Below are 109,855 nucleotides of genomic sequence, written 5' to 3'. Positions count from 1 at the left end.
ACTATGGATTGATAAAATATACGTGGAAAAAATTAGGTTCACAGAGCGAATTTGTTTCCCTTAATTGGACTACTTACAAAGAATTAGATACATTTGCATCATTTCATTTCTTCATCGATGATGCCATATTGCTATCAGGTTGATCAGCTCAACGGAAATTCTTGTCTTTCGAAGAGATGCATACACATAACTTATAAGAAAAACATGTATTATCTAGGCTTGATAAGATATATAAAAAGGAATAACGCATATTTTATCTTGAGAAAATTACGTCATACAAACATGATTTTAGCTTTGTCATGAGACAATCTAGTTTTCTTTCATTTCACTGAATAGCAAGAAAATTTTGGGATTTTCAACCATATAGGACAATGCTAATTTTTCGTTAAAAAGAAATGTGACTGAAAATTGACTTGGCACCTCACGTGTGGAGTTGGCCAACATAGGATGTCACATTTATCTAGAGAATTGCACCAGTTAGCAAATTTTATTTTATTTTTTTACTCTTCTTGCATGATCTAATGTATTTTTTTAAAAATTAACAACACCTATCACGATTTTACTTTTCACGTGTGTAAAGGGTGTCAAGAGTACCATGTTAGCATTCTGTCACATTTTCGACAAAAAATTGACTTGTATTATATAGTAAAGATTCAAAATTTACATGTTATTAAATGAAATTGAAGTAAAATATATTATCTCGTGGAAAAAAATATTAATAAACTGCTATATACGTTGAAATTTACCCATTTTATCTTAGCCCATGATGTGGTCTTTCTGGACGCCTAGCCGAGGACTTATGTGTCAGGCGGCAAAGCGGCTGCTACTAGATTTCCTGACAAAACAAGCTTTTACATAAATTTTTTATTACAGATGAAAAATGCCACATTTTTTCTTTCTTTTTGTTTTTAAGAGAACAATATATTACTCGCATATCGAGAAATGTTATGGTGTAGTCACCAAATAATAGTATGGTGCAACTAAGTATTTGAGAAAAAGAAATTCAAATAAAATTCTCTCAAAATTTTATATAACTTACTTACCGAATCTTTTTTAAAAAAAAGATCCTGTAAATTACTAACAATATAAGGATCTAATGCCCCTCAGCTTGCCGTGCTCGTCGAGCTGGTGCATGAACTGGTGGATAGGGACTGGGTCATTAATGTTATGCATATGTATCGGGAGGATAACGTTTGTACGGAATGATTAGCATGAAGAGCGTTGTAGCTCCTGATTGGTTTACACTATTTTGAGAAGCCTTCGATCTCTATGGGAGCACCTTTGTTTAGTGATATTATTGGGATCTTCACACCCCGTCTTTATATTTCTTAGTTTATTTTCTTTTCTACCGGGCTCCGATCCGATTTGGCTACCCAAAAAAAAGAAAGTAAGTGGCATTTGTTTTCGAAGTAAAGTCATAACTGTACTCCATCAAGTTGAGATAAAATAGTTGGAAAATTTATTATTAAAAATTTGATTGTAATAATTATTAAGAAAAAGTATGTGGGGTAATTTATTATAAAAGAGAAAAAAATTATGAATAGTGGAGAATTTAATATTAAAAAATTAATTGTAATAGTGACCAAGAAAAAGTATGTGAGAAAATTTACTATTAAATTGAAGAAAAAATTAAAAAATAATGATTGTCTTATTAAATTGATGGAAGAATAGAACATAGTAGAGTTGAGTAGAATTTTTAATTTTGAAATCAAACAAAGCCTATATCTTAGAAATTCATGTAATTTATTTTAACTGTGAGTAATTTACTAACTTAAATAATTTAGCCCAAGTAATTTTTATAAAATTAACTTAGAGTTACTTTATTATGATTTTAAATAATTTATTTTGCATGTATGATATAATAATTTTAAAGTGATTGCGGCTTAAACTTTTCCCAATGCGTCTTTATTACTATTACAAAATGAAGCATTAATATCCCATTCCTCTACTTAATAAATTAAAGTTTCCATTATCAACACGAATTAGTTCAAGTGGTTTGGTACCTCTATTCCTTTAAGTAAAATCACGTATTCGAGTCTCGTGGGTAAAGAAAATGCACAATTACGAGAACTTTATCTCTTTGTGGGCAGATCCAGCTAAATTTGAATTAGTCGAGACTCACTGACTTCGGCATACACCGAATAAAAATTCAAGTGATTATTAATCTATTTGCTTATATTATCGGTACAATAATTAGTGACTGAAGCCCAACAATGTTTGGGCATTAACTTGACAATTGAAGGCAAGGTAGGCTTCAGCTCAAATTCAATGTCCTCAAACTGGAGGCCCAAACCGGCCCTCCACAAGGATTGGTGGGCTCTTCTTTGCGACAAATTTTGGAAGAAAATTGAACTCTATTTTATGTAATTTTTTATTTTCATATTTGTGTAAAGAAATATTTGCACGAGGACACAGTGGGAATTATGATAGCTATATGGTGGTATTTAGGGAAACTTATTGTACGTTTATTACACAAGACTGCCACTCAGTTACTAATGGAAACTCATCTGCATCCTTCATAATTAACAACATACCATCTCGTGTTTCTACATGGCTATTTCATCTACTAATCTCAGGCCTTCTTGAAGTGTTCGATTTGGATGTTCTCGACCTGCAGCTTCTTGTAGTCGCTACGGTTTCGAGTGGCGAAGAACTTGCCCCAGTTGAATGGCTGGTAATTGGGAGGGCTCTGCTCGCTGGTGAGCTCTCCAAGCGGCTCAACAAAGACGTGGTGGCCCGGGAAGAAGAAGAACGGGATCGAGAACCTCTCCTTCTGTGAGTTCACTATGACCCTGTGCTCTGCACTTATGTACGCATCATTGGTCCATACCTGCACGGAGCACATCAAATTTATATGTATAAAAGGCTTCGCTACCAGAATGGAAGTGTCTATGTTCAATTCATTGGTTTTTGGCTCATTTTTGCATTAACCAAACCCCAGTTAAATAAAAAGATGCCTCTTCTCACGAGTTGGAGAGTTCAAGGAGCAAATTTACCTGCATTGCGTTCCCGAGATTGATGATATATGCATCAGGAACAGGCTTTACGGGAATCCATGCCCCGTCAGAAGACCGCCTCACTTGAAGCCCTCCAACGCTGTCCTGAGCAAGTACTGTGAGGGCACCACCGTCCTTGTGCGGGCCAACGCCGAGCGCTAGGGTGGGATCAGGACATGGAGGGTAGTGGTTCAGCCTCATGAAGCTCGTCTGCTCATCATTGAAGTAGCCATGGAATCGGTCCGATGGTAGCCCCAGACTCAGGGAGATAAGTTCTAGTAACCTGAAGGCAAGCTTATCAACTTCGCTTGCATACTCCTCGCATATCTCCCTGCAGAACACGAGTGAATCGAGCTAAATATACATAATATGCCATCCTTTTGGTATCGCAAAGACGAATCACGGGAAGTATACAACAAGCTCCTGATCGATTCGAAAAAATCAGCAGAAAATTGAAGGATTTAGAACTTCCGCAACTTTATGACACATTCTATAAGTCCAAACCGGAGATGGCAGCTATATCTCAAATTCAACAAGGATGTACTGAGCATGCAATTAAACAATTTCACTGCTTTCAAAATAAGTCACGGTTTTCATGTACCGAACATTAAGGCAATAGAGATATCTCGAGAACCGCTTTGAGATCGAACAACCTATATAGTATTGACCCAATACAGCAAGTAGATCATTACCGGGAGTGAACAAAACTAGATAACATATGTACCTGAAATCCGGGGGATATTCAGGCCATTGATTGATCAACTTCCTGAGCTCCTTGTCCTCGGGCTCACATGAAGCTGGGATCAGCGTCGGGTCCTTCACCACGAAATCAAAGACCTCCTTCCAGTCCTTCACGTTCTTTGTGTGCTCGCTATCGTGGTAGCCCATCGGGTTCACCTCGTCTCTCTTCACCTTCTTCTTCTCTTCCATCGGCAGGTCATAGAATTTTTTGGCCGCTGCCTCGAGCCGGACCCGCAGTTCCAGTGGCACCCCATGATTGATCACCTGAAATACAGACATCCATAAAAACATTTAACCAGGCCATTTTTAATGCCTCTAACATGCTTCTCGGGGTCATCGAAGAATACTATCCGGAAACGGACGCAGGAGCACCACCCGGATATGGCTATCAGCAGCAGCTATCAAATGATATATATGTAGTCACGGGATTAAGACTGAAACTAAATTGAATATCACCTGAAAGAACCCCCAGGTCCTGCACGCATGGCCAACCTCTGAAGCGAGCTCATCCAAGGTCCGGTTGCCCGAGAGGGAGAGGTCGATCAAGGGAATGCCTTCGGTGACAACCGGGTTGAGGTCGGGCCGGTGCTCGGCGGCCTGGACGTAGTCCGGATCAACAGTACCCATCGTGTGGAGTTCCTCGGGGTCACGGGGGACTGAGAGCAGGCAGATTGGGATCAGGATGGTACAAGTACAAGAAGACGACGAGAATGATTGGGCTGTGCTCTATTAATGGTATTTACGTATTTATGAGTACGTTGAATTTGGACATATTTTGGTGGAAATTTTGTCTGGTCTGGTGGGAGTTGGTGAATGAAATATAATACACGAATGCGAATTTTCTTCTGGAAGGAAATGGTGGTTGGGCTTCCGTTATGCAAAACCCACACTTCATCATGTGCTAACAAGAGGAATCGGCACGAAATTGAATCACGAATATATATATATATCTATATATTCAACGTTTGAGGGAGTCGGGACAACGATAAATTAACAATTTATAATGCTGATTTGGTCCGTCTAAGAAATAATTCATTATAAAAAAATAAAATAAATCCTTTTAAGTAAGAATCTACTGATGATGGACCAGCCAGCTTGAACGCATGATTTGGTACATTGCGTCATCAGACACTTGTCAGCTAATTTCTACAGATTCATATGACTTTAGAAAATGAAAGACAAGCTTAAACCACTCCGATACAGCAGCACGATTGAAGGGTGACAGATCGGGGCGGGAATGAACCACCACTCATCCCGATCTCAAGTAAACAAAAGTATATACAGATAGGCGGGAGTTAATATCAGTGTAACAGAGTGGAGTTTGGCTCTTCAAGCAGGAGGCATAGCGGATGAGATGACAAGATACGACAAGTACTGCAGCCCGTCCTGAATCTTCCCCACAGCCATACCCTGGTCGGATTGAAGATGTTCGGAGAAGGCCTTGGCTTTTTCTTGGATTGGAGCCTGAGGAGAGGCTTCCTGCAAATCTGCATTAGCTCTCTTAATAGCTGCTAGATAAGCTTCAGCGACATCTGATATCCCTGCACCGAGTAATCACATGAAACCTGTTATTACAAAAAGAAAAATACAGAATTTCCAACAAAAAAAATAATAATAAAATACCATGAGACAATTACGGCAGAGTCCCCTAAAAATCTTCTTGTTGCCAATGACTTTACACTATAATTTAAATAGAAAACATTACTCAGGATCAAGGAACTCACACCGAAATCAAGAAACCATCTAACAAATTGTAGATGAATACATGATCTCCTTCCAATAGACGATAGTTATTCATCTGATATTCTAAATAAAACAACTTATAACATAGCAGTGGAATAAGACTGACCAGTAATGAAGCTGCGAGAAACTGCTTCCACATTATCAGTCATCAATTGTGCCTTTGTCCTGATTAACTTGGCCTTTTCAACTGAATCTTCAGGCCAGTCCAACTTCAAGGTCTCCCCGTCGTCGTTATCCTTCACTTTGTTGACATCAGATATGATGGATTTACCCAGCATCAGTAACTGAGTCACTGCAAAGCAGCACATCTCTGAGAGTCTCTGCAAAAGAGACAGGTCTCATTTGACGAAACCAAGTTCTGTACAAATTCATTCAAAATAGAAGGCTATTCATATGTTTCCAAAGAAAATGGCATTTTCACATACATGAACTCCTTCTGAATGCAGAGTTTCGAGTCTCCCAGTAGTTTTCTGAGTCACCTCACTGGCAGCAAGTCCAGTAATGGCATTCGTGAATCTGCAAAAGGCAATTTCTTGTATCATATACCATGAGGTGTCTTTTACTCTGAGCCTATTTGGACTTTATTAAGATAGTTTCATGAATCCAGAAAAATGATGCTGTGCTAATAGCCCACCTTGATGAATTAATTAAACCGTGAAAAAGTACTATATCACCCAACATAGATGCAAATGTGAACAAAAGAAGGTGAGACTGCACAAAAGTGAACTAACTCCAAAATGCTCATAATTTAAAAAATCTTATGCTACGTTTGGTTTCATAGTAGGATTTTAAAATCAGATTTTGATTTTGAAAAAGAGTAGTATAAATGGGGCTCACCCTTTGATTTTGTATGAGTTATTTTATTTTGTTGTGGAAAAAAATGGTATAAATGGGGCCAACTCTTTGACTTTGTATGAGTTATTTTGTTTTGTTGTGGGTAGAATTAGGTTAAAATTGTGATTTTTAAATTTCATCCACAAACCAAACAAGCCCTTAATAACAAAATTCCACTGAACTTAGAGAACAAAGTAAGTTTCCTGTACTCCTACATAACAGCTCTGAAAATCTCCAGAGCATATCTCAAAAAAATTAAAAAGCTCCCATCTTAAAGATTATTTTCACAAGTTACTATGCTAACAATAGTTATGATATTGGTAATGTTTCCTCTAGGATGAAGCATTGGACCAAGTTATAGTCAATAAGACATATCTGACATGACTGTTTATAATAGTCATATGCAATTCTTATCACTTTGTTTGGTTGTCATTTTCCTTTAATTCTTATGAAAATCCCAACCAAGGACATCCAAAATCAAAAGGGCCATAGAAAATGCCCAGGACGAAGATTTCAGGACAGTGGAAGGTGACAAAATAGATAATGGTATCAGACTCGAATGCATTTTTCATACTTAGGACAGGTAGGAATGGTTTCCACTATTTCAATCTGTACGAACATTGAAAATATAGGAAAATTTTGGATAAGAAAGCATCATATGTCATTTCACTGGTGCAAACCCCAACCAAGCTTTTGTTTTCAGAAAGCTGGGAAAATTAGCCGACACTTTTTTTATTTCACACGGAAAAAATTTAAAAAAATAAGGGGGAAAAAAGAAGGAAAAGATTAAGGAAAATTACTCATGATAGCATAATGCAGAATCTAGGAATAAGATGAAGATCTTCACAGAATGAAAAGAAGAGCAGCATAATTACCCAGCAGCCATATCGGCAGCTTGCTTGACACTAGAATCATGCAATTTCTTTATCTCGTCACCATTTCCAGCAACTGCATTATCTATTTTCTTCCCTTTATCAGACTCTGAGCCACTCCAATCTATTGCACTGCTCATATCAAAGATTTGTTGAATTTCTTTGAGCTTTCCATCATACAAAGACTTCTGCTCTGACGGTAACTTTGCCTTTCTTCGGTTGACTAGTAGAGCACAATGGTTGGATAACACCTCCAATTCCTGTGGCATCCGATTAAATAGCACATGTAATTAGTATTGCCATTATAAATAAAACATTCCAACTTTGAATAATGTCTTAAAATACCTCCAACTGTTCGGGGCCTCCATATATATAGAAGCAACGATCAAATGTTACTTCCTCGAATAACTGATCATCCTCTGCTTGGTTATTGCTCCTCTTGGAATTTTTCTCAACATCATTGCCAGTCTCTGTAATTAGCAAATCCATGGTCTCCTTGCCCACATATTCAAGCACTTGAATTCCCTTGGCTGTAAAAGCCTTTCCAGTCTGTAAATGAAAGTTTCTATATTTTAGTTCCAATTACATATACTTGCACCAAAATTGGAGAAAGAAAGACGAGAACTGAGCAAACCTCCAGTAAAGAAGGTGCAGCAGAACCAGCTGTTCCACCCTGCTGGAGAGATCCCGCAATATTGACAGCAGAATGTTCAAGCCTTAAGCAGATAAACAAATGCAAACCAATCAAATCAAAGCTATATCATATAAATAAAAAGGAAAAATTAAGAATGAACATAACCTAGACCATTAAGAGATGTTCAAACGATCTCACAAATCTGAACTAGAGTAACAGACTGAAGAAAACCTAACAAGCTAGAATAACCTCATGTCTCACAGTAACACTAACACCAAAAAATAAAAATTATAGAGTATATATTTACCCATACTTTTGGACAAAATCAGTTCCCCCCTTCCAAGCACTTCCTAAAGCTTGCCATGCTCCTGAAGCAAAATTCTCCACAGAACTATCAAGAACCTTCAAACCCTGCATCCATGTTTCCAAAAGTGTTATTGATAACTGAAATGATGATTGACACCTCTAAGATTAAGCATAAGGGAAACGAACTACTGTATCGATTACGGGTACCGGGGGGCATATGGATATACTAAGTCACAATGGATGATTATAATATCATGTCCGATACAACAAAATGGACGAAGAGAGACCGAGGAAGCCAGAGATATAAATATGGGCAATAATTCGGGAAAACTATCATAATCAATGAATGAAGCCATACCAACATAACGCACATGCTCCGATCCATCCACAACCAGGTCTATGCTAAATAATGCAATCATCTTTAAAATATCCACAGGATCATAGGAAGCCACATTGAGCTACATGTTCGTGGGAACAATTTACCACGTTGAACTGACAAAAACATTCATGATGGAGGAATGCAATCGCGTTAAAGGGGAGTCCATAATGGTGAGGACAGTGATCTAATCATGTATACCTGACCAAGGAACGTGTCTTCACTTGCATTCTCCAACCTATTCAGAGCAGACTTCCGAAGCTTATCTTCCTCATCCTTTTCCTCATCGCTATCCAATTTCTCCGGCCCTTCCTCTTCCTTGGAAGCTTCTGAATTCTCATCCGCATCCGGAACATCCGAAACGCTCTTTGCTGCATTTTTTGCAACCTCGGCAGCCTATATACAAAAAAGGCATTCCATCAATTCAAAGCAAAGGAATCCTATGATCTCAGATCTGACACTGAAAACCCTATCACGGTACCCAGAAACCTCCTTAACCAACCTCCGCAGAGCATGAATTCATCCCAAATCGATCCAAAAAGAAGGTGCAACGACTAACGAAGAAATGCCAAGCTTATGCAATGTTTATATAGAATCGGAAAAGCGAGAGTACATTTCGGGAGATCTCCTCCGCGGCTTTCTGGAGATCCGAGAGAAGAGACAGCGGAGAGAACCCCCAGCCGCCCCATCCCCCTCCGCCTCCTCCGCCGGCGCTCGCATCATCTCTGGCTTCCACCTTCGGTTCCGCCTCGGCTCCTGCTTCCTCGGCTTCCTTCGTCAGTGGCTGCTTCTTGTCTTCCATCTCACTCCCACTGCTGCTGAACCTCAATGGCTTCCCACACACCGAAGAGGACCTCTAATGGAGTTTTCTTCTTCTTCTTCTTCTCCGACGAGATCCGATCCTGTTTCAGGCTCTGAGAAATTACACTCTTGTGACTTTGTGAATCAACGATGGGACGAAACAGCCGCGACGTCTGCTCGAAGGAATCGTCGCGGACACGACGACGTTTCCCTCACGGCAGGGTCGGCCCCCTGTTGACAGGATTAATTGCATGAAGGTCCTCCAACTGTCGATAATTTATCATTAGCCACTTTATTCTGAATTACTTGTACAACAGCCCCTGAACTATTGAATCTTGACAAGAAGGCACTTATTCATCCGTACAAACCATCAAGAACAACTATTCAGATTTCAGACACTTGAACATAGCAAGAGAGCATATGAATTACACTGTCAAGTACGAGATTTAGCCGACACATTTTGTGAGTAAATGCAATTGCTAATGGCGATTTTCCTTCCTTCATATCTTTTAACAGAAGCCCTTAATCTTCTTCTCAGTTCGTCCGTTCACCCATACATGTTCATTGGGACATATTTGTATACGTTATATCGGCCGAACTGTTGAATTCTTATAAATGGTACCTCTTCATCCATACAACTTTCAAGAACATGTGAATTACAGTGTCAAGTACGAGTTTTAGGAACGCATTTTGTGCTAATAAAAGCAGTTGCTAATGGCAATTTTGACCTCCTTTCAATCTTTAACTTAGATGAAGTAACATGTTCAAGTTAGTTTTCTAATGTTTTGCTGATGTTTGAGCTTTCGGCATAAGTATTCGGATGGATAGCTGGAAGCATGGACAAGAAGATCTTAGGCAGAGTGAATACAATCTCAACTTGGGAAAAGCATCTATTTCATTTTGAAACTACTCAGGGAAATAGACAAATAGCTAAGATGTAATATATGAGAGGCGCTTAGTAGCCCGGGTACACCGGAGGAGGCGGCGATGAGTACTGGGATCCGAATATCGGTGGCAAGACGACGTTCTCATAGGTTGGTGGTGGAGGAGAATGGACCACAGCAGGAGGTGGAGAAGCAACTGGTGGGGGTGGAGAGTTGACGGGAGGTGGTGGGGAGAAGACACGCGGTGGCGGGGAGTGCACCGGCGGCGGTGGTGGTGGAGGGGAGTGCACTGGCGGTGGAGGAGAGAAGACTGGAGGGGGTGGGGAATGCACTGGGGGTGGAGGAGAGAAGACTGGAGGGGGTGGGGAGTGGACTGGAGGTGGTGGGGGGGAATGGGCCGGCGGGGGCGGTGAGTAGACGGGAGGTGGTGGAGAGTGGACTGGTGGCGGGGGAGAGTAGACGGGTAGAGGTGGAGAGTAGACTGGTGGAGGTGGGGATTGCACCGGCGGTGGGGGAGGTGACTGGACTGGTGGTGGCGGAGAGTGGACCAGCGAAGGAGGAGACTGGACTGGCGGTGGCGGCGATGTTGACATAGGTGGAGGCACAGTCTGTTTGGCTGGTGATGGAGGCGACTGCACTTGACTAGGGGATGGTGGTGGAGAAGAGACCTTCGGCTCTGGAGTCAGCGAAGGCGAGTATGCGGGGCTTTCAGGTACCGAAGGAGATGGTGATGGAGAAGATTTCTCCGGCTCCGGAGACGGCTTAGGTGAGTTCAAGGGGCTTTCAGGTACTGAAGGAGATGGTGGTGGAGAAGATTTCTCTGGCTTCGGAGGCTGGGCCAATTCCGTTGGTGGCGATGGAGAAGATTTCTCTGGCTCCGGAGACGGCTTAGGCAAGTTCAAGGGGCTTTCAGGTACTGAAGGAGATGGTGGTGGAGAAGATTTCTCCGGCTTCGGAGGCTGAGCCAATTCCGTCGGTGGGGCTGGTGCATGTGTGGTTTCTGGAGTAGGTGCAATTTCCGGAGGATTTGATATCGGGGTCGGCGGTGAGGGTGTTACTGGCTTTGGAGGTGGCTCTTTGGCTGGCTGTGGAGATTCCGGCCTTTTAGGTGTAGGCGGTTGAGGTTTCGGTGTTGAAGGTGTGGATGGCTGAGGCTTCGCGACAGGTGTTTCGGGTGTAGACGTCGGAGGCTTTGCAACGGGTCTGTCCGGGGTAGATGGTGGAGGCTTCACAGCAGGTGTCTCGGGTGTAGACGTCGGAGGCTTTGCCACTGGTCTGTCCGGGGTAGATGGTGGAGGCTTCACGACAGGTGTCTCGGGTGTAGACTTCGGAGGCTTCACAAGGGGTGTATCTGGTGTTGATGGAGTGCGCTTGGGAGGTGCTGGGGTCTCTGCCTTCGGCGGAGCCTGAACTGGAGTTTCCGGCTTCAGGGGAGAGGGCTTCTCTGGCTGAGTCACCGGAGGTGTTGGTCCAGAGGGAGTGGACTGGCCTGCTCCGCAGCTCTTGCTGCAATCAACCGGTCGCCTGGTAACTGGCAAGCATGCCTTTGGCAGCTTCTGCTTTGGCCTCTGGGGCACACAGTTGTTCACGTCATCGAACACGACAGCCGTCTCCGAAGATGGTATGCAGGCGCTGTCCTCGCCGCTGAAGTAGTTGTTAGAGAATGTGAAGTTCCTCAGGCTTGGCAATTTGCAGACGTTTCCGGGCACCTGTCCTGTCAGCTGGTTGGATGAAACATCCAGGAACTGGACATTCTTCAGCTCTGCCAAAGTCTTCGGGAGCGAACCGGTGAAAGAGTTAGAACTAGCATCGAAGACTGTCAAGTTGCCGAGACTCCCGAGTTCGTCAGGGAAGCAACCGCCCAAACCGTTGTTCAAGAATATAATCTCATTCAGGTTGGCCATTTTACCGATGGTGTGGGGAATGCAACCAGTGAAATTGTTATTCCCGAATGTCACCACCGAGACGGTAGAATTGCCAACCGAATCCGGGATGGCCGATGAGAACCTGTTGTTGTTCAAGAACAATGCATCCAGGTCCTTCTCAAAAAGCTCAGGAGGCAGCTGTCCTTCGAAGTCGTTGTACCGGAGATCAATGTACTTGACTGCCGGCCATGAGAGGACTACAGTGGGAAAAGAACCCACAAAGCGGTTGTTGCTGACATCGAACTCGTGCATGAGCCGGAGCTTGGAAAGGCTCTTTGGGATGATCCCGCAGAACCGGTTGGAATTCAGATGGAAAAGTGCAGTATCAGTGAGAAGCCCCAGCTCGGGGGGAAGGTACCCAGCGATGTCGGCGTGATTGAGGTCTATGCCGGCGACAATGCTCAGGCTTGGGTCATCGAGCGCTGCAGAACAGAAGACGCCCGTGTACCCGCACACATTTGCACCAACCCAGTTCCCAGTGGTGTTGAACGGGTCGGAATAGATGGCCTTCTTCCAGGCCTGGAGGGCAATGTAGGCCCTCCGGAGGCGCTGGTTGGCAAAGGTCACCTTAACATCCACCTCATATTCAAAATCATCAGGGAGGTCACCGTCCTCCTTGAGGTGCAAGAGCTGGCGCCGGGCAATGAAGGCTGCCTCGGCATCTGAGAGGGCGAGGGAGGGGGTCGGGAACGAGGAGGAGACGAGGAGGAGGGAGAGGACGAGGAAGCAGCCAGAGGCCTTCATCTTGAAATGGTTTGCCATGCACACCCCCTTGGATGGCCCAAGGCTGCCTGTAGGAGAGAGACGGAGGATATGGAATAGGGACGGGATAGTTATATGGAATTTGGAGGGAAGACAGATCATTGATTACCAATTTAGGGAGGGGCTTTAGGAGGAGGCGGAATGCAGCAGTTCTAGTCCCGAAATTCGCTGCAACCTCTAATTCCATTGCCCGAATTTAGAAAAGAATTGGATATGTACAGAGATAAAACCGAAATTTGACCGGGTCCGTACTTAAGATAACACGAGGTAGCTTCATTTCTAGTTGTTTAAAACGTCTGCTCAACAGGAATCGGTTTCGAGTCGGTTAATGTCAATGCGCCATGCCCTTCAAAAGACCGTGTTTAACCTCTCATTCCAAGGAAGCTGAATTCTTGGAAATCCCCTGGACTTCAAAAAACAGTATGCAACCGTAAGTTCGCGTCTGGGACAGGGGAATTAAAACAGAGAACACTGGTTCCAGGTTAGGCTTCGACAGCATACAGGCCCATTCGACAAATAATATGGAATGAATCAAAACTATAAAAGAACTTGTCTAAATTGTTTCTGTTCACATTTTTCAATCTTTCTGCAATGTTCTTTGTTGTTAAAACCATAGACTTCACTCGGCTTTACAAAAGTCGAGCGCGGAAAAGTTTCTGCTCATGAACTGCCGAGATTTTGGTCACAAGAATAGGCAGGGTTACATTGTATTGCTCATCCAATTAGTGAGCTCGGAAAAAGTCGAGGATGCAAAAAATTGTATGGATTACGCAAGTCGTCTGATAAAAGCATTCAGATGAGAGTACTCGCAATTTATTCTTTCTTCCTTCTGCAGAACACGTTCTTAATGCTGGTACATAGGATTGCTCCATCATTCTCAATGCAATAAAGGAGGAATATAATACACAGATGAAGAGGTGCAAAAGCAAAAGTTCATCTCACAGGACAACTGAAAAATGGTTGCTAATTACACGCGAATCGCAGACTCTTATCTTACAATACTAGAGATCGATTAACACACCACCGATCCGAAGATCATCTAGCATAAGAAACATCTTCTCACAACCACAATCTTCTAAAGATCCATCCGTATGTACATTTTTAAGCACCCTGTATCAAACTATCGGAAATATAGTAATGTCGATCACTCAATCAGTCTCGTGATCCGGAGCAGGCGAGTACCAAGCAGGGTACCTTCCCTTGCTTCTGAGCAGCCGCGTGAAGGGCGAGTCGGGCAATCTGCTCTTCTCTTCTTCCTCCATCTCCTCAGGGGACTTCGGTAAACCGTCGGGTATCGGGCAGCTCCTCCTGCTACTGTCCTCGTAATCCAACGGCTTCACGAGGGCAAGTCCATTCTTCTTCGCTTTGTGGATCGCCGATATCCCATGTAAGCACCCGATCAATGACTTGACCCCTCCGGCCTGTATGATCAGCTTCTCCAAGTCCTCTTTCGGGAAATCCTTCTGCACCGGCAAGAAGCACACATCATAAGAATTCCGAGACTGTTTTCGAGCCAATATTTATAGAAAAGTAAAGCAGATGGCCGGAACTTACTTCGAGATCCTTCAGCTCGAAGTAGGCTCTCCAACAGCTGTACGATCGATCTCCTTCGAGCGTCGAGCAGTAATCTGAACAACAAACATCGTACCCCAAATCAGAAGCAAGAACATCCAAAAACACAACCGTCTGCTCTAAAAGGATAACTTTGTATTACTAATATCGAGTTTCTCGATCGCATCGAAACGACAAGACATGTCTAAGAAGCATGGACGAGGGACTCATACCGGCGAGCTCGTTCTCGCATTTTTTGATCAAGGGGGGCTCCTTGACGCCGCGCTCGAACTTGGTCCTGCTGAAAGGCTCGAGCTTGGGGATGTACTCGTGGCTCTTGGACGAGCAGGTGATGGCGGAAGGAGCGGAGGGAACGTCCCTTCTCTTCGTCGCTTCAACGAGCACAGGCGAGGAACAGGAACGAAGCATAGCGGACTCCATTGTTATCCACTGCAACTGAGGTTTACTGCTGAGCTTTGCGAGCTTATATGTCCTTTAATGGCGGTTTGAGAAGAGAAGAGATTCAGGAGGCTGCCATAGATGTACTTCTTTAAAGTGGAGTGGATAAGGATGAAGATATTTTTTTGATTGGGTTTAGATTTTTTTATTTTTTATTTTTAAAAAAATTTAGTTCGAGAAAGTGCCGGGTGACGGGTGGATCGGGGCCGTAAGCCAAAGTCGCCGGAGGAGCCGAGCTGAGATCCGACGGTGACGGAGGTTGGGTTGATGCCGGGTAACGTCGTACGTGGGGCCCGTTGTTCTTGATTACTTTCTCGGAGCGGAATAGATTAATGATTGGAGGCAGAAGCTGTGGAGCCCACGGAATTGTCGGGGCCGTGGTGTCTTTTGTTTGAACGCGGCGAATTGGGCGGGTCCTGTGGGCGGATGAATGGCGGCTCGTCGGGTATTAATCTCGAACAATGCCTGGCGGAATCGTGATTCCATTACTCGGTCGCATTCCATGCTCTAGATCAATTCTAGACGTATGCACATGATATGTGCAGAATTCGTTGAATGGATCAAATTCTTTGCTTGTTCTAGTTCATACAGAAATTACTTATCGATGTTGTGTGAATCACTCATGACTTAAGTAAAGACCAACTGCAATATCGACTCGCGATCGATGCAATTGGAAAGTAATTTGCATTATTCGATCTCACAGTTTTTTGTTAAACTGATACACTGGAGCTGTAATTATTTGGATCAGTTCATCACATCTGCGGACTGCAACAGCTTGGGGCTTAGAACAACTTTGAGCTGGCTCACTAGAAAAATGTCAGAAAACTAATTCGAGTTTCTCGGTTTCAGTTGATATGAATTTGATCGAATCTGCTCAGGATCGATACCTCCCTTAGAAAGTGCCTATGAACTTGTCGCGGAGATTGGAATACAGGCCGAAGAGAGAGTACTGCCGGAGATTCTTGACCTCGTACCAGGAGTCGAGGACATCATCGTTTTTGTCGGTGCCCGAGAAGGCGACTTGAATGCCAATGTCGCATCCTCCGGAGCCTCCGCACTTGGAGTTGGGGATGGCGCAGTCTTGGCCCCTGAGGCAGACCGACTGTCCGGAGCATGAGTTGCACCTGAACTTCTTCCAGAACAGGCTCTGGAGAGTACCCTTTTGAAATTCGAGTACCTGAAAGAGAATCGGCATTCAATGGTTACATCGACATCTGCAGGGAAAGGTACGACATAATGGGATGTGAACTAAGGTGAATTGAAAGCCGTTATCGGTTGAGGATTTAATTACCAAAGTGAAACTTGTTATAGTGTGACTGTTATCAGCAACTAATATCGGTGCCGATCTTGCAGCATATTTACTTCCCGAAAATGCTACCATATATCCCCCCGAAGCAACCTGCAATTCAAAGAATCTTCGACGAAATTAATCCTAACTACTAAACTTATGTGATTGAACTAGTCCGCATAAACTGAGCGTACGTGATAATGAGATTGATCATGCGTCTTTCAGGTGCCGTACCGGGTCAAATGTGGAGCTATTGATGGTGAGTAGTGAGATCTCGTCCACCTTTGGCCTGAAGACCGCGAGCTGTGCCTTGAAGCCTGCAAGGCTGAGGCGCCGGTCGCAGGGTGAGAGCTGCGCCTGCTCATGGAAGAACGAGTCCTTGCTGGAGAAAGCCAGACCGAAGGTGAACCCGTCCGACTTCTGCATTTTGGCGTCCGAGCAGGGATTGAATTCATTATTCGTATCATCTGCACGTAAACAAATCGCCTGAATCAACGTAGCTGCTGCTATCAACCGAATCGCCAGTGCTACGGTCCTGTCCAAAGACGGCCTTTTACACCTCAAGCGTACATCCATCTTCTAAAGCTGATCATCATAGAACAACATGAGATCCATCAAGAAATTCAAACGACAAAAAACAGATCGAGAAACTGAGGAAATTGAGCATCAAACATTCGCATTTGTCCGTACAATCAAACTAGAAACTAATGCAGGGGATTTTGTCGCGGATTGCATAACCTCGATCAAACTATTCTGCAGGGAATTAAACACGATGCTGTGACGTTCTTTTCAGAGGGACACAACACATACGAGTATCTAACCTTGATATTTCCAGAAAGGAATCAAACTTGCAGGAGGGTCAATCGAAGGAGCGCCCTTCCGATGCTTGACGTGTGCTGGAATCAATTCCGGTGGGTTTTCGAGGAATTCGGCGGCAATAACAGAGGAAAAAACCTTGAGGCGTATGTTTTAAGGAGGACAAAGTTTCAGGAAAATTTTTTGGTAGGGATTTTTGTCTGTTCATACGGCAAGGGGGGGTTTGATTGGAGCCGTCCCCAAGGAAGTGCGAAACGGAAGGATAGGCAGGCCAGTTGGATCTTGCCTTAGAAAAACCGTTATGGAAGTTTGTGTTTACGTATTGGCCAAAACGATGAATCAAACAGTTTTTTTTTTTTTAATTATTGGAAAGGACCCTAAAAACGCTATTTGAAGTTTCGAACGAGAAAAAGGATGAAAAGCCAAAAAAAAAAAATTGTCTGGAACAGATTTCAAGTTTCATATTCTCCGTTTCATAATACTTACCATAGATCTCCTTTGACAAATGACAAGTTGATATCAACTTAAGTCGAGATATTATTATAAAAGTGATTTGTAAATTTCTAGAAGGTATGTATGAAATTTACATGGATCGTGCAGATTAATGGAATAGAGCATGCTCCCGTGCATTATGCATGGGACTTGCTTAAAAACATTTCCGGGATTAATATATTTAAGGAAACAAAAAAGAGAGAGAGAGAGAGAGAGAGACTGACTGAGAATGAGAGAAGTTAATCCTTCTCGATGAAACCTCGAGGTGTAAGCATAAAGGAATTGCCATTAATATCAGCCTTCTAGCATCCAACATTACCCTGGCTAGGCATCATTCTTTCTTACTTACATATAAAAGTTCTTAATAACATATATACTGATTCTTCTTCTTTTTCCATAGTCCATCCATACCAACAAAATGAAAATCATAAAAAAAAAACCCGCAATATAATCAATAGCCATCATTTTTCTTCTCGTGGTCTTCTAGTCCAACAACCGCTGCTTCATTGACGTCCTGGCTACCTAAGTCCCGATGCCTCCCCTACAGCAATGGTAAGTAGATATCAGCGCTCCATGGCAAGCAGTCAAACGATACATACCGGAAACTCAATTCACTCGATCCCCACTGAATAATGCATCAGGGAATCAGGATTTATTAACAGCTAATGTGCATAATTAAAAAACCATAACATAACCAAACAAGCGCGCAGTCGTTGTAATCTCTTATCATAAGCAGAGATGGTTCAGTAAAAGATGATATAAAAGATCTCACCAAGTAACTGGACCTGATATAAAATGGTCCATCACACGGAACCGGAACCGGTATCGGCTCTTGTGATTCTGCCCATGATGTCCGATAAATCTCCTCTTTCGATTTTGCCCATGATGTCTTCAATCACTTCCTTCAAAGAGGCCTTCCGATTCTCCCTGAAATTCCATATCTCGGTGACAGTATATCGTCCACTCGCGTTATGTTCATTTATTTCCATCAAGGCTGTGACGACAGCTTTGTACGGCTCCTCTCCAAACTCTTGCCTGAGTTTCTGCAGTTTCTCATCCTGTTCGTCAATGACTTCCTACAAAACCATGCATTAGCCATTGCAAGTCATTTTGGACAAGATAAATCGTCGAGAATTCAGCTCTTCTATTTCAAAGTGTATTCATATGCATCGCCCTGAATCGCCATACCTGGAGACTTTCACTGACCTCGATCATCTTAATTGGATACCAACCGGGATCACTTAACTGCTGCATCCACAGGGAAGTTAACGCAGCTGCCTGTGACTCGGCTTTCTCAGGCGGGAACCTCTCCCTACAAGCATCTTCGAATGGCTTCGAATCGATTTGCCCCAACCTCTTCAGGCCGATATTTGTGGGCGCACCGAGCAGCCCTCTTTGCATGCCCTTCATACATACAGAATCACATCCCTTCATAAGTGACCATGGAAACTCTTGAAATTCCCCAGCTAAACTAACGAAGCCAGACAAGTAATTACCTCGATCAGAACTTTACGAGCCGCTCCTAGTTCATCATTGAGCTCCCTCTCCTTGTTAATCGAGTAGCTGCGCAGTTCCGCTTCCTCCATGTGAGTTAGCTACCCAAAACTTCTCCTGATTCGACGGCCAATTGACGTAAGCGAGGTTCAGCAAATGAATCGACAACAACAGCGATTAGGGTTTTAGGCATGTACTCTCCCCCCTCTCTTCTCTAGTTAGATTAGATTACAGTCTCGATCATCAGGCAAAATTAAAGACAATGAAGGAAACGAACAAAAGAGAAAACATCAGCAGCAACAAGAGAGCAACAAAAAAAAAAAGAGCAGTCTCCGATCAGCTCGACGTAGGCGCAGGGAAGCTAAATGCGGAACCCTAAAAGCGCTCACAGATAGACAAGACCGGCAACGTAGCAGCTTAAATTTCAAGGAAGAGAGGAGAAGGAGACTGACCAGAGGCGAAGGGATTCTGCAAGAGCGCCGCGCCTGTCGCCGTTGGGTCGATGATTGAAGTGGCAGTGGCAGGGATACTGGAGGAGCTGTATATATAGTCTCAGTAGTGCAATGGGTTTCGAGCGGAAAAAAAAAACAAAACAAAACAAAAGGCAATGTCATGTAATGGGTAGAAACTGAAGGACTATTTGTTTGTTTCAAATAACAAAAAAAATAATAAATAAAAACAAAAGGGACTTTTTTTTGGTGTGTTTGATTTTAGAGTTAAAGTAACTTTGATTTTGACTGTGGAAAAAGGACAAATGTTGTGTAGTGTGTTGAGTTAAAATTAAAGTTAAATTTTTTGACTTGGAAAATGTGTATTTTTATTGTGTAGTGGGTTGAGTTAAAATTAAAGTTAAAATTTTTGTGATTTTAACTCTGAAAATAAACGGGCCATTTGTGTTCATGTAACTAGGCAATAACTCGTGCAATTACATTATAAATTTGGTGCAAATATAAAGTCGAATTATAGTTCAAAAATTATATTTATATGAATTTTGGTACGTAACCAATTGAATCATATTAAAAAATTATATTTCGAGATACTTTTTACAATTATTAAGTACATTTTTCATTTTTAGGAAGAATATTAATTACTAATCAATATGTACGAACAATGCGGACTAATTGAAAATGATTCATTGAATTTGATCCAACTAAAACATATGGTGAAATTTGTCTAATGGAACTAAAAGGACGCCAGCTTTAGAGCTAAGGATTTGCTAACCGAGTTTAAATAGTGCTTCCACATCGCGCTATTCAGCTTTAATATATTATAATTGATAAGAACTTTGCATTGGAAAATTTGAATTTTACATCGTATTTGTTGTGATCTTGATGCGGTTAACAATCAAACGAAGAGAAAGCGAGAAATCAAGACTTGATTAATTTTATGTGGTAAAATCCCTTCCAACGAGAAAGGGTAAACCTCTACGGGCAGCGCCAGAGAATAATTTACTGTGAAGAATGGAGATTACAAGTTACAAAGCTCCGTCTCACTTGACTCCCACTCAAGATCGCTACACTGAAAACCCTAGCCTTCTCACTCTCGAGTGTTTCTCAAGCTCTCTATATTTTTCTTCTTTGCTTCCAACGTTCAAGAGAGAAAAGTGAGAGAGATATGTGCCCCTTTCTTCCTTCATTCTATCTATTTATATAGGCCACATACTAATTACCTTTGTCTTTACCATAATTAATGAAGAGCTTATCAAGATTACAAGTTGGCCAATTGATCACAAAAAAGGTGGCCTATAATTTTTTGCTTTCAAAATAAGGTCGGTTCTTGAAGGGAGGTGACAGATTGTCCTAAGTCGCAATTGCATAAACGCGGAAGTTGCAGCTCCAAACCTTCTGCCCATGATTTTCATACTAGAGTCGTGACTCCAGATTCTTGCAGTCGCAAGTATGTCGAGTATAGCCACGATCCTTCATTCCGATTCTCCTGTCAAACACGAATATACATTTCCACGAATACCAAAATTTCAAAATACGAGCAAAATGATAGAGACTTCCAATGACAATCAACTTGACCTACAAACTAGCAAGAATACTAACAACAGTCGAAGACTTAGCACAAATATTTGCTCATTAATGGAGAAAATAACTCTAGCATAAAGAGTTAGCAAACATACGTGGTCTTCTTTTCCAGGAATAATGAACCCCTCAAGTTGCTTCATGTAGATCCTCTCCTCGAGTGTTCCATATAGAAAAGCTGTTTTCGTATCGAGTTGCTCCGGCTCGAGGTCATACAAGGCCACCAGCACTAATAAGACTCTGATAGAGCTATTCTTCACCACAGAAGAAAACACTTCATTGAAGTCGATCCCCTCCCTTTGCGTAAAACCTTTCACTTCCAGTCTTGCCTTAAACCTTGGACCCTCAACTCTAGGGATTCTTTCCTTCTTCTTGAATATCCACTTGCATTCGACTGTCTTCTGGTTTTCAGGAGACTTCACAAGCTCCCAAGTCTAATTATTCCGAAGAGACTCCATCTTTTTTGCCATGGCCATTCCCCTTGCGCTAAATTCTCACATTGAATAGCTTTTTTGTAGCTCAACGGATCCTCGCTTTCAATCTGCTCAGTAACATTTAGGGCATAAGCAAGCAGCTCTGCATGCCCGTATTTCTGGGGAACTTTTTCTTTTCTCCTTATCTCTTATGAGAATATAATCATGGAGAGGATGTTGATCTTGCGGCTGCTCTTGAAGCTATTTGACTTGAACTTCCTCAACTTCACGTGGACTTTCAGATGTGTTGATCTCAGGCTCAACTGCGGAACACCTTTGCTCAAAAGGTATCTCGATCTCCCCTGAATGCTCCTAGTGTGGGTCTCCTGAAGAATCCATTCTACACATCCTTCGGGAATGTGCCACAGTTGGGAATCTTTGGTCCTCCTTGGGGATTTCTTCTTCTAAGAAGGGCACCTTTGTCCTTCCCATTGACTAATGGCTCATACTCAACTGTGAGGCCTATGAGCTCCACTCTTTGAGCATTCCATGGAAGATTGTGTTCCCCTATGCTCTTTGGTCCCTTTGGAAACACAAGAACAAGTGCATCTTTGAGGGCTACTAGCCCAACACCACTTTACTCCATCGCAAGTGTCTTGAACTATCTGCAGAGTACTTTGCTTCCATGAAGCATGCTGCCGCTGCATCTATCACCACCATCTAGGTTAGGTGGTCACCCCTCCTGAGCACTGGATAAAGCTCATCACTAATGGGTCAGTTAGACGTTGTCCAAGAAGTGCGGGGGCGAGAGGTGTCCTTCGTAACCATCTCGGGGGTTGGATCAAAGGGTTTAGCAGGACTGTAGGCTCTTGTAACAGCCTCCTAGCCGAAGACTCGGCACTCAGGGATGGGCTTATTATGGCCCTCAATATGGGCATTCAATTCCTACTTGTGGAATTAGATGCTAAGGTAGTATGTGATCTAGTTTCCAGGATGAATCATGACAATCTATCTCTAATCTCTGATTGCAGGATACTCACGGGCCAATTTGAAGGGCTTAGGATGCAGCACATCTATCGGGAAGCAAATATGGTAGCTGACCAACTTGCTCGTCTCGGTTTGGATAGCACTAGAATCCATATTTCCCCGGCTGGTGACAACGGCTCTGTGCACCTCCTTCCTGAAACTCTTGCCTAAGGCTGCGTAGTTTCTCGTCCTGTTCGTCAACCACTCTACAAAACCACGCGCATTAAACCACTGCAAGTCATCTTGGACTGAGATAAATCATCGAGAATTCGACTGTTTAGTATCCCCATGCTATATGTGTATGCATAGCTCGGAATCACCATACCTGGACATTTCCATCGACCTCAATGATATTAACTGGATTACCGATTAGGATCTCTTAAATGATGCATCCACAGGGAACTTAGCAAAGCTGCCTGTAACTCGGCTTCCTCGGGTGGGAACCTTTCCGTACAAATCTTTCAGAGACCAAATATTAAAGGATTCGGATTGCCAATTCTGAATGTGGCCCAACTTTGGACAAATACGGAGTGACAAATCCGGCCGGACATAGGACTAGGTTCTGTTGCTCTGTTAAGGCTTTTCTGTCTATAGTCGCAACCTACTTAATTCATCTTAGATTATTCATGGGCTTACGGGTTTTATAGTCGCACTAGCCACATATTTCCTTTCTTGGATAGGAAATCCTAATCTCCTTATTGCTTTGCTCGCCATCATTATCAACTTCGTTTTCTTTTTATTATTTTCCCTGGGAATAAGCTTTGTGTCATGTGCTAAGAATTTGGAGCCCATGCAGGCGCTTATGGATCGGTATATTGAGGCTTTCCATGACCGGCCTGCCTAATTTGATACGCCAAACTGCAAAGTAGATATTCTAAGATAGGGTACGTTCGTCTAATACAACATTCAATATTAGCTCACGCACAATGGAGACGATCCGTACTTAGATAGAGAATAATATTGTCACACTTGGGAAGGAATTGGAATATTGCCCCGTGACATTAGCTTATTGCGCAAGTATATACAAAATTAATAAAAGATAATTATTTTTCGTTTATGAAAAGATTATTTAAGTTATTGATAAACTTTGCATTTTTTAAAAAAAAATATCTACTCGTAAATAGATTGATAATTGATATTTGATTGACTGATAAAATAAGTAAGCACATTTTAAGAAGAGGTTCATTGAAAGAAAATAAAAGAAAAAAAAGGAGAGAGGTTGATTTTATATATATAAATACTTATAAATGAATGTCCGTGCTAGGCATGAGATTTGCTAAACTCCTTTGATCGATTATCTCCTTATTTTATTTTCTCTCACACCTCCAAATGTATTAGCATGACTCTTTCATAATAACAATCCATAATCTATCTCTATAATCTATACTACTACTAATAATAATAATACAATATAGTAAGGGAGAATTAATATATTAATTATGCATTAATTAGTTTTAAAATTTATTATAATATATAACTAAAAATTAAAAAAAAGCATGTAATGGGTATATTCGATAAAAGACTTTTGAACGGTTACACTCAATAAATCATAAAAACTATAAAAATTAAAATACAATTATCCAAAGTACAAATTTGATCATTTAATTAATATAAAAATTAAAACGTAGTTAGCTAAGTAACTGAAATCAATATATTTTTTTAGATAGTTAAAAAGGGTTAGGGGCGACCAACATAGTAACCCTCACGGGGCGTAATCATATGGGCCCGAATCCTGCCGCAGACTATTTGATTTGAGTCATAACTACACCAGGAGCCGAGAGCCTGGGCTCAAACTGCGACCCCAATAAGGCATCAGAAGAACATCGCCCATCCACAAGTTTATAGTCGGGATATTACTACTGCAAGTGGGTTTGATAACAAATCGGGGGACCTTCTCCCTTTATTTACTCCAAGTCTCCAAGGAGACTCGAAAATCGAAATTCCCAAACCACTTACACATGAATATAAAAGGTTCAATTTATAAAATTTGTGTTCAATTTCATCAATCATAATGTATGTAAAGTAAATTGTAACTTGAGAATAATGCAAAGGGTGAAATAGTGATTAATATTGTAGTAATGAAATGGAAACAACCTAATCAAAAGTTCTTAAAAAAATCAACATTATATGTATTATTAAAACTTTACGCAAATCATTTGCTTGACTTTCAGATATAAGAAACACTAAATACCTTATACTAACAAGTTGAATATCCATGTTATTAAATAATTCTCGGTATATAGATATGTTAGTATCAAATAATAAAAAGAAGGGTATATATTCCACTTCATGCTTATAGAGTTAAATCCAATAACTAAAGAACGAAATTATTAAAAAAATTGTAAAACTAAATATTTATACTTTAGAAAATATATATTTTATTTTATACAGTAACTCATGTCAAAATTCCGTGCAACGTACTGGTAAAACACTAGTTAATAAGTATTGTCTACTATATATATTCTAAAACGCGCATTTTTTTTCTTTTCATTTCCATAGTCCGAGATCCAAATATAAATCTTTAGTTCACTTGCTATATTCTTCAATTTCTCATAACATCTTAAGTACTTATAATCGGCCTATTAGGTTCTGTCATAGTATAAAAGAGGGATCGATCGCGGATTCAATTGTTCATTCGAGACGATATTCGCTGACGTGCGTGAAGGGTCTTTCGCCTCTACTCAGTTCTCACCACAACATCGATAGTAACTAGGTAAAACCACGAAATCCTTCTCTTTTCTGGTAAAGTTTATCTTAGCACATGTACACGTAACGCACGGAGTGAGCACATACTCTTCGCCAAAAGTTGAGAGGGAATTAATCTCTGTTGGTTAAATGCTAGATAAGTAGCATGCACGTAGATTCTTCAATTAATTTGTAATACGGATCAGATGGCAAATTCATATAATTACAATACTCTCCATCCGATAGTTATGATCACTTGCAATAATCTCGATCCTATAGTTATGACCACTTGCGATAGATTCAATAGTCATCGATCGATCTTTCACATATTTATTATTATCATTATTATTATTGAAAATGGTAAAAATCCTCAGTACGATCAGATTTGTCTCCTCATTTACGTTTTGTTTGTTTTCAAAATTATAATTTTACTTTACTCGACTCTATTATATTATTTCATCAATTCAATAACATAATCATTACTTTTTTATTTTTTATTTTTTTCTCCAATTTAATAAATACATTATCCTACGTACAATTTTTTAAACCATTATTATAATTAATTTTTTAATATTAAAATTTTCATACTATTAATTATTTTTTTTATTTTTTTTCAATTTTATAATAAATTCTCATACATAATTTTTCTTGATAATTATTACAATCATTTTTTTAATGGTAAATCTCCTCAATTCTTTTGTCTTCATCCTGTGAAGCAGAGTAGAGTAGAGTGATAATTTTACTTCGAAACCAAACGCATGCTTTTGGAAAAAATAAATTTATACATAGAGAAAATAATTAATGGATTTCGAAAGGATTTTTTTTTCCTGGGAAATTTTTTTTCATGTTTTTGGGTGGGAACTGGAAGGAAGACGAGGAAGCTGAACCGAGGCCTTTCCACACGGCAGAAGCCCCAAATCAATCCTTTCCCGCCTCTGCCCTAACATCTCCGCCGGTTCACGGCTACAGCGGCCACCGGAGGCCCTTTCTCTCCTCCTTCCACAGGCGGAGGAATGCCGTTGCTGATGTTTTTGTCTCAATCTGCAGCATTCAACGGCCTGGCGACCTGCTGCTGAGATCAAGAGCTCCCCGTCGCTGGCCCTGCTAGTTCCTCTGTCATCAACAAGTAAATTCGTAAGCTCACTGCTCTTCGAAATTGTTGCGAACGTGCTGTTTACTTCACTGATCAGCTGATGCCTTCGCCTATTTAGCTGTGACTGTCTGTATCTGCTGAAATGGCGGGGATGTATATGTTATGCGTTGATGGCAATCGCTGCCGGAAGTAGGTTTTGTGGATGGTTAGAGCTGAAATTTTACAAACTAGTGGGTGTAGTGGACGATGTGAACGAGAAGATGCTAAAATCAACCACCCTGGCTCTGGAAAAGTAATCCGAGTTAGTCGGGTAAGGGTGGAGCAGTACATTATCATTCTTCTCACGGGGATCGCTCACTTGTAACATTGGTGTTAGATGATAAAAATAAGCTCCTTTCTGTATTTTTTGACTTAGCAGTCAATCCAAAGCTTCGATTGCCTCGCATTCTAGTTACAGAAGGGTTAGAGGGGCTGGGCAAAAGGAATTCATAAGCAACTATATGGATCTGATGGGAAGATGTGAGGGTCCTTGAAGCGCAGCAAGTCACGTTATATTTTAGGATGTTGCAACTTGCATTGTCGTGATGGTGGATAATTAGATGCTTTACTTAGACTTGTACTGAGAGTAAGGTGTATATATTAGCCGTGTGGGCCTCTTGGGATGTTAGATGGTGTCAGTTGTAGGACGCAGGATTCTAGACTGACATAAGGGTAGAGTGTTTGATGATAGAATTGCTTCTTTTGCGCATACAAATGATGTTAAATCGAAGTATGGTAGCGCATGGTTTGTCAACAGAAGCTCTGTACCTAGTTTCCTGCTACTCTATTCCAATTTCCTCCGCTCCTAGTTTATCTGTGGAATCTCCTGATCCGTCTATTGCATTTCTTGGCATGTGCTTTTGTTGCAGATCATTCTTTTAAAGATGAGCCGACCAACTACCAGAAGTAAAAATAAGAAACCAAGGCTGGACAATAATGCTGACAGGTCTTCTGAGATATTGAGGTATGAATGACATGTCTGTGTGCTGTTACTTCATGTTGTGTTTACATTTTTCCCTTTTTTTTTTTTAAATCTATTTATTTAAGATGCACGCATATATATATATTTTTATTCTCTAGGAAAATCCATGCACTGGGTGAAATAACGGGTGATGACGTAAACCAGTTATACAATATTTGGAAGCCAGTTTGCCTGGGCTGCCGGGTTAATAGCAAGGATAACCCAAATTGCTTTTGTGGCCTTATCCCATCAACCACTGGGAGCCGAAAATCTGGATTATGGCAGAAGATGTCAGAGATTGTCCATGCCATGGGTCCTGACCCATCTCAGGATCTTCGTGATTCACTTGACTTCCCAGCAGGGTTGACAAATCTGGGGGCAACATGCTATGCCAACAGTATACTTCAATGTTTATACATGAATACATCGTTCCGTCGAGGTGTTTTCTCCATTGAATCAGACTTAATGAAACAACAGCCAGTGTTGAATCAGCTTGCATGGCTATTTGCACAGCTTCATGGAAGCAAAAGGTCCTTTGTGGAATCTGCACCATTTATAAAGACTCTGGAGTTAGATAATGGAGTTCAACAAGATAGCCATGAGTTCCTAACGTTGCTCCTTTCTCTGCTTGAACGCTGTCTGAGCCATTCTAGAAATCCAGCAGCAAGAACAATTGTTCAGGATCTTTTTCGTGGAAGTGTGTCGCATGTGACAACGTGAGATTGAGTTTTAATTTTCTCTTGACTTGCTATTTCTTTGATATTTGAGTCACTGCTCACAGTTCGATTTCGGAAGATCGTAATGGTTTAATTTGCTTTTTTTTTTTCCCCTCTCCCCATTTCTGCATTTAGATGTTCAAAATGTGGAAAGGATTCAGAAGCCTCGTCGAAGATTGAAGATTTCTATGAGTTGGAGCTGAATGTGATGGGATTGAAAAGTTTAGGTGAGAGCTTAGATGATTACCTGAACGTGGAAGAGCTAAATGGAGAAAACCAGTATTTCTGTGACTCTTGCAGTGAAAGGGTTGATGCTACCAGAAGCATTAAGCTGCGTTCATTGCCAGCGGTCCTCAATATCCAGCTAAAGCGATGTGTTTTTCTTCCTAAGGTAGGTTATCATATATATTTTATTTGTCTGCTGTAATACTGCCCACTTCTGTCTGCATTGTTTTAGTTATTATTTTATATATATAAGTTCTTTCTTTAGTCCCGTTTTCACTCTTTAATTAAGAAATCTTCCACTGGAGCACAAGAGGATACATGCATCCCAGTTATAAAGAGACATCATTGTAGGCCATTCATCATCTAGAAATTAGTAACTTTAATACCACAAAAATTCCATCATAGTGTCTAGCTATTTATTATACTGTGTACTTAATTTACAAGACTCATGGAAGTAGGGAAAAAAAAAATATTTGGAATGCCAGAGAGTTAATCAAATATAGTATCAGGTTGGCATCCTGATACCAATGATATTGGTACAAAAGCTCAAACCTTAAAACATCTTTAGGCAGAGTATTTGCATAGGTCTCAATACATTAACAAGTTCACTATTTTCTTTTCTTCATTGCTTTTTTCCCCTTTATCTTTTACACCATCATGTGCTAACGTTTACTTTGTGTTTCCAGACAACAACGAAGAAGAAAATTACTTCCGCATTTAGTTTCCCTCGAGAACTTGACATGACAGAGAGGTTGTCTGACCCTGCCCAGGGTGATTTGGTATATGACTTGTCAGCTGTGCTGATACACAAAGGAACTGCTGTAAATAGTGGCCATTACATTGCTCATATTAAGGATGAGAAAACAGGGCAATGGTGGGAATTTGATGATGAGAGTGTGTCAAAATTAGGTTGTCATCCCTTTGGAGAAGGATCTTCAAAGACAATGAGTAGGGATTCTCAAACAGAGCCTTCTGCCCAAACAAGCAATGGCGATACCAAATCAAGCAATGCTAAGAAGCAATCTTCAGAAACTGCTGTTTCAAATACCGATGAGACATTTTCATCTACTGATGCGTATATGTTGATGTACAATCTTCGACATTCAAAGATAAATCGTCTAGAGAAGCCAATTAATGGCAATTCTGCTGATGAAGATGACTTTGCCAGTATCAGTAATGGCAATTCTATTCCACCTTACCTTAGCGAAGAGATAAGTAACTCGAATGCTACCTTAACGGAGGCTTGCCAACAGTACAAATTGAGGAAGGAAAAAGAGTCAGATCACATCACAGAACGAAGACAAGAGGTGCGGTCTGTCCTTTCTGAAGCCCCTGTTCAATCGTGTGATGAACCATATTTTTGGATATCAATGAATTGGCTTCGTGAGTGGGCTGACAACATTACACCCTCGTAAGTGCAGGTTCTTGTATTGCCTTTGCTTTTCATCTCTCGATCCATTAAGGTTCTATTGTGCAAATTTTTGTTTTAGTCTTTTCATTTGGTTTAATGATCTGTATCTGTGACCACTTTCCAAAATGAAGTATGTCTGACAGTAATTTCCTAGAATTTTGATATCCCATTCCACTAAGTTTCCATCTTGTGAATTTTAAATTGTTCTTGCCTTTTGGATTGATCTATGCATGTGACCGCTTGCCCAAAATTAAGTTTGTTGTTTGTCAGTAACTTTCTAGAATGATAATTACTATTTAGCCTCTATACCGTTTCGGTTTTCCAATTATGAACCGAGTTTCTTATTGTAGGGTCCTTGATAATACAACTGTCCAATGCTTACATGGAAAACTGCCCATGTCAAAAGTGAGTTCTGCAAAGCGGCTGTCTGCTGAAGCTTGGTTGAAATTGTTTACTAAGGTACAGGTTTTGTTCATTTTTGGGAATCTTTTCTCTTGACTGATGTTGTTTTAGTTTTGTTCACATTGAATGCATTGCGAAATTGAGAGGGAGTTGCAGGTTCAATTATAGTGAACTATTTTTTTAACTAAACACAAAGAAATGCCAAAACTGGTTGTTTGTGGAATCACTTTGATGATTGAAAAAGCAGAAACCTCTGTATCAGTGCATTGTTCTAATTTCGTTTGAATATGCTTTTGAAACTCAGTATAATGGGGGCCCAGCACTAGGCAATCAGGATTACTGCAAGGACTGCCTTATTGATGCAGCACGCAAATTGGTGTCCGGTGAAAGCTACAGAGACAGAAGAAAACTAATGAAGGAAATTGCAGAGTCTGTCCTGTCAGGGAATTGTTCGGATGGAACCTACTATGTATCTAAGGCCTGGTATGACTAAAGTTTTTCTTCTATTAACATGCCATCAGTTGTTGAGTTCTGCATAATTCTTTGAAATGAATTTCAAGGTGAACCTGCAAAAACTACAATTTTCTCCATATATTCAGATAAAAGAATCAAGACTTATATTAGCTTATGCACAGTCAGTGTCACATCTTTTTTTTGTATTCCTCACTTTGCAAGCAATGTGTACCTTCACTTTGGGGAGAAAGGGCATTTTGCAGGCGTTATTTTCCTGTTCATTATTTGCTTATATGCATGAGTGCACAACGTTTGTGCGGATGGACTAGATTAAACTTTCTGAAAGGTCAATCTGTTGGAAAACTCATTTAAAGACTTTCTTCTGAGTGTTTGACATGTTCTGGTTAGAGAACTTTGTAAGGACTTTAGAGATCAGATTTCCCTTTATTTTATAGTGATTGTGAATTTATATTTGTCGCAGGCTACAGCAATGGGTCAAGAGAAAAGTCTTGGATGCTCCAAGTGAAGCAGATGTGGGTCCGACAGTTCCAATTTGTTGTCCTCATGGACAGCTTATGCCCGAGCAGGCTTCTGGTGCTAAGCGCTTGCTGGTCCCTGAGAATCTTTGGCTTTTCTTTTATGAAGATGCAGTTAAAGTCAAATCCGATGACATGGTGGATTGTCCAACATTTACTATGGACTCGGAGCAATGTTCTCAGTGCAGTAATGAACTTTCTGAAGTAGCATGCATGGAGGATTCTCTCAGGTTGTCTGGACTTTAAATAGTTTTGGGTATAGGTATTCATTTACTGCCATGGTTGCTTGAATTAACAATAATCAAATGTATGTGGCAGAGCAATGAAGAGCAAGCAGCGGCAAAACCATGACAAGTTGGCTGCAGCTAAAAGTATCCCCCTGTCTCCTCATTGTACATACTACTTGTTGCCCTCCTCGTGGCTTGCTACATGGAGAAATTATGTTAATGCTAGCAGCAAGAACGTCTCATCGTCCGAGGTACCTGAAAGTCTGAATGTTGTAATTGATCAGCTTAAATGTGAAAAGGTCAGTATGAGACTCTTCCTTGTGCAGCTTGTTCTTCGTCATATTCTGGCACCTTCCGAACATATATATCTGTTTTGGGGTCTTCATTGAATTTGCTCCCTTGATATTTTGATGTCTGAAAATGTGATTATTGTGCTTTTGCTTCTCTGCAGCATTCACATCTTGTAGAAAGGCCTCTTGACCTGGTTTACAAACGTGGCACTATTTTCCAGAAGGTCTCCAGTGTGAGTTTACTGATTCAGAAAACCGTTTTTGAAATATTGGAACTCCCACCCCACTTTCCCTGTTCATTTTAAGTAGCAGCTAATGAGTCATTTTGTTTGGATTCTAGACAGACGGACTGACAATTATTACTGAGAATGACTGGAAATGCTTCTGTGAAGAGTGGGGATGCTCTCAGGAGAAAGGCATTTCCGCCATGATTGAGTGCCCTGATAGTGCACACAGTAATGCTGATTCATCCAAAGAGACATCAGTATGTGAGGAGCAGCTGAATTCCCATGATGAAGCAAATGATCGATATGATGATAAGCAGCTAGTCATAAAAACATCCCCTGAGGTACTTTTCGGTCCTATCCTCCCATTTATTTAAAAAATAGCCATTTCCTTTGGCTCGTCTCACCTCTAGGGACGCATATTTGGGACAACAATTCACACAATGTTTTTGTCAAACGATCTTCACAAGCACCATTCGGTAAATTGAGGAACGAGTCTAGGTTCATAACCTCCACCACCCGTTCCTCTTTGGTTGTCTTACAGAATGAGGAACTAGCAACACTATTTTTTTTACTGAAAAAGCAAAAGTTCGGTTAGTGACTCTATTAGAATTGCAATAGCTTGGTTGATAAAAAGTCTCATGAAGAGTGGTGTAGTTCAATGCTCTGATGTAGTTTTCCTTTTTATGGTTGGTTCTAGGTCTGTGAGGATTGTATTGGAGAAAGAGCAAGCTGTGAGCTGATGCGGAAGCTTAACTATGTCGACCAAGATATACATGTTGTTTTCATCCAGGGAAAGGAAGTTCCGAGATCAATTTTAGAAGCTTCTGAGACTTCGTCTGATCCAGATCGCAGAAGTTCGAAGCGCTCTCGGAAGACAAACAGTGGAAATGCAATAAACCTGAAAGTTTCTGGTTCGACATCGGTCTACCAGTTAAAAATGATGATATGGGAATCTCTTGGGGTAATCTGGACAAGTCCGGATAATGACTTTTCTGTTTGATTTCCTACTAGAACTGATTCACTGTTCTACTTCATCAGATTAGTCATTGTGACCTAAGTGGGAATTACTCCGTTGGCAATCCTCCTTGTTTAGCTTTGAAAAGTTGGTGCATAATCTATCTGCTGACGCTACTATGCATTATTCCACTTATTGCTTCCTCAACGTGTGCAGGTTGTTAAGGAAAACCAGATTATCCACAAAGGTCATACAAAGATTGACGGGGAATCTGGCACTCTAGCAGACTTCAATATATTCCCGGGGGATACTTTGTGGGTGAGAGATTCGAAGATCCATGAGCATCGAGATATTGCTGGTAATTGTTTTTGTTGTGCTTAAAAGACATCAGAGGAGCCAACCTCTATTCTTGGACAGATGAGATAATCTTTTGGTGTTCTCCAATTGAGATACTGATGTGCGGAGATGTTACCTTTTTGCAACAGATGAGATAGCTGGGGACAAAATGGACGTCCAGAGTGCGGAGGAAGGCTTTCGTGGAACGCTTTTGACAGCTGATTTTTCATCCCAGGTTGTCTGAGGAGCTTCGATCTATTGTTAGCCAATGACATCATTATATCATATGGGATATATGTAGATTGTTGTCTGATTTATCGGAGTGGAACAGGGAGTTTTTTTGTTTTTTTGTTTTTGGGGGGGTGGAGGATTAAGTGTTGTGAATGTAGTTCGTAGAGGAGGGCAATCATCTTGAGATAAGACTGCAAGGGTCGTTGTATATCGCGATGGTATTTGCTAGAGATTCTATCTATGTTTTTGATGAGTTGGGGAAATTGGATTTACTTCCCCTGGAGGATTCTCGGATACTTATTGTCATGACATTGGTACCTGTATGATATGAAGAAATGGGGGGGATTTAGTTTATTGTTACCCTTATTGTAGTCTTCCTGTGATTACGAGCTCATGGGGGTTTAATTGTGAAAGTGACCGTGTTAAATCGAATGAATAGCTGATGTTGCAAATTATATAATCTCCTTGGGCTGTGATTGACTCATACGTTCGACTTTCACTTTTCACTCGTCAGCTTTTGAAAGTGTCCTTTGTCCTGGTATGTACTTGTCCGATATCGAGAAGTGATACAGAAAGCTATTCGGTGCAGGGACATGTACAATTCGGGGATCCTCCAACCGCGTTAGCTCAACCTTTAAATGTTGTTTCGACGGTAATGATGATATCAAAATTTCGTATGGTCATTTTTTTTTGAGACCCTTATTTACTCCTGTAGAGGTTGTTGGGGTGCTTAAATCTTGCTTAACCTGTTCATATGGTCGTATTCTAAATTCATCGGGTGGACGAATCTATCGGAGGTAACTTCATCTCATCCAAAAAATACATAGACGGGAAAGTGTGGAAATGAGCTTCTAATTCTCGAGAGTGAGTGTGCTTGGGACTTGAATGTGGATTGACTATTTTAGAGGCATGTGGATACATATTTATGTATTTAACAGTGACAATTTTCTATGTCCCATTTGTGTGCCTTTCCCATATCAAGAATGAATTTATTTTTCTCATGTCCTGATTTGTTCGTCATCATCAATTCTATACGTACCTTGTGATAAAAAAAACCTACAAAGCCTACACCTTTAGACAGAAAAAAGTTACATAGTAAGAAACAATGCCACCATTTTAGGACATGCCAAGAGCAAGAAGATCTAGAAGCAAAAACGAGCCCTAGAATCTTCAAAGAGTTAGGGATGAGACCGAAGAAAATTGATGTGGAATATGAAAGAATTTCCATAGATATACAAAAACACGAGAGACAGAGATGGAGAAAATTCTTTATAGAAAATTTAAATCGTATTATAATTTCTTCCATCTAATTATCAAAGTAAATGGTCATTACGATTCCTGAATATCTAATTTTCACTTCATGGAAAATTTATTCCGTCTTCCCGAAACTTTTGTTATTTTTTTGTTATTACTCAATAATTCTCATCTTTCCTAAGACTTCGTACTATGGCACTAATACTCATTCCATCGAATCCCGTGCGTTGTACGGGTTTGTCTCATATATCTCTATATCATTTATTGTCGTAATTATTTACATTTTGAAACATCAATTCTCTTATTATTAATTTTAATTTTCAAATAATAATCTTCAATAGTTTTTGTTATAAATTAGAGTAAGCTAATTATTATAATAATGATTTGAAATTCATTTTTTGAATTAACATGTGTCATTTTTTGAATTAATTGTTAATATAGATCTGCCGAATATGTTAAGTTTTGTAATTAGGATAAAAATCCTTTTGTCCTTTTTAAAACATTGTTTAGGATATCGATATTTTAATTTTAATTTTAATTTATTTATGAGTTTAAGTTCATAACGCTATGTCATAAAATTTCTTTTATGGGATCATAATTATTTATAAAATTCCATACATAATTAATTAATTAATTAATTTCTATGTAGTTTTATATCATTTGCGTTTTAAGTATATGTTCGGTTCGGTATAATACACACACATATATTATTTCTTATAATAATAAGTCTGATTTTTGAAATAAATATTTGCTTCTTAACACATTAAAATTTTTCTAGTGCTAATTTTAGGTTTCACACGATAATCAATTAATAAAATTAGGTTAATTTTGGATGATTTAATAAATATTTTCAAGTAATAGACTCAATTACTGTGCATTGTTTATCTATTTAAGCATTGTATATTACATGTTTACACAAATTTGAATACATATTTATTAAATATAAAGTTTTCTGAGATCCTTATTTCAAATACTAAATTTTTATTTTTATATTATAATAAGAAATGATATGTAATATATGTAGTATTTCAAATCATCTCTATTACTCGTTTAAATAAATTATCTAAATAATTTTCTTTCAGAAAGCATTTAATGATGAGCTTATATATATATATATATATATATATGGATGGATGCCATTATTAAATAAATATTAATAAAAAAAAGCCCGACGGAATCGTTCAACTCGTAATCATCCTCTCTTTGGATCACCGTCAATGCGCACTTGGACTTACAAAAAAAAAAAAAAGAAGAGAGTAAAATAATAAATTAAGAACTTTTAATTGGAATATTCCATGAAATTATGTTCTTCGACCTCTATAGTCTAGTCCTCTTTTTTTCTCCCTCACATCAACGGGATATCACCTCTATAGTCTAGTCAAGATTCTATTTTCATTACCAAAATGAGTTTTGCATGTTGTAGCTGCATTTCATAGATAATTTAGTATTGATCTATCCTTAATGCTTTTTGCATAAAACAAATTAACTAAAAACACACGGTTGCGCTTGCGCAACTAGATGATGTGGTGCGAGGATGAACGTGGCTTCATCAAATGTGAAGAATTGGTATATTATCAGCTTATTGTTGAGAGACTTCACTGTCCGAACCGGATTTACTTTAATTTATGCGCAAGAGATACTAGGAAAAGAAAAAGAGTTCCAAAGGAAAAGAAAAAAGAAAAAAGAAAAAGGAAGACTCCTCGTGATCAAACTCCAAAATTGCATATAAATATTGTAATTTATATATTGGTTTCTAAAATCAAGACTAAGTAATCTTGCAATCAAAATTTGTTCTCTCTTAATAAAGCTCGTGATCTCATAAAACAGGAAAAAAAAGGGTTGTTATAGTGTGGATAAATAACATTACTCCTGAAGAGACTGAACGAGGGCCCTTTTGACCTCTGGCAAGACACATTTAATTCCAGAATGTATTTGAGGTTCGTCGTACCCCCCCTCGTGAAGTTAATTCTTGTGCGAATCTGATGGTCCGACGATTTGCTTCTTCCTCTCGGAGCTGACAAAGCTTTTGTGTCCCGGGACTTGATCGAATTGTTCTCTCAAAAGATTAAGAGGATTTTTATACTTATATATATATATATATATATATATATATATCATTTTCATCTACATATAGTAAACTAACAATGTCGGTATAGTAAATCTGAAACCTAATAAAGTAAATAATCTTTGAAAAATATGTAACGAGTTAATTGATTTTGATTAATGTTGAATTTGATTCTACGAGTCAAAATTGCCAAGTCTTATTGAATAAAAATCATTTTTCATGGACATATTGAGTATATGGGAGCGGAGCATGCAGGGGATGCACTTCTATGGCAAGACAACTAAATCATGGACCCGGGAGACCCTACGTAAAGCTAAGAATAGGACTTCTTCTAGTGCTTATCTCAGCTTCCTTTTCAGCCTCTGGAAATTGGGTCTTATGAGCTTGTTAGAGGTAGCAGTTGCGTCGATATTTTTATGGATAAAGCGGTTAGAGCCCGGCGCCTCCAGCCTTTCAAGTATCCTCCATGTCTTATCATCTGCTGCTGATGCTGCTGCTTCTTTGCTGCCTCTTTGGTTTGCAGTAGCAGGGGTGGGAGCATGAGCTTGTGCTGCGACAGACGGGACTTCATTCACGACTAACTGTTCCCATTCTTCTTCTAATTCTTCTCCTCCTCTGGTCAAGTCCACAACAAAATCCATCGATCGAATGGTATTTGCATTGGATGTGTTCAGATCAGAAGTAAGCACCTTCTCCTCTGGAGGGGGTGCAGGTCTAACAACATTGTTCAGCACATATGGCAACTTATTAGCTAGCTAGAAATATCATTCCTCAATAATGTATATATACATGGACATAAGCCAGTAGCTTACCTGAATTGTATGCTTTCCTCCACAAGCAAGTTCAGATTTTTATGGAACCCTCGGGGATGCAGGAATGGATCATAGTCTATTGACTCCACCTGTGCCAAGATAGACGAGGATTATTCATTTAGGGAGGAGGTGAGGTGCAGAAGCATGCAAGGTTATGAGTAAAGATATAAGAGAAGCCAAACCATCAGAATTGAGGCTTGAACCGAGCTCTCAATTTCCTTCGTCACTGTACTGCCGAAATATTTTTCCATGTTGAGAACAGGCAAAGTTTCCTCTAGCCCAGCTACCCTCTGCAAATTGAATTATGGAAGGCGTTACACTGGAAGGATTTGCAGTAAAATCCTGAAGAACATAGAGCTAGGATTCGGTGCAATTCGAAAATCATTAGAGAGGATAGTTTCGAACCCTAAGAAGCATTGGTCCATTCTCCGAAGGCTGAAGAATATAGTAGCAGGGAAACAGAGCACTTCTCTTGGCTTCCACATTGTATTTTGAGTAGCAAACAAGACCTTGATCCAGTGAATGCAGAACTCTGCATACCCCCTGAAATACTGCCATATTCAGACTGACATAAATTATTCGACAGAATATCAACTCAAGGAGTGGCCTATAGAAGAAAAAACATCGCACAGAGACATGGTAATTATCAAACTTGAATGAATCTCTGTCAAAGAAGAAGCAGTTTACTCACGTTGAGCATTTAACTCATTCATTTCATCTGAAGTTTCTCCAATCTCGTGGCCAGCTGCTGGAGTCACCACATGAGGAGCTCCAACCATTACTCCTAGATTGACATAAATGTATGTAACAAGGGACAAAGTGAAAGAAATCAGTGAAGCATAGTTCTAATAAAAGGCAAAACTTCAGCGAAATAGGGAAAGTCACAAATAGGTTCAAGTATCGCTAGCATCAGGATAAGGATATACCTTCACTCAGAGATCCCAAATTGGTCCTTTCAGTGACATTGAAGTCTATAGGAGTAGAAACTTTCTGACAGTTTATCAATTTCGATGAATCCGGCAAAAACAGGGACATTTTCTCCCCAATCTTCACTGAACTTTCGACCACGTCAATACATCCAAGATCATGCCCTGTGATGGGACAACACATTCTTGCCGTTTTAGATGCTGCTGCTTCATTTAAGATGATTCCATGACACCTGCACGTCTAATCATTATGATAAACATAAGGTATACCATCTTTGACAAAAATCAGCACCGTAAAATGATACCAGTTATATGTAATTAACCAAACTGATTGGGAAAGGAGCAATTTTTACTATTTATTTTGTCGAAAAATATGTGGGGCCATACCAAACCCAAAAATCCTAATCCATCTAATTCAAAGCCTTTTTGGCACCTTCATCTCACAACAATCTGGTAATAACGTATAGGTTCGTAATTAAGTTTTTCTCAAAATGCAACCAATAGCAATGGTGATGCATGGATGACATCATGAACATGAAAAATGATTATCAGAGTGTGCATCTAATACCAATGCAGTGGCACGGCACAGATTTCTCATACCTGACAAGGACTGAAACCGTCAAGTATTGGAGCTACATGGATAGACAAATTGCATAATATCTGATTGACAGATCCGAGCAGATTGTTCTTGAAGATAAAACATACTGGAATTTGTTCTTCTGTTTCATCTTTCAAATCCCGTAGCCATATCTTCACCATACCATCCAATATTCTGGCTTCTGCAAATAATAATAAAGCTGATGAGAACTTTATAAAGCTCATGTACCAATTCTTTACAGATAATTACCCAGTCATTTAGTCGTTATGTCCCTTCCACATTAGCCACATACTATCAACATTCACTATCCAATCCGTCCTACATTGCCTTAATTATATGTATATAAGGAAAGTTCTGTGCTTAAATTTATTGCTACAATCATCCATAAGATTGACATCTGCAGCTTCCCAACAGAGAAACTGATGAAGAGGCAGCTTTTCAATAGTCATGACGAAATCGCGAGAGAATCTTTTTGGATAAGTGAGGAAGGGAATATGGATGCTTAAACCTGGGAGACAAGTTCTCAAGGAGCAATTATCCAGATGAGATATAGATTCACTGAAGGCATTGTTAATTTCAAGCATGTCGTAGAGATGGTTTGATCTTGTCTCGAAAAACACGAACTCAATTGAAATGCACTTATCTGCTGCATCCTGATTGAAAAGAAAATAGTACATTTTGTCTTTCAATGTAATTCAATGAAGCGAACAGAATTAATAGAAAATTTTGAGGAATAAGAGAGACGAGAAGAAGCACCAGGAGAGACTTATGAAGGTCAGCGTCTACAGCTGGAGGCAATGAAGAAGTCAGAACTACTACTTTCGTAGCGATGGCGTCACTGTCATCGCTCCACCAGGAGAGGAGCTGATCCTGCAGAAGGCATGAGAGCTTCGTATCTGCAACATAATGAAATCGATTCAGCAATGCTATTATGTCGCAAGCAGTATTAGAAGTCCAATGAGTGAAAGCGGGAGGAGAGAAGAGCCGAAACCGCAGGTATAGGTAGGATCAGGGAAGAAGGCGTCCACGGGAAGGCCTTTAACGGCGTGATGGAAGTCGTGTAAGCTGAAACCTCCGCTGTTGCTCGGTCTGTACGCGACCTTCAGCTGGTTTGAAGGTTTTCAGTCAACCAATCCGTCAAATGCAAGGCGAGAGACGCAGAGAGAGAGAGAGAGAGAGAGAGAGAGAGAGGGACAAGAGAGGGAAGTAACAGTACCTCAGGGGAAGGAGAAGAGAGGATGTAGAACAGAGCAATGCAATCTCCGAGAGATGTCGATGATGAGGAGGAGGAAATGGCGTAGTAATTCGCTAGGTGCAGCAAGCACTGTCCGATGATCGCAAAGCAAAACAAACGAAACGAACTGTAAGTCAACCGTTCAATCCGATCAGCCATCGCCATTGTCAAGCAAACGGAGCTTACGACGGTGGAGTTGCGGACGAGCTCCATGGGAGAGAAGCTTCACCTGCTTTAAGGGGTCGAGAAGCGGAGGCGGCAGCGTCGGAAGATCCACCACCAAGCACAGAACTCCCATTGCTCTCTCTCTCTCTCTCTCTCTGTGGCGCGAAAACGATTTCTGCATGGAGGTGGAGATGGTGACGCTATTTATACCGAATCTTTTCAAACGGATGAGTCGGATCGGGTCAGCCTTTAGAATCAGCTTAAGCTTGGGATATAGAGAGCCCAGGCCCATAACCAGGCCCGTGGGAGATCCAAGCCCATGTGGGATTGGGCATTATAATTGACGGTTCCCTTGTCTGACCACGCAGGAAATTCTACCATCCATTGCATGGACGGTTCATGAAAATCATCCAATGACCGTTGGATCAAGAACTAGATAAATTATCATGGAAGATTGAAATATGTCCACTTGACTCCACACATTGATTGCATCACACACGCGTATACATGTACCTGCTAGATCTTATGTAGACAGCAAATCGAACTCGTGCCCAAATAAACATTACAGCATAGTATCGCATAGCAGCAAAAAGTGATGGTTCGAAGCACATTACAGCGGTGCAGGCCTTTTAAAACGTGTTAAAATTCTCGTATGCTCTCTGCAGTTACGATTAATAGAGATTCTCTTATTTCTTCTGCAGGCTCAAGGTCGAGCGTAACTTGTTGACGACGTTTGGAGCTGGAATGTTTAGTCCGAACATGGCATCGCTAATGCTGACAGAGCCGGGGTTCTGCCCGTTGAACACGGACAGGATAGTTGCCGAATCGTACCCAATGTTGAAGCAATAGTGGAGGAGGCCCCTCGGAACCACGAACACATCCCCTTCCTTCAGGGCCTCCTGGAATGGCTGGTTCTTGGTGTCGACAAAGCCCGCGATCACCGACCCCTTGGACACGAACAGCATCTCGGACGCGCGTGGGTGGCTGTGCGGCATCACAATGCCATCAAACTCCAGGTCCATCCGCCCGACCGACAGCCCCAGCGTGTTGAGGCCTGCGAAATCCGCTGCTGTCACGATCCCCACTGAGGACCCGTGGAAGTTGTCGGTGTCCCCGGGGCTTGCCAGTTTGGAGCTCTTGAAGTCTGACGGGGTTATCATCGATGGGCTCTTGCAGGGCAACCCATTGAAGAACACTGTCTGCGGCTTCTTCTTTGCATCAGGTGCTGTGGGGCACAGGTCCCGGATGTTCTCTGGGTCTGCAGCACAGCAGACTCCAATGCCGAACAAGGCAATTATAAGAATAGCTCTGCAATTCGTCATCGGGAATGCTCTGTTAAATTTTTTCAGTAGACTCTCGTCCTTATAACAGTTGCTGGATAAGGACTTGATTGCAATGCAAGGAAGATGACATTTTTCGCTTCAAAGGAAAATACAGAGCCTATTCTCATGCCCGTCGCATTCACGGCATGCCTTGCAAGTTTCCCTTCCTACAGAAAAGCAACAGAATGAAAACACAAGATTCCTCGAACATTTATGTCTTAACAGGAAAAGATAAGCTGTCAATTTACGCATCATTTATCTGGATCAATGCTCATCAGGGAAACCACTGAACTGTCAAACAACTGGAAAGATGAAACAGCAGTGTAACTAGCAAGTTTCCTCTGGAAGGCATCACTGCCTAATCCCGAAAAAATGCAATGCAAGGCAAAGAAAAGGAAATTTGGAACTCATATTGCTAGTTTGGAAGTCAGATATGCAGCACTGATCAGGCTGGGACTGTTTTCTATCAGAAAAACTCCAGGGCGATTACATTAATGGGCATTGAGAGCCACTTAGATTATTGAACATTAATCTCGGTCATAAGTTGCAGTCTTAAAGGCCATCTGCGGAGGTGTCCATCTCAGGCAAGCAAGCTTCCGACAAGGGCTTGTTGGTATCAGTGAGAATGTCAGAAATGAACTTTTTTAAGGAACAGAGGCCACCCAAGAAGTTGTGATCAATGACACCGTTTCCATCCACCACGTGAGCAAAGTCAACGAGCTTAACTTCAGCCCCACCAGATTTCCCTCTCAATGCCAAATCCTTTTCATAGAGGATGAGAACCGAGCAAGAGTTGAAGTGAAACATGGTCTGATCCTCGAACCATTCCTTCAGCTCCGACAGTTGCGCCAAAACTCCGGAAGAGCCCCCATAAACTCTCGATGCCAGAGAACAGTCTGGAGTGACGTCCTTATCTATACCTGGTACCACATCAGAAGAGACAAATCTCCTCAGAACCAACCTAACATCCTCCGGGGTAAAGCTCTTTACAATCTTCTTGTTGGGTTTCCAGAAGTCCGACTCCTTGCTTCCATAAACCTGCAACCCCGATACCCGGAACCCCAGAGAGACGCTTGTGGAATTTCCGTCTTTTGAAATACACTTTTGAAAGTAGTCCTCAGAGGCTCCCGGATACCAAGTTCTTGATCCAATTTTGATGTCTGTGATGCATGGTTTCATGCACCCGAAAACAACATCTTCCAAGATGAGGTGGGGGTGCATGCCCGTGCCGTCAGATGCCTCGAGATTCTTGGTGCCATGAAAGATGGGAAAGAATCTGCGGATACGACTGGGGATCCCAGTCAAGGAGATAAACTTCTCATAAAACGCCACTTCCTTTGATCCACGTTCATCATTCTGAAGAGGCTTATAGAAGCATCCCGAATCATCCACCAGTGGCCCAAGATGGCCATCAAGGGCTTGGTGGCCCGCAACTTGGTGATCTGGTGCCTTGAGCATGGTGGTCTCTAGAGAGGCAATTGGTGCACTTCGGTTGTGTCCGTGTTAGAGATCAGATCCCTATAGTATCTGTAGAAGATCAATGAAGCAAGTCAGCCAGATAAATTCCCCCTCCGACACGCTTTCCTTTCCAATCACTAAGAAATAAATCCATCAATCGGAAGATGAAATCAGGACTGCCATCACTTATTGAATGAATATATATGTTAAACTAGACCATTCCAGGTCTCCTCGCATAGAGCAGAGTCCTACCAGCTGACCCGCTGCTTTCACCTGCTTCCGGTGATAATATCCTGTCCCTAGACAATTTCATAGGATTCCAACAGTTTTCCCAGGTCCTCAAAAGTTCAAGGCTTTGAGGAAACAACGAGGAAGGATGGCATGGATTCTACCAAAAAGATGGAAAAGACAGAGTTTCTCTATACTAAACGAAGGCCACAAGCTGGAATTTAGAAGTACTGAACCGGAACCGGCGAGCAAGATCGAACCTTTTTTACATTCCCATTCCAATTCATTTCCATTCCTACCTCTACCAAATAAGACATAATCCCGAATGTCGAGAGTATTTAACAACAATATCACTCTGTTCACAATGCTAGGAAGATAAATTGCAAAGCTCACAGGCACAGCTCAGAGAAGGCTCACACAGACCCCAACGAAACATTGTAAACATAATACACAACATCGGCAGGGGCTTCAGATGTAAGGCATTGGCAAGATATCAAAGTAATCATCCCATTTCCAGATCACCCGACATATACTTTTACAGATAATGGGGGCTATCCCCCATCAGTGGAAAAAGCTCCGTCCTTTAACAAACTACCTCATACCCACCATGAAAGCTGCATAAAAAGCTACCCTCTTTTTGCTAAGTAACGCAAATTGCCATAAAGGGTAATGAAGAATGAAGAAGAAGAATTCAACTAACCGAACTGATCGACCCAGCTTCGACCTAAAATCGCGTTCCCGGGAGCGAGAGAGAATCCATTGGGAACCGATCCTCTCATCCAACAGCAAAGAACAGACCGGCTGAACCCGCTCATCGTAATGAGGGTGAATGAGCGGAGGTGAAGGATATTGAAAACCGACCGACCTAGGTGCGGGCCCACAAGATATGACATGTTGAAGGAACATAAACAATTAAATAAAAATAAAAAACCAATAACGATTCATGCTGTCGTTATTCACTTAAAATAAAGTTCTGAATTTTTACTTGAAAGAATTTTACTATATAATAAGCCACTCATTTCAAACTGAATTAATCGAATTTCGTTAAGTTTTCGGATACTCTGATCCAGACAGAAAATAAAAATAAAAAATTATTATTATTTATACGAAAAAGGATCTGTACTTTCTCTGACTCTGATATCTAACAGGGTAAAGAAAGGATTTTTTATTTTGGTCCCTTTTCTTTTATTTATTTTTACTTAAATCCTCCCATGGAGTGGGCCTCAGATGTCTCCTACAAAATCAGCCGGAAGCACCTTCTACATTTTAATTTTTTCTATTGTTGCCTTTTTCCTTCACTTTCCTCCCCTGAACTTTTTTTTTTTTGATAAGATTCGGTCCCAAAAGTTTGTTAGGGATAGTTTTCGACCCACGCCAGCCTTATCTTTTTCCACCAAAATGGTCCGGGCCCATGAATAGATCATGAAAAGTTTTTTTTTACTACAGCTATACGCTTCTATTGGTCTCGATTCCAAACATACACCTCTCCGAAGATAGTCTTAGGACCGCTGCACGCTTGTGAAAGTCGAGCTTGACCAGAATAGATCCGACCCAAGACAAGGGTAGGACGAGCTAGCATCGTGTTGCTAGGTCCTGATGATGCGGAATCCCAGTTTAGTTCTGTCTCGTTGAAAAGGGATCTCATGTCCCCATTAACTATATATATTCTGTTAAATAGATGGAGTAAGATTTTTAGTTTTTGGGTAAATGGAATGAATTAGGGAATGCTAGTCTACTTATTGATGTAAATGATCATTTGGCTACTCTTTAGTTTGCTTTTGTTTTTCTATAATTGGTTGTTTAACCTTTTGTATACATATTTGCATCTTCTCGTGCCTTTTGAGTATAAGTTATTATTCTTCTACTGATTTTAAATTTTTTTTAAAAAAAAACTATGGCCACGAAGAGATTTGGGCCCAAGAAACTTTTCGGAAGCCCAAAAGAAGATGGGCCATTTCACTTGCTGTTTGTGGGGAATATTTGTTTGCCAATGTATTTGGCTTATCCCAGCTGGAGTTGATACTTGGATTGCACTCTATTCTATACCCTTCTTCCAACTGAGGCAAGTCGGATTTTACCATTCATGTTCCTTTTCAAATTTCACTCCAAAACGTAGATTTTCTCATCTCTATATAACAAAGCAAATAATGAAATATCCTTAGTCCAAGAAGAGGAACGAAAGTTGTCACAGGGACCATGGCAGTCGAAGAGTCGAGGTTATTGCAGGAGACTCCGACATGGATTACGGCCGGAGTCAGCTTCGTCATCATTCTCATCTCTCTCTGTGCCGAACGTGCTCTGCACCGCCTCGGGAAAGTACATAAGATTACCGATTCATTTAACTCATCTATCGTCTGTTTTATGTTATAGTTTTCTGCTAAGTGCTATGTTGCTATTATATGATGTATGAACACTAGTTAGTTCCAATAACCAGTTGCAAAGCAAAAAACTGAGGTCATATTTTGCAATCGGATCCTTAGCCTTTTTTCGGTTTCCAGTTCCTTTCCTCCATATAACGTTTCGTTTGTTGAGTCGTTAATGTTTAAACGTCGAATGATTACATTTCTATTTCCATATGAGGTACATCCTATACATTTTTTTAAAATTTCATGAAATTGTATCCACCTTGGGTGATGAATAACACAAAAGAACTTGCATAACTCGGCGCATAGCACCGGGTATGCCACTTCTTCTATGAACAAAAAACTGTGATAATCGATGAGACCGCAATAGTGTTCGCTGCTATAGTTCAGTTGGCCTTGGTACCAGAGTTATCAGCTGGGCAAATGTATTGATGAGTGAGTTTGATGGTTTTTAACTGAATATCGATTGGCAGCTGCTGAAGCGCAAGGGGCAGGATGCACTGTTCGCGGCATTGGAAAAGCTAAAAGAAGGTTCGAAAATATTCACATCGTTCTAGTAGTAAGACTGTCATCATAAGTCATGGGTGGCGTAAACGCCGTAGCTAGTTTGTGAAAATGTCTTTCATGAGTTTGCAGAGTTGATGCTTTTGGGATTCATATCACTCATGTTAACGGTATTTCAAGGCGTAATCAGTCGGATTTGTATCCCGACTGATCTGATCTCTCACATGCTACCCTGTAAATTCCACCATGGCTCCGAGGCATCAAATCCCGAACATCAACAGCTTCTTCGTGAGAATACTATCAGACGGCATCTTTTATCTTCGGATCTCACCAAAGACCACTGCGCACCCAAAGTATGTATCTATATAATCCTTTTGGTATTAAAAAATCTGTTTATGTACTAAACTACTTATCTTCTGATCTCTTTTCATTTCATAGGGAAAGGTTCCATTATTGACGATTGAAGCGCTACACCAACTTCATATATTCATCTTTGTATTGGCAGTTGTCCATGTCATCTTCTGTGCGAGTACCATGGTTCTCGGCGGGTTAAGGGTACTACATTACTTCCATTCTTTTAATTTCCACTGCAGAGTGAATCGGCACGCTTGTCATTACGAGGAGACACGTCTTTGGAAATGCAGATACGACAATGGAAAAGCTGGGAAGAATCGATTCAGAGAGGCAAAAGAGAGAAGAGTATGTGCCTATTGCAATTCTGTTTTTCTATGTAAGAAGATGAATTTATATGACTAATCGTGCATAGATTATCAGAACCTTCGCTGCTTAAAGAGGAGGCTAAGCATCGTGAGATTTTCAAACAACGGGCAAGCGGATACTGGAGAAGGTCGGCCATTGTGAGTTGGGTGGTAAGTTTTCACATGATTGAACGCATTGCTCATGTTTCAGTGTCCATCTAGAATAACATGACGATGAACATCTTTTTATGCTGACAAATATTGTAGATATCGTTTTGCACACAATTCTATAACTCGGTCTCGAAGTCAGACTACATTGCCTTACGCCAAGGATTCATTAAAGTGAGATTTCTAGGTTGTCATGCAATTTCAGTTATCATTCGCATTATCTAATCACTGAATTACGCGAATAACTTTTTTCCCTCAACTCCTCTATTTCAGGCGCACTGTCCTTCACATCCAGACTTCAATTTTCACAAGTATATGATGCGGACTCTACAAGCTGATTTCAAGAAGGTTGTTGGCATCAGGTAATCTTTCATATATGTATATATATATATATATATATATAGTGCCAAGGCAATCTAAGTCTATCACCAGTCTTGCTCCTAAGAAGAAACATTAAACATGGAATGGACTATTTTCGCAGCATGTTCTTGTGGATGTTTGTGATTGTCTTTTTGCTGCTGGATGTCGAAGGTAATACAAGTAACTTGCAGAAACCGTCCTTTCTGTAAATTTTAAGTTGCAATCACAGATGAAGGATCTTTTGATTAAATTTGTGTTGCTTGAATGCAGGGTGGCACACGTATTTTTGGCTATCTTTTCTTCCTTTGGGTGTAAGTAATTCGAGATTTGTTCAGCCAAAAAAAATATATATATATATTGACTCTAATGACTGAAGAGCAGTCACTATGTTCGTTTTTTCGAATGACAATGTGCAGCTTTTGCTCCTTGTTGGGGCTAAATTGGAGCATATAATTACCCGACTAGCACAGGATGCACTGGCAGATCAAGTCAACCATGAAATGGCTGCAGTGAAGCCATCGGATGAATACTTCTGGTTCCATCGACCGGGGATAGTTCTTCACTTGATTCACTTCATTCTCTTCCAAAACTCCTTTGAGATCGCGTTCTTCTTCTGGATCTTGGTAAATGCTTCTTGGATTCACAAATGCTTTGACACACTGATGAGCTTAACATGTGATGACTAGGGAAGGCAAGGAACACTTTGGTTTAGTCCAAACCAAACTGAAAATCTTCCCAGAAGTGGACAGAGACAAAACTTGGATTACCTGTTCGGTTCAATCTCATGGTTCTCGGTCCACCTTATCATTAATGGTCAGTAATAGTACTGACATAAATCTGGCTTTACTTCTTGCAGTGCACTTACGGGTTCCACTCGTGCATGATGGAGAAGTATGGCTACATCATCCCAAGGCTTATCATGGGGTAACACTAACACATGATCAAACCAATTGGCATTGTTCATTCTCATCTATTCTTCGGGCTCGAAATGACGAAACTAAGATGTACGAAATATTTTTCACCTATTGCAGGGTATTAGTTCAAGTTCTTTGCAGTTACAGCACGTTGCCTCTGTATGTGCTAGTCACCCAGGTTCGTAAGATCTGTGCCCTGAAATTTATGCTAAGCCCGTTACATATATTTCGATGTATGAGGTTGCATGTTAAATAGAAACCTAACATGTGTAACTGATGTTTAAGATGGGGAGCAAGTTCAAACAAGGGATGTTCGACGAGCAACTGCATTCATATCTGAAAGATTGGATCGGTGACATAAGGGACAGAGATGGCCTCTCGAACCCCAGGGATGACAGTTCGTCCAAGTTGGCATCTTCCATACAGCCCAAAGCCCATAAATTGGTCAAGGAATCGTGGGACAGCTCACAAGTCTCCGAGCACTGTGCTGTTATTGATGGATCAGACATGCATGATACCGAAGACTCAGCACTGCCATGACATTTGATTACATCTTGCTTTGGAAAAACATACGCTGGAACCAAGAGAGAGTATTTCATTGTCATAAACCGGATTTTCAGATACATTTTCTACTGATTTTACATAGTAGTGTTGGAAATGGGACCGGACCAGCCGGTCATCCTAAAGAAAGTAGCATGTGAATCCTACATGTGACATGTGTGCTATGCTTCTACACTCGATTTATGTCCGGTTTCCTTCGAGACAGAAGCCTTTCTTATGAAGTGGAATCTGCTTGAGGGCATCAATTATAGCAGCTATAAATCGAAAGTGTGGCTATGAAAGTGGAAGATCGGGCGGTCTGATCCTCTCTTTAAATTCCGAGATCTGCATTCCTTGGCCACACTGGTCTCCAAAGTTGAGGGTCCACACACAATCACACCAATATCCACGTGGCCCCAGTGGTCCGATGCTGATCCAAAGATTTCTGCAGATGTAAGAAAAAGAAATTGTCGGATTGTAGATCAAATTCACAAGTAAGTGTCTAAGACAGCAAAGCATCAAATGTCCCATGAAGTGAGAAAGGTTGGTGTATAGAGTACCTTGAAAGTTCGGTCTTGAGCCATAGATAACTCTTCTTGGACCGACTGATTTCCTTTGAGGCAAATCATGGTGCGTCATGGGCGCAGATTGCAGGTTCTGGTTGCAGTGTTGAGATTTTTCGATTGCAAACGTTCCCTTCTTCCAGCAGGACCATAAAAAAACAACAAGGCCTCCGAATACAATCACGCTTGCGAGCATGCACACCACGAAAAGAAGTCCTTTGTACCACGAAGTTGTTACATTGAAACGGTTTATGTAGAAGAAATGCAAAAGAGTCATCAGCACTATAAATCCAACGGTGGAAGTCATCACATATAGTCCCGACCAAATAGTGTTCCCTGTACCGACTAAAACAGACATGCTGCAGCCATTCGAGACAGGAAAGACATGTGATTTCTTGGTGCTATCAATGTTATTACCTTCCTCCTGCAAAGATCGAGAACCCGAGATGAAAAAGAAGCAGAAGATAACAAAGCCAAGTACGTACATCAAGATCGGTTGGACTTACCAGTGAAGGTTCTGATTCTCGGGTAATATATATATCAATTTCAAGATTTAGTTCGTGCGGGAAGAAGGGAGAGATAGACCCCATATCAAGAATGGAAAGCAGGGGAAGCTCATTTGATTTTTTGATGGCCCAAACAAGTAGAACTTTGCTCGGTAGACATGATTTTCCCTCCCCAATGCGGTGGAAGATATCACTCAAGATGGCAAAGAATGGTGAAACTCCGATTCCTCCGGCTACCAGAACAAGATTCTCATACCTATCAGAAAATAGGGAAGCCGAAGATACTGAGTAACAAATGAAATACCATTCTATCATCTGACAATAGCTAAGAAACCTTGGAGAATGTAATGAAGAAGATCCAATAATTTGAAACATTATCCTCACGTACGTCAAATGGTAAGGTAACTCATGCCCGTAAGGCCCCTCGACTGAGGCTGTTATCTTAGGAGGTCGGAAAGTTGTCTCGTTTTGATCATGAATCTCGATGATATCCAAGATATTCCTGTCTAGTTTTGCTGTCCAATCCCCCAAAACCTTAATGAGGACAGAGATATGATTTTTTCCATCAAGTGGACTCGATGAAACGCTGAAAGGATGCCACTGCAGCCTAGACAGTTCTCGGATTTGAAGGAAAATGAAACTCAGGGCGTTATACTGCAGATCTGTATTGCAAGATGAATCGAAACTCAGCGGATGAGTACGAACTAAAAAATAAAAAAGTCAAGAAATTTTTCCAATGATAATCTGAAAGATACTTTGCCAAACCAACAAGTTGTTCTCAGGTCTTAACAACAGAGTGCAACTTCTAAAATCATATCTGAAAAAGGCATTCACTTCGGAAGAGAAATCAGTTATTACTTGCAGGCTTTGAGATGACCAGTTCAATGATTCCACAAGGGAGGCGCGTCGCTGATATGAGATTGACGGCCCTTCGTGACTGGCAGAACCTCAAGAAGCGATCTACCATAAAGAGGAACATTCCTCCAGCAGCAGTGCTGAAAAAAAAATCGCCGACATGCAATGCAAAGCATACAACGAATACAACATAGAGTTGGTGCATGTAGAAGAACACCTCGAACTGCTTCTTCCTCACCGGAGGAAGAGATGTGACCCACATCAGCAGACCGGCCAACAGGCCTATAACTCCCGGAAGAATGGCAATAGTTGCAATACTAGAATATTCCCAAGAAGTTATCTGAGCAAGACAACGTTTATGAAAGTCAAGCTACATCTTGCACCGGTAGTGCCATATCGGTAGCATGCACTTGGCCTTCACATAGCGTGACTTAAGGCTCCTATTACTCTGTTTATTCTGATTATTTACATTGTCCTAACTCCAAGATAATACTGATCTCTGCAACGAAATTTAAAGCTTGGAGACTCACTTCATCTAGCAGGATGCCTTGCATTGCCCAAGCGATCACGAAAGACAGCCCATGCAGAGTGAAGAGCAGCATCGTGAGATGTCCGAGCCACACATGATACCTAGCAGCTTGCTCGAATGGAATATCCACAAGGCGAAGAAGAACTGATCCACGAGCTACCGGAAGGAACAAAAATGCCAAGGAAAACATCCCGATGGTTGCTAGACGCTTCCCGTAAAGTTCCAACATGGCCGCACTACAATCATGATATATGTCAAACAAGTTAAAGTTTGGCAAATGTAAACATAATTGTTGAGAGACAACAAAAGAACAATCCCACACAGGGTAATTAAGAAAAATCCTGGGTACCACCACCTAACTACCTAAACTTTTGAGTTGAAAATAAGTCTAGTTCATGTAGCCCTACACCACTTGAAGCCCATGTTGAGTACAGTTAAAGTGCGTGTCATGTTAGTTCTCCTAACCTAAGTGTGGAAGACGAAGCCCATCTGGTGGTGATTAAAAAATAAGCACAAGGTCAGCTCTTGAGAATGGATATTGTCATGCGTAGAAAAAGCGCAAATGACCATACGGTGTTGAGAGACAACAAAAGTACAATGAATGTGTCGTTTGAGAAGTTACATCAATGCGGAAAAAGGTACCTCTTTATCACGGAAGACGACGTGGAGTTAGATAATGTACTAAGATCCTCCAAGGTATAGGCACTTATTGCCCACACAACGTACGAAACAACGAGGCAAATCCCAATGAGTTCCGCCGCAGATACTACTCCAAGTGGTCCATCCACCATGACAGGAAACGTCCACAACCTCAACCTCGGATACTTTGCAGGCTTGCTCTTCCTGGAAGTTAATGCCACATCTGGTGATTCGGTCGGTCCTTCTCCTTAATAACGAGTTACCGACTAATAAGAGTAATTACGTACAGTACTAGGAGCTCTTCCTTCCGAGAATCCATAATGATGAGGCGTGCTATGGCAAGGAATGTTATCGCCAGAATCGGACCACTAAATAACAAGAATGCGCCACTTCCTGCAAATGGTAATTTGTCGTATTAATTAGCAAGCAAATAACTAATACGCGATAGAAAGCATTTGGTTCAAACCTATGGCACCGTAGATGGTATTGCTGGCGACGTCGGTCCATTCATTGTAGAGGTCAGTCACCAGCGGCACTGGGTAGAGGAAAATGAAGGCGACCCAGGCAGCAAAGATCAGACCCATCGCCATCTCGAGGACCCATTTCACCCACAAGCAAGCGGCAGAGATCCTTTCTGGTTCGGATGGTTCCTCGCGTGAGAGCAGATGTTCCACGGCGGAGTCTGAGAGTTCTTCCATTGGACTGGTGGAAGCTATGTGCAGTGGCAGTTTCACATATGTATCCGTCTATTCTATACTTTTACACATAATTAGAAAGTTAGTCGTGCTTATCAAAAGAAAGAAAAGAAAGTTAGTTGGTCATAATTAACTTTCAATGCAATTTGAAAAATAACATGGACTCTCTAGCTGAAAGGATGAAGAGATATTAATCGAATTGCTGGCTATATGGACTATCTAATTATCCTCTTAAGGGTACATACTAAAAATAACTGTTAGGGTCGAATCGAACAATTTCGACTGTATATGAGACTCATTTTACGTTATATTGGAACTGATGATCTGTGTTTAGGATCAATATTATTCTACTTGCAAATTGGTTGAGGTTATAAATTCAATGAAAATTTTACACCCTACATATATTAAAAAGGGGAAATAGCCTGAAAAATCAATTACTTTCATGAAATTCCTTAATCTACCAATTTTTTAAATTTTGGCTTGAAAAATTACAGCGTCTACCTTCGTTTTCCTGATCAATCAATCCGTTAATTGGGCCGTCAAAACAGCTTACGTGTTCGTTAACGGTGCTGATGTGGCAAACGGTTGCTCACGTGGATGGCATGCCACAAACTTTTTAACCTAAAAAATCACATAGTTTATTTATTTTTTTATCTACCAAAATATCAATAAATTTTCTCTCATCTACCTAAATATCAATAACTTTAAAAAATCACATAATCTACTTATGTTCTCTCATCTACCAAACAATGGTTTCTTTCAAAAATCACATCTCTCAAAATATGACTTCTTTGAATGATTATAAGTTTTAATTACGGACTTATATATATGTATGTCGATTTGAATGTTAGAAGAATTTTTAATAGAAAAGAAGTGTTAGAACAATTACAAGATTGTCATTTGCAAATCAAAAAAATATTAATATATGTTATCACATTAAGTAATATATGAACTTAGACATATTATATTGCAAAAACAATAACCATGCCAAAATAACAATTTCAACAAAACTTGTCACCCCAACATCTATAAACATTTAGCATGGTTCAACTTGTAAGACACAAGTTCTATTGGAATGGTTATTTTATCATGATTATTGTCTTTGTAGTATAATACGTTTAAGTTCTATATGAAAGTAGGATAAAAATGGAACGTGCCAGATGGTCTCAGAATACTTTGTTTATAAATGGAATTTTCTCTATCTTTTGAGCTATTTCTAGATAATGAAATTTTGAATTTTAGAAATATATAAATATAGATTTGTGGGACTATTCATTATTTTATTGATTTTCTGAGTTTTCTTTATTTTTAATTTTTAATTTTTAATTTTTAAAATAAATAAATATAGATTTGTGGAATAGGTCGTTATTTTCTTGAATTTTTAAATTTTTTAGAAAAATAAATTTTAGTGTTATTTTTAGAGCATATAGATATAAATATCTAGGACCGATTGTTGTTTTCTCGTATGTACACAGTTTAATTTTAGGTACATCCACAATTATATTTTTTGAGTGAGTTCTTCAACTATTTATTTTTTTCTCGCACATAAACTTTTTTAGAATTTTAGGTGTTAAATTTTGATAATGCAAATATGATGAATTTGTATCTTTAACATTTTCATCATATCTACATTATCAAAATTTAATAACAATCGGTCCCAGAAATCTAAATCTACATGAACCATACCAAAATAAGTTGAACCATGCTAAAGTAATCGGTCCCCGTATCCAACAAGTTCAACCATGCTAAAGTTTTTATAGATGTTAGTGTGTAAAAGTTCTTTTAGAATGGTTATTTTAGCATGGTTATTGTTTTTGCAGTATAATATATCTAAATTCTTAAACTACTTAATGTGATAATAAATATGAATATTTTTTTTATTTGCAAATGAAAAATCTATAACTGTTCTAATACTTCTTTTTAAATAATTTTTTTAACATTTAAATCAACATACATATATAGGTCCCTAATTCAAACTTACATTCATTTAAAGAAGTCATATTTTAGTAGGTGTGATTTTTAAAAGAAGTCATATTTTGGTAGATGAGGAAACATAAACAAATTATGTGATTTTTCAAAGTTATTGATATTTTGGTAGATCAGGCAAAGGTTTTAATATTTTGGTAGATGAGAGAAAAAAGCAAACTGTGTGATTTTTAGGTTAAAAAGTTTGTGCACTTGCCATCTACGTAGGCGACCGTCTGCCACAATAATGTCGTTAACGGCCACGTCAGCAGTTTTAATGGCCCAATTAACGGATTGGTAGATCGGGGAAACGCATGTAAACGTTGTAATTTTTCAAGCAAAATTTAAAAAATTGGTAGATCGAGGAATTTAATGAAAGTAATTGATTTTTCATACTCTTTCCCCTATTGAAAACTATTATATATATATATATATATATACCTTCCTACACTAACAAATCAACATTACAATTAGCTAGAGAGTTAGTTAAGCTCTAATTTTCCCTGCGAATCTCGAGCTACAGTCACATGCATCCTCTATATCATATAGGGTAAATTATACTGGTGGTCCAAAAAATTTTACAAATATTTTAATATGATTTTTTTTGCTACATGATGGTATAAAATGTTTTAAAGTTGTTTCAATACAGTACGAACCGTTATCTCGCCATTGACACCGTCAAACCGACGCTGATGGTGTAAAATCGGTTTTTGTGGAACGTTACATGATGATGCAAAATGTTTTGAAGTTGTAACTTAATAGTACAAAATGTTTTACGTAAGTTATATAATGGTGCAAAATTTACAAATCTTGTAAAGGACTACTTGATGACGTTAATGGCGAAATAACGGTTTGTACTATACTGAAACAACTTCGAAATATTTTGTACCATCAAGTAACAAAAAAAATTTTTTGTACCATATTGAAATATTTGTAAAAGTTTTTGGACCACCAGTGCAATTTACCCATATCATATAATATAGAGGATGATACACATTGCTTCTACTACCCTAAAAATTGCTTACGACTATTGAGGGCGCTGGAGAACCCGATCGGAGTGGTGGGGCCTCGCCATCCTCATTTTGTTTTGATTTTGTTCAATTTCTAAAAAATTAGAAATTGTACTATGATGGTGAGACTTGGATTGCACATATTATCACCTTTCTCGTGCAATTTTCTTACTGTTTATATTGTTGATTTTGACAATAGTGCAAAGTAATTAAAATATTAGAAGTGCATCTACTTACCTAAAAGTCACGAGTCGTTTCAACTTTCAAGTTCTTTACCTACTACGTCCGTTCCAGCTGCGTCTCCGAACCATCGTTCTTTCCCAACAGGGTTATCTCTTTTAAGACGTTTAACTGCTTTCAGAAGGACTTTAGCATCCCGCACTGAAAAATATTGCCAACTAAGTTTCGCGGACAATTTTTGCAGCTAACAATACAATTTGCCAAATAATTTTTACAGCTAACTGCGGTCCTGCTTGTAAAATTGAAGCGCCCCCAAAGATATTCGGTTATTTGATTTTGCCCGGTAAATTTTCAGATATGTTTCCATTCATTATAAATAGTATGCACTGGTAATCGGACTGGACCACGCACGATCCCAAACTGGTCATACACTGATCTGAATTTTGTGCAGATGTAAGGAAAAGGAATTATCCGAATAAAGATCAAATTTGCAAGCGAGTGTCTAAGACAGCAAAGCATCAAAGATCCTATGAAATGTGAAAATTTGACGTATAGAGAACCTTGGAAGTTCAGTCTTGGGCCGTAGGGAGCTCTTCTTGAATCAGACTGATTTCCTCCGAGGCAAATTGCCTTGCATCACGGCAGCAGTCTATTTTGCTTGCAGTGCTCACATTTCTCGACTGCAGACGTTCGTTTCTCACAGCAGGACCAGAGAAACAAAAGAAGTCCTAACACAGTCACGCTACAATGGAAGACCTCACATATAGTCCGGTCCAAATAATGTTCCCTGTACCGACTAAAACAGACATGTCACACCCGTTTCAGCCGGGGAAGACATGTGAGTTCTCGGCGCTCTCAATGTTACCTTCTTCCTGCAAAGGTCAAGAAGGCGAGATCGAGATGAAAAAGATATGTCCCCACTTATATCAATATCAATTTCAAGAGAAGGGACAAATAGACTCCATATTGAGAGTGGAAAGCAGAGGAAGCTCGTTGGACTTTTTGATGACCCAAACGAGTAGAACCTTGCTCGGTAGACACGGTTTTCCTTCCCCAACTTGGTGGAGGATATTACTCGAGATGGCAAAGAATGGTGAAACTCTGATATACATAATTAATCATCATTGTGGCATAAATGCCACACATGGATGTACCTGAATAATCATAGGTTAAGTACATGATTGGAGGCAGGGTCTTAGGGTGAAACCCATCAACAAGATGTTTCAGAGTTTCTGCATGGCGGGTTCGGAATCAGGTTGGTTCAGAAGCCCATCAACGGGCCTTCTTTACCTTCTTAGAAGGTTCAGAGTCTAATCTAACAATCTTCACAATACTTACGGCATATTGTAAAGATGTATACTGAAACTTGGACTCAAAAATCATAAACGAAAATGGTTATGTCGATGACTCAAAAGATTACGGAGGTCGTACTATATATTAATTATGCTTTGTCTCTCATAGTCTGCATTTGGATGTCTTATATGAATCATACTCATCTGCAGTATGATTCTCTAAATATCGATTCATATCTAGACCCCTTAGGCATCTACTCAAAGCTATGAAATATGGCGGCTATAAATTGAAAGTATGGCTATGAAAGTGGAAGATCGGGCGGTCTGATCCTCTCTTTAAGTTCCAAGATCTGCATTCCTTGGCCACGCCAGTCTCCAAAGTTGTAGGACCACACACAATTACGCCAATATCCACGTGGCCCCACTGGACCGATACTGATCCGAAGATTTCTGCAGAAACAAGAAAAAGAGTTCCTTGGATGAAGATCAAAATTACGGGTAACAGTCTAAGACAGCAAAGCATCAAAGGTCCAATGGGATGCGAAAGGGTAATGTATAGAGTACCTTGGAAGTTCGGTCTCAAGCCGTAGAGAACTCTTCTTGAACCGAATGATTTCCTTTGAGGCAGATCGCTTTGCATCAGAGGAGCAGTTTGTCCGTTTTGCTTGCAGTGCTCAGATTTCTCGATTGCAGACATTCGTTTCTCCCAGCAGGACCATAGAAACACAAGAAGGCCTCCGAATACGATCACACTTGCGAGCATGCCCACCAGAAAAAGAAGTCCTCTGTACCACCAAATTGTTACATTGGAATCGACTATGTAATAGATGCCCGTAAGATCCATCAACACTATAAATCCGACAATGGTAGACATTACATATAGTCCCATCCAAATATTGTTCCCTGTGCCGACTAAAACAGACATGCCACCCCCGTTCGATACAGGAAAGATATGTGCATTCTCGGCTATCCCAGTGTTACCTTCTTCCTGCAAAGATCAAGGACACGAGATGACAAAGAAGTGGATACTAACAAATTCAAGTAGGGTCATCGTGGTCAGTTGGACTAACCAGTGAAGGTTCCGATTCTCGGGTGATATATATATCGACTTCAAGATTTAGTTTGTTCGGGGAGAAGGGGCAGATAGACTCCAAATCGAGAGTGGAAAGCAGAGGAAGCTCATTGGACTTTTTGATGGCCCAAACAAGTAGAACTTTGCTTGGTAGACACGGTTTTCCTTCCCGGACACGGTGGAGGATGTCACTCATGATCGCAAAAAATGGTGAAACTCCAATTCCTCCTGCTACAAGAACAAGGTTCTCATACCTGCAAGAAACAAATGGCGAAGGTAACTCCATTAGCTGACGATATTGAGAATGTAATGAAGAAAAATCCAAGAATTGAAAATTTTACTTGCGTACGTCAAATGGTACGGTAATTCATGCCCATAAGGCCCCTCAACTGAGGCTGTTATCTCAAGAGGTCGGGAAGCTATTTCATTTTGATCACGAGTTTCTAATATATCCAAGATATTCCTGTCGAGTTTTTCTGTCCAATCCCCCAAAACCTTAATGAGGACAGAGAGATGATTTTTCCCATCGAGTGGACTCGATGAAACGCTGAAAGGATGCCACTGCAGCCAAGACACTTCCCGGATTTGAAGGAAAATGAAACTCAGGGCATTATACTGCAGATCTGCAATGCAAGACCAATCGAAACTGAAAGTTAAGTGAAAGGTATGAACTTAATGATGCATTCCAAAGATAATCTAAAGGATACTTTGCCAAATCAATAAGTTGTTCTCTGGTCTTAATAATAGAGCATAACTTCTTAAATCATATCTGAAAAGGGCATTCGCTTCGGAAGAGAAATCAGTTATTACTTGCTGGCTTCGAGAGGACCAGTTCAATGATTCCACAAGGGAAGCGCGTTGCTGATATGATATTGACGGTTCTTCGTGATTGGCAGAACCTCAAGAAGCGATCTATCATAAAGAGGAGGATTCCTCCAGAAGGAATGCTGAATATAAAATCATTGCTATGCAATGCAAAGAATACAACGAACACAATGTAGAGGTGGTGCGTGTATAAGAACACCTCGAACTGCTTCTTCCTCACGGGAGGAAGAGATGTGACCCACATCAGCAGACCGGCAGACAGGGCTATAACTCCCGGAAAAACAGCACTATCAGAACTTACCCAAGAAGTTATCTGCAAAAGACAATGATAATGGAAGTCAAGAAGCTTCGGCAAGTTCCTTCAGTAGGACACTTCGACAGCTACAAAATGTACCAGCAGTGCCATTTTGGTTAGCACGAGCTTGGCCATCACGTTGCATTACCCTCAGGTAACTTAACGTACACGTATGACACCGGGATATTTTTAATTTGTGTGCAATGAAATTTACAAGCTTGGAGACTCACTTCCTCTAGCAGGGTGCCTTGCATTGTCCAAGCGATCACATAGCACAGTCCATGGAGGGTGAAGAGCAACATCGTGAGATGTCCGAGCCACACATGATACCTAACAGCTTGCTCAAATGGAATATCTACAAGGCGAAGAAGAGCTGATCCACGAGCAACTGGAAGGAACAAAAATGCCAAGCAATACTCCCCGATGACTCCTAGATGTAGCCCGGAATATTCCCACATTTCCACACTACAATAATGGTATATGTCAAAAATGGTGCACGTAATGCATCATTTCACAAATTATTTTGTCCTTTCATTTGCAGATAAATAGAGAAGATACATCAATGCAGAACAGGAATGCACCTCTTTTGCTCGGGAGGCAACGTGGACGTAGATAATATGCTAAGATCCTCCAAGGTATAGGCACTTATTGCCCACACGACGTAGGCTACAAAGAGGCAAATCCCGATGAGTTCCGCAGCGGAAACTACTCCAAACGGTCCATCCACCAGGACAGGAAACGTCCACAACCTCAACCTCGGATACTTTGCAGGCTTGCTCTTCCTGAAGTTAATGCACACTGGTGATTCGTTCGATCTCTCTACTTAAGTGACGAGTTATCGACAAAGAAGAGTAAAGGAATATACGTACAGTAGTATGAGCTCTTCCTCCCGAGAACCCATGACGATGAGGCGTGCTATGGCTAGAAAAGTTATCACCATAACCGGACCGCTAAATAACAAGAACATGCTTCCTGCAAATGGCAATTTGTATTAGTAAGCAAATTACCCGTATGCCATGGAAAGCATTTGGTTCGAACCTATTGCGGTATCGCTGAGGACATCGAGCAAGTCGTCGTAGAGGTCAGTCACCGGCGTCGCCGGTAAGAGAAAAACAAAGGCGACCCAGGCAGCAAAGATCAGACCCATCGCCATCTCAAGGACCCATTTCACCAACAAGCGAGCGCGAGAGATCCTTTCTGGATCGGGAACCGAAGGTTCCTTGCGTGAGAGCAGATGTTCCTCGGCTGAGTCTGAGAGTTCCGCCATTGGAGTGTGGAAGTTATGTTCACTAGCAGTTTCACATATGTAAGTATCACAAATAAATACAATTACAAATAAGAAAGTTTCGATTACATTAAAGAAAGTTTTTCTTGATAATTAAATATAAATAAGAAAGTTAGTAAATTTTTTTTGATAATGAATAAATATAAATAAGAAAGTTAGTTGGCCTCTAACTTTCTACTTCTCAAAATGCAACTGTTAATGATATGGTAAATTATGTGCCACTTTATCAAGAGAGAATAGCATAGTGGTGCACCTCTCGCCTGGTGATCAAGAGATCTTAAGTTTGATACCTAGTGGGACTACCTGTGCCTTTTTATTAAATATTTATGATTTCTATTTCAATACAATAGGCCCATGAGCCTCCCTTGTAACCGAAAAAAAATATGTGCCACTTTTCAACCAAAAAAAATTATGCGCCACTAGATGAGATATAATTAAGAACAAATAAGTAAATTTATATATTAAGAAAGGAGGTGTAGTATAATGAGATATTTATAATTTCTATTTCAATACATTAGGCCCATGGGCCTTTCTTGTAATAAAAAAAAAATATGTGCCACTTTTCAACCAAAAAAAAATTATGCACCACTAGATGAGATATAATTAAGAACAAATAAGTAAATTTATATATTAAGAAAGGAGGTGTAGTATAATGACAAACTATGGCATGGTAAATAATCAAAATCATGTGTGGTTGCCTGACAAAAACAACTATTGTACTTGGCATTATTACAATCGCTAGATTTTAATTGAGAAATCTCATCCATACATGTGACGAGATTTGTGTGCAATGACAATCTCATACCTATACTTTTTTTTTTTGCATAAATATTTCTCACCGCGCGTTGAACAGACATGAATTCTAATACAGATTATTAGATTAAACTGTATTATTCTTCAGTATCGTAATTATTATGCAAGGGAATTCTTCATATCATAACGGCCGAAGAAACTACATTTCTTCTTCTTGAGGAAGTTATTATGTGCCAATTCAGACTCCTCTCACAAGTAATACAAGAGACAATCCACACAGATCGCTCGAATTCTGCAGAATAATACTAACTACTGACTCATACTCTCTCTTTTGAAGATCGAGATGTATTAAGCCTATTGATTGTGACCTATCTCTTTCAGAACTTTTATTTACTTTGATCGCAAACTGCTTTTAGTAGGATTTTACTACCATGAATTACAGTTAAATTTTTTGCCAGCTAACAATACAATTTGCCAACTAACTGAGCCTGAAATATATTCACATCACAATGATCACATGGCCGAATAATATAATATTATGTGCATTGCATTATTATATATAGTCGGAATCTCAAATTTGGTTTAAAATATATTCACAATAGAAACGCCAATGGGACCAATAAGTCTACTGGAATTCGCTCTATCAATGAAATCTCATTATTCATACATAACGAGCATATATATTCATATTATAATATAAGAACAGTAAGAATTAGCCGCATTCTTTCATATAGATGTACAAAACGGTGATCCACGTTACATGCAAGTTGAATATAGTTTCAGTTTCTTATAAAAGTATATAAGGTATAATGGTATTCCATAATCTTTTTAATTAGTAAAAGTTTTAAAACATTAATTCATACCGTAATGTGTCAAATCAATTAATGTTACTGAAGAAGGTATAAATACAATCGCCCCATATTATTCTTTAAATATTTATTTTTGAAGAAAAAATTATTCATATTTTAGTAAGTAATAAGGGAAAGGAGAAAATTTCAATAGAGTTAGGCCGAGAGAATGCCAATCTGAACGTGGTCGGACTTGCACGGACGAGAGAGTAGAGAGGAAAAGAGAGAAGGAAAATAAGAGAAAATCAGTAAAGGTGGTATCGTTGTTTAGAAAACTATATGAATTGACAAATTTATCCATATTTGTCTCCTATATTCTAGTGAGTAATAAATTTTTTTTCGGTTACAAAGAGAGGCCCATAAATATAATATAATGAAATATAAATCATAATAACTAATAAAGGGACACGGATGATTTTCAACTTGAAAACTTTTAATTATCAAGTAAAGACGTATCTCACTACACTACACCTCTTTAATCCGTCAAGGATCTCTCCAATAGGAGTAGTATGAGATGCAAAATATATGCCCACACTATGCACAGCCTTTTTTTTTTATAGATTAATTCGATGTGTTGAACCATGAGTTGACATTATAAAAAGTATTATATATTAAAAATTGCAAATAAACGTTGAAAACTTTAAAATGGAAGATTTTTTCAATTCATAAAATGCATTAAAGGTTCTCCAAAAAAAAAATTACATAAATTAATTGATTGCTCAAACCACGGGCTTGTACTTAGTTATATTTAATGAGAAAGGACTTATAAAAGATGGAAAATATTTCTGAATTCCTTCCTTTTTTTCCCCAAGCTTGAAAACCTTAAATAATTTTATTATATAGTGAATTATCAATTAATATTTTGATGAAGTGGCGGAATGAGAATGTATCAGTTTTGATGTTAAGGTGCCATGAAAAAATTCTATTCGAGTTTAATTACGCTCGACGTGAGTAGAGTTTGCTGCTATATAGGTAGGTAGGTAACAAAAATTTTATACAGAAAAAACCTTTGAGTTTTGACGACATCCGAAATCAAGAGGAGGAAAGTTAGCTCCAATACCATAATGTCCGCGTACGACAACCTTCATGTCATGTCTTTGACTCCATATCTACCTCGTACGCATTTGCCTTTTGTACCTCTTACAGAGAGAGTGTCAGAGTTGCTTTAATGAAACCCCATCTAATTTCCATCCTGTCAGCCCATCACCTACTACTCATCAATCCGCTGACAGTTGGTGTTCCCCTCCACCCTTTGCAATCTGTTCTACAGATCCCAGAGAAAAATAATGATTTGAACGTCAGGCAGGAGATTAGAGAAAGAGACATCGGAATGGAAGGAGAGCACTGTTGTCGGGAAGAGGGAGAAAATTGTGAAAAGAAAAGGATAGGATGTTATATTTGCTGACTAGAATACCCAAAAGTTTTTTTTTTTCTTTAGTGATTGATTACTTGTTCTTAAATGGGTAATCGAGTATGTTTATAATATTAATTTTTTAATAATTTCGAAAATTCAAAAAAGTGGGAGTCACTCTTAATAATAATAATAATGATGATGATGATGATAGTTTTTTCAATTGTTGCGTTCCGTCCGAGGACTGGAATTGTTTCCAGAATAAAACTATCTAATTATGTCTATAGTGGTTTCTTGACATATCTAATGGTGCTAGATTGCTCTATCCACTGGCAATTCAAAGGAATGGCTCCTTTCAAGTATAATCTGGCGCATGTTCTTACCCGTCAATTTAAAGATTGCAGATTCGATACCTAGTGAAACTATTCATGTCTCTTTATTAGTTATTTATAATTTATCTTTAATTGCATTAGATATTGCGCTTTCTTTATAACCGAAAAAAAGAATAACAAATATAATCTCACGGCTGGAGGTAGAGGTCCTCTGGACCTCGACAAATGTTCCCGTGATGACGGTAGATGTCATGCCGCGATGTGTCGGTGGACAATGTTCTCCATTTTACGATGGGAAAGGGTTTAACAGTACAGGATCTCTATTGAAGTTATATTTGCAACAAGGGTATTGAAGAAGGAGAGACAACAAACAAACATCCAGATGGATGTACACTCCTCACTTCTATGTATCTGCTTGCAACTCGTGTTTCCTTCATACCCTGATCTCAGGGGCAATCAACATATCCGACACAACCAAATCCTCATGTAAGTTGCGTATCGGACAGTCCGATCGTGAAATAGCCGATCTAGATTTTCTGCTTTTTTTTTTCCGATATGTACTTTGATATTCGGAAGCCCATTGAGCCTGCCTTATCCAATTCGAGCCGGGTCGGTCCGGACTGATTGTGTTTTTTCTTTTGATTGTTTATTTTTGCAATCGTGTATTTTTTTTCAATGTGAACCCTTCCTACTAATCCAATTAAGCCGGGTCGATCCAATTGTGCAATTAGTTTTTACACGTGTGATTTGGGGGCTTCGGGTTTAATGTTTATTAATTAGTTTATGACTTTTTTTATTTTTGTATTTTGGAAAAAAAAATTGATATTTTAATTTACTGAACTGGCCCGTTCAATTTGAAAATGATTCGAACCAGACTTAATTTTTCTTCGGATGCAATCGAACGTCATGGAAAAGATCTAATCAATACAAAAAATATAAAAGGTAAAAGAATGAGTGAGAAATTTTCACGTTTAAAAAATACCAACACGTGTACGGCCAAATTTCTCATTTGAAATCTAACATATAATTATTTTTTTTTCCTAATAACCACCAGGGAATACATATTGTGTGAATTTTCCCTATCACATCAAACGTATAATTCCACGAAGCCCATCTATGCCTGGGATGCTTAAGAAGCCCATCGGAGGGCCCTTCTTTGCCTTCTTAGTGAGTTTAAGGTACAGATATAACAATCTTCACAATTACTACCGCAGATCATGAAGATGTGTATAATGAAACTTGTGACACAAAAACAACATACCGTCGCCCAAAGATTACCGAGGCACGCGGTACATAATTAGTTGGGATTACAGTCAAAAGATTGGAAAGGGATGTCGTGAACGAATGATCGTACTCATGGCTCAAAGATTATGATAGAAAAATGACGGCGTGGGACTAATCACATATATATATATATATATTATTCCTCTCTAAGCGATTTCTAATATATAATCATCTCTACACAGGGATCAGCCCGGGCTCCAAACCATCCCTTTCCCTATCCAAGTAGAACATCAATGCCCCGAAAAAAACTGATCGATATGTGGAACGTGACTGTCACAGTAGTTGAGCTGGAGCTGAGATACATGTCGATTAAGGTTCATGTTTACGCAAAGATCAGTGCGCAGAAGAAAATGAAGGCGCCGAGGATTTGAGTCGTCGAACTCTGAATGGTGTGAAAGCATAGTCCATTATTTGTTACTTTGAACAGCACTCGTCACGGACGGGCAGCACGACTGGAACCGCCTCCACCACATGAACTTAATTAAAAGACACGCGGGCGAGAAGCCTAGAACAATTAAGTGCTATGTTTTTAAACCCGACCAGGACAAAGTAGCAAGCATCCAAGTGATCCATTGAGCCAAATGATCCGGTCAGACCAATTATTTTTATCTTCACTTTCATTAGTAAAAAAATCAGAAGAAATTTCATATTGAAAATGATAAATATACAAATCAAGATATAAGCAATATCTTAATTTTCAAATTTTAAAGTGCGAGTGGGAACCTTTTCTCAAACTCGGTTTTTTCACGTTTTTTCGATTCCTTCCTTGCATCCAATGTTTTCAAACCTGATCCATCAAACTGGCGGGTAACCTGACAAAGTATTTGGTCGGACCTCGCTCCAGGGGAGGTCCCCTCCGTCAAGCCACCGCGGGCCTTCCCCATCCTTCGGTGGTTTATTTCTTTTTTTTTTTTTTAAAAATCAGGTTTTCTTTCAAATTTTTAAAAATTGATTAAAAAAAAAAAAGAAAAAAGCTATATCAACCCACATGAGGTGTCATTTCTTCAAAACTAGGGGTTTATTATCATTTATTTTTAAGGTGGGAGGCGTTTTACTAGGAGGATGAGTACATGAAATTTACCCTTTTGATCAATATGATCAAATCTCCAGAGATCGACCGGGAACAATGTGCGGGTCATTGACCCAGTTATTATAAATAGGACGTACTGGTAACATGACTAGGCCTGACTGGGCGGTACATCCTAAGGGAAGTAGCGTAAGTCACATGTAAACATGTGCAGTATGCTTCCGTACATACCGATTTATGAAGTCGGATCTGCTCGAAGGCATCATGGCAGCTATAAAACGAAAGAGTGGCTATGAAAGTGGAAGATCGGGCTGTCTGATCCTCTCTTTAAGTTCCGAGATCTGCATTCCCCGGCCACACTTGTCTCCAGAGTTGCAGGACCACACACAATTACGCCAATATCAACGTGGCCCCACTGGTCCGATACCGATCCAAAGATTTCTGCAGACGCAAGGAAAATAAAACGTCTGAGTGAAGATCAAATTTGCAAGTTACTGCCTAAGAAAGTGCCCCTTTGAACTTGGGGAAGCGAAAAGTATCAAAGGTCCTATGAAATGCGAAAGGACAATGAATACAGTACCTTGGAAGTTCGGCCTTGAGCAGTATAGAACTCTTCTCGAACTGATTGATTCCCTTTGAGGCAAATTGCTGGGCATCAAGGGAGCTGTCTGTACGTTCTGCTCGCAATGCTCAGATTTCTCAACTGCAGATGTTCGTTTCTCCCAGCAGGACCATAGAAACACGGCAGGGCCTCCGAATATAATCACGCTTGCAAGCATGCACACCACGAAAAGAAGCCCTCTGTACCGCGACTTTGTTTCGGTATAACTCAATAGGTTGAAGATTTCCAGAAGAGTCATCAACACTATAAATCCGGCAATAGAAGACATCACATATAATCCCAACCAAATATTGTTCCCTGTACCAGCCAAAACAGATATGCCACACCCGTTCGAGACAGGAAAGACATGCGAGCTCTCGGCGCTCTCAATAATGATACCTTCTTCCTACAATGATCAAGAAAGCAAGATGACAAAAGAAATAATGGATGTCAACAAATTCAAGCAGGTTCATCAAGATCGGGCAAATTAACCAGTGAAGGTGCTGATTCTTGAGTGATATATATAACTATGTCAAGATTTAGTTTGTCTGGGGAGAAGGCACATATAGACTCCATGTCAAGGGTGGAAAGTAGAGGCAGCTCGTTGGACTTTTTGATGGCCCAAACGAGTAGAACGTTGCTCGTTAGACACGGTTTTCCTTCCCCGACACGGTGGAGGATATCACTCAAGATGGCAAAGAATGGTGAAATTCCGATTCCTCCTGCCACCAGAACAAGGTTCTCGTACCTGCCAGAAGAATAATAGGGAAGGTAACTCCATTAGCTGAAGATAAAGTGACACATGGAAAGCTTATGAAAGCCTTCTGAGAATGTAATGAAGAAAATTCAACAATTCGAAGACTTTGTTCACGTACGACAAATGGTAAGGAAACTCATGACCGTAAGGACCCTCGACTGAGGCTGTTATCTTTGGAGGTAGGAAAGTTGTCTCGTTTTGATCACAAGTCTCTTTATTATCCAACATATTCCTGTCTAGTTTGGCTGTCCACTCCCCCGAAACCTTAATGAGAACGGAGAGATGATTTTTCCCATCAAGAGGACTCGACGCAACACTGAAAGGATGCCACTGCAGCCAAGACAGTTCCCGAATTTGAAGGAAAATGGAACTCAAGGCATTGTACCGCAGGCCTGCAATGCAAGACGAACAGAAACTCAAAGTCAAGCGAAAATTCATGGACTTAACGATGCAAAAAGTCGGGGAGTTTTGCCGAAGATAGTTTGCCAAACCAAGTTGTTCTGATCTGGTAACGTTGAGTAGAACTTTTAAGATCACTTTTCTGAAAGGGACATTCACTTCGAAAGAGAAATCGGTTATTACTTGCTGGCTTCGAGAGGACCAGTTTAATGATTCCACAAGGAAGGCGGGTCGCTGATATGACATTGACAGTTCTTCGTGATTGGCAGAACCTCAAGAAACGATCTAGCAGAAAGAGGAAGATTGCTCCACAAGCAAAGGTGAAAAAATAATCGCCGACATGCATTGCAAAGAATATAACGAATACAATGTAGAGCTGGTGTGTGTAGAAGAACACCTCGAACTGCATCTTCCTCACTGGAGGAAGAGATGTGACCCACATCAGCAGACCAACCGACAGGCCTATAACTCCCGCAAAATTGGATGTATCAGAAGCTTGCCAAGAAGTTATCTGCAGAAGGCAATGTTAATGAAATTCAAGAAGCTTCGGCAATGTTAATGTTCAAGCAGTGCCATTTTGTTTAGTATGCTGCTTCGCCCTCACATTGTGTGACCCTCAGGTAACGCAATGTACGTATATGACAGCTTTAATTTGCAACAAAATTTACAGCTGGTAGACTCACTTCCTCTAGGAGGGTGCCTTGCATTGCCCAAGCGATCACGTATAACAGTCCATGGAGGGTGAAGAGCAGCATTGTAAGATGTCCGAGCCACACATGGTACCTAGCAGCTCGCTCAAATGGAATATCTACAAGTCGAAGAAGAGCTGATCCACGAGCAACCGGGAGGAACAAAAATGCCAAGCAAAACTCTCCAACAATTCCTATACGAGACGCGAGAAATTCCAACATGGTCGCACTACAATCACAAAATTGGTAAAAAATGTTAAGTTTGGTGCATCATTTTAGAAATTATTCTGTCCATTCGTTAGCAGGTGAATAGAGATGATACATCAATGCAAAAAAGGTACCTAATAACTCCATGAAAACTGAGTTAGATGGACTCTTTTTGAGTTAGAAATGGACGATGGCACTTCCAGTTAGTCGTTTTTTTGTTTTTCTTTTAGTTGGTTTTAGGACAGTTAGGTTTATTGGCTTTATAATCTTTTCTAGAAGATTTTCGAGCTTTTTCGCAGAATTCATGCTATTAATGTCATGTTTAACGTTTCAGGGTCAAAGCTAAAAGCACAGAGGGGTTTGAAGCTGTGACCGAGGCTTGGAAATCATGGAAGGAGCCAAAAATGCATCTCAGGAATTTACTGCCGCGGCAATGCCGCCTTGTTGCCGACAACATTCATCAGAATGCTCTGTTCTTTCTACCATGACACACTTTGTCGAGTTGCGGCGAGGTCATGCTAATGTACTGAATTTTGCGTCCCAAGTTATTTCGGCAATTTCCAGATTCGAAATCTTTATTTGGGGAATATTTTGCAATGAAAAAGCTTGAAAGGGCAAGTTTAATAGAGAAAAAAATATTTTCCTTTCAATTAAGAAGTTGGATTTTAAACTTTAGGAGAGATTTTGTAGGGGTGAGGGTTTCCGAATGTAAGAACGCGAGAGCTAAGGAGAACGTGATAGAGCTGTGAGAGACGAAGGAGAAGACAGACATCGTAACCGACATCGGCCATCTTTTCTTTCAAATCTTCTTTTCTGCGTGCTCAATTATGTTGTCTTTGATCTCTAGAACTTTGGACTCAATTTCAACGAGCTAATTCGTTTTGGCCAAGACACAAGAGTTATCAATGGAATCTAAAGTCTAATTCCAATTCGTGATCTTATCTTCTTGGTATTTAGCTAAAGTCTAGACCAAACACTCATAGACATTCTATATTAGTTGTTTGATACGTATACTTGCATCCAACCATCAATTTATTGCAAAATTACCTCTTTAGTATGGGAGGCAACGGGGACTTAGAATATTCGCTAAGATCCTCCAAGGTATAGGCACTTATCGCCCACACAACGTAGGCTACAACGAGACAAATACCGATGAGTTCCGCTGCAGAAACTACTCCAAATGGTCCATCCACCACGACAGGGAATGTCGATAACCTAAACCTCGGATACTTTGCCTGGTTTGAGCTTCCTGAAATTATTGCCATGTCAAGTGACTCGGTTTGTCCTTCTACTTAGGAATGAGTTGTTGACCAAGAAGAGAAAGGGAATGAACGTACCATAGTACGAACTGTTCCTCCCGAGAACACATAACGATGCGGCGTGCTATGGCAAGAATTGTTATCGCCAGAACCGGACCACTAAATATCAAGAATGCGCTTCCTGCAAATGGTAATCCGTATTAGTAAGCAAATTACTTTATATGCTATAAGAAGCATCATCATCCTTTCATTGAATCAAGCACCACATTATTATATATATATTGGCAGGGTTTTTTGGCCAAGAGTTAGAATTGCGATACTAATTCAATTTGTCGAAAATGCTATTTATACAATTCACAAAATGTAATATAGTGAATTTTAAACAAAGGTTTATCACAAAAGTTCAGTTTAAGCACTTAATTTACATATTTGTTTTGCTGTGAACCTGATGTTTTGTGACATCCCAATAAATTTTTAAATATTACTTTTTTTTCTAAATTTGAAATTCTTGGAGTTATTAGCATGTGATAAATTTTTGTCCCCCAAATAGCCTTAATTTCATAATATTTAGTGGTTTCCAGTAACTCTTTTTGAAAATTATATGAATAATCAATTAATTTTTATTTTTAGTGTTCCATCTCTTGCAATGCACTGGTTCATTAACACAAAATTATATAATTTGTTTAGAATTTTGAAAAAAAATTACTTATTAAGTCAATTAATTAACTAATTATTCCCTTGGTGATTTGAAACTTTTCAATTTCAATTTTTTAGATTTATGAAATTAAGTATCGTCACTTATATAAACATTTTTTAACTGAGTTATGTGCGCGCGCATATATATATATATATATATATATATATGTATGTATGTATGTGCTATTACTTCTTAACTATTTTCTTAGATTATATATCACTTCAAAAGAGCTTGCTCTTATATTAAATAATGCATTTTATAATGTATAAAGATATAGATATTAGATGCTACAATTAACGTGTAATTTTGAAATTACATAAGTAGTCTTAAATTATATATATTGAATAAAAAAATGAAATATGGTGGCTAAAGCAATAACGACATATGAATTTCTTTTATTTCAAAATGAAAGAATAAAATAAAATTTTAAAAATAAAGAAATTAATCTCGACGTACAAATTCACAATGTACAGGGACAAACAATATAGAAAAAGGATCAATGTAAAATTAGCTTAAAGGAGCACGTTTCAAAAGTGGTAGGAAAGAGAGTTGAGAAAATAAAATAGAGTTGATGAGTGGCAAAGTGAAGTTAATGGGTAGTTATTAATATGAGATTCACCATTATATCCTCAAATCAAATGGTTCTAATCAATTGAATTAAATATGACAATGGGCAAGTTTGAAAATAGAAAGTGAGGCAAGACAGTCTCTTTTGGGTTTGGTTTTATAATAGTGGATAGAGAGAATCCGATCATATGAGAAACAGATGAAGGAAGAAAAAGGAAACCCTGAACCAGCCAGACAGACCATTGCCGCCAAAGATGGTATCGCTGGTAAGTGCACGCCATTCGTAGTAGAGTTCAGTCACCAGCGGCGCCGGGAAGAGGAAAATGAAGGTCACCCAGGCAGCAAAGATCAGACCCATCGCCATCTCGAGGAACCATTTCACCAATATGCGACCGGCAGCAATGCTTTCCGAACATGGAGGAGCTGGGTCCTTACTTGAGAGCAGATATTGGTGCTCGGCTGAGCCTGAAAGTTCCTCCATTGGACTGGTGCGGAAGAAATGCGTGTATCAACTGTTTTCACATACATAGACGCACGCACACGCATACACATATCGTGCAGACTGCAATTGCATTAAATATTTCTTAGTACTCTCATTTATTATTTTAGTTACTGTCAACAGTTATCTGCCCTCCTTCTACACTTCTCCCTCCCGCCAATATATAGGCCCTCGTTAGCTCTTTTTTCCTAATTAATTATCTAAGGAATTTGTTCCACTTCTACCAAAAAAAGGAATTTTTTCCACTGAAGTGTTAAATCATCAATGCTGCAATTAAGCCTGATGAGACGGAAACCCGCCCATTGCACGAACATTAATATTATGAACTTTGAAGATATTTGAGATAATTCTTGAAATATAAAAATTTATTATCATGAAATAATATAAAACTTAGATAATTATATATTTGTAACTAGTGTTCTAAACCCGTACGTTGCATGGATTTTTCATCATATACTTGCTATCATCTCTTTTATCATTATTTACATTTTAACAACAATTTCTCTTATTAATTCAAAATAATAATCGTCAATAATATTGAACTTAACTAATTAAGTATAAATGATCCCATAATAATCTTGGATCTAATCAACTTATTTAATATGCATCTCATATCTGTTCAATCGTCAACACACTACAAAGGTTTATCACAAAAGTTCAGTTTAAGCATTTAATTTATATTTGTTTTTGCTTTGAACTTGATGTTTTGTGACATCCCAATTAATTTTTAAGTATTTTTTTTTCTAAATTTGAAATTCATGGAGTTATTAGCATGTGATAAAATTTTAGTACAACTAAGAAGAAAAGTTTAAGATGAAAGGAATAAAAATATTCTTACATAATTTTTTTAATAGCGCAAATTGAGTCATAATGAAAGTGGAAATGCAATACAATAAAGGAAAAATCCACTTCAAAATGCTATTTGTTTCCGCGTATCATATATAATAAGATGACATTCCCGAATGATATACCAATGTGTATTAATTTCCGGAAATATATATATTTTTTCATATGTGCATATTGCTAAAGGAAACAAAATATATCTATAGGTTTATTTATTTATTATTTGTTAAAATGATTAGCCTACTTAAGTAAAAGTTTTAAAAATAAAAAATTCCCACAAAGAAAAAGAAAATAGTCTAATATGGCCCCCCTAAATATTCGTCTCTCCCGCAGGTGCACATAAATACAGCAGAAACTCGCATTGTGAAATGACATAACAGTGAAAATAATGTAAATAATACTTCAATAAAGAAAATTATTGCCCCAAAATATACTTCAATATTCAGCACAATAAAAGAAAAATTATAAATAATTAATAAAAAAACTTAAATAATCTCACTAAATATTAGATTTGCGATCTCTAAATCAATAAGTGATCACATATTCTACTACATTGCACGTCCTTTTTGTTATAATCAACGAATTTTGAGAATTGATTTGATGAGTCACGAGAAAGATGAAAACATATGACTCAACCTGTCGACACGTAGGCGCAGTGCTTTGATTGCTTTGCGTTTCACTTTCTCGACTCAATTCTCGTACAAAACCCAACTCCTCAGTAATCTCACAACAAACCATTGAACACAGGCCAGCCAGTTAGCACGTTGTTTACGTGATCCCTCCCTAATTGTGTCCTGCACCTTCTACTTTTCTCTTCTTTTTTTTCAATCTAATACGAAAGAATGTTTGCTCGATATCCATGCTCTTGACGGATACGTAGGTGACGTAGCGACGAATTGATCAGCGCGAAGTGACCTGTTTAAAATTATGCAAATGGATGGCAACTTCCTCTTAAGTCGTAACTTTCTATCTTATGGCTGTCGCATCAACTAAATCAATTCGATTGGTTGTTGCGCCAACTCGATCTATGAAGCTGCATATGGTTCGAGAATCAATGAAAATCGAGAGATCTACTCTAATCTTAATCTAATAGTGAAAATATATTCTGAACAATAAAATATTTATATAGTAAATATTTAGGTGGTTGAAAATATATACGACAATTATCTGTGAAAACCAAAACAATTGAACTTAAAGGTTATTCAAGAAGATTGAGTGTTGAAGGTTATTTCTCCACCCAATAAGTGCACTTCTCGGAACTTAAATTTGCGTTCTCCTCCTTACGGGATCGAAGCCGTTTATTACTCAACCAATACTTTATTGGTTAAATTAAATTATCAATAATCTGACGTGTGGCCATCTTCGAAAAAATGATGATGTGATTTGGTAAAATGAAAATAGTTAGGTTTTTACCCTTATATATATATATATATATATATATATATATATGAGAGTTAGTTGAGCTCTACTGCCACTCCTTTAAGGTCATGTCTCCATCTTACATTCTTCCATCCAGCTGGAGGTACAATTGCCTTTCCATCACCTTCAGATAGCAATTAATTCCACCAAACTCGTACTAATAATAAACCACCCCTCTAATTTCACGCCCCCATCACCTACTTCATCAAACAAAGAGAAAATCTTTACATGCAATGGAGGCAAAGAAAGCGAAGATCTCCCAAAGAAGGTAAATCACGATTAAGCGATGACTATTATTGCATTTGGTTTCATAGTAAGATTTTAAAATTAGATTTTGATTTTAAAAAAAGAGTGATATAAGTGGGACCCACACTTTGGCTTTGTATAAATTATGTTGTTTTGTTATGAAAAAAAATAGTATAAATGGGGCTCACTCTTTGACTTTATATAAGTTATTTTGTTTTGTAGTGAGCAGAGTTAAAGTTAGAATTGTGATTTTAAAATAATATCCTAAAATGTCACGCACACCAAATGGTGTGATTGTATTCTTATTTATAGTAGATGGAATACAACAATTGTGGAAATATATCAAAGATTACACAGTATCATAAATATCAAATATTCTTTGATATCCTCAATTGATTTTCTCCATATCATAACTCTCGATTCTCTCCCTAATACTCCCCCGCAAGCACAACGGGGAGGCCGCACGTTGAGCTTGAAACTGATTTTAGCAAGTGTAGTGTGAATAGACCCTCCGTAAGAGCACCATTGAGTTGATCGGTCGCTGCCTGATGAAGTGAAATAGAAATGGCTTGGAAATGCTGGCTTTCACGTCCTTGGCAGTGTAAAAGCTCGTGACCACAAGTCGAATAGGCTGAAAGAGGAAAAAAAATGCAATAGCCCAGTTTTAAAGGAGATTGGGCGTGAAAGGTTTAGAGGGAAAGGCCAACAGAGAGAAAAGCTGTGAGCATTGGCAAAAGAGAGACTTGAGAAGACGAGGCCGTGACTGGGGTTCGGGACAACCAAAAATTTAAGGAAGGTCGAGCACGACCAGTAGTAGCAGAAAAGATAACTATCGAGATTTGAGGTGGAAGAAACGAGAGAGATTTCACAGATAAGTCTAGAGAGGGAGGAAGGAAAAACTCGAAATTGTGCGACTCAAATCCAATGCTGACTATCGCTGCAGTAGGACAAAAGAATTTGAGGTATTCTTGTCAGTAAGCGGGAGACGGAGACAATCTGCATGGAGGAGAGATTTATTTCAGACAATCTAAGTAGGTGAGTAAAATGAAGCTTTCCCTGGTAGAACTGTGAAAGAAAGGTAGAGAAATTGGGGTTGACAATTGCAAAATTGAGGTTGCCGGGTGCGCCCGGTCATGGCCGGACGCGCCGGAGAACGTATTTAACAGACCGCTCTGATACCATAAAGAATATAGAGAATTTACTAAAATGTCACGCACACCAAATGGTGTGATTGTATTCTTATTTATAGTAGATGGAATGCAACAATTGTGGAAATATATCAAAGATTACACAGTATCATAAATATCAAATATTCTTTGATATCCTTAATTGATTTTCTCCATATCATATCTCTCGATTCTCTCCCTAATAAGCATGTAAAATACCCACTTGGGTCTACACGAACTTGAGCCCATCTGCAACCCAAAAACTTAAGCTAATAGGTTACTAGACCCAAGTCTCATATAAGCTTGTGGTTTTTTTCTCAATTTTTCGATGTGGGACAACATATCTCAACACCCGCCCTCACGTGGTAACGTGTGGTTCAACACGTGCCACGTGCCTTAAACACCCGCCCTTAATAACTGACCCGAGCCGGGCATCCTCTTCCATACTTGGGCAAGGGGGGGCAAATACCAAACTAGCCTCGAGCTCCACACTCGGGCCTAACTAGAGATGCATCTTTAGCTACCTCGGAACTGGACCGGACCACTCTTGGGCCTGATTAACATGAGGCGCACTCTTGGCTACCTCGAAATCGAATCTGGCGTGGTGTGAGCCCACATGAGCGCGCGGAAGCATGACCCGCTCTGATACCATAAAGAATATAGAGAATTTACTAAAATGTCAAGCACACCAAATGGTGTGATTGTATTCTTATTTATAGTAGATGGAATGTAATAATTGTGGAAATATATCAAAGATTATACAGTATCATAAATATCAAATATTTTTTGATATCTTTAATTGATTTTCTCCATATCATATCTCTCGATTCTCTCCCTAATAAAGCGACCTCGGGGGAAACTTACAAGCCTCCCAGACAGGATGAAATAACATACCTCGCATAGGCGGAACATTTTAAGACCTAAATGTAAGAGGCGAACAGAAGCGAGTGGGAATCAGATAAGTGACCTCGCGAGAAACTTAATAAGACCTTCCGAAGGAGACGATCACAATTAAGCGAGGATGAGATAAGCAATCTCGCGTAAAACTTGGGATTTACAGAGGGCAAAATATGAGCAAGCTTGATTAAGAGAAGACCTCGTGAGCAAGAATTGACTACAGGCTACTTAGATTGAGGGGCAAACGCAAGCGAGTGAAGTCAAAATTCAAAAATTAATTTCATCCCATAATTCTCTTACACGCTTCAAGTACAATTGCAATTGTCACTTTCAGCTCAGCAGTTCCACCCCAACTCCTACTAATAAACCCATCTTTCCTGCCCGCCCCGCCCCCATCCCCCCCTACTCATCCTCCCTCTGATTGTCATAAATTAAAATCATCGAGACACATTTTTAATATAGCGCGGTCTACTATGCGAACATGTCTCGAGAAAAAGGCAAAAATATAGATATACGAGTAAGTACTACTACGAGATATCTTTACGGCAGTCAATTGATTACTTGAAGCTCAAAGACCGCAAGGAAGGATGTGAAATTGTGTATACTGATGCCGAAACTCGTGACTCAAAGATTGCAACAAAAGCTCGATTTGTGAAATTAATTTTGTCGATAACTCAAAAATTACTAAGGAATAATGTACATAATAATTAATCATGATGGTGGCACAAATGCTATTAGGGTATGTACATGAATAATCATACAGAATGAGTCATAAAAGAAAAATTACAAACGGGACCAAGTGCACGCATGAGTCATAATATATATTTCTTCATATATTCATATTTTATAGTAAGACATGCTGACAATGAGATCCACTAAGTGATGATGTCTCTTGAGGCATCAAGGGGGCAATCAAAATGTAGATACGTGTAAGTACTAGTCCGAGATATCTTATTATAACAGTAAATTGACTACTCGCAGTTCAGAGACCGCAAGAAAATGTGTAAATTACCCATGAAACTCAGTGACTCAAAAGCTCGATATAAGGAATAATTATGCCCATAACTCGAAAACTGCCGAGCAATTTCGTGTGCATAATGAATGATAATGGTTGCATAAATGCTACAAGGCGATGTACATGAATAATCATACCGCATGACTCATAAAAGAAAAATGACAGGTGGGACTAACTACATGACTGGAGACAGCATCTCATCTCATCCATCCATCGGATGCTTTAGAGTTTTGGGTTGGTGGGCTCGGAATCTGTCGAGCCAAGAAGCCCATCGAAGGGCCTTCTTGGCCTTCATAAATTATTATGGTACATATAAAAACATGTAATGATAATAATTGTTATGTACAACGACTCAAAGATTACTGAAGTAAATAGTACACAATTAATCACGCTTCTCTCTCAAAGATTGCAAAAGGATGCCGCTGATCATACTCATGTGCAGGGTATAATTCTCCTCGTATCGATTCATATCTTGTCTCCTTTGGGACGAAGAAAGCCTTTCTGATGAGGCGGGATCTGCTCAAAGCCATCTATTATGGCAGCTATAAATCAAAAGTATGGCTATGAAAATGGAAGATTGGGCTGTCTGATCCTCTCTTTAGGTTACGAGATCTGCATTCCTTGGCCACACTGGCCTCCAAAGTTGCAGGACCACACACAATTACGCCAATATCGACGTGGCCCCACAGGTCCGATAATGATCCCAAGATTTCTGCAGGTGCAAGGAGAAGGAATTATCCAAATGAAGATCAAATTTGCAGGTAAGTGCCTAAGAAAGCAAAGCACATAAAAAGTCCAATGATATGCAAAGGGGTAATCTATCCAATACCTTGGAAGTTTGGTCTTGAGCCGTAGAGAACTCTTCTTGAACCGACAGATTTCCTCTGAGGCGAATCGCTTTGAATCACGGAAGCAGTCTGTACGTTTCGCTTGCGGTGCTCAGATTTATCGACCGCAGACATATGTTTCTCCCAGCAGGACCATAGAAACACAACGAGGCCTCCGAATACAATCACGCTTACGAGCATGCACACCACGAAAAGAAGCCCTCTGTACCACGAGTTTGTTATGTAGAAATGGTTTATGTAGAAGATGTTCAAAAGACTCATCAAAACTATAAATCCGACGACTGAAGACATCACATATAGTCCCAACCAAATATTGTTACCAGTACCGACTAAAACAGACATCCCATGCCCGTTCGAGATGGGAAAGACATGTGAGCTCTTAGTGCTCTCAATGTTACCTTCTTCCTGCGAAGATCAATAACACAAGATGAAAAGGCAATAATTGATAACAAATTCAAGTGGGTTTGTCGAGACTAACCAGTGAAGGTTCTGATTCTCGAGTAATATATACATCGATTTCCAGATTTAATTTGTATGGGGAGAAGGGACAGATAGACTCCATATCGAGAGTGGAAAGCAGAGGAAGCTCGTTGGACTTTTTGATGGCCCAAACGAGTAGGACTTTTCTCGGTAGACACGGTTTCCCTTCCCCGACACGGTGGAGGATATCACTCAAGATGGCAAAGAACGGTGAAACTCCGATCCCTCCTGCTACCAGAACAAGGTTCTTGTACCTGCCGGAAAAGAAATAGGGAAGGCAACTCCATTAGCTGAAGATATTGAGCAACAAATGAAACACCATCTTCTGATCCGACAAGCTCAAAGCCTTTGAGACAAAATCCAACGATTTTAAAATTTCCCTCACGCACGTCAAATGGTAAGGTAACTCATGCCCGTAAGGCCCCTCGACTGAGGCTGTTATCTTATGAGGTTGGAAAGCTGTCTCGTTTTGATCACGAATCTCAATGATATCCGAGATATTCCTGTCTAGTTTTGCTGTCCACTTCCCCAAAACTTTAATGATGACAGAGATACGATTTTTCCCGTCAAGGGGACTTGATGAAACGCTAAAAGGATGCCACTGCAGCCAAGACAGTTCACGGATTCGAATAAAAATGAAACTCAGGGCATTATACTGCAGATCTGCAATGCAAGACGAACAGAAACTCAAACTTCAACGAAAACATATTGGAACTTAACGATGCATATGGCCAAGGATTTTCTCGTAGATACTTTACTGAACCAGAAAGTTGTTTTCTGCTCTTAAAAACAGAATAGGACTTTTTAAAATCATTTCCGGAAAGGCATTCACTTCAGAAGAGAAATCAATTATTACTTTCTGGCTTTGAGAGGACTAGTTCAATAATTCCACAAGGGAGGCGCGTCGCTGATATGACGTTGACAGTTCTTCGTGATTGGCAGAACCTCAAGAAGCGATCTAGCATAAAGAGGAAGATTCCTCCACAAGCGATGCAGAATGTATAGTCGCCAACATGCAATGCTAAGAATACGACGAACACAACGTACAGCTGGTGTGTGTAGAAGAACACCTCGAACTGCTTCTTTCTCACCGGAGGAAGAGATGTGACCCACATCAGCAGGCCAGCCAACAGGCTTATAACTCCCGGGAAAATGGCGACACCAGAACCTCCCCACGAAGTTATCTGCACAAGACAACACAAGTAAAGGGTCAATAAGCTTTGGCAAGTTCCTGTAAAAGGATGCCTTGATAGCTACGACATATGCCGGTACACATTACCAGTTTGGTTAGCACCGCGCTTTGCCCTATAAACATCGTTTTACTTGGACAGGTTTCAGATTGTCTGTACAGTTATTTCAGAGTCAACCACGACTTATCATTGCCAAAAGAAACATGTATCTTTTCGTTTCATATTTTGGGCAGTCTGCATATATATGATGCGGAAATGAAATTTCTGGCTTGGAGACTCACTTCATTTATTAGAGTGCCTTCCATTGCCCAAGCTATCACGAAAAACAGTCCATGGAGGGTGAAGAGCATCATTGTGAGATGTCCGAGCCACACATGATACCTAGCAGCTTGTTCAAATGGAATATCTGTGAGGCGAAGAAGAACTGATCCACGAGCAACCGGAAGGAACAAAAATGCCAAGCAAAATATCCCGATGACTCCTATACGAAGCGCGGAAAGTTCCAACATGAACAACCTATGGTAATGAAATATGTCAAACAAGGAAAAAGGTAGGCAAAGTGGTAAACATATTGCATCCCTTGCGGAATTATAATATGTCGAACTGTCCATTGGTGAATAGAGAAGTTGGATCAGTGCGGAATAAGTACCTCTCTTCTAGGGGAGGCAACGAGAACAGAGATGCTATGCTAATATCCTCTAAGGTATAGGCACTTATTGCCCACAAAACATATACAAAAACGAGGCATATCCCGATGAACTCCGCTGCAGAAACTACTCCAAATGGTCCATTCACCAGAACAGGAAATGTCCACAACCTCAATCTTGGATGCTTTGCAGACTTGTTCTTCCTGCAATAAATGCGGCTTTTGATAATTCGTCTGATCCTTCTATCTAAGAAAGTGTTCTCAACCAAGAAAAGTATGGAAAAGTACGTACAGTAAGAGCTCTTCCTCCCGGGAACCCATAACAATGAGACGTGCAATGGCAAGAAATGTGATTACCAGAATCGGACCACTGAATAAAAAGAATGTGCTTCCTGCAAATCGCAATTTGTATTACAGAGGATATTACTCTATATGATCGGAAGCATATCCTTACATTGCATAACAAACGTAATTGGGACTACCTTAACCGAGTACCTTGCAGCCAAAAAAAAGGAAAATTTGCCACATCATGATCATATACATTATACACTGAACCAGCCAAACCTGTGAAGCCATAGGTTGGACTGCTGGTGGCGACGAGCCATGCGATGATGGACTCATTCACGGGCTCCACCGGGAAGATAAAAACGAGGGTGAGCCATGCAGCAAAGATCAGACCCATTGCGATCTCGAGGACCCATTTCACCACCAAACGGGTGGTAGTGATAAGTTTTGAATGGGGAGGAGCAGGGTCCTCATATGAGAGTAGATGCTCCTCGACTGACTCCGAGAGTTCGGCCATTGGACTGGTGGAAGTTATGTTAGTTACTTATTTTACTTCAACCACAAGCCATGTATATATAGAGGTTGGGACACGGATCAGCGCCTGGCTCCAAACTTTCCTTCCGACTGAAGAAATCTCCATGCAATGGCCTCAAGTCTTATCCTCTATGAAGAATGATTGGGGAAACTGGACAATATGTGGACCCGGAATTGGGCTGGAGCTGAGGTAAATATGCAATAATTAAGGATCACGCTGCTGTGCAGATAACTGCACAAAAGAAAATGGAGGCGCCGAGGATTTGAGCGGCTGTCTCTCTGAATGATGTCAATTATTTGAACAGTTCTCTTGCGAGCCGCTGGAACGAATAGGACATCCACCACATGAAACGATCTAAATGCACCTATGGGGGCCTAGAATGATTGGAGTGCTCATCAGGTGGATTTAATTAGATATGGGGGTTGATTATGTGCATGAAGTTTCAAATTTGCCTTCAGATATCGCACTCAGTGAGAAGGAAGGAGCTGTTTGCCAACTTTCTGTATACGGCGCACTAATTAGTTCGCCGCAAACTCTCTTAACAATATCTCATGGGATTGAGTGGCAGCCGTTAAAGCAGGACTGAGTGAATATGATGGACGGGATGGACAGACAAAGGCAAACGACCCAACACAGCAAGAAGACGAAGAATGTTTCTAAGTTGTACGGTCTTTTTGTTTTTTGTTTTTCCTTTTTTTTCTTACCCTAAGTAAAAGGGCAAGTAGTCCGAAAAGACAAAAAAAAGGGGCGAGTAGTCCCGCGGATAAAAATCAAACCTGAAATCACTTGGGTGATGGTTCCTATACGCTCCCTTTCTCCAATTCATTGAGGAACCGTTTTACTATGGAGGGTCATAAAATGATTCTTTCACAGACAACGTCGGTAATGGTTCGTGTCACTCAGCCTATCAATATCTTAAATCGGTCCACTGTCTTACGTCGTTTCCCTCTTATATATCGTTTTCATCTCTTCCACAACATATAAAATTTACCACATAGACTGCCGATAGGTCAAGGTATCAATGAAACCGACAGCGCCGAAAGGGGCAGCCAGGATTAATCGCAGCGATGGGGACGAGCATGAAAGTCCCTGCAGAAAAAATGAGGTCCACCCAATTCCTTTGCCTTATCATCTTCTTCAGCCATCGACGATATGGCTCTCTTCTCATCCACAGGCCACATTAAAGGCTCTCCTCGACTACTGAGCATTGATCTGCATCAGTTTGAGCCATCGGGCATTTAGCAGGCCCAGTGAGTTTCGTCCCTGTCCTGCCCCGTCATGGACCGAAGCCCAAAATGCATGTCTCGTTCCTAGGTGCAGTTTCTTCTTTGAGCATTAATCTATTCCGTGAAACAGATGAATCCGAAGCGATCATGCAGGAAAAAATCTGCAGGTAGAGTGCTGACCATCTAGCTCTAACGAGCGGTATACGGTTTCCGTGAAAGGTCATCAAGATAGTGACTGAACGTGTCGAGTGTCTAGCTCTGAAATGAGCTGGAGAGCAAATATGGACCACTTACAGAATTATGACCATAGTCCTTTAGTCCAACTAATATATGAATCCAAGATCAAAACGAACACCTAGGCACCGATGAAGCAAGACCATCAGCTCCTAACCTCATAAAATCGATCACCTCCGATTTTCATCAGACACGCTGCCCCGAGAGTCACATAGACATAGCAAGATGGTCACCAGTCCAAATCCACCAAATCTAACACATCCTCGGGTAGAAAAAAATGGTATAAGCAGAGCGCTGGATCTACGAACCTAAGTGCGAGGGCATCTGGCTTTGGAAAAATATATAGTAGACAGAAGAGAGAGCCACATCGCAGCTTATACGTGCTACGACAGAACTATATGCTATTGATCATGTATTATGAAAAACGAGCTGGACCAACCACTTCATCCTCGAGAAAGTTGCATACTGATCATATGTTATATGTTCTTTTTCTTATCGGGGATAAGTCACAGTGATCATATGTTACATCTATGGAATACTTATATGATTTACATACCAATCTATATCTAGCCGCCTCCAAGACGAAAGCCTTTCTATGAAGAGGGATATGCTCAAAGGTAGCGATCACGGAGGCTATAAGTCGAAACTGTGGCTATTAAAGTGGAAGATTGGGTGGTAAGATCCTCGCTTCATGTTCCGAGACCTGCACTCCTTTGCGACACTAGTCTGCAGTGTTGCAGGACCGCACACAATTACGCCAATATTGGCGTGGCCCCACTGCTCCGATACTGATCCAAAAATATCTGCATACATAAGAAAAATGAATTCTCTGGACGAAGATCGCATTTTCAGTTGATTACTTAAGATGAAACAGACGATGGAAGTATTTCTCTGCGCAGACTGTATCCTCCAATCTTAAACTGACCGAGTCGGCAGTACATTAATAAAATGGAAGAAGTGAAAAATAAAAAGATCCCAGAGAAATTGAAAGAGTAATGCATGGAATACCTTCAAAGTTAGGTCTCGAACCATAGAATATTTTTCTCGAACTGACAGATTTTCTTTGAGGCAAATCGTTGTGCATCACAGGCACTATCTGCGGATTTTGCTTGCTGTCCTCCAATTTCTCGATAGCTGTCATTCTTTTCTCCCAGCGATACCATAAACACACGACAAGCCCTCCGAACACAAACACACCAGCAAGCATGCACACCACGAAAAGAAGCCCTTTGTACCACCACGTTGTTATGCCGAAACGGTTTATATAGAAGATGTCCACCAGGCTCATCAACATTATAAATCCAACAATCGATGATAACACGTATAGTCCTGACCAGATGTTGTTCCCCGTACCAACCAGAACCGACATGCCACACCCATTAGAGATGGGAAAGACACGTGAGCTCTCAGCCTTGTCAACATTACCTTCTTCCTGCATAAATCAAGAACTCGAGATAAAAAAACGAGGATGATTACGGATTCAATTAGCTTCATCGAGATTAGGTGCTGAACTAACCAGGGGTGGTTCTGATTCTCGAGTGACATATATATCAATTTCAAGGTTTAGTTTGTTGGGGAAGAAGGGACATATGGACTCCATATCGACAGTGGAAAGCAGAGGAAGCTCGTCGGACTTTTTGATGGCCCAAATGAGCAGTACATTACTTGGTAAACACGGTTTTCCTTCCCTGGTGCGGTGGAGGATATCACTCAAGATGGCAAAGAATGGCGAAACACCAATTCCTCCTGCTACCAGAATGAGGTTCTCGTACCTGCCAGAAACAAAAGACAATAGCTCCATTAGCTGAAACCCGAAACTATTGAATAGCTAACGACATACCGTGTTCTCATCTGATAAGCTCATAATTTTTGAAAAAGTACGAAAGGAAATCTGACAGTTTGGAAATATTCAACACGTACGTCAAATGGTAAGGTAACTCATGTCCGTAAGGCCCCTCAACAGAGGCTGTTATTTTAGGTGGTGTTATTGCTAATTTGTTTTGGCCACTAGCCTCTGAGATGTCCAAGATATTCCCGTTTAGTTTGGCTGTCCACTCCCCCAAGACCTTTAGGAGGACAGAAAGATGATTTTTCCCATCAAGAGGACTCGATGAAACACTGAAAGGATGCCACTGCAGCCAAGACAATTCCCGGACTTGAAGGAAAATGAAACTCAAGGCATTATAGCTCAGATCTGCAAACGCCACACGAACAGAAACTCGTGAGTTAAGAGACAAGTATGAACCAGCAATGCAGAAAGTAGGAGTGGTTCAGGCTGTTTTAAATAATTATTCCAAAGAATTTTCTAGCACCACATAATACTAGATGCGTGTTCCGAAACAGCAGCCAGAACCAACATTGACAACTAACATCCTGTAATCAGCGCGTGTTCCAGCAAGTTTAAAGGTGATTTTAGTTGATGGTTTGCAAGATACTTTGCCAAACAAAGGATTCGTTTTCTGCTCTTAAAAACAGACTACAGCTTTAAAAGGCATTCACTTCCAAGAGAAATCAATTATTACTTCCTGGCTTCGAGAGGACCAGTTCGACAGTTCCACAAGGGAGGCATGACGCTGATATCACCTTCACATTTCTTCGCGATTGGCAAAACCTCAAGAAGCGATCCAACACAAAGAGGAAAATTCCACCAGCAGCAATGCTGAATATAAAATCCCCGACATGCAATGCGAAGAATATGACAAACACGACGTAGAGCTGGTGCGTGTAGAAGAACAGCTCAAATTGCTTCTTCCTAACCGGAGAAAGAGACGTGACCCACATCAGCAGACCAGCCAAGAGGCTTATAACTCCTGGAAGATTAGCTACACCGAAATTCTCCCAGGCAATTATCTGCACAAGATGATGTCAGTAATAACCACGAAGCTTCAACATGTTCCTCCTACGGATACTCGAGAGCTACAATATGCATCTACATTGCTGTTTTAGTTAGCACCACCATTGGCCCTGATGTATCGGGGTTAAAGTAGAGTTAAATATTGTGATTCCTGAAGATACTGAATATATCTCGGATCCACTCTTGTGCGTTCCTGATTGAAGTTACACTCACAACACGCGTATGAGCTCAATATAGTTATTTACTCTTTCTACTTTTTTGTTTACTCTGATGCAGACGGCATTTTGACTCCAGTATTTAAGAGATCACGCCCTGGAGCCCTCTAACCGATGCTTTATTTTGACAAGTTTCGGATCATCCCAAAAGTTAATTCGGATTCAATTAGTAATGCAATTCTACAACATACCATGCAGAAAATATGTATATATATATATAGATATTTATATATGTTTCATGTATGCAACTTGGATATATTTGCAGCTTATGGATGCAATGAAATATGCAGCTTTAAGACTCACTTCATGTAGCAGGCGGCCCTGCATTGCCCAAGCGATCACATAGCACAGCCCATGGAAAGTGAAGAGCAGCATTGTGAGATGCCCGAGCCACACATGATACCTAGCGGCTTGCTCAAATGGAATATCCACGAGGCGAAGAAGAACAGATCCACGAGCAACCGGAAGGAACAAAAACGCCGTGCAGTACAACCCGATGGAACCCAGACGAAGCCCGGAAAGTTCCAACATGACCGAACTGCAATATGTGAAATATGTCAAACAAGGAAAAGGTTGACTGAAGATAAACATAACGTGTTTTCTGAGATATAACTTGTTCATTTCTCATTGATTGAAGAAAGAAATTACACCAATGCAGAAACGGTACCTTTTCAGTATGGGGGGCAATGGGAACTTGGATAATAAGCTAAGGTTCTGTAACGTGTAGGCATATACTGCCCACAAGACGTACAGAATAACGAGACAAATCCCGATGAATTCTGCTGCGGTAACAACTCCAAATGGTCCATCCACCAGAACTGGGAACGTCCACAGCCTCAACCTCGGATACTTTACAGACTTGCTCTTCCTAAAATTAATGCCATTTTTGGATAATCGGTCAGTTTTTTTTTTTTTTGTATTCTTTTATTTAGGAATGGGTTACAGGCAAAAAAAGAAAGAAAGAAAAAGGGGACTATGCATACAGTAAGAGCTCTTCCTCCCCAGAACCCGAAATGATGAGGCGTGCAGCGGCAAGAACCGCTATCACCAGAATTGGACCGCTGAATACCATGAATAGGCTCCCTGCAGAGTGTAAATTATATTGTTGGTCTCCGAAAAGAAATTGGTGAGAAAGTTACTCTCATGTGATCCAAGGCATATCATTTCGTAGAACAACAGAATCTCCGGGACCACTATAACACCCATTTCCAAGTAACAAGAGATTTGCAATTTCCGCCGCGGGACATATTCGAGATAATGAAAGAGCAGTTTCAACTTCAAAGGAACAACTTCAAGCTTGAATAATCAATTCGGAATACCAAATGAGCGTAAACATAGAAAGGGAAGAAAGAAGACACTGATTTGCCAAACCTGTGATGCCGAAGATGGTTTTGTTGGTAGTCTCAAACCATTTCTCGACGAAACTACTCACGGAATTCGCTGGGAAGAGAAAGATGACAGCAACCCACACTGCAAAGATCAAGGCCATTGCCATCTCGAGGATCCATTTCGCCAACACACGAGTGGCAGTTATCCTCGTCAGATAGGGAGCAGGGTCCTTACTGGAAAGGAGAGGTTCCTCAGCTGAGGCTGGGAGTTTGGCCATTGGACTGGTGGAAGTTATATTAGTTCCTTGTCACTTGGTGAATATAACTACGAGCCACGCCTATATATAGAAGTCGGGACAGGGATCAGGCTGGCCCGGAACCTCCCACATGATTGAGGGAAGCCCCGTACCTCTTCCCTATGCAGAGAATGATCGGGAAGAACCGAACAATACGTGGGACCTGACTGGCGCGATCGGGATTGAGACCCGGGAAATGTGTCAATCAAGTATCTTGTTACTATGCAAATAAGTGCGCGAACGAAAACGAAGGCACGGGGTACTTGGGCCACAGGTAGCTCGATCGACGATATCTCCTAAGGAATGATCAGACACGGCTTGGGCACTGAGTGGTATGCGTTGGATCGGCAGGATTCACAGAATTATGTGGAAGGAGATGATTTCTCTTCGGGAGAGAGACAAACAGGGCACAGGAGAGCATGTACGACGTTTGGTAGGTGGGTTCCAGCAGGTGTGACCACGAAGACTTGAGCCGTACGGTCATTAGATTCGTCTAATGATTCCATAAATCATGGATGTCCAGAGCGTTCGATATACGAGCGGAAGTTACAGTTTTATTCCGTAAACAGACGGTCCTTGTCCGCAACATCGGTTGCACCCGACTGCACCGGAACATGCTGCAGAATGAGCTATTCCGTATTGTATGCCTACTTATTACGCGGAGAAGACGGCTCGGCGCGAGTTAAAAGAAATTAAGAACATCTTCGCATAGACTGGTGGAGTTCATCAATCCACGCAGTGGAGGTGACTGCAGATTTTACAAAGGAGAAGTGGTCAGGAAATTAGGTCCACTCGTTTTCTTTGCCTTTATCATCTCCTTCACCAATCATCGAATGGCTCTCTTGTCTTCTCCATGGGACAGCTTAGAGCTGGACAGTGGACACTCCTTCCTCCTTAGCTTGCTGTAGATTCTTTTATAAAAGAATTTTAAAACTACTAATTTTAGTGATTATAGTTTGTACAAATTTTTTATTTGATTATATCCAATCCAAAATCTTGAGCTGATACGACTCTCAATACCCACGAGACTCACTCACGTATCATTTACAAGCTCAGGACCCACAAGCTCGTGGTTCTCCGAGGATTTTCTGCAGAAAACGCGACTATTGAGGTCGAAGGAGTGCCATGAAATTTTAATGGACATAATTCTTTCTGAAAAAAAATACTCTTCGAAGGTGCCCTTAATAATTTTTGCTGGCATAACAATGAAAAATTAAATTATACATAAATCACCGAAAAAAAATTATTTTAAGCAATGATTTGAATTTGAATTTTAGTTAAAAAAAACAGAAGGTTTTAAGCGAGGATAGACATGGGCTTAGCAGGCCCACTATGCTCCGTCTCCATGTCAGCAAATTAAGGGCCGAAGCCCAAACTACTGGTCTTGCGATTCCAGTCCAGTTCTGATGCTCCGATATTGGCTCAGATATCGGTCCATTTCACGATTGATAAACATCTTTGTTCTCTGTTTTGCTTTTTCTTTTTTAATTTCTTTTTTTTTCCCTTTAAATTTATCTTTTTTGTCTTTTATGCTGCGTTTAGCTTCAAAGTAGGATTTAAAATCAGATTTTAATTTTGAAAAAGAGTGGTATAAATGGGATCCACCATTTGACATTGTATGAATTGTTTTGTTTTGCTGTGGAAAAAGAGTAGTATAAATGAGCCACCATTTGACTTTGTATAAGTTATTTTATTTTGTTATGGATAAAATTAAGTTAAAGTAGGATTTTAAAATCCTACTTTGAAATCAAACAAGCTGTTAATTACCGCACATAGGTCATCGGTTGGTCCCATCACTATGAATTAAGCAAGAGATGTTTTAAACCAATTAGGCGAAGTTCTTGGGGAAAAAAAATTATATATACATTATATATAAAAAGAAAAGGAAATGGTACTTATTTTTTAATGAAAATAGTAATAATAACAATAATAATAATAATAATAAAATAATTAGGAATGGAACTGATTTTTTTTTAATAACATGAACATACCTTATAACTAGTCCGCTTACCCGCGCATTAATCGGAGCTTTTTTATCTATAAATTTTAAGTAATATTGATTTAACATAAATTAGGAATATAATAAAATGAGAGCTTGTAGCATGTCGATTTCGTTATTCGAGAAGATTACATAGATATTCAGGAAATGAAAACTTGAGAAAATGTAAAATCATAAGGTCTATCTATGTATTAATAACGAATGTAAATTGATAATCGACCACTAATTGAAAGATTATTTTTAGAAATTCGAATTAGAAATTTTTAAAGAGAATGTTACCTAACAATACCGGACGGAAAGCGATATATTTTGTCATTTTGTAATAATAAAATGACCAAATAAATCCCCCTTTTTTTTAGTCATCAAAAAATGATTGGGCCGCCGGGCACTTGTTGGGCCCAATTTCAGAGCACAAATCAATATATTAATAATTATTCGTAGACGAAATTGATCGTTTACTCTCGATACATATATATATGTCGTCTCTCTCGTCATCCTCGACGATTCATCGGAAAGCAACGACAAGACTGTGAGCAGTTGGAAGCTGCAGAGCTCCGAGTAGCATCCTCCTCTTCTATCAATGGTACGTACTACGTCCCTTTTCAGCTCAGTCCTCCGTAGATTTCTACATATGTATTCGCATACAAATACCTCACACGCGCGATTTCTAGGCGGTGAGCGGCGAGGGGGCGGAGAAGACGAAGCTGAAGCTCTACTCCAACTTCGGGAGTTCGTGCTCCTGCCGCGTCCGCATCATCCTCAACTTGAAAGGTCCTCTGCTATTCCTATGTGCTGCTTTGCTCTGTTCCGTCAGCAATTCGTGTGCTGTATATTGGATAAGCCTTGAATGAGAGATTCTCATCTTAGCTTATGGGTGTGAGTGTTGGATGTTGAAGGTCTCAAGTACGAGTACATAGCCGTGAACTTGCTCAAAGGAGAGCAATTCAGTCCCGGTAATTTATTCTTCATCTTGCCATTTCGGTGAACGTATGCCGCTCAATGAAATGAAGTTCATGACTGGCAAGTGATGATATGTCGCCCTTTTCATGTTTTTCGGTGTAGATTTCACGAAGCTTAACCCCCTGGGGTATGTGCCGGTTCTGGTGGATGGGGACATAGTCATCTCGGACTCCTTTGCCATCATTATGGTGAGTCATTGACAGCTTTGAAACTTCTGTCGATTTCTGCAGCTCTTAGTCCCATATACAGCAGCATATGACCCCTCCTTTTCTTCTTCCGGGACAGTATCTGGAAGAGAAATACCCTCAAATGCCACTGTTGCCAAGTGATCTTCAGAAAAGGGCCGTTAACTACCAGGTGCAATTTCATTTTCTTCGTTTTGTGAGATGTCCTTAGCTGTCTAATTGTATTCACATTCTAAATGATGGAAGTAGGTGCGAGTTGATGCATTCCAGGCTGATAATATCGTCATGTTTGCTTTTCTATTGGTTTCTCGAATTGGAATGAGAGATCTTGTGAAAGGAGAAATATATGAACTTTAAAGCTCTCTATGCTCCAAAACGCATGAAAGATTCTTCTGTTATATTGAAAAGCTATAGTCAGTGGATAGCTTTACTTGCTTTATTCTTGATGATGTTTTCGCATGTGTAAGCAGAGGTCTGTCCTCCAAATGACAAGTTAGGTGGGACCATAATATGCAGTTTTCTCTTGTCTTCCTTCCTCTTGCCAAAACAATTTCCCTGTGCTGATCATGCATAGAAAACTACTCCAAACATGTGTAGCCGTTATAGCTTCTTGTTTCAGCTGTTAATCTCTATGTGCTAGTATTTTGTTAGAGAAAGTGTCTGCATTAATGACTGCAAATTTGGAGATTCCTCAGGCCAATAATGTAAGTATAAATAAAGCTCTGCAAAAGTATTGGCCTGATAATGTTGCTACATGTTGACTAACTTGCTCCTCTATCACTTATCATAAGAGACAAACAGCAGTCTCCAGTTATATTGTGCTGTGAGTAGGTCAATGACAGTGCTCTTGAGGTCCATGATCTCTTTTAAAGCTCAACCTTCTCGCACTACTTTCAACGTATTTGGGTGCACTGCTTCTCCTTGAATATGTGTTAATTCCGTTTCAACTGTTTTACAGGCTGCAAATATTGTTTCTTCAAGCATACAGCCTCACCAAAATCTTGGTATTCTGGTAAATGCCCCAAAAGATAAGCGCTTCATGTATAGTTCTAGTCCATAAAAGGTAGAAAATCTCTTCATTTTCTCTTCCTGTATGACAGAAATATATTGGAGAGAAAGTTGGTCAGGATGAGATGCATGAATGGCCAAAGCGTCACATTGGCAAAGGTTTTTCAGGTATGCTAGGGTTACTGTTCCCATTTACCTCTCTTTATTGCTGTTTCTTTTTCCATAATCTTGGATCATTTTTTCTCTCAGTCAAGGAGAATTCTTATGGTATACTTTAGACTGTACCTTTGAAAGAAGAAGGTAACATTGTTACTTATAGCATGCACTAGTTAAAAAAGGGAAAAAGAAACCTGTGCTTGAGTCAAAATTCAGGCAGATCTGAAGTAGAGATTACAAATTCAGAAGCATATTTCAAAGGTTGATGGAGATTAGAATTGTCAGTCTACTATGGAATCTTTACCTATATGGCTTCCATTTGAGCGCTGTTTGAGAGTTACATAAAGTATATCGGGGTTGATGTTGAAAGTCGATGACTAAACTGAAATTCATTTGCTAGTGAAATATTCACTTATTTCCAATGCATACATATAAATTCTATTAGTGAGAAATAAGAGTCTTTCTTTTGGAAAGCTGTCCACCTGATATGATAATTAGTACAAGAAAATCCCTGCTCTGACACTGCTGCATGTGCATCTACTTTTCATTATATCTCATCTCTAAGCCTTCTTCAGGAACTTACCATGATCAGTGAATGATCAACATGTCATCCTCTCAAAAGTTTTTGACGCACTTCAGCTTAATTCTTTGACGCATCATTTGGTCTAATTCTTTCAATGTATGGGTTAACTTCATAGTCTTACATGGCTACAGCACTTGAGAAGCTATTGAAGGACTATGCTGGAAAATATGCCACTGGGGATGAAGTTTACCTGGTTCGATTGCTTCACTTTTCCTTTTCCATTGCCTGTACTTTTTCATATAGTCATTCTGGATATCTATGACCTGAAATTTCCTTGAAGGATACTTGCAAAACATGGCATATTAGAGGATCTTTTTCCTCCTCCCTCTATTGTGCTTCGAGTTTTTTTAGTTCACCTCTCTTTTGTTTCTGTGTTTCATTAGGCAAAATTAATGATCCCTTGGGAAGCAACTTGGTTTTTTCTAGAATTGTCAGGAAGCTGATAGAGCGAACTAAATCAGTATACATTGATGAATCAGTTTATGCTATCATAAACTTTTTGACTTGTATGAAAATTTAATTGAGTTTAGGTGATCTGACAAAGGTGACTTGCTACCTTTTCTGCAGGCTGATCTTTTTGTGGCACCTCAGATTCATACTGCAATTAAAAGGTTCAACCTTAATATGGTATTCCACCAGCTGAAAACTTCACTACCTGCTGAAATAATTGAGCTAACCTAATATTGTTGGTTGGTGAAGTATGTACATATATTTGCTGTTTGTGTTCTTCGAATTTGAAACCTGAAGTAAATCCTCTGTACCTTTTCCACCTTATAGACACAATTACATATCATTTGCACATGTTTGAATAGTAAAAGAATCAGCTCACTGCTTAGGTTGCTTTCAACATTAACTGAACAAAAGTTTCTTTAGTCTGTTTTCAATTACAGAGCGCCTAACCTTTGGCTATGTGAGGTTGAACAGCCAGTTATATTGCTGGGGGATGACTCGAGTTGTCCTCAAATTTTTGGGCTCTTGAAACTTGAGCTCATTCACTGGACTGAAATAACAAGTGATTTTTCACACTTATTTGATGCATGTATTCAGGGGCCGAGCCAGGATTTTCATCGAGGGGGGGCAAAATACTAATTTTACATAGAAAAACACTTAGTTTTGGGGCAAAATTTAAAAAAATTCAAAGTTCAAGGGGGGCAATTGCCCCCCCCTAGCTATACATTGGCTCCGCCCCTGCATGTATTATTTCTCGTCTTCTGGTGCTTGGAGTATCATTATCAGTACCTGAATAGGCATGTTATTTTGTTAGATGAATTTGCCAACTGATTCTCGATCTTTAATTTCCGTGTAGTCTGAGTATCCTCTTTTAACCAAGTTGCATGAGGCGTATGCCGAACTTCCGAATTTTCAAGCTGCTATGCCTGAAAACCAGCCAGATACTCCTTCCTCGAGTTAAGCAAAAACGAAAGGGCAGGTATGCGCAAGATGGCAATTTCTAGCATAACATCTTTAGTAGTGATATTGAACCCAACCCAAAAGCTCTAAGAAAGGCCAGCTCAATGTTTGGTACATATATGTAAATATCTTTTTTAGAGTAAGATCGTGGCTCATGTTTTTGTTCATCTATGTGTTTTGAACGACTGCATCAGCATCGCCATGCGTATATAATCATTAATATACGAGGTTTCCATTTAGCATTGCCTAAACAGTTTCTTAACGTTCAAACAATTGGCCGTTTGGCTGCTTGTACTTTCTGGCAGGACAGTTAATGGAAGCTAACCCCTTATATAACATATATAAGGGAGGGCTCACCGCAGACTTTCCTCCATCTACATCCTGTGCTTCCTCTGTTATTGAATTGACATTCCTTATTACTTCCATCGGAAAGAATAAACTGTCTTAGTGTACTGATTGGTAAGTCTCCATTCAGATGGGAATGCCTGCCAATGCTACTGAAGGGAAGTGCTGAGGAATGCAAGCTTTCGAGAAGAGCCAAGGCGATGAAGCAACCATGATCATGGTTGGGTTTTCTATTGTTGTATGATGTCGATGAAGAATAAATAAATAAGCAAAGAGTGTCATTTAGTAGTATTGTATATGGTCGATGAAAGCAAAAATCCCAGACGAACAGTTTGTACAGTGGAAACATTGCGGGGCATGTACGTGTATGTATATGTGTATGTGCTTATATATGATTATGATGCTCTTCCTTGGTTCTGAAATCTATACGGCTCGCATCATTATTTCTGCACAAGAGTGTTGATGATATATATATTATCTACGCAAAATCTGGTCAGGAAATCAAACATTAAATTGTTCATCCTGAGCCAACGGGAACTCGGAAGTGCCTCTTTCGGTCTAGTTACTAGTTGTCAGGAAACTACAAAAGGCAAAATTATTTATCTGAATGAAATTCAATGCCCACGATATATATTATGTAAAGTGAAAAGAAATTAATAATAAATATAAAAAAGGGAAGGGAAGGGAAAAATATCAATGCAGAAATATGGGAAAAAGAAACCCATAAACCCGCAGTTCAGGCCCATGCACCCCACCAAAGGGATGGAGGGAACGACTCGGTTCCCTTCCGTTCCGGTCCCGCGCCACCGGCGGTTGATATAACAGCAGAAGATTTAAAAGGCGCCCTGCTTTCTTCCTGTTCGACGCAAACTCGCCCTGCTGTCCTCTGCTCTGCGGCTGTGCCCGTGTCATGTTTTTTACTCATCAAAAAATGATTGGGCTGTCGGGCATTTGCGGAGCCCAATTTCAGAGCACAAACCAATATATTAATCAATTAATTAATTAATTATTCGGATCCAAGTCTTATAAATGCAAAAGAAAAAAAATCATAATTCGTTGGACAATACGCGATATTTTCAATAATTGAATTTGTTGTTGATTACCCATAAAGTTTTCTCTCTCTAAAATACAGGAACAAATTCCTATATAGTCAATATTGATCCGACAAAATTATATAGACAAATTTCTCATAATGTAAGGAAGCCATAGTACTTGACGGCTCGTAATTTCGTTACACGATTTGAGAGACATCGCTATCCAAAGTTTTTACATTATGAGCGAAAATTAAATTTTAACCACATTTTTCTAACTTGTTTCTTTACTTTTTGGCTCGAAACTTGATCTTACGTAGTACTACTATGTATAAGCTTTCTATAGTCATCGAGAACACGAGAATCGGAGGACCAAGCAATGAGAACGAATGCTCCAAAGTCGGCTCGAAAACAAGAGTAGCAAAAAGGAGGGAGAAAATAAGGAACTTTTGGCGTAAAGAATTGATATTAATAATGACCAAAATAATATGATTAAGTAAGAATTGAATTGACGTGGCCAAGTGGATAGTTTAAATTGATATTGGAGGCTAAACTGATGTGATCAATGATTAATTTGATGTGATTTTGAACCAAATTGATGTATCAAAAATTAAATTGATGTGAATAAAGATTAAATTAATGTAATCTTGGATAAAACTGATGTGATTAGGAACGAATATTTCGAGACATAAATTGATCGTTTACTCTCGAGACATACATATATCGTCTCTTTGTCATCCTCGGCGATTCTTCAGAAAGCAACGACGAGACTGTGAGCAGTTGGAAGCTGCAGAGCTCCGAGTAGCATCCTCCTCTTCTATCAATGGTGCGTACTACGTCCCTTTTCAGCTCAGTCCTCCATAGATTTCTACATATGTATTCGCAGACAAATACCTCACACGCGCGATTTCCAGGCGATGAGTGGCGAGGGGGCGGAGAAGACGAAGCTGAAGCTCTACTCCTACTTCAGGAGCTCGTGCTCCTGCCGCGTCCGCATCGCCCTCAACTTGAAAGGTCCTCTGCTATTCCTATGTGCTGCTTTGCTCTGTTCCGTCAGCAATTCGTGTGCTGTATATTGTATAAGCCTTGAATTAGAGATTCTCATCTTAGCTTATGGGTGTGAATGTTGGATGTTGAAGGTCTCAAGTACGAGTACATAGCCGTGAACTTGCTCAAAGGAGAGCAATTCAGTCCCGGTAATTTATTCTTCATCTCGCTATTTCGGTGAACGTATGCCGCTCGATGAAATGATGTTTGTGACTAGCAAGTGATGAGATGTCGCCTTTTTCATGTTTTTCGATGTAGAGTTCACGAAGCTTAACCCCCTGGGGTATGTGCCGGTTCTCTTGGATGGGGACATAGTCATCTCGGACTCCTTTGCCATCATTATGGCGAGTCATTGACAGCTTTGAAACTTCTGTCGATTTTTGCGGCTCTTAGTCCCAGATACAGCAGCATATGACCCCTCCTTTTCTTCTTCTGTGCAGTATCTGGAAGAGAAATACCCTCAAAAGCCACTGTTGCCAAGTGATCTTCAGAAAAGGGCCATTAACTACCAGGTGCAATTTCATTTTCTTCGTTTTGTGAGATGTCCTTAGCTGTCTAATTGTATTCACATTCTAAATGATGAAAGTAGGTGCGAGTTGATGCATTCCAGGCTGATAATATCGTCATGTTTACTTTTCTATCGGTTTCTCGAATTGGAATGAGAGATCTTGTGATACGAGAAATATATGAACTTTAAAGCTCTCTATGCTCCAAAACGCATGAAAGATTCTTCTGTTATATTGAAAAGCTAGTCAGTGGATAGCTTTACTTGCTTTATTCTTGATGATGTTTTCGCACGTGTAAGCAGAGGTCTGTCCTCCAAATGACAAGTTAGGTGGGACCATAATATGCAGTTTTCTCGTCTTTCTTTCTCTTGCCAAAACAATTTCCCTGTGCTGATCATGCATAGAAAACTACTCCAACCATGTGTAGCCATTATAGCTTCTTGTTTCAGCTGTTAATCTCTATGTGCTAGTGCTTTGTCAGAGAAAGTGTCTGTATTAATGACCGCAAATTTGGAGATTCCTCAGGCCAATAATGTAATTATAAATAAAGCTCTGCAAAAGTATTGGCGTGACTGGCCCCGCGATGGCCTGATAATGTTGCTACATGTTGACTAACCTGCTCCTCTTTCACTTATCATAAGAGACAAACAGCAGTCTCCAGTTATATTATGCTGTGAGTAGGTCAATGACAGTGCTCTTGAGGTCCATGATCTCTTTTAAAGCTCAACCTTCTCGCACTACTTTCAACGTATATGGGTGCACTGCTCCTCCTTGAATATGTGTTAATTCCGTTTCAACTGTTTTACAGGCTGCAAATATTGTTTCTTCAAGCATACAGCCTCTTCAGAATCTTGGTATTCTGGTAAATACCCCAAAAGATAAGTGCTTCATGTATAGTTCTAGTCCATAAAAGGTAGAAAATCTCTTCATTTTCTCTTCCTGTTTGACAGAAATATATTGGAGAGAAAGTTGGTCAGGATGAGATGCATGAATGGCCAAAGCGTCATATTGGCAAAGGTTTTTCAGGTATGCTAGGGTTACTGTTCCCATTTACCTCTCTTTATTGATGTTTCTTTTGCCATAATCTTGGTTCCTTATTTCTCTCGGTCAAGGAGAATTCTTATGGTATACTTTAGACAATCCCTTTGAAAGAAGAAGGTAACACTGTTACTTGTAGCATGCACTAAGTTGTTAAAAAAGGGAAAAAAAAACCTGTGCTTGAGTCAAAATTCAGGCAGATCTGAAGGAGAGATTACAAATTCAGAAGCGAATTGCAAAGATTGATGGAGATTAGAATTGTCAGTCTACTATGGAATCTTACCTGTATGGCTTCCATCTGAGCGCTGTTTGAAAGTTACATAAGGTATATCAGGGTTGATGTTGAAAGTCGATGACTAAACTGAAATTCATTTGCTAGTGAAATATTCACTTATTTCCAATGCATACGTATAAATTCTATTAGTGAGAAATCACAGTCTTTCTTTTGGAAAGCTGTCCACCTGATATGATAATTAGTACTGGAAAATCCCTGCTCAGACACTGCTGCATGTGCATCTACTTTTCATTATATCTCATCTCTAAGCCTTCTTCAGGAACTTACCGTTATCAGTGAATGATCAACATGTCATCCTCTCAAAAGTTTTTGACGCACTTCAGCTTAATTCTTTGACGCGTCATTGGGTCTAATTCTTTCGATGTATGGGTTAACTTCATAGTCTTACATGGCTACAGCACTTGAGAAGCTATTGAAGGACTATGCTGGAAAATATGCCACTGGGGATGAAGTTTACCTGGTTCGATTGCTTCACTTTTCCTTTTCCATTGCCTGTACTTTTTCATATAGTCATTCTGGGTATCTATGACCTGAAATTTCCTGGAAGGATACTGGCAAAACATGGCATATTAGAGGATCTTTTTCCTCCTCCCTCTATTGTGCTTCGAGTTTTTTAGTTCCCCTCTCTTTTGTTTTTGTGTTTCGTTAGGCAAAATTAATGATCCCTTGGGAAGCAACTTGGTTTTTTCTAGAATTGTCAGGAAGCTGATAGAGCGAACTAAATCAGTATACATTGATGAATTAGTTTATGCTATCAACACATATGCATATCGGTCAAATGGAGCTCAAGCATGTTATTTGTTTAACATGTATGAAAATTTAATTGAGTTGTAGAAGAATTAGGTGATCTGACAAAGGTGACTTGCTACCTTTTCTGCAGGCTGATCTTTTTCTGGCACCTCAGATTCATGCTGCATTTAAAAGGTTCAACCTTAATATGGTATTCCACCAGCTGAAAACTTCACCGCCTGCTGAAATAATTGAGCTAAGCTAATATTATTGATTGGTGAAGTATGTACCCGTATTTGTGTTTGTGTTCTTCGAAGTTGAAAGCTGAAGTAAATCCTCTGTACCTTTTCCACCTTTTCCACCCGTATTTGTGTTTGTGTTCTTCGAAGTTGAAAGCTGAAGTAAATCCTCTGTACCTTTTCCACCTTATAGGCACATTTACATATCATTTGCACATGTTTGAATAGCAAAAGAATCAGTTCACTGCTTAGGTTGCTTCTAACCTTTGGCTATGTGAGGTTGAACAGCCAGTTATATTGCTGGGGGATGACTCAAGTTGTCCTCGAATTTTTGGGCTCTTGAAACTTGAGATCATTCACTGGACTGCAATAACAAGTGATTTTTCATACTTATTTGATGCATGTGTTATTTCTCGTCTTCTGGTGCTCGGAGTATCATTATCAGTACCTGAATAGGCTTGTTATTTCGTTAGATGAATTTGCTAACTGATTCTCGATCTTTAATTTCCGTGTAGTCTGAGTATCCTCTTTTAACCAAGTTGCATGAGGCGTATGCCGAACTTCCGGCTTTTCAAGCTGGTATGCCTGAAAACCAGCCAGATACTCCTTCTTCGAGTTAAGCAACAGCGAAAGGGCAGGTATGTGCAAGATGGCAATTTCTAGCATAAAATCTTTAGTAGTGATATTGAACCCAACCCAAAGCAAGGCCAGCTCAATGTTTGGTACATATATGGAAATATCTTTCTTAGAGTAAGATCGTGGCTCATGTTTTTAGTCATCTATCCGTTTCCCAGTGTTTTGAATGACTGCATCAGCATCAACATGCGTATATAATCATTAATATACGAGGTTTCCATTTAGCATTGCCTAAACAGTTTCTTAACGTTCAAACTATTGGCCGTTTGGCTGCTTGTACTTTCTAGCTGGACAGTTATGGAAGCTAACTCCTTATATAACATATATAAGGGAAGGCTTACCGCAGACTTTCCTCCATCTACATCCTGTGCTTCCTCTGTTATTGAAATGACATTCCTTATTACTTCCATCGGAAAGACGCAACTTTCTTATTGTACTGATTGGTAAATCTCCACTCAGATGGGATTGCCTGCCAATGCTACTGAAGGGAAGTGCTGAGGGATGCAAGCTTTTGAGAAGAGCCGAGGTGATGAAGCAACTATGATCATGGTTGGATTTTCTATTGTTGTATGATGTCGATGAAGAATAAATGAATAAGCAAAGATCCCAGACGAACAGTTTGTACAGTGGAAACATTGCGGGGCATGTATGTGTATGTGCCTATATATGATTATGATGCTCTTCCTTGGTTCCGAAATCTTTATGGCTCGCATCATTATTTCCGCACAAGAGTGTTGATGATATGTATTTATCTACGCAAAATCTGGTCAGGAAATCAAACAATTGATCCGTTTGGTTTTAGGGTCGGTTTTTAAAATTTTAACTCTAATTTAACTCTACTCACTACACAACAAAAGTCAATAACACAATTATTATTTTTTTTTTTTCTTCAATTTTTTTAACTATTCAATTCTATTTTTAATATTAAATTCTCTCAACTGTTAATTATTTTTTCACAATTTTTTTTCATAATTCAACAAAATAATCATTACAATTCAATTAAAATCAAAATTCAACTCTACTTAACTGTAAAATCAAATACACTATAAATTGTTCATCCTGAGTTCATGGTAACTCGGAAGTGCCTTTTTCGATCCAGTTAGTAGTTGGCAGGAAATTACAAAGGCGGGATTATTTATCTGAATGGAATTCAATGACCTACGAGATATATATATATTATGCAAAGTGAAAAGAAATTAATAATAAATATAAAAAAGGGAAGGGAAGGGAAAAATATCAATGCTGAAATATGGGAAAAAGAAACCCATAAGCCCGCAGTTCAGGCCCATGAAAACCACCAAAGGGAGGGAGGGACCGACTCGGTTCCCCTTCCGTTCCGGTTCCGCGGGGCTCCCGCCGGCGGTCCATATAACAGCAGAAGGTTTAAAAGGCGTCTCTTCTTTCTTCCCCTTCGACGCAAACTCGCCCTGCCGTCCTCTGCTCTGCGGCTGTGCCTGTGAGTGTGAGCAGGAAGAAGAAGAGAACAATGGCGGTGGAGAGAGACAGAGACAGCAAACTTCAAGAGCAGTCCGCTTCTCTCTCTCGCTTCTACAGGATCATCCTGGGCTGGGACTACTTCCGCCTCCTCAAAGAATCCAACCAGCGGGACACCAAGAAGAACGGCAAGGACGGAGCTCCCCCGGGCATCAAGCAGGTCAAGTACACCTACAGCAGCGTCGAGGACTATATCTCCACTTTCGAGCCTCTCCTGTTCGAGGAGGTCAAGGCCCAGATTGTCCAGAGGAGCGACGACGACGACGAAAATTCTGGTAACTCTTTGCTGTTCCCTCGGAATTGCAGAGTGCACTGTTGAGATGAATGTCAATGGGAGGTGTTCTCTGTCTGTTGTCTCTCTCGTTAATGTGGGTATGAAACTTTCTGCAGTGATCGAGTGGAAGCATGGAGTGGTGGTGAAATGCACCGAGTCCGACGGGTTCCATTTGCCTGAGATCACTTACGGTTCCCCTCACAAGGATACTTCCATAGCTCAGAATGATCTCCTCTTGCTCACCAGAGAGAAGGTAAGTAACCTCTGATATGATGTCTCATATTGCCATTGATGTTGATTTTCTTGCACCTCCTTTGTTGACGTTTTGATGCGGAAGTTTCTCTGCTGGTGCTTATTTAGTTTCAGGAAGGCAATAAGCTGCCGACAACATTTGCTTTTGCTCTAGTGGAGCATCGGCAGGTACGGGACATGGGAGGCTCCGACATGTCAAACGATGACCGCTGCCTTATTGTTCTTAGACTTAGGATGTACTTAGCTGGAGAAGTGATGCACTTGGATGGTGATAAACTTAAATCTAGTCCGAGACTGTTGAGAATGCGATCTCTTATTAGTGAAGTTGAGAAGTCGGTGTACATTCTCAAGGTAATTACTGTTCTTCGGACTGAATGAAAGTTTGCTTTGGGGGTTTTCGTTTAGTAAATGTATTTTATCCTTTATCTTGGATGGAATGGCTCATCGTCTTTGGAACAATTTGGCATTTGGTTTTTTGTAATGATGTCCAAAGTGGATCAGCATTTACTGAATTTCATATCTTGTTCAGCTCTGCAGCTTATCGACCATTTCTCGTGAATATCTAGCTGTAAGGTCAGTTAGTTCTCTCCCTTTCAAGGAATTGATATTAGCAGCTTCTGAGAAGAATCAGAGTTCTCAAAACCAGGCTTGGAAAATTTCAAAGCCTCTGATGGAGTATATTAAGAGTAATCTGAACGAATCACAACAACAAGCTATACATGTGAGTTTCCAACTAACATGTTAATCCCACCGCTCATGGTTTTTTTCATCTAATAATTATATATGTTAAGTGTGTCTTCTGATTGTGTTTTTCTCTGACGAAAATCTTTTCAGGTTGGTCTGTCAAGGAAATCCTTTGTCCTGATACAGGTTTTTCCTCCTTTTAGATTGTCTTTACTTTATATGACCCTTTTGCTGTATGGTTTCTTATCCTTTTAGATTGTCTTTACATATCTGTATCATTTGTTATTCAACGTGATCTTTAATAACTTTTAAACTCTTTTGGCATCTCCATTCTCCAATTTGAAAATATATATCTTTCTTGGTATTTTCTTCTTTCTTTTGTTTTGTGTTTGCCCTTTATTTCTGCATCATATTCTCAATATGTGAGGTTTAACACGCACCTCTCTTTAGGGTCCTCCAGGAACTGGGAAGACACAGACCATCCTCGGGATACTGAGTGCTATTTTGCATGCTATACCGACTAGAATTGATTCAAAGTAACATTTATTCTCTTGCATCGTGTTTGGCCAATCAATTGAAAACCTGGTGATCCTTATCTTGCTCATATACTTTTGTTTCTGCTTTTGCTAGGCATTTTAACAATAATTTGTGTTCTTGCATTTTCTGTAGGGGTAAATCACACGGGACAAAGCGCGGGCTGGAGTTGCCCATTGAAGAAAAGTATGTCTTGGCAGCTATTGTTTGTCCTCCTTTAAATTCTCTTTCAGCACATATTTCACTTTCGAGTTATGATAGATCCGCTATGTTTCAGAAGACTTTTTACTAGCTTTCATATTGTGTTGTGATCCTAAATGGCAGAATGTCCTGTTCCCTTTTGAAAAATAAATATGTGGCTAATGGTAAACATTAAGAATACCAGAATCTGCACAAACTCAATTTCAGGACTCACTGTGAGGGATATAATATGATAATATACATATAACGTTTTGTCCATCATTTTATCTTAGAGGTAGGACTCTAGACGTGGCAAGGTATTTTCACTGTCTGAAGCACTATGACGTTTACCGGTTCAAAGAAGATGATTTATCATGATTGTGGTCAAGTGAAAGAGATAGTTATGGTCCAGACTCTTTATTTCATTCAGTTGTCAAAGAGAGTGAAAGAGATTAAATTAATGTACTGTAATCTTAACTATGTTCTCCCTGAATAAAGAAAAGCTGTCTTGTTACAGACTGTGGGGTTATCTTAGAGTTCTGTATGAACTGGGATCATCTGGCATTAATTTTTTAACCAGAAATATTTGCTGGCTTCTTCATAATCCATGAGAAGAGTTTTTCGGGCAAGGTAAATTTGTTTATACAGCCAAATAATTTGGTTGGAAAATTTTATTGGCAGATACATTCAGTGGGGACAAGCATCTCCATGGCTTAGTGGTGTCAATCCAAGAGATGAGATAATGCCAATTGATGGTGATGATGGTTTTTTTCCGACCACTGGAAATGAGTTGGTATTTAGATCTTTTCAATCAACCTTTACAATGAATAATTATTTGTTAGCATCTGAAACTGGAATCACTAACTGAAATGTTTTTGCAGAGACCAGAGGTTGTTAATTCCACTCGTAAATACCGAGTACGGGTTCTGGTCTGTGCCCCATCAAACTCAGCTCTTGATGAGATCGTGTTGCGTGTTTTGAATGCTGGTAAAGAACCATTTTATTGAAAACACCTCGTCATATGTTTTGTCCTTGATCATGAACATGTCCACGTGCTTGGATGTTATTTGCTGTTAGGATCTTATGCAAGCGGAAGTGGGAGAAAGAGTATTGTTTGTCTCACCTTTTCCTTTTAAAATTCCCAAAAATGGGGAACAAAATTCTGTGTGACAAATAGAATTCTTTATCATGAATGATCCTTTCATGGAGGTGCTTCCATATCATATCAATACTCACCTTTTTAAGCTGCCTTCTTGTACTATCTACAGTGCACCAAAAGATGGCATTCATTTTGTATCATTGTCATCATCTTAAGTTATTATAATTTTTTTTCATCTATGCAATTTTCAGGAATACGTGATGAAGATGATCGTGCTTATAATCCCAAAATAGTGAGGATAGGTCTGAAAGCTCATCACTCAATTCAAGCAGTCTCAATGGATCACCTTGTATGTATTGGGTTTTGCCTTGGTGCTGCTGTAGTTTCATGTGTATGTTGAAACTTTATTTGAATAGAAGATACTCGTGACTTAATCTTCCGGGATAATTGAAGAAGCATTAGCCATTTGGTCTCTGTGCTACTCACATGAAAATGTTTCTTCGCAACTCTTCTCAAAATCTCAAAGGGTGCTGTGGACTTGCCTGGTAGTGCATCTTGTTATTTAGGCAGTCCATCGATCAGCTGATATGTCATGGTTTTGTGCTGCAAGACTTTAACTGCAGACTTCTGTTGTATAACTTTGCCATCCGTATAGAAATTCTGTTACTGTTAGAAATTTCACTTAGTGCAAAAACTAAGATGAGAATTTTGCTCCAAATTTCTGGATTAAAGAGAATGCAACTTGAGGATTTAGGCCAATAGTAGCTTAAGTTGGTTGACCATAAATATTCATATTGAGGTTTTGTCTCTAAAGAAACCTCAAGAAGCTGTTAAGTTGTTCCTTTGGATTCTATCTTGATGCTTAAACTTGACGTCAAGATAGTTGAGTCCTTGAGACATACAAGGCCTAGATAGCTAGTAGAAACAGGTCCACAATGTTTGTAGCTGATGTCTGGCACCCAACGTGCAACAACCACTTTTCTGAACCTGATATAGTTACTAGCAGACAAAGTAGTTTTTCCTCTGATAAAAGTTTGTGGTAGTTTGAGAGCTGATTTTAGGAGCAATTTTCAGGTGGAACAGAAACTGAATCAAGTAGCTGCTGGAACAGATTCAGATAGCATTCGTGCAGCAATTTTGGATGAGGCTGTGATTGTATGTGTACTTGTCTTTCTTTTTAAAGCAAGAATTTGCGTCATCATGATTATTGTCCTTGGTCTTGTTTTGATCGCAAGAAATTGCTTCCTTGGTCTTGTTTTGATCACAAGAAATTGCTTCATTATGGTGATTTCTTCCATATCCCATGTACAATTTGTGGCAGGTATTTTCCACTCTCAGCTTTAGTGGTTCAACAATTTTCAGCAAACTCAATCATGGTTTCGATGTTGTTATCATTGACGAAGCTGCCCAAGCAGTAAGTTAACGTTTCATGTAATGGTTCTGCTACATGAAATGAGCTACATTATATCATGTCTTTTCTGGAGTGGCATTTACTGTCCTCTCAGCATGGAGCCGTTCGATGTTATGTGATTTTTATTTTGGACAGGTTGAGCCAGCAACTCTTGTTCCCCTGTCTAGTGGTTGCAAACAAGCATTTCTGGTAGGTGGCACTCTTCAAATCAAAACTCTAGTAATTTAAGAACAAAATCTGAGGTTTCCGGATCATCAACAACATTCGTGCTGCTATGTGATTAATCTTGTGTCTCTGTCTAATGTCATTCTATAGACATTATTTATGGAGTGGACAAAGTTATTTTATCCTCCAATTGTTCATCATCTATTTTTTGTATGCATTAGGCAAATCATTATCCTGTGTATGACTGCAAGATGTGCTTCTGCTCCCTTTGTAGGTTGGTGATCCGGTGCAACTCCCAGCTACTGTGATTTCTACAGTTGCCAACAAATTTGGGTACAAAATTTATCTTGATTGCTTCTCATATAATTTTAGCTTAAAAGCATGCAATATAGAATTCTCTTGTCATGCAATTTACTTGATCTATCTATTTTTTATCAAATTGCAGATATGGCATGAGTCTGTTTCAGAGATTTCAGAAAGCTGGTTATCCTGTTTTGATGCTTAGGGAGCAATACCGAATGCATCCACAGGTTAATTCGGATAGTTTACTGAATAAGCTTAATACCACGTACTCCATAAAGTGGGGAACCTTTAGTGGCTAGGAACCCGTTTCTCGAATATTTTGTGCTCCTCTTAGATTGTGTGCTTTCTTATGTTGCCTCTTTACCACTATGAAGTCAATGAAATTTCATTGATGCATGAGAGAAGTTCTCCTGGCTTTTCGAATATGGTTAATGACGTCAAGAAGTGCTTCAGTTATGAATCTGACACTAGAGAACAGAGTTGAACTCCATTGAAATTCTTTCTAACTTTTACTTCCCATTGACAGATAAGAAGTTTTCCCTCAAGGGAGTTCTACAACAACGAACTAGAGGATGGGCCTGATATATCAACCCAGACAGAACGTGCCTGGCATGTTTGCCAATGCTTTGGGCCTTTCTGCTTCTTCGATATACACGAAGGCAAAGAATCTCAGCCATCTGGGAGCGGGTCCCGGGTGAACATCGACGAAGTTGACTTTGTTATGCACATGTATCTCAAATTGGTGGCAAGATACCCAGTCCTTAAATCGAGTTCCCGTCTTGCAATTGTGTCCCCGTACAATTATCAAGTCAAGCTCTTCAAAGAACGGTTCAAAGAGATATTTAAACAGGAGTCAAATAAAATAGTAGATATCATCACTGTTGATGGTTGCCAGGTAAACAGTTCAATTTATTTCTGGGATTTTTTCTCAAAAGAATTTTTTTTCCCCATTTCTGTTCATTGTAACTTTACACTTTGCTGGTCAATATGTTGAAGAGTTTCAATCTCTTTCCTCAGGGTCGGGAGAAAGATGTAGTAATCTTTTCATGTGTTAGAGCCAGTAAGGGTAAAAGCATTGGGTTTGTTGCTGACTACAGACGAATGAATGTCGCAATTACGAGGGCCAGATCCTCTGTCCTGGTAAAATTATATTTCTCAGCACAGAAGGATATTATTTGTGGACTCAGTAAAACAATCTGCAGCTTGGTCTTATGTTGCAATCTATCTTTTGTTTGCTTAATTTAGGTTGTGGGGTCTGCATCAACGCTGAAGAATGATGAGCACTGGAGCAACCTGGTTGTAGCTGCAGAAAAGGGAGGTTCACTGTTTAAGGTAAGACCAGAATGCCTCTACAATGCCAATAGCTAATTGGACAATATAAGCTCGTGGTTCAATATTCTTGTTATTCTTTAAAGCTTCAAGATGCCCCGTCGATAAACTCGGGCATGCTTGGAGAAATGGTTTTGGAGAACTGCGTTTATTTAGAAACCAGAAGAGTAATATTTTTTGCAAAGAGTTCTGAGACTTCTTTTTGTAAATTGTCTCTGAAAAACTTGCTCTCAAGATGACTTTAAAAAAGCAATTTCGATATTATTGAGAAATGAGACACTTACATCCGCCCCTCCAGCAACAGTTGTCGACCACCACGTCATCCATGAGTTTTCAAGTGTATGGAGTGTGAAAAAACACTTGAAAATGATGCATTGTTTTGTCGCTCTATCTCGGAGAGTTCAAAACCGTCTCTTAATAACAATGCAGTTAGTTCATGGCATTTTACAATGGAGGCTCCTTGTTCAAAAGGATCTCCGGATCTGAACTTTGAGTGCAATCTGATTATATGCACTTTTGGATGAAGGTCTCAAAGCCGTATGCCTCATTCTTCTCGGACGAGAACTTGGAGACAATGAGGATAAAGAAGGAAAGGAAGGGAGCCGAGAGGGGCCCACGTGAAGACGATAATGTCGAATTAGCAGCATATGGAGGCAATGTTGCTGCTGAAGATGCTGAGCCTGTACCAGCAGATGACCACGACGATGGTTATGCTTACGGGGACATGGACGAAGCTGATGGTGGTGACGATTAGAACTAACCCTATGAGTTCTTCGATTTCTAGTCATCATCATATACTACATTCATCATCATCAGCAGCAGCAGCAGCAGCTATACAGTTGTACCCCCTTCTTGATCAGCTCCATAATGTGATACAAAAGAGGGGAGCCGTCCATTGTGTGTGTTCTCCGGTGCAAGTATTCTTGAGACGCTGCAACTCCATTTCGGTTCCCGGAATTATTCCGTCCATTATATACATGAGATAAGAAGACCTCTTGGGTCGAGGGGTTTCTAACTTTAGCATATTTAAAGGAGGTGATGCCGGTTTTGATACGAAAAAAATGTACACAGTTTATCGCCTTGCATTCATTTGTTATGTTGTGGTGCCCTTTCTCATTTCAGGTAGGCATTTTTGTGATAAAGGTTCTTAACCTGGGCCTCGTTTGCGGGCTCAAAAATTTAATCGTTAACCCAATAGCAATTTCTTCTGCTGAGTCTGTGGCCCAAGTTGTTTACGAGCCTGTATTCTCTATGGCTTTCCATTCGGCTTCCATATCATTCCCTTATACTAAACATACAAGCAATGCTTCGGACACAAGGGCTTCAACTTACAGTCCGCTTGGGAGTGCAGTAGAAGATTTCATAATAATTTTTTCTTGTAATTTTAAGCGAATTTTGTGTTTGGTGAGATTTTTTGAAATCACGGTTTCGGTTGAAACTGTAGTAGCAAGCGTGATTTTCTCAAGAAGGTTAATAAATGCTTATGGAATTTGTTTCTGCTTATTTTATTTCGACTATTAATAATTATTTTAAATTAGTTCCTTCTAAACACTTTAATTTATTCTAAAATCAGCATTTATTTTTTAGTAATTTTATTTCAGCACTTCTCCATTAACAAAAAGCACTCTCAAATCAAGGTTTAAATGGCTTGACACTGAACGTGGGCCTCTCCATCTCGCTGGGACATAAAAAGCTTCTCTCTTTGCACATAATTTCTTTTGGAAGCTTTTTTTTTTTTGTTAAATTGGAAAATAATTCGAAAGAAAATATTATGAGGATACCAACCTTATTATACACAATAACAAACCTTGTCTGTTCATGGAAAAAAGCAGTAGAAAAAATAAAGACTTGCGTGAGGGCCTTATAATGCATCAAACGGCTTTTATGGCGATATTAGTATGATACAGAGTCACATTAGAAATAGCGGTTCGGTATGGTACATGATATATTAGCCGGTAAAGGGACATGGGACCGGTACTGGTCGGTATTGGCGGGGGGTCAGCACATTAAATGCCACCGCTAAGTACACACAATGATGCATTGACCGTCAGAGTCCAGTCCTGACAGCGGCTAGCAATCTTTTTCGATATCCGTATCTCTGACACCTTCTCGATTTCTTCTTTTGTTTGTTCGAGGGTCTTACATGACTCTGTCTTACGTGAGACGGACATCATAGCCGTCCGCTTCGCGTGAATCTCATATTTCACTTACAGGCATACGGTTGTGATGATCCTGTATCACATGACACGAAATCATGTAAGAATTTTTCTTATTTGTTATATTTTTTTTTCCATTTATTTTTTAAAATTAAATTAAAAAGAAACTTTGTGTTCCTCTCATCTCAAACGTTCAATTCAATCAATGCATTAAATTGGCTCTACTACTTCACCGCTATCTATTCAATTCCCTATATCATTCCAAAC

The 109,855-nt window shown here is 39.8% G+C and overlaps 19 protein-coding genes across 28 annotated transcripts; 5 read left to right on the top strand and 14 right to left on the bottom strand.

Moving 5' to 3' along the window:
- Positions 1–2,412: 2,412 nt before the first annotated feature.
- LOC116195648 (probable 2-oxoglutarate-dependent dioxygenase At5g05600) lies at positions 2,413–4,464 on the bottom strand. Its single transcript, XM_031524939.1, has 4 exons — positions 4,194–4,464; positions 3,721–4,001; positions 2,997–3,327; positions 2,413–2,830 (listed from the first exon to the last, which is right to left on the bottom strand). Exons 1-4 carry the CDS (start codon positions 4,362–4,364, stop codon positions 2,573–2,575), a joined length of 1,041 nt encoding a protein of 346 aa, XP_031380799.1. The 5' UTR covers positions 4,365–4,464; the 3' UTR covers positions 2,413–2,572.
- A 254-nt stretch (positions 4,465–4,718) lies between these two features.
- On the bottom strand, positions 4,719–9,488 carry LOC116195647. Of its 2 annotated transcripts, none has more exons than XM_031524937.1 (9): positions 9,116–9,488; positions 8,704–8,898; positions 8,128–8,231; positions 7,821–7,902; positions 7,532–7,735; positions 7,190–7,446; positions 5,906–5,996; positions 5,587–5,800; positions 4,719–5,278 (listed from the first exon to the last, which is right to left on the bottom strand). In XM_031524937.1, the coding sequence occupies exons 1-9, from the start codon at positions 9,302–9,304 to the stop codon at positions 5,067–5,069; spliced, it is 1,548 nt and encodes a 515-aa protein (XP_031380797.1). In that variant the 5' UTR covers positions 9,305–9,488; the 3' UTR covers positions 4,719–5,066. The 2 variants fall into 2 exon arrangements, with proteins under 2 accessions (XP_031380797.1, XP_031380798.1); XM_031524938.1 differs by having other exon boundaries at positions 8,134–8,231; positions 9,116–9,487.
- Positions 9,489–10,091: 603 nt separating this feature from the next.
- On the bottom strand, positions 10,092–13,374 carry LOC116194669 (pollen-specific leucine-rich repeat extensin-like protein 3). The gene is made up of 2 exons (XM_031523537.1): positions 11,645–13,374; positions 10,092–10,819 (listed from the first exon to the last, which is right to left on the bottom strand). The coding sequence occupies exons 1-2, from the start codon at positions 12,974–12,976 to the stop codon at positions 10,259–10,261; spliced, it is 1,893 nt and encodes a 630-aa protein (XP_031379397.1). The 5' UTR covers positions 12,977–13,374; the 3' UTR covers positions 10,092–10,258.
- Positions 13,375–13,671: 297 nt separating this feature from the next.
- LOC116196358 (CCG-binding protein 1) lies at positions 13,672–14,964 on the bottom strand. Its single transcript, XM_031526035.1, has 3 exons — positions 14,659–14,964; positions 14,429–14,502; positions 13,672–14,337 (listed from the first exon to the last, which is right to left on the bottom strand). Exons 1-3 carry the CDS (start codon positions 14,864–14,866, stop codon positions 14,023–14,025), a joined length of 597 nt encoding a protein of 198 aa, XP_031381895.1. The 5' UTR covers positions 14,867–14,964; the 3' UTR covers positions 13,672–14,022.
- A 525-nt stretch (positions 14,965–15,489) lies between these two features.
- Positions 15,490–17,322, bottom strand: LOC116196357. Of its 2 annotated transcripts, none has more exons than XM_031526033.1 (4): positions 16,994–17,322; positions 16,407–16,757; positions 16,176–16,283; positions 15,490–16,061 (listed from the first exon to the last, which is right to left on the bottom strand). In XM_031526033.1, the coding sequence occupies exons 2-4, from the start codon at positions 16,746–16,748 to the stop codon at positions 15,777–15,779; spliced, it is 735 nt and encodes a 244-aa protein (XP_031381893.1). In that variant the 5' UTR covers positions 16,749–16,757; positions 16,994–17,322; the 3' UTR covers positions 15,490–15,776. The 2 variants fall into 2 exon arrangements, with proteins under 2 accessions (XP_031381893.1, XP_031381894.1); XM_031526034.1 differs by lacking the exon at positions 16,994–17,322 and adding an exon at positions 16,863–16,975.
- A 424-nt stretch (positions 17,323–17,746) lies between these two features.
- On the bottom strand, positions 17,747–19,582 carry LOC116196360 (factor of DNA methylation 1-like). 2 transcript variants are annotated; one of them, XM_031526036.1, is made up of 5 exons: positions 19,427–19,582; positions 18,977–19,091; positions 18,669–18,884; positions 18,253–18,556; positions 17,747–18,021 (listed from the first exon to the last, which is right to left on the bottom strand). In XM_031526036.1, the coding sequence occupies exons 2-4, from the start codon at positions 19,064–19,066 to the stop codon at positions 18,284–18,286; spliced, it is 579 nt and encodes a 192-aa protein (XP_031381896.1). In that variant the 5' UTR covers positions 19,067–19,091; positions 19,427–19,582; the 3' UTR covers positions 17,747–18,021; positions 18,253–18,283. The 2 variants fall into 2 exon arrangements, with proteins under 2 accessions (XP_031381896.1, XP_031381897.1); XM_031526037.1 differs by having other exon boundaries at positions 18,687–18,884.
- Positions 19,583–25,948: 6,366 nt separating this feature from the next.
- Positions 25,949–33,687, top strand: LOC116196288 (ubiquitin carboxyl-terminal hydrolase 26). 4 transcript variants are annotated; one of them, XM_031525935.1, is made up of 14 exons: positions 25,949–26,259; positions 27,127–27,221; positions 27,338–27,934; positions 28,070–28,325; positions 28,846–29,570; positions 29,921–30,029; positions 30,277–30,455; positions 30,907–31,191; positions 31,280–31,487; positions 31,640–31,711; positions 31,819–32,046; positions 32,403–32,666; positions 32,877–33,018; positions 33,146–33,687. In XM_031525935.1, the coding sequence occupies exons 2-14, from the start codon at positions 27,142–27,144 to the stop codon at positions 33,238–33,240; spliced, it is 3,240 nt and encodes a 1,079-aa protein (XP_031381795.1). In that variant the 5' UTR covers positions 25,949–26,259; positions 27,127–27,141; the 3' UTR covers positions 33,241–33,687. The 4 variants fall into 4 exon arrangements, with proteins under 4 accessions (XP_031381795.1, XP_031381796.1, XP_031381799.1 ...); XM_031525936.1 differs by having other exon boundaries at positions 25,958–26,251; XM_031525939.1 differs by lacking the exon at positions 27,338–27,934 and having other exon boundaries at positions 25,959–26,251.
- Positions 33,688–36,725: 3,038 nt separating this feature from the next.
- Positions 36,726–40,414, bottom strand: LOC116193956. Its single transcript, XM_031522693.1, has 12 exons — positions 40,346–40,414; positions 40,099–40,206; positions 39,815–39,988; positions 39,639–39,752; positions 39,278–39,535; positions 38,885–39,115; positions 38,285–38,525; positions 38,050–38,142; positions 37,764–37,909; positions 37,541–37,648; positions 37,359–37,447; positions 36,726–37,260 (listed from the first exon to the last, which is right to left on the bottom strand). The coding sequence occupies exons 1-12, from the start codon at positions 40,412–40,414 to the stop codon at positions 36,885–36,887; spliced, it is 2,007 nt and encodes a 668-aa protein (XP_031378553.1). The 3' UTR covers positions 36,726–36,884.
- Positions 40,415–40,714: 300 nt separating this feature from the next.
- LOC116197042 (germin-like protein subfamily 3 member 4) lies at positions 40,715–41,740 on the bottom strand. The gene has a single exon (XM_031527045.1). The coding sequence runs from the start codon at positions 41,601–41,603 to the stop codon at positions 40,968–40,970; it is 636 nt and encodes a 211-aa protein (XP_031382905.1). The 5' UTR covers positions 41,604–41,740; the 3' UTR covers positions 40,715–40,967.
- Positions 41,741–41,983: 243 nt separating this feature from the next.
- On the bottom strand, positions 41,984–44,146 carry LOC116197041 (inositol polyphosphate multikinase beta-like). The gene is made up of 2 exons (XM_031527044.1): positions 43,990–44,146; positions 41,984–43,130 (listed from the first exon to the last, which is right to left on the bottom strand). Exon 2 carries the CDS (start codon positions 43,059–43,061, stop codon positions 42,156–42,158), a length of 906 nt encoding a protein of 301 aa, XP_031382904.1. The 5' UTR covers positions 43,062–43,130; positions 43,990–44,146; the 3' UTR covers positions 41,984–42,155.
- A 1,261-nt stretch (positions 44,147–45,407) lies between these two features.
- Positions 45,408–48,849, top strand: LOC116197342 (MLO-like protein 13). Of its 2 annotated transcripts, XM_031527458.1 has the most exons (14): positions 45,409–45,605; positions 46,126–46,183; positions 46,289–46,509; positions 46,595–46,711; positions 46,801–46,855; positions 46,931–47,025; positions 47,122–47,196; positions 47,296–47,384; positions 47,504–47,553; positions 47,653–47,693; positions 47,799–48,005; positions 48,239–48,306; positions 48,414–48,474; positions 48,582–48,849. In XM_031527458.1, the coding sequence occupies exons 1-14, from the start codon at positions 45,486–45,488 to the stop codon at positions 48,834–48,836; spliced, it is 1,512 nt and encodes a 503-aa protein (XP_031383318.1). In that variant the 5' UTR covers positions 45,409–45,485; the 3' UTR covers positions 48,837–48,849. The 2 variants fall into 2 exon arrangements, with proteins under 2 accessions (XP_031383319.1, XP_031383318.1); XM_031527459.1 differs by lacking the exons at positions 48,414–48,474; positions 48,582–48,849 and having other exon boundaries at positions 45,408–45,605; positions 48,239–48,310.
- A 22-nt stretch (positions 48,850–48,871) lies between these two features.
- On the bottom strand, positions 48,872–52,685 carry LOC116197341 (ferric reduction oxidase 7, chloroplastic-like). The gene is made up of 9 exons (XM_031527457.1): positions 52,395–52,685; positions 52,216–52,321; positions 51,932–52,132; positions 51,291–51,525; positions 50,764–51,100; positions 50,294–50,567; positions 49,906–50,161; positions 49,397–49,823; positions 48,872–49,281 (listed from the first exon to the last, which is right to left on the bottom strand). The coding sequence occupies exons 1-9, from the start codon at positions 52,624–52,626 to the stop codon at positions 49,112–49,114; spliced, it is 2,238 nt and encodes a 745-aa protein (XP_031383317.1). The 5' UTR covers positions 52,627–52,685; the 3' UTR covers positions 48,872–49,111.
- Positions 52,686–56,885: 4,200 nt separating this feature from the next.
- On the bottom strand, positions 56,886–60,599 carry LOC116197459 (ferric reduction oxidase 7, chloroplastic-like). Of its 2 annotated transcripts, XR_004155046.1 has the most exons (10): positions 60,301–60,599; positions 60,132–60,234; positions 59,844–60,044; positions 59,493–59,727; positions 58,953–59,280; positions 58,492–58,765; positions 58,141–58,396; positions 57,948–58,058; positions 57,635–57,855; positions 56,886–57,520 (listed from the first exon to the last, which is right to left on the bottom strand). XR_004155046.1 is itself a non-coding variant. In XM_031527611.1 (9 exons), the coding sequence occupies exons 1-9, from the start codon at positions 60,527–60,529 to the stop codon at positions 57,351–57,353; spliced, it is 2,220 nt and encodes a 739-aa protein (XP_031383471.1). In that variant the 5' UTR covers positions 60,530–60,598; the 3' UTR covers positions 56,886–57,350. The 2 variants fall into 2 exon arrangements, 1 of the variants encoding a protein (XP_031383471.1); XM_031527611.1 differs by having other exon boundaries at positions 57,635–58,058; positions 60,301–60,598.
- Positions 60,600–66,118: 5,519 nt separating this feature from the next.
- LOC116194388 (ferric reduction oxidase 7, chloroplastic-like) lies at positions 66,119–71,944 on the bottom strand. Its single transcript, XM_031523202.1, has 9 exons — positions 71,559–71,944; positions 70,141–70,235; positions 69,843–70,030; positions 68,583–68,817; positions 68,083–68,410; positions 67,619–67,892; positions 67,236–67,491; positions 66,723–67,149; positions 66,119–66,583 (listed from the first exon to the last, which is right to left on the bottom strand). Exons 1-9 carry the CDS (start codon positions 71,797–71,799, stop codon positions 66,414–66,416), a joined length of 2,214 nt encoding a protein of 737 aa, XP_031379062.1. The 5' UTR covers positions 71,800–71,944; the 3' UTR covers positions 66,119–66,413.
- A 5,487-nt stretch (positions 71,945–77,431) lies between these two features.
- LOC116195419 (ferric reduction oxidase 7, chloroplastic-like) lies at positions 77,432–81,745 on the bottom strand. 2 transcript variants are annotated; one of them, XM_031524592.1, is made up of 9 exons: positions 81,132–81,745; positions 80,860–80,959; positions 80,571–80,771; positions 80,203–80,302; positions 79,588–79,915; positions 79,121–79,394; positions 78,730–78,985; positions 78,233–78,656; positions 77,432–78,115 (listed from the first exon to the last, which is right to left on the bottom strand). In XM_031524592.1, exons 1-9 carry the CDS (start codon positions 81,367–81,369, stop codon positions 77,946–77,948), a joined length of 2,091 nt encoding a protein of 696 aa, XP_031380452.1. In that variant the 5' UTR covers positions 81,370–81,745; the 3' UTR covers positions 77,432–77,945. The 2 variants fall into 2 exon arrangements, with proteins under 2 accessions (XP_031380452.1, XP_031380451.1); XM_031524591.1 differs by having other exon boundaries at positions 80,203–80,437; positions 81,132–81,743.
- A 1,497-nt stretch (positions 81,746–83,242) lies between these two features.
- LOC116195420 (ferric reduction oxidase 7, chloroplastic-like) lies at positions 83,243–87,909 on the bottom strand. The gene is made up of 9 exons (XM_031524593.1): positions 87,288–87,909; positions 86,900–86,999; positions 86,584–86,784; positions 86,220–86,454; positions 85,370–85,697; positions 84,768–85,041; positions 84,364–84,619; positions 83,856–84,279; positions 83,243–83,650 (listed from the first exon to the last, which is right to left on the bottom strand). The coding sequence occupies exons 1-9, from the start codon at positions 87,520–87,522 to the stop codon at positions 83,481–83,483; spliced, it is 2,223 nt and encodes a 740-aa protein (XP_031380453.1). The 5' UTR covers positions 87,523–87,909; the 3' UTR covers positions 83,243–83,480.
- A 2,055-nt stretch (positions 87,910–89,964) lies between these two features.
- LOC116195418 (glutathione S-transferase zeta class-like) lies at positions 89,965–94,610 on the top strand. The gene is made up of 11 exons (XM_031524590.1): positions 89,965–90,122; positions 90,211–90,310; positions 90,436–90,492; positions 90,602–90,687; positions 90,785–90,856; positions 91,643–91,696; positions 91,785–91,860; positions 92,563–92,624; positions 92,999–93,058; positions 93,738–93,860; positions 94,317–94,610. Exons 1-10 carry the CDS (start codon positions 90,120–90,122, stop codon positions 93,840–93,842), a joined length of 675 nt encoding a protein of 224 aa, XP_031380450.1. The 5' UTR covers positions 89,965–90,119; the 3' UTR covers positions 93,843–93,860; positions 94,317–94,610.
- A 1,276-nt stretch (positions 94,611–95,886) lies between these two features.
- On the top strand, positions 95,887–100,406 carry LOC116195416 (glutathione S-transferase zeta class-like). Its single transcript, XM_031524589.1, has 11 exons — positions 95,887–96,043; positions 96,132–96,231; positions 96,357–96,413; positions 96,523–96,608; positions 96,705–96,776; positions 97,579–97,632; positions 97,721–97,796; positions 98,502–98,563; positions 98,984–99,043; positions 99,587–99,709; positions 100,167–100,406. Exons 1-10 carry the CDS (start codon positions 96,041–96,043, stop codon positions 99,689–99,691), a joined length of 675 nt encoding a protein of 224 aa, XP_031380449.1. The 5' UTR covers positions 95,887–96,040; the 3' UTR covers positions 99,692–99,709; positions 100,167–100,406.
- A 592-nt stretch (positions 100,407–100,998) lies between these two features.
- Positions 100,999–108,646, top strand: LOC116195414 (probable helicase MAGATAMA 3). Its single transcript, XM_031524587.1, has 19 exons — positions 100,999–101,476; positions 101,592–101,728; positions 101,836–102,078; positions 102,257–102,448; positions 102,562–102,597; positions 102,862–102,947; positions 103,081–103,131; positions 103,807–103,918; positions 104,007–104,112; positions 104,476–104,573; positions 105,299–105,379; positions 105,546–105,638; positions 105,771–105,824; positions 106,075–106,133; positions 106,246–106,330; positions 106,630–106,998; positions 107,121–107,243; positions 107,349–107,435; positions 107,959–108,646. Exons 1-19 carry the CDS (start codon positions 101,194–101,196, stop codon positions 108,184–108,186), a joined length of 2,523 nt encoding a protein of 840 aa, XP_031380447.1. The 5' UTR covers positions 100,999–101,193; the 3' UTR covers positions 108,187–108,646.
- Positions 108,647–109,855: the final 1,209 nt, after the last annotated feature.

The sequence above is a fragment of the Punica granatum genome, chromosome 2, assembly GCF_007655135.1.
Source record: "Punica granatum isolate Tunisia-2019 chromosome 2, ASM765513v2, whole genome shotgun sequence".
NCBI classification, from domain to species: domain Eukaryota; kingdom Viridiplantae; phylum Streptophyta; class Magnoliopsida; order Myrtales; family Lythraceae; genus Punica; species Punica granatum.
The sequence above is the reverse complement of the archived record's forward strand: the minus strand, read 5'-3'. Positions and strand labels throughout refer to the sequence as shown.

Excerpts from the sequence above, each read along its gene's own strand:
- LOC116195416 (XM_031524589.1), top strand. Across the intron at positions 97,633-97,720 it reads TTCAGAATCTTGGTATTCTG|AAATATATTGGAGAGAAAGT; the intron begins GTAAATACCCCA and ends CCTGTTTGACAG. Across the intron at positions 99,044-99,586 it reads AAAGGTTCAACCTTAATATG|TCTGAGTATCCTCTTTTAAC; the intron begins GTATTCCACCAG and ends ATTTCCGTGTAG.
- LOC116197341 (XM_031527457.1), bottom strand. The coding sequence starts at position 52,626 with ATGGAAGAACTCTCAGACTCCGCCGTGGAACATCTGCTCTCACGCGAG. Across the intron at positions 52,322-52,394 it reads TACCATCTACGGTGCCATAG|GAAGTGGCGCATTCTTGTTA; the intron begins GTTTGAACCAAA and ends TACCATTTGCAG. Across the intron at positions 51,101-51,290 it reads AAGGCATCCTGCTAGATGAA|ATAACTTCTTGGGAATATTC; the intron begins GTGAGTCTCCAA and ends TGTCTTGCTCAG.
- LOC116195647 (XM_031524937.1), bottom strand. The coding sequence starts at position 9,304 with ATGGAAGACAAGAAGCAGCCACTGACGAAGGAAGCCGAGGAAGCAGGA. Across the intron at positions 8,899-9,115 it reads CGGAGGAGATCTCCCGAAAT|GCTGCCGAGGTTGCAAAAAA; the intron begins GTACTCTCGCTT and ends TTTTGTATATAG. Across the intron at positions 7,903-8,127 it reads GATTTTGTCCAAAAGTATGG|GCTTGAACATTCTGCTGTCA; the intron begins GTAAATATATAC and ends TATCTGCTTAAG.
- LOC116195648 (XM_031524939.1), bottom strand. The coding sequence starts at position 4,364 with ATGGGTACTGTTGATCCGGACTACGTCCAGGCCGCCGAGCACCGGCCC. Across the intron at positions 4,002-4,193 it reads GGACCTGGGGGTTCTTTCAG|GTGATCAATCATGGGGTGCC; the intron begins GTGATATTCAAT and ends TCTGTATTTCAG. Across the intron at positions 3,328-3,720 it reads GAATATCCCCCGGATTTCAG|GGAGATATGCGAGGAGTATG; the intron begins GTACATATGTTA and ends CGTGTTCTGCAG.
- LOC116196358 (XM_031526035.1), bottom strand. The coding sequence starts at position 14,866 with ATGGAGTCCGCTATGCTTCGTTCCTGTTCCTCGCCTGTGCTCGTTGAA. Across the intron at positions 14,503-14,658 it reads ATGCGAGAACGAGCTCGCCG|ATTACTGCTCGACGCTCGAA; the intron begins GTATGAGTCCCT and ends TTTGTTGTTCAG. Across the intron at positions 14,338-14,428 it reads TCGAGCTGAAGGATCTCGAA|AAGGATTTCCCGAAAGAGGA; the intron begins GTAAGTTCCGGC and ends TTGCCGGTGCAG.
- LOC116195414 (XM_031524587.1), top strand. The coding sequence starts at position 101,194 with ATGGCGGTGGAGAGAGACAGAGACAGCAAACTTCAAGAGCAGTCCGCT. Across the intron at positions 103,132-103,806 it reads GAGTTGCCCATTGAAGAAAA|ATACATTCAGTGGGGACAAG; the intron begins GTATGTCTTGGC and ends TTTTATTGGCAG. Across the intron at positions 106,134-106,245 it reads ACAGTTGCCAACAAATTTGG|ATATGGCATGAGTCTGTTTC; the intron begins GTACAAAATTTA and ends ATCAAATTGCAG.
- LOC116195419 (XM_031524591.1), bottom strand. The coding sequence starts at position 81,369 with ATGGCCGAACTCTCGGAGTCAGTCGAGGAGCATCTACTCTCATATGAG. Across the intron at positions 79,395-79,587 it reads AGTCCTCTCAAAGCCAGAAA|ATCTGCAGTATAATGCCCTG; the intron begins GTAATAATTGAT and ends CTTGCATTGCAG. Across the intron at positions 78,657-78,729 it reads GAGAATCAGAACCTTCACTG|GAAGAAGGTAACATTGAGAG; the intron begins GTTAGTCTCGAC and ends TGATCTTCGCAG.
- LOC116197342 (XM_031527458.1), top strand. The coding sequence starts at position 45,486 with ATGGCAGTCGAAGAGTCGAGGTTATTGCAGGAGACTCCGACATGGATT. Across the intron at positions 46,510-46,594 it reads AAGACCACTGCGCACCCAAA|GGAAAGGTTCCATTATTGAC; the intron begins GTATGTATCTAT and ends TTCATTTCATAG. Across the intron at positions 46,856-46,930 it reads GAGAGGCAAAAGAGAGAAGA|AACCTTCGCTGCTTAAAGAG; the intron begins GTATGTGCCTAT and ends ATAGATTATCAG.
- LOC116193956 (XM_031522693.1), bottom strand. The coding sequence starts at position 40,414 with ATGGGAGTTCTGTGCTTGGTGGTGGATCTTCCGACGCTGCCGCCTCCG. Across the intron at positions 37,910-38,049 it reads GAATGAGTTAAATGCTCAAC|TATTTCAGGGGGTATGCAGA; the intron begins GTGAGTAAACTG and ends TGAATATGGCAG. Across the intron at positions 37,649-37,763 it reads ATGGACCAATGCTTCTTAGG|AGGGTAGCTGGGCTAGAGGA; the intron begins GTTCGAAACTAT and ends TTCAATTTGCAG.
- LOC116196360 (XM_031526036.1), bottom strand. The coding sequence starts at position 19,066 with ATGGAGGAAGCGGAACTGCGCAGCTACTCGATTAACAAGGAGAGGGAG. Across the intron at positions 18,885-18,976 it reads CTCGTAAAGTTCTGATCGAG|GGCATGCAAAGAGGGCTGCT; the intron begins GTAATTACTTGT and ends GTATGTATGAAG. Across the intron at positions 18,557-18,668 it reads AGGTCAGTGAAAGTCTCCAG|GAAGTCATTGACGAACAGGA; the intron begins GTATGGCGATTC and ends ATGGTTTTGTAG.
- LOC116195418 (XM_031524590.1), top strand. Across the intron at positions 91,861-92,562 it reads CATTGGCAAAGGTTTTTCAG|CACTTGAGAAGCTATTGAAG; the intron begins GTATGCTAGGGT and ends ACATGGCTACAG. Across the intron at positions 92,625-92,998 it reads CTGGGGATGAAGTTTACCTG|GCTGATCTTTTTGTGGCACC; the intron begins GTTCGATTGCTT and ends CCTTTTCTGCAG.
- LOC116195420 (XM_031524593.1), bottom strand. The coding sequence starts at position 87,522 with ATGGCCAAACTCCCAGCCTCAGCTGAGGAACCTCTCCTTTCCAGTAAG. Across the intron at positions 87,000-87,287 it reads AACCATCTTCGGCATCACAG|GGAGCCTATTCATGGTATTC; the intron begins GTTTGGCAAATC and ends TACACTCTGCAG. Across the intron at positions 85,042-85,369 it reads GGTCCTCTCGAAGCCAGGAA|ATCTGAGCTATAATGCCTTG; the intron begins GTAATAATTGAT and ends TGGCGTTTGCAG.
- LOC116196288 (XM_031525935.1), top strand. The coding sequence starts at position 27,142 with ATGAGCCGACCAACTACCAGAAGTAAAAATAAGAAACCAAGGCTGGAC. Across the intron at positions 31,712-31,818 it reads TTTTCCAGAAGGTCTCCAGT|ACAGACGGACTGACAATTAT; the intron begins GTGAGTTTACTG and ends TTTGGATTCTAG. Across the intron at positions 32,667-32,876 it reads TGATATGGGAATCTCTTGGG|GTTGTTAAGGAAAACCAGAT; the intron begins GTAATCTGGACA and ends CAACGTGTGCAG.
- LOC116197041 (XM_031527044.1), bottom strand. The coding sequence starts at position 43,061 with ATGCTCAAGGCACCAGATCACCAAGTTGCGGGCCACCAAGCCCTTGAT.
- LOC116197459 (XM_031527611.1), bottom strand. The coding sequence starts at position 60,529 with ATGGCGGAACTCTCAGACTCAGCCGAGGAACATCTGCTCTCACGCAAG. Across the intron at positions 60,045-60,131 it reads GAGGAAGAGCTCATACTACT|GAAGAGCAAGCCTGCAAAGT; the intron begins GTACGTATATTC and ends CATTAACTTCAG. Across the intron at positions 57,521-57,634 it reads CTTGAGACCGAACTTCCAAG|AAATCTTCGGATCAGTATCG; the intron begins GTACTCTATACA and ends TTGTTTCTGCAG.
- LOC116194388 (XM_031523202.1), bottom strand. The coding sequence starts at position 71,799 with ATGGAGGAACTTTCAGGCTCAGCCGAGCACCAATATCTGCTCTCAAGT. Across the intron at positions 68,818-69,842 it reads TTGCCTCCCATACTAAAGAG|TGCGACCATGTTGGAATTTC; the intron begins GTAATTTTGCAA and ends TTGTGATTGTAG. Across the intron at positions 67,893-68,082 it reads GGTCCTCTCGAAGCCAGCAA|GCCTGCGGTACAATGCCTTG; the intron begins GTAATAACCGAT and ends CTTGCATTGCAG.
- LOC116197042 (XM_031527045.1), bottom strand. The coding sequence starts at position 41,603 with ATGACGAATTGCAGAGCTATTCTTATAATTGCCTTGTTCGGCATTGGA.
- LOC116194669 (XM_031523537.1), bottom strand. The coding sequence starts at position 12,976 with ATGATCTGTCTTCCCTCCAAATTCCATATAACTATCCCGTCCCTATTC. Across the intron at positions 10,820-11,644 it reads CCTCTGGACCAACACCTCCG|TCGCCTCCATCACCAGCCAA; the intron begins GTGACTCAGCCA and ends AGTCAAGTGCAG.
- LOC116196357 (XM_031526033.1), bottom strand. The coding sequence starts at position 16,748 with ATGGATGTACGCTTGAGGTGTAAAAGGCCGTCTTTGGACAGGACCGTA. Across the intron at positions 16,284-16,406 it reads ATAGCTCCACATTTGACCCG|GTTGCTTCGGGGGGATATAT; the intron begins GTACGGCACCTG and ends TTTGAATTGCAG. Across the intron at positions 16,062-16,175 it reads CTATAACAAGTTTCACTTTG|GTACTCGAATTTCAAAAGGG; the intron begins GTAATTAAATCC and ends ATTCTCTTTCAG.